General features: G+C 46.2%; 3 protein-coding genes across 5 annotated transcripts; all 3 read right to left on the bottom strand.

Moving 5' to 3' along the window:
• Positions 1 to 585: 585 nt before the first annotated feature.
• On the bottom strand, positions 586 to 35,537 carry AP1G2 (adaptor related protein complex 1 subunit gamma 2). Its single transcript, XM_034406317.3, has 22 exons — positions 35,380 to 35,537; positions 32,753 to 32,957; positions 31,464 to 31,588; positions 29,101 to 29,242; positions 27,308 to 27,404; positions 25,674 to 25,750; positions 25,203 to 25,298; positions 21,559 to 21,639; positions 19,358 to 19,456; positions 18,985 to 19,040; positions 16,870 to 16,983; positions 16,643 to 16,783; positions 16,478 to 16,532; positions 16,111 to 16,233; positions 12,346 to 12,435; positions 10,893 to 11,023; positions 9,531 to 9,635; positions 7,710 to 7,860; positions 6,338 to 6,455; positions 4,394 to 4,560; positions 2,936 to 3,034; positions 586 to 793 (listed from the first exon to the last, which is right to left on the bottom strand). The coding sequence occupies exons 2-22, from the start codon at positions 32,954 to 32,956 to the stop codon at positions 689 to 691; spliced, it is 2,376 nt and encodes a 791-aa protein (XP_034262208.2). The 5' UTR covers position 32,957; positions 35,380 to 35,537; the 3' UTR covers positions 586 to 688.
• An 8,414-nt stretch (positions 35,538 to 43,951) lies between these two features.
• JPH4 (junctophilin 4) lies at positions 43,952 to 84,183 on the bottom strand. 2 transcript variants are annotated; one of them, XM_060684816.2, is made up of 6 exons: positions 83,750 to 84,183; positions 79,217 to 80,889; positions 73,125 to 73,914; positions 59,698 to 59,816; positions 56,741 to 57,342; positions 43,952 to 47,449 (listed from the first exon to the last, which is right to left on the bottom strand). In XM_060684816.2, the coding sequence occupies exons 2-6, from the start codon at positions 79,593 to 79,595 to the stop codon at positions 47,369 to 47,371; spliced, it is 1,971 nt and encodes a 656-aa protein (XP_060540799.2). In that variant the 5' UTR covers positions 79,596 to 80,889; positions 83,750 to 84,183; the 3' UTR covers positions 43,952 to 47,368. The 2 variants fall into 2 exon arrangements, with proteins under 2 accessions (XP_060540799.2, XP_060540800.2); XM_060684817.2 differs by lacking the exon at positions 83,750 to 84,183 and adding an exon at positions 82,509 to 82,864.
• Positions 84,184 to 85,133: 950 nt separating this feature from the next.
• Positions 85,134 to 111,583, bottom strand: LOC117656433 (dehydrogenase/reductase SDR family member 4-like). Of its 2 annotated transcripts, none has more exons than XM_060684819.2 (8): positions 111,225 to 111,583; positions 107,885 to 108,062; positions 100,609 to 100,710; positions 99,113 to 99,183; positions 96,440 to 96,491; positions 93,052 to 93,186; positions 89,567 to 89,622; positions 85,134 to 85,919 (listed from the first exon to the last, which is right to left on the bottom strand). In XM_060684819.2, exons 1-8 carry the CDS (start codon positions 111,344 to 111,346, stop codon positions 85,805 to 85,807), a joined length of 831 nt encoding a protein of 276 aa, XP_060540802.2. In that variant the 5' UTR covers positions 111,347 to 111,583; the 3' UTR covers positions 85,134 to 85,804. The 2 variants fall into 2 exon arrangements, with proteins under 2 accessions (XP_060540802.2, XP_087747807.1); XM_087891681.1 differs by having other exon boundaries at positions 96,440 to 96,488.
• Positions 111,584 to 117,887: the final 6,304 nt, after the last annotated feature.

Raw genomic sequence — 117,887 nt, 5'->3', positions numbered from 1 at the left:
AACTGAGCCCAAAATTTCTGCTGCTAAGCGAGAGACTTGTAAAGCGAGTGTCTCGGTTAGCAACGGAAATTTTGGGCTCAATTGTCATAAGTCAAGGACTGCCTGTATAAAAACCGTATTGTGCTTTATACAGGCTTGGGAGCGATTCTTCCCCCCCCCCGGTGTCCTCAGAATACAGCTAGTCCTCGATTTACAGCCACAAAATGCCTGTTGTTAAGTGAAACATTGGCTTAGTGAGTTTTGCCCTCCCTGTTACCACCGTTCTGGCCTCCGTTGTTAAGCGAATCGCTGCAGTGGATGACTTACTAACCCGGTTGTCAAGTGAACCGGGCTTCCCCGTGGACTTCGCTCGTCAGAAGGTCGCAAAAGCGGATTACGTGACCCCCCCCGGGACACGGCGACCGTCGTAAGTCTGAACTAGGTGCCTGAATTTTGATCACGTGACGTGAGAATGCGGGAAAGGTCATAAACGGTGCCAAGTCCCTTTTTTCCGGGCCGTCGTAACTTTGAGCGGTCACTAAATGAACGGTCATACGTCGAGGACTCCCTGCCTGTAAAGTCATTTGTAAACCTCATGGGCGTCTGTGGGATAACAGTACACGTTTATTCAAGCGCATGTTTAAAGGGGAAACACAAACACCGGCGGCTGTTACTCCAGGAGTTCTTTACTCCTTGAGTAACCTACTATTCACTTCCACGCAGTCTCCGGGAACGAGTTGAGTTCTTCGACGTGTTGTACAACAGCCCCGGAAGGCAGCGTGTAGGAAAAGCGTAGCCTCATCCGGAGAGGGATCTGGGTTCAAGAAACAAGAAAAGAGAGATAACGTCCCAACTTCGCACTAACTACGTGCTTGGAGGTTCCCAGATTCCAGCGGAATCCAGCGGATTCCAGCGGAAGGAAAAGCAATATATTGTATGTTGTACAGATAGCGGCCAATTAAAATTATGACGAACCTCTCCAAGGTAATTTATGCCCAGATTCGAACTTACACAATAGCCAAGTTTCCCCCTCCACGATTGTGTGATTGCATTTTGGGTGCCTGCCAATGCATCCGTTTGTGTCCCACGGATGTGTCCCATGGATGACTGCAAAGTAGGGTTAGCACCCTATCATCTTCATTTAACGACCCCATAATCCCTTGCGGGGTGGAGTCTGGGCAACGGAATGGAGCTAGGGAAGTGGTTTTTTTTATTGGCCGGATGCCCTTCCTGTTGCCGACGCGGAGTTTTGTTCAGCAGATATATTCTCAGCGTGCCCAGAGAGAGAAATATCTGCCTCTACCCAGGATCGAACTCGCAGCCTCCTGATTGTGTGAGGCGAGAGCCGCACCTCTAGGCCACCGCACCGCTCCTTCTGTTTGCACACTATATATACTATATAATCAACTCCTTATAGATATACTTTATACATTACATATACTACATAATGTTTTTTATACTGTATATATAATTCCACCCAAAACGCTCCCACCATCACTGACAGGGAAAGCTTCCTCCCTTCTAATCCTGATGATGTCACCTAGTTGGGTCATGAAACGTCTGCAAGCAAACGACCAAGCTCAGAGATCACCAAGGACCCCACAGTCGTCCTCCTCTTTCTCCTCCTCCTCCTCTTTTCCGCTAAGCCCCCTTCCTCAAGGACCCCACAGATCAGGGGTGAAATGCTCCCGGTTCGGACCGGATCGCCCAATCCGGTAGCGATAGCGGAGGATGGTTCAGAGAACCGGTGGCAAAAATCCCTGCGCCCCGCCCCCTCACACCCAGATGAGCCGCACGATCATCAGGGGCTTTTTTTTTTTTACTTTTAAAAGCATTTTTTCTACAACCTCTTCCGATGAAAAAATGCTTTTAAAAGTTTAAAAATAAAAAGCCTCTGATGATTGCGCGGCTCAGCTGGGCTCATCAGAGGCTTTTCAAAGCATTTTTTTCTGCAACCTCTTCAGCCGAAGAGGTGGTAAAAAAAATGCTTTGAAAAGTCTCTGACGATCCCAGCTGAGTTGCCTGATCGGCAGAGAGGCATTTTTTAAAAAGCCTCTCCGACGATCCCAGCTGAGTTGCCTGATCGGCAGAGAGGCATTTTTTAAAAAGCCTCTCCGATGATCCCAACTGAGTTGCCTGATCGCCAGAGAGGCATTTTTTTTAAAAAGCCTCTCCGACGATCCCAGCTGAGTTGCCTGATCGGCAGAGAGGCATTTTTTTAAAAGCCTCTCCGACGATCCCAGCTGAGTTGCCTAATCGGCAGAGAGGTATTTTTTTAAAAAGCCTCTCCGACGATCCCAACTGCGTTGCCTGATCGGCAGAGGCTTTTCAAAGCATTCGAAAAAATGCTTGGAAAAGTTAAAAAAAAAAAAAAAAGTTGGCCACACCCACCCAGTCACATTACCCACCACCAAGCCACGCCCACAGAACCGGTAGTAACAAATTTTACATTTCACCCCTGCCACAGATACAAGAACAGCTAAGCCCTCTGATCGACGGGAAAGATCAGGAAACGCCATCTCATGGAGCTGGCCTACCCTGGAGTTGTTTGCAAGATATTGCCGGAACGGAAAGCTCCGGAAATGTCCTTTTGCGTGTCTCCAAAAACTGGTAACCAGCTTCGCCTCCCAATCCAAGTTAGAAAGAGGATCAAAAAAAAAAAAAAACCCTGGGGAGAATCTGCCTTTAATCCACTTGCTGATCAGAGTGGAGCTAAAATACCCGGAGAACCACTTTACCGGATACTTAAGTCCTTTTCCTTTGCGGGAAACCTGGCTAATAAATCTCGGGGACCATCTAGCTTTTTTTTTGGGAGGACTTTGACGGCTCTGGTCCTCTTGGCTATCATGTGAGAAGACAGAGGAAAGGATGGTGGGGTGTGTGGATTGAAGCAGATCTCTCGATGGGATCACGGTGGATTTGCGGAGTTGATGTCAGGTCCTCTCCTGGTCCTTACCTGTTTGGGGTTCAACACTCGGATGATCTGAGTGATGGGGGGCCCTCCCTGGCTTGGGACTGTAGAGCTGCTGGGGGCCGAAAGGTCCACCTGGAAGGACTGGAAGGAGGACGAGAAAAAGGACAAGCCACATGGGAGACGATGGGGTGGGGGTGGGGAGAGGAAGTAGAGATGGAGAGGATGTTATCTTATTCAGAAATAAAGAAAGTATTTAATATTACACATCGTCCCTGCAGCCAGATTGGCGCTCGCCCAATATTGGAAAACTGACCAACTGCCAATTGATAATCCAAAAAAAATCTATAATTGCGCGGAAATGGACAAACTAACGTTTGAAATGAAGGACAAGGTAGACTCAAAATGTTATATAGCGTGGAATAGGTGGTGTGATTGCATGACGCGCAGAAATGAGAGCAAATGAAAACTTTTGTATGATAATAATTATCATACCGCCCAGAGTCCCTCGGGAGTTGGGCGGCATAGAAATATGATAAATTAAATTAAATTAAATTAAATTAAATTAAATTAAATTAAATTAAATTAAATTAAATTAAATTAAATTAAATTAAATTAAATTAAATTAAATAATTAAATTTAAATAAAATAAAATAAAATTATTAAATTAAATTAAATTAAATTAAATTAAATTATTAAATTAAATTAAATTAAATTAAATTAAATTAAATTAAAAAATTAAATTAAATTAAATTAAATTAAATTAAATTAAAAAATATGCACCGTTAATAAAATAATGGACCTGTCACCCAAAGTCACTTTTTCTTTTTAATGTATTGTCGTTTGTATTAATATATATATATATATATCTTGTATATACGTAGTATAGTATTTTACTTTTATATGTTTAATAAAGTTTTGTTTTTAAAACCAAAAAAAAAAAAAGATGGAGAGGAAGACGAGAGAGAATGAAAGGGAGGAAGAAGAGAAGGAGGAGAAGAGGGAGAGGCGAAGGAGGGAAGAAAAGGGAGAGAAGAAGCGAAGGAGACGAGAAGAAGGAGAGGACGAAGGGGAGGGGAAAAAAAGAAGAGGATGAGCGGGAAGGGAGGAGGAATTGAAGGAAGGAGGAAGAAAAGAGCAGAGAGAGGTGAAGGAAAAGATGGAAGAAGAGGAAGAAGAGGCAGAGGAGAAGGAGAGGATGAGGTGAAGAGAGAGGGAGGAGGAAGCAGAGGAAGAGAAGGAGAGATTTGGAGGGAAGGGGAAAAAAAAGAAGAGGCGGAGGAGGAGAGGGAGGAGAAGGCAGTTGTAAGTGAACAGAAAATGCTCAAGATGAGAATCACGGTGAGACCCAAATCTAACCAACAAAAAAAACCCCATGTTTCTTTCTTCCTCCTCCTTTTCTTCTTCTCGTTCTTCCTCTTCCTCCCCGATTTCCCCTCCTCCTCCTATTGAAAAAAAGAAAAAAAAAACCCATCCTATGGAGCCCAACTCAGGGCATCTCACCTTGGGCACAGCCACTTGCATGGAGAAGTTCTCCACGTCTCCAGAATTGGTGTTGGTCATCGTGGCCGTGATCAGCAGCAACGTGGGTTCCCCCGGAGTCCGGCTCATCGAAAACTCCACCAGCAACCCGTTTTGTTTGTAAACCTCCATGCGGGAGGGAACGGCCTCTGCGGAAAACACGGTTAGTTTAAAAAAAAAAAAAAAAACCGTTGCTCTTATCCAAAGAGATGAATTTTGGGACTTGCCCAGCCGTGAGTCGTAAGTCGCTTGTTTCAATAACTTCCAAAGGTCACTAAACGAAAGGACTACCTGCAATTGTGTCGTTCCGAAAGGATCTTCTCCCGACCTTCCATTTTAACCCCCCGGATGTCTCCTGTCGCTGCTATTTGATGGGATCAAAATTCTCGTTTTCCTGAGTTTTCATCTCACAATTCATCGAATTGTGCAGGAAATCCCTTCTCTCTAGAGTGCAGTTTTGTTGTGACTCCGACCCCCGAGGCCAACTTATTGGAGGGAGAAGGCCCCGATCATGAAGGAGAGGAGTTGGCCAGGCCTCCCTCTCCAGGACTCTCCTCTCTGGCAATGCCTCAGGTGTCTCCCGAAGGAGAAGAGATTGGCCAGGAGCCAGGTATCTCCTCACAGTCGGACAGTGATGGAGATAAGTCTTGGCTGGATCCACACCAGCGTCGGAGAGACAGGTGCACGCAGCAGAAAAGGAGGCGTGCCAGAGATTAAGCTGAGTCACTGGACCACACCCCACAGGGGATAAAAGGGGGTGAGGTGGCCATTCAGACTCTGTGACGGACAAAACAAACTACTAGCGAGTCACATTGTATCTTTGGAAACAACGTTATCTGCCTTGGATTTAATATGGACTGGACTTGACAATTCTTGAACTGTGTGTATCTTGTTTGGGTTTATCTGTCGGGGGAACAACCCCTCCCTCTATGAGTAAAGTTCTTGGCAAGCAGCTACTGGGTTGCTGCCAATCCTCTTTATCGAAAGAATTTGTTGTCTGCCAATTTTATTTAACCCCTGGCTATCTGTTTGTGTGTGTGTGTGAGACGGGGACAGAACAAGTTTGGCGTCAGAAGTAAAGATGAGAAGGCTTTCATACAATCACACGAATTACCGTCCTTGACTTACGACGGTAGTCCCCGATTTACGACTTGGTGACCATCCAAAATTAGATAGACGAAAAAGGGACTTGACCACAATATCCCGACGGTCCAAATTCAGAGGCTTGGCAACTTGATTCATATTTATGACCGTCGCCGCGTCCCAGCGTCATGTGATTCGCTTTTGCGACCTTCTGACCAGCAAAGTCAACGGGGAAGCCAGATTCGCTTAACAATTCTGTGTTACAAAACTTGTCGACTGCAGTGATACACCGAACAACGGACAGGTGGTACAATGGGGTGGAACTCACTGAACAACTGTCTCGCTTGGCGACAGAAATGTTGGTCATAAATCGAGGACTAGCTGAATAGGTTATCGAACCAAGAGGTTCAACAGTTTTAAACGGGAAGGAACCAGAGGTGGGATTCAACCGGTTCAGACCGGTTCAGGCGAACTGCTTGTTAAAATTCTACCCAGTTCGGTGAACTGGTTAATCCCACCACTGGCCAGCCCCACCCCTGCCTGTTTTTCAGGCTGTTTTTCAGCCATTTCCGGGCCGTTTTTTCAAAAACTGGGCGGGGCCAGCCAGTGGTGGGATTAATCCGAACCAGTCAGAATTGCTGAATCTGAACCTCTTTGAGGCGAGTGGCTGGGAGGCAGGGCTGGGTGTGATGAGTGATGTTGAGTTGGCCACACCCACCCAGTCACATGATCACCCGGCCACGCCTACCCAGCCAGACAACCGGTGGTTAAATTATTTAAAATCCCAATTTAAATCCCACCACTGGAAGGAACCTTTGGCTGAATAGATCCCTCTCATTCTACCTGAAGGCTTTAGATCTTGAAGCAAGCCGAGAAGAGATCCTGTTCCCGCATGGGCTGGATTTGATGGAGCAGGAGATGTATCTACAGGGTCTCCAAGGAGGTCCAAGAGATCGAAGACCTAGATAGAGAAAGACAAAAAGAACAGAGTTGGAAGGGATCTTAAAAGGTCAACTAGTCCAACCCCCTGTTCAAGCAGGAGACTACGCCATTCCGGATAAATGGCTGTCCAATCTCTTCCTAGAAAACTCCCTTGTTGGCGATGAACAGTCTTTCCTTGAGAAGGCCAAAGGGGAAATAATGTTAATTTCTGAGCAAACCACGATTCGTGGTCAGGATTTGTGACAGTTGTTCTGGTAGGGGAGAGGGTGGAATCACAGCTTTTTGGTGGCCTCAAAATCCACTACTTCTGCTGGATGCGTAGAAGAAAAAGAACTGGGTCGAACAGGGTTTCCCAAAACCTTGGTAACTTATAAGAAGTGTGGACTTCAACTCCCAGAATTCCCCATGCTGGCTGAGGAATTCTGGGATTTGAAGTCCACCCCGTTTGCTCCGGTCAACCAAGGAAGAGATTTTGTTAAAAGCATATTTAGCAAAGGCTCCAAACCGCAGCTCTTTAGGTAGTCCTCGACTTACAACTACAACTGAGTTCCAAAATGTCTGTCGTTAAGTGAGACATGTTGAGTTTTCCCCCATTTTACGACCTTTGGTGCCACCGTGGCTAAGTGAATCACTGGGGTCGATAAGTTAGTAACATGGTAGTTAAGTGAATCTGACTTTATTATTATTATTATTATTTATTTAATTTATATACCACCCTACTCCCGAAGGACTCAGGGCAGTGAACAGCCAAACAGTAAAAATACATAGATACAAAATTTAAAAACAAAGTAAAATCGAATTAAACAAATTTGGCCCAAACAAATTAAAACTCCAATCATTTAAAAAACCAATTAAAATTTGCGTAATTTTTTGCTTGTCACTGATTTCTGACTTTGCTTGTCAGAAGGTCGCAAAAGGGGATCATGTGACCCTGGGACACTGCGACCGTCATAACTACGAGTCACCTGACTTGGGGGGGTGCTACAACCGTCGTGTCAAAAACAGTCGTAAGTCACTTTTTTCCTTGCCGTCGTAACTTGGAACCGTCACTAAATGAACTGATGTAAATCGAGGACTGTCTGTATCTTCCTGGTTGTACTTTACAAAAGGACTTCAATTTAATTTTGGCTGGTAATCAAGAGGCAAGAGAAATGGGGTTTAAAATTAAATCCCTTCTACCAATAATCAGATTTATACTGTATTAAGCGGCTTTTAAGGATTTGATGGCCTCTGCTGCCCCCTACTGCCCAAAATTAGGCACTGCATCTCCCACCTGGTTAGGTTCTGGGGGTTTTGGATCGGTGGATGGCTCCCCCTGCAGGACGATTGGGGTAACAATCTCATTTCCATTCTGGTCTGTTTCCTGGTTTTCCTTGCCATCCCCAAATTTCTCCACCACCGGCATCTTTTCCAGTATGGAGGCTCTGGAAAAGGAAGGAAAAACAGAATGCCTGAAAAAAATGTCATTTTTTTCAGCCTGCAAGGCACCCCGGGGGAGGGGGGAGGAGGAGGAGGAGGATGGTGCAAACAAATGAGTTGAATGGCAGAATAACAGAGTTGAGAGGGTCCCTAGAGGTCTTCTAGTCCAGCCCGCTGCTGGAGGTTTGATTCTAGATCTTTCTCTGCTGACCTCAATATGAACCTATGGTGCGATGTTTCCCAACCTTGGCAGCTTTAAGATGGGTTGGACTTCAACTCCCAGAATTCCCCAGCCCAAGCAAAATTCCATGAGGCAAAAGAATACTCTTTGCTGGCTGGGGAATTCTGGGAGTTGAAGTCTACCGGGCTTAAAGTTGCCAAGATTGGAGATCCACTGCTCTATAACAGTTGGGTACTTTAAGATGGGTTGGACTTCAACTCCCAGAATTCCCCAGCCCAAGCAAAATTCCATGAGGCAAAAGAATACTCTTTGCTGGCTGGGGAATTCTGGGAGTTGAAGTCCGCCAGGCTTGAGGCCCTTGCTCTAGAGCAGTGTTTCTCAACCTTGGGTACTTTTAAGATGGGTGGACTTCAACTCCCAGAATTCTCCAGCAAGTATTTGTGGACTTCAACTCCCAGAATTCTCCAGCCTGCCTTACACAGCTGGGGAATTCTGGGAGTTGAAGTCCACCCATCTTGAAGTAAACCGAAGAATTCTAGTCTTACTCAAATTCAAAGCATTCGCAGAAAAATTAAATTTCCCCGCTGATTTCAACGGAAGGGATCCATCTTTTTTAAATGGGGAATTCAGTCTTTTGAATGGAGAACCGTCTTTTTAAAACTGAGTCCAACGCCTGCGAAGCCGTGGGGGTTTCTGGGAGTTGAAGTCCACACATTTTTCTCAACTTTGCCAAGGTTGAGAAACACTGAACTAAACAAAATGGAACCAAAACCCAGAATGTAAAATCAAGTAAAACATTTTTAAAAACCCATTCTTTATCGACTATATTACAAACTGCAATCCAGCAGACTCTTTTCCATGGCCCCCCCAGTTGAGGTCGGGAGCTACACCGAGGGTTTGAGGGAATTGGGCTGATTTAAAAACGATCCAAGTTTCTCGTCCTCATTGTGTCTGCTGCTTTGGTTCGGCAGAGATTTCAGGACAAAAGAGGGTAAAGGGATCAGGAAGAAATGAAATAAGACTTAATGATGTAAAACTATCAAAGCCCTCTTTTCCTTTTATGCATGCACACAGGTTTCCACCCAACACCCCCCCCCCGGACAATAAGGACTAGTAACTTAGAGATTTGTTTGACCCTGCACTAAGAATCATTAGATGTGGAGCAGAGATGGGATTCTCATACTGTTACAACCGGTTCGTCCAGCACCGGAAACGTGAGCACACATGTGCTATCCGTGCATGCGTGCGACGTCAAACAACACGGCAATTCATGTGTGTGCACCGTCCACACATGCGTGCGATGTCAAACAACACGGCAATTCACTCAGCACATGCATACAGCATCAAAAACACAGTGATATAGGATGGGATTGCGCCTGGTTGAGTGGGCAGGCCCACCCACAGGTCGCCCCTACCGATTCGCCCGAACCGGCTGAATACCATCTCTGACATGGAGCTCTGAGCTTTTGATGGACTAGACCGGCTAACAAGTACCTGAGGTGATCGTATTTTCGGAAAAGGGTGTTGTATTCCACGGCTCTCTGTTGTAGTTCCACATCATGGCAGCTACAATAAATCGAAACCAAACTCCGAATCCGGCTTTGAATCGGAGAAGAGGAGAGGGGGAAAAAAAATGAGAGAAAAGGAAGTTACTATCTCATTTCTATTCCTTTTGATACGTCATCCCCCTAAAGGCCTACTTCCCGGCAGTTTGCAGGTAGTCCTCGACTTACGACCACAATTGAAAACCGGTATTTTGGTCGCTAAGTGATGTGGTCATTAAGTGAGCGAGCACGTGACCAATTTTTACAACCCTTGATAGCGTGGTCGTTAAGCGAATCCGGCTTCCCTCGCTTGTCTGGGAAAGTGACAAATTGCAGTCATGTGACCGCAGGACATTGTAACCGTCGTAAAGGAGAGTCAGTTGCCAAGCAGCTGAAATACAGTCATGTGACCATGGGCGTGGGGATGTATGCAGCCATTGGAATGCCAAAAAACAGGTCTTAAGTAAACTTTGAAGAGTTCCGTTGTAACTTTGAATGATTACCGGTCGTAAGTCAAGGACTGCCTGTATTTATCAGGGTCTGTTATTTTCCGGGAAAAGGCAAATTTCATCACAACTTTAAACCCACTTTCAAAACGTGGTTTTTAACCAGTCCCCAATTTTCAATTCACAATGCAGTTCTCTGCAAGCGTTACAGCTTTTGGCTTTGAGTCCCATAATCCCCTGCCAGCTGGGGATTATGGGAGTTTGGTGTTTCCCATTCTGAGCCAGAAAAGGTGGACAACGGTATGGTAAAATGTTTTATCCCACTGACAGCCGGGAAGCTGACGCTGCAGTTCCGCCAGCTGCCCACATGGTGGCGCTCTCACCTGAGAGAAAGGGTGTTATGTCGCCCTCTAGTGTCCGAGGAGAGAAAACTCACATTTTCTGTCCCAAGATGAAAATATTGTACAGGTAGTCCTTGACTTATGAACGGTTACTCAGTGACCATTCAATTTTTATCAACGGACTTCCCAAATGGTACTTAATACCCACCCCCAAAGTTTTGAACAATTGTGGTGGTTACTTAAGGACCAGGTCAGTCACTTAACAACCTTAGTGCTCACTTCATGACAGTCGCAAAAAGGTCATAAAATCAGGTCAGTCATGTGGACGACCCATTTTACGACCGTCACAACTTACAACCACAATAAGCAGATTCCATTAAGTGAGCCATCACGTGAGCACACAACAAGGAACCCACAAAACTGCACACTGGGTTTGATTGGACAATGCATTTTACCAAAAAAACCCCAAGGAATCGGAATCAATGTTCGGAATCAATGATAGGATAATTTTTTCCCCACGCTCACTTAATGTCAGCGTCCTGGAGGCGCGTCCCGAGCTTCATGAGGGCGGTGAGGGCGTAGGCCCGGGTGGAGGGCAGGGACAGATGTGACTGGAGGACACGTTCCAGCAAGCTCAGCATGTCCTCGGCGTCCACCTGAGAAGATAAAAAATGAGGACACCGCGCGACGAGGATCAACAGCTACTAAGATTGTCGGCCGAGCAGGCCCAAAAACAACCAGGGAAATAATTGAAGCCTGGGAAACAAGCCCCTCGTGAATCAACAGGAGTGCTGATTTATGCCGAGTTTATCAAGTTCTTAGGAGCAGGGGTGGGATTCTACCAGTTCGGGCAAACCGGTAGTTCCGATGATCAGCTGGGAGCGAACCGGTTTGTCCAAACGATCAGATAGGCCAGCCGCCTGCCGGCGCTATTTTCCTACCTTCTCTGCTGATTTCGTGCAGTAGAGCAGATTGCCGCGCGAATCAGCTGTGTTACTCCTCCGAAGAAACCAGAAAGTGAAGATTTCTTCAAACTGCGCATGTGTGCTCAGCGTGCTTGCATGCGCAAATCGCACAATCACCGAACCGGTGATAAACCGGAAGGATCCCACCACTGCTTAGGAGGGAGGGCTCGTCAACACAAGGAAACAATATGCAACGACGTACTAGCCGGCCATCAACACCAACACAATCTACACACAACAGGCACCATATAAATACCACACACAGAACAGGCCAAAATTCCCTGAGGATGGGCTCCGGCACGCCGCGTCTGAAAGCTCGGAAGACAAAACCTCTGGTCCCGGTAACTGACCCAGGTTAGATCCGGCAACATTATCCTGGGACACTTATATCCGCCTTCATTGCTGAGGATCAACTTCCCCATCGCGGACCTTGTTGTGGCCCGCCGGTGGCCAGCGGAGCTGGCAGCAGAGTCGGACAGTGAGGAGGTTGGGAAGGAATATGGGCTAGTTCTGGGGGCTAGGGAAAGCTCGGATGAGGGCTCTGCGTCGGAGGCAGAGAGGGAGCTAGACAGCAGTGAGGCAGAGGAACAGTTGGAGCCTGTTCCCAGTGCACGCATGCGCAGAGCTGCCAGAAGACAAGAACAACTCAGAAAGCGACCTGGGAGTAAAGCCACACCTTGGCGGTGATTGGCCCCTCCCATAGGAAACAATAGAGGAGCGAACGGGGAGGGGAACAATTTTTTCGTTCCGTGACTCTGAGAGACTCTGTGCCAAGTTTGGCCTTGTACTGCGTTTGGAAACTAGTTACGTGGCAGCTTGCCAAGCGAGATAAGGTCTGTGTTGATAAGTATTCCTTTGAAAAACTGCTTGGACAGGCCTTGCTGACTGTGAATGAAAGGATTTCACAGTCAGGTAAATAAAAGAGGTTTTGTCGAGACCAAGACTCTGCTTCCTGCTTTTTAAGGGAGCCTAGCTCCAAACAGATCTTCACGGATGGATTTCGGAGACCTTACCTGCTGCGGCTCCACCTCATCGCAATTCCCGTCGAGAAGGAAGTGTCCGTATTCGCCAAGGCACCAGGTGGCCACTTGGACCAAGGGTTGCTGCGATGGGACACAAACAAAGTGCTAATACACCACATCCACGTAGTCCCCGATTTACGACCGTTCGTTTAGCTCAAAAAAGTGACTTGTCACGAACCAGTCCTTGCACTTATGACCGTAACAGTGTCCCTGCAGCCATGTGATTGCAACCTGGTGTGTATTTGTGGCGTCCCGTGGTTTACGTGGTCATCTTTTTCACTTAACGACCATGTGATTTTCACTTAATGATACTTAATTTTCACTTAATTTTCATCTTTTTCACTTAATGACCATGTGATTTTCTTAACGACAATGGTGAAAAGGTCATAAAATTGGATGTGTTCACATGTTGGAGCCTGCTAGTGATGGCTGTAAGTTAAGACAGCCATAAAATGGGTCATCCACACGACATATCCAATTTGATGACCTTTTTTGCGACTCTCATTAAGTGACCGTTGTGGTTGTTAAGTGACTGCTATGGTCCTTCAGCGACCACGATGGTCGTTATTCGAAGCAGGGTGTAAGTATCCTGGGGAGCTCTGTTGTTAACATTAAACAATCGCTAAGCGATGACTCATAAATCCTGGATTATCTATATAATATTTACTTTTCATCCTGGGCCAAAAACTGAGTGGTGCGTGGCCTAGAGGTGGAGATCTTGCCTCACAATCAGGAGGATGTGAGTTCGATCCTAGGTAGAGGCAGATATTTCTTTCTCTGGACACAATCTGCTGAACAAAACTCCACATTGGCAACAGGAAGAGCATCCGGCCAGTAAACACTCAGCTTCCTTCAGTTGCCCAGACTCCACCCCGCAAGAGATTATGGAGCCGTTAAAAGAAGATGATCCTGGGCCGAAACATGTTGAGTTTTCTCTCCTCTGACACTAGAGGGCGCCATAACCCACTTTCTCTCAGGCTGAAACACCACCGTGTGGTCAACGGGTGGAACTGCAGCTTCAGCTTTGCAGCTTTCAGAGGGATAACCCCCTTTTTGAGATGCGATATATTGTTCTTAGGCTGGTTTAGGGTTCAATCTTGGGCCCCCCGACTTCCCACGATAGATCAGGAATGTGCTAATCCCTCCCCCGCTTTCTGTTCTGAAATGATCCCCACCACAATCGGTGGGATCTGCTCCGTGCAAGGCCTGCTCCGGTCTGCAACTTAATGTTCCCTCTGCTTCATGCAAAACCCTCAACGTAATTTTTTAAGGCCGGAGAAAATGCCTAATATTTCTCTACCGATTCTGAATGTGCCACACGTAAGCAAAACCAGAAGAGAGCCATTGTCTGAGTCTGCATCTTTGCAAGCAATTAAATCTGAAGCTTTAAAGCCCTTCGTAAAATATTGATATCCTGAGCTCCTTTTATCCTGCAGCAGGGGGCACCTGAGGTCAAATAAGTCAAAATGGCAGCCGGAAGCACACGATTCAGCCCATATTCACCGCTTCAATCTCCTTTCCTGGACTGAACCGTTAACTGAAAACTAGAGCGGTGAATATGTCAATCACCATGATTCTAACCAAAATATTAATAATACCAATGCCGATATCAAAATATCAAAACCATTCGTTTAGTGACCATTCAAAGTTACTGCAGCACTGAAAAAAGTGACTTATGACTTAGGATTCAGCCGGTTTGGACCGGTTTGGATGCTAATTTTACATCTGGTTCGCTGAACCAGATGCTGCAATGACTGGCTGGCTCCGCCCAACAAACCCTGCCCTTCCAGGAGTCTCCACACGGCCCGTTTGGGATGCCAGGAAAGTGCAAGGCCCACGCGGAGGCTCGGGGAGGGTGAAAAAAGGGCCTATCAGAAGTTCGGAAAGGAAGTCCAGAGGGCCTCCGCAGCCTCGGGATGCCATTTTTGTCCTCCCTGAGGCTCAAGGAAAGCCTCCAGAGCTTGGGGAGGGCAAAAATGCCTCCCACCCCGCCGTGGTACAGGAGGCTGAGTAGGCCACACCCGCCATGGCCACGCCCACCCAGCAACTGGGCAGAGAACCGGTTGCTAAAATTTTCGAATCCCACCCCTGCTTATGACCGTTTTTGACAACGACGCCGGAGCACGCCATGGTCACGTGATCAAAAATTGAGACATTTGGCCATTGACTCATATTTATGACAGGCGCAATGTCCCGTGATCCCCTTTGGCGACTCTTCGGACGAGCTACGCCAATGGGGGAGCCCGATTGCCTTAACGACCGAGCAAATAATTTAATCATGGCTACAATTCACTTGGCAGTTGTGGCAAGAAAGGGCAGAAAACAGAACCAATCTCACTTCACAATGGTCTCGCCGAGCAACAGGAATTTGGGGCCCAATTGTGGTCGTAAATCGAAGACTAACTGTAGTCATTCTTTTTTTTTTTTCCTCATAAATCTTGGCTGCTGGATCCGTTTAGGCCAGGGGTGTCAAACTGGATCAGCACTGTAGTTGTTGTCTGTGGGCTGGCCAGGTGGGGCAGATTGGATGGACGCCTCCTGCAGCACCCTACCGGCCAAAAATGGGGTACGGGGTACTGTGGGCGACCCCCCCCCCCCGTTGCTCCATTTTCAGCCTTCACAGCTTCCTGCAGCATCCTGCTGGCCAAAACGTGCACCGTTGAGGCTGAAAATGGGCCCCGGGGGGGGGCACCCGTGGTCTCACCGTACCCCATTTTAGCCATCCAGGTGGTACTGAAGGCCATCCAGGCAGGGGTGAAATGCTCCTGGTTCGGACCGGATCGCCCGATCCGGTAGCGATGGCGGTGGGTGGTTCGGGGAACCGGTAGCAAAAATCCTGCCCCCCCACCCCCCGCCCAGCTGAGCCGCGCAATCATCAGAGTTTTTTTTTTATTATTATTTTTAAAAGCATTTTTTCTACAACCTCTTCAGCTGAAAAAATGCTTTTAAAAGAAAAAAAAGCCTCTGACGATCAGGCACTCATCTGGGATCGTCAGAGGCTTTTTTTTTTCTTTTAAAAGCATTGTTTGTACAACTTCTTCGGCTGAAGAGATTGGAAAAAAATGCTTTTAAAAGCCTCTGACGATCAGGCAACTCAGCTGGGATCGTCAGAGGCTTTTAAAAGCATTTTTTTTCCAACCTCTTCGGCCGAAGTTGTACAAAAAATGGTTTTAAAAGTTTTTTTAAAAAGTTGGCCACACCCACCCAGTTACATTACCCCCGCCCCCCCCCCCCACCAAGCCACGGCCACAGAACCGGTAGTAACAAATTTTACATTTCACCACTGCATCCAGTCTGAAAGCGGGCCCCCGGGCCCCGTTTTCGCTAGCAGAGCCATTGCCGGCCAGTCTTTTACTGTTTAACACACCTGGTTTAGGCCTTAGGATCGTGATGGCGAACCTATGGCACACGTGCCAGAAGTGGCACGCGGAACCATCTCTCCGGGCACGCCAGCCGTTGCCCATTGCTCTTCCGGTTTGTGGTGCGCATTAGTGGTGGGGTTCTACCGGTTTGGTCCGGTTCGGCAGTGCGGATTGCCATGTCTCAGCTGTTCCATAATACACTACATTTGCATGAAGCGAACCGGTGGTAACACGGGTTGAAACCCACCACTGGTGCACATACACGCCAGGGAACTGTTCTTCCGGTTTCCGGCGCTCCCCGCGCGCATGCGTGCTCCCGTTTAGGCACTTGGTGCCAAAAAGATTTGCCCACACTGCCTTAGGACATCATGCAAATGCTGAAATAGACACATACCTGAGAGATATCTTGGCTCACTGCACCGTACAGCTGATGCACAGCATAACTATGAAGCTCCTTTGCACCTCCAATCAGGTGGATGAGGTTGGGGACGGCGTCATCCCGGATGTAGGAGCCCGCCTGCCGAAGAGGAACCGGGAAGGTGACGTTTGTACTCCGTTGACGGGATCCTCTTCACTTACTCTGACTTTACTCACTCTTACCCCCCCCCAGAAGGAGCGAAAGGAAGATCCATAAGAAAATCTCCCCTGCCTGCACTACCAAACGCAATCTCTAGAGGGCAGCAGCAGATTAAGGTTTTCGGCGTCTCTCTGCTGCCACCTAGTGGACACCAAGGGATCCTATCACCAATCCTCGCTCTCACCATAATCAGAATCTGGAGAATGGTATCGATGTGCCACCGTTTGTTGGGCGCGAAACTATGGAAGGGAGTCAAAAGGTAAAAGAGAGCTCGTAAGATTCGTGCAGAGCTGGATATGTTCGTCCTGCTCTCTATCGCCCTCTTGCGGGCAATGGTGGAATGACTCACTTCTCGGCAGCCAGGAACAATCCGGAAGCGCACTCCGACTTCAGATCCGGTGTGCTGCTTTCCATGAAGGCCAGCAATTCCTTTGTGGTTGTGCGAATGTTAGAGTGGTTGATCAGGGATAAACTCAGCTGGAGGGCTCTCCTACAGAGAGAGAAAAAATAATCAGAAATACGGTTTTCTATTTATCAAAATTAGAACATTCTTCCATCTTCAGGCCTTCAGCTCACCTCTTCACCGTCGAGTCGGGATCCGTCAGACAACCGAGGATGGTGGATCGGTGCCTCTGGACAGGGTTGTTTTCCGTTTGCAACAATTTCTGGAGCGACGTGAGGGCGACGTATCTAAACATCCCATCGATTAAAATATTAATTGGATCCAGCGGAATTCAATCTTGTCTGCTCTGCTGCCCCCTGGGGGAATTCTGGGTGAAAAATGCCCATTTAGGCTAAAATGGATTTGCTTAACAACCGTGGTGTTTGCTTAACGACAGCCATATGTCAGGTTTCGAGGTCGTCTCAAATAAATTGCATTTCAAACAAAGTCTTTGAAGAAAACTCCCATTTATTCAGCACGACATTCAAAGTCCGACTCATTGTAGCCAACACTGACTTCCAGACCCAAAACCCTCCCTTTCCGTTCCCCACTCCCCTGCACTCATTGGCCATCTTCCAAGTCACTCTACCCCTATCTACTGCTCCAACTCAAAGGAATTTCCCCCCTCCCATCCCATCTCCTAGGGAATATTATCTCCAGGGAAAATAAGTAAGTGAAAAGTCAAACGTCCCTTTCCAGACGCCTCCGCTCCTCCTTCTTATGTCAGCACTAGAGTAAAGGCAGCTTGAAGTGCTGACACCATATTTGTTTAAATAACAAGCAAAGTCAACAGCGGGAGCCAGATTTGCTTAATGACTGCGTGACTCACTTAACGACGAGGGGAAAAAGGGGTTATCAAATGAGGCGCAGCTCAATTGACTTGCCTAGCTTAGCGATGGAAACCCAGGTCCCGATTGTCGTTGTAAGTCGAGGAATATCTGGACTTTGTCCGCATGACAAAGGGGGTGGGGCTTCAGATAGTCCCACCCACTCTTTCAAAAGCCAATGACTGTTTACTTTGTTTAATGTTTAATTCTAACAATGTTTAATTTTTATTTTATTAGGTTCCCATAACATAGGAAACTGTGTTTTGTTAACTCAAGGATCTAAAGTGCTGAGTAAACAGCCACTGTGGGTTTTTTCTCTTTTGTCTAATCTTCCTTTCTCCCTTCTCCTTCCTTCGCTCCCTTCCTTCCTTCCTTCCTTTCCACCCTCCATCCATTTCCTTATTTCCTTCCTTCCTTTCCTTCCTTCCTTCCCTCTCTCCCTCCCTTTCTTGTTTCCTTCCTTTCTCCTTCCCTCTCTCCCTTTCCTTTCTAAATTCCTTGCTTTCTTTCTTTACTCCCTCCCTCTACTCCCTCCCTTTCTTCTTTCCTTCCTTCCTCCTCCTCCCTCCTGCCCTCTCCTTCCTTCCTTCTCTGCCTTCTTCACTCACATTTTTCCTTCCTTCCTTCCCTCCCTCCCTTTCCTTCCTTCCTTCCTTCCTTCCCTCCCTTTCTTCCTAACTCCATTCCTTCCCTCCCTCCCTCTCCCTCCCTTTCTTGTTTCCTTCCTTCTCCTTCCCTCCCTCCCTCTCTTCCCTTCCTAAATTCCTTGTTTTCTTTCTTTCCTCCCTCTATTTCCTTCCTTTCTTCTTTCCTTCCTTCCTTCCTCCTCCTTCCCTCTCCTTCCTTCCTTCTCTGCCTTCTTCACTCACATTCTTCCTTTCTTCCATCTCTGACTTCTTCATTCCCATCCTTCCTTCCTTCCTTCTCTGCCTTCTTCACTCACATTCTTCCTTCCCTTCCTTCCTTGTCTTCCTTCTTCACTCATTCTTCCTTCCTTTTCTCCTTCCTTCCTTCCTTCTTTCTCTGCCTTCTTCACTCACATTCTTTCTTCCTTCCTTGTCTGCCTTCTTCACACACATTCTTCCTTCCTTTTTCCTTCCTTCCTTCCTTCTTTCTCTGACTTCTTCACTCACATCCTTCCTTCCTTCCTTCCTTCCTTCCTTCCTTCCTTCCTTCCTTCCTTCCTTCCTTCCTTCCTTCCTTCTTTTCCTTCCTCCTCTCTCCCTCCCTTCTTTTCTTTTCATTTTTTTGCTGGGAAAATATTCCAATTTTTTCAACGAAACACCAAATTTGAAGAACACACAAGAGGGTGTTTGAGGGTCCTATTTCTCCCCAAGGATAAGCATGAAACTAGGAGGTCTTTAATCAGCCTGACCTGAATAAAAGCTGGATTTAAATTTAGATTTTCTTTTCTTTTTTTACCTGATATTCCTATCCTTGTTAAGGAGAAACCGCCCGAGGATATTTATCGCCAAAACCTATGTATGGGAGAAAAAAAAAAATTCAAGAATTTCCTTTCATTCTTAAAATGAATCTGAGGTAAAAGCGGGATTAGGAAAGCAGATTTGAGTCAAGGATAGTGCGTGGAACTACCCGACTCATGATTTTACGAAGGAGAGGCTAAACTCCGAGGGAATTTGGTGGTAGAAAAAGCTTACAATCCTTACAACGCATTGCAATGCTCGCAGACCTTGATTTGAGTTTAGCCGGCTAAAGCTAAAGAGAGAAATCTTGGTTTAAATCAAATGCGAACGTTTGCATGGTGCAATTTTTGCATTGTGCAGTTTTATGATACCCGCAATCCACTGGTAGACTGTATCCCCATGATGGTCAGCACCGTTTCGTACAAGATGGCGTTGCCCACGTTTCGTGTGGTTTCGGTGTTGGTGGCCACCTGCGGGAAGGAAGGAAGAAAGCATCACTCCCGAAACTCTTTCTTCTGTCTTCTTCCTTTTATTCAAAAATAATAATTGTGTTGCTTTGCATTTTTCCTTTTTTCAAAGAACAATTTTATCGCTTCGCATTTTTCTTTTTAAAAAATATTTTTATCGTTTGCATTTTTCCTTTTTTAAAATAATTAAAAGTTCTTTGCATTTTTATTTTTTTTTAATAATCCTCATATCTATCTATATCTATCTACCAGTCGGACGGTCTGTCTGTCTGTCTGTCTATCTATCTATCTATTTGTATCTATCTAGCTATCATCTATCTATCATCTGTCTATCTATCTATATATATCTATTGGTATCTATCTATCTATCTATCTATCTATCTATCTGTATCTATCTCTATCTATCTATCATCTATCTATCTATCTATCTATCTATCTATCTATCTATATATTGGTATCTATCTATCTATCTGTATCTATCTATCTATCTATCTATATCTATTGGTATCTATCTATCTATCTATCTATCTATCTATCTATATATTGGTATCTATCTATCTATCTATCTATCTATCTATATCTATCTCTCTCTCTATATATATATCTATTGGTATCTATCTATCTGTATCTATCTATATATATCTATTGGTATCTATCTAACTATCTATCTGTATCTATCTATATCATCTATCTATCTATCTATCTATTGGTATCTATCAATCTATCTATCTATCTATCTATCTATCTATCTATCTATCTATCTATCTATTGGTATCTATCAATCTATCTATCTATCTATCTATCTATCTATCTATCTATCTAACTATCTGTATCTAGTTATCTATTATCTATCTTTCTATCTATTGGTATCTATCTTTCTATCTATCTACCTAACTATCTATCTGTATCTATCTATCTGTATCTATCTATATCTATCTATCATCTATCAATCTATCTATCGGTATCTATCATCTATCTATATATCTATTGGTATCTATCTATATATCTATTGGTATCTATCTGTATATCTATTGGTATCTATCTATATATCTGTATCTATCTATATCTATATCTAACTATCTATCTGTATCTATCTATATCTATCATCTATCTTTCTATCTATTGGTATCTATCAATCAATCTATCTATCTGTATCTATCTATTGGTATCTATCTATCTATCTATCTATCTAACTATCTGTATCTATCTATCTATCTATCTATCTATCTATCTATCTATCTATCTATCTATCTATATCTATCATCTATTCCGGCTTTATTCATGTTTAGCAATAAGTCAAGGAGTTAAACATATCCAACTCACGTACCACCTCCTATTCTTCTCGCAACAACAACCCTGTGAGGTGGGCTGGGTTGAGAGAAAGGGACTGGCCCAAAATTACCCAGCCAGGTTTCATGCCTAAAGTGGGACTAGAACTCACCGTCTCCTGGTGATTGGCTTAAAGTCACCCAGCCAGCTTTCATGCCTAAGGCGGGACTAGAACTCACCGTCTCCTGGTGATTGGCTCAAAGTCACCCAGCCAGCTTTCATGCCTAAGGCGGGACTAGAACTCACCGTCTCCTGGTGATTGGCTCAAAGTCACCCAGCCAGCTTTCATGCCTAAGGTGGGACTAGAACTCACCGTCTCCTGGTGATTGGCTCAAAGTCACCCAGCCAGCTTTCATGCCTAAAGTGGGACTAGAACTCCCAGTCTCCTGGTCATTAGCCAAAAGTCACCCAGTTGGCTTTCTTGTTTCCTGCTTTCTAGTCTGGTGCCTTCCTCACTAGACTTAGTCCGGCTCTTATTATTCCACATTTTCCCATTTTTAATAATAATTTTACCCCTTTGCATTTTTCCTTTTTTTTTTAAATAAGAATTTTATCTCTCGGCATTTTCCCTTTTTAATAATAATTAAAAAATGGATCGCTTTGCATTTCTTCCGAAGTACATGATTATAAAAATAATTCTTCAGAGAATTCCCACATCCTAAGAGCTTCAGGAACGCGACGGAGGCTAAAAGCCGGAATAGCTTCTCCGTTCCCGTCCTGTTTTCCTGGGTTAACCTTCAACTTTTCCTTCCCAAAACGTCCCTCTTCCCGCTGACCTGCGCCAAGGAGTCGTTCATGGCGTCGCTGGCCTCCGTGTTGTCTCGTCCTAAAATCCGGAGGAGCCGGAGGAGCTGCACCTTCGGGGAGAGAGAAGACGAGAGAGCCATTTACTTATTTTATTTATTTGTTTCAATTTGTATACCGCACCTTCTCCAGCAGGACTCAGGGCGGTGAACAGCCAAAATAAAACAGAACATACAACATTTAAAAACAGTTTAAAAATAATTAAATATTTTTGGCCGCAATTTAAAACAACCCAATTAAATTTAACCAAAACAGTGGGATCAAGCTAGCCCAGCTAGGTGAAATAAATAAGTTTTCAGGGCCCGACAAAAAGTCCAGAGGTCTAGTATTTTACATATCTCTGGGGGGTAGATTGTTCCAGAGGGCGGGCGCCGCCACAGAGAAGGCTCTCCCCCTGGGGGTCGCCAGCCGACACTGTCTGGCGGGACGGCACCCTGAGGAGGCCCTCTCTGTGCGAGCGTACTGGCCGGTGGGAGGCTATTGGTGGCAGAAGGCGGTCTCGTAAATACCCCGGCCCTAAGCCATGGTATAAACGCAGGGTTTTGTGGCTCGGATGGGAGAACTTACTAACCCTTTACAAACTTGTTTAATCCAAGTGTGAAGCAGCTCGGTCCCTTGGGGAGAAACCCACAGCTCCAGCCCCACCTGAAAAATCTTGGGACCTGCACAGGGAGTGGTATTCACTTACTTTCCGCAAATGTGCCCAGCCTCAAAAACCTAAATAGGATGCTATAGAGCCGGGACAGGTGGGCAATTTCCACTATCGGTACAGGCGAACCGATCCGAACCGGCTGAATACCAACTCTGGACCTGCGGACCAGCCTAAACATTCACAGGCTGAGCCAAACCTCAGTTTTATTTTATTTTATTTTATTTATTTATTATATTTCTATACCGCCTTTCTCCCGTAGGACTCAAGGCGGTGTACAGTCAAGAAAAATATAGACACACAAACATCATAAAATTGCTAATTAAAATTATTACTTAGTTTGGTCAATTAAATAAAACCCAGAATTAGATAACATTTAAAAAATCATTCACATGCTCATATGTTTAACCCCGCCTGTTGGAACATCAGGGTCTTGAGGGCACGGCGGAAAGCACGGAGATCAGGGATATGCCGTATCTCCGGGGGCAGTTCATTCCAAAGGGTTGGAGCCCTCACAGAGAAGGCCCTCCCCCTGGGAGTCGCCAGTCGGCATAATTTGACTGACGGTACCCTGAGTAGTCCCTCCCTGTGAGAACGAACTGGTCTCCATGATATAAAAAAAGACGTTGAGACTCTAGAACAGGGGTGTCCAACTCGATTTCATTGAGGGATGCATCAGGGTTGTTTGACCTTGGGGTGGCTGGGGGTGGGTAGGTGTGGCTAGGGTGGGCGTGGCCAGCTCGATGTCACTCGACGAGGCTCCGTTTTCAGTCACGACGGGCTCCTGCAGCCCTCTGCCAACGAAAGCGGGAGCTCTGTTTTAGGTTTCGATGCTATCTCAAAATAAATGAATTTCCAAACTGCCGATCTTTGAGGAAATTTTCTCTTTATTGAGCATAGTGATCTGTCCCTGGCTCTTTCGCTGTCAGCACTGACCTTTGCCCCCCAATCCCTCCCTTTCCGATCCCCAATTCTCTGCGTCTCATTGGCTATCTTCCAAGCCACTCGCCTCATCCCATCTCCGTCAGATCACAGGAATGTCCCCCCCCTCCTCCCATCTCCGAGGAAACAGAATCTTCAAAGGAATTAAGTAGGCAAAAGTTCAAGCTTCTCCTCTCCTTTCATATGTCAGCGCTGGAACGCTGACAGCTGTACACCGCCCTGAGTCCTTCGGGAGAAGGGCGGTATAGAAGTCTAATAATAAATAAATAAATAAAATAATAAAGCTCCGTTTTCGCTGGCAGAGGGCTGCAGGAGGCTGCGTGGCCGAAAATGGAGCCAGGGAGGGCCGTGTGCGGCTTCCCAGAGCTCCGTTTTCACTGGCAGAGGGCTGCAGGAGGCTATCGTGGCTGAAAATGGAGCCAGGGAGGGCCGCACGGAGCCCTCCCAAGCTCCATTTTCACTGGCAGAGGCACCGTGGGCCGGTCCTTCGCTGTTTCCAGGGCGACCCCGCGGGCCAGATCTAAGCACCCCGCAGGCCGGATCCAGCCTGCGGGCCTTGAGTTTGAAACCCCTGCTCTAGAAAGAGTGCCGAGAAGAGCAACAAAAGTGATTAAGGGGCTGGAGGTTAAAACATACTAAGAACGGTTGGCAGGAACTGGGTGTGTTTAGTTTGATGAAAAGAAGGACCAGGGGAGACATGATAGCAGTCTTCCAATATCTCAGGGGTTGCCCCAAAGAAGAGGGAGTCAAGCTACTCTCCAAAGCACCAGAGGGCAGGACAAGAAGCAATGGATGGAAACTAATCAAGGAGAGAAGCAACCTAAAATGAAGGAGAAATTTCCTGACAATTAAAACAATTAACCAGTAGAACAACCTGCCACTAGGAGGAGGTTTTTAAGAAGAGATTGGATACCCATTTGTTTGGAATGGTATAGGGCAGTGACGGCTAACCTTTTTGCCGTCGTGTGCCAAAAGTCGGGGGAGTGCGGGGAAGGGTCACGTGTGCACCCATAATTCAATGCGCCCCATCCCCCTGCGCATGCCCACACGACCCCATCGAGCTCCCCCGCTTTTGGCATGCGATGGCCCGGTGGGCCTGGTAGGCCCATTTTTCGCCCTCTCCAGGCTCCAGGGGTTTTCTTGGAGCCTGGGGAGGGCGAAAACGGCCTCCCCCCGCCCCCAGGAGGTCCTCTGGAGGCCAGAAACAGTCTGATTTCTGGTGGGGCCTAGAAAGCATCTGGAGCCTGGGGAGAGCAAAAAACGGGCCTTTCCTCCCCTGGAGGCCCTCCAGAGGCTGGAACAGTCTGTTTCCCGACCTCCAGTGGGCCCGGAAGGCCCGAAAATCAGCTGGCTGGCGTGTGCATGCACGTCGGAGCTGAGCGAGGGCAACGCTCGCGTGCCCACCGATATGGCTCCGTGTTCTGCCTGTGGCACACGTGCCAGAGGTTCACCATCACGGATATAGGGTTTTCTGCAAGAGCAGGGGGTTGGATTAGAAGCTCTCCAAAGTCCCTTCCCCCTGTCGTACAGGCAGTCCTTGACTTACAACACTTCATTTAGTGAGTGGGCAAAGTTGCAACAGCACGGAAAACAGTAACTCGTGACCATTTTTCACACTTACGACCATTGATCACCTCAGTCACATGATCAAAATCCAGAGGACGCTTGGCAACTGGTTCATATTTACGACGGTCGCAGCGTCCCGGGGTTATGCGGTCCTCCTTTTGTGACCTCCTGACAAGCCAAGTTCACAGCGGAAGCCAGATTTACTGAACGCTACTCATTGGACCGCTCTAACGTGGCAGGAAAAGTCACAAAATGGGGCAAATACTCCCTTAAGGAACATTTACAAAGTTAGCAACATAAATTTGGGGCTCAATGCTGGTCGTAAGTCGAGGACTACCCGCATTCTGTGTCCCAAACATCTCTGCTGACCCACGCAGGTCCTTGTGTTCCTTTTCCCCCCCAAGTTGTCGCCTTGTGTAGGCCTCGCGAAACAAGAAGGCCAGGCCGTCTCCTTCCTACCTGGAGGAAAGGTTCACTGATGCCCCCAATTGTGTTATTCGGACAATATCCAGCTACCACCAGATTGCGCAATATTCCAGCCAGCTGAGGAACAAACTGCGGAGGACGACAAAGAGAAGGAGAAGGTCAGGAGGGTGAGGTCCTTCCCAAGGGAGGGTGTTTCTACAGGTCTCGGATCCCATCGTCCAGCCGCATGCTGGAAAGTCAGTTGATATATGAAGTCCAATGCAGTGAGCCATGGGCAGATCTGTAAATCGGGGAAACAAAACAACCACTTCACAACCTCATGGCACAACCTAAAAGAAGCCCAATCAGGACTAGGTTCAGCGGTTCAGCTGCGTTTAAAAGACAAAGGCCGCTCTTTTGAAGGCAGCAACGTCCACATTTTGGACAGAGAGGACAGGGCGGGTTGGACTAGATAACTTCCAAGATCCCTCCCAACTCCGTGATTCTGTTATTATCTGCTATTACCTTGGAGAAATGTTGGAGGGCCTGCAAGCTTTTTTCACACATCTCCGCGATTAACATAATAGTGCTGTACAGGATGCCTGGAAAAAAAATTAGATTGCTCATTTTTGAGTTTTGACTCTCATTCAATTGTTCTTCCCAATTGCTCGGTTTCTTCCGTTCCTTCTTCATTCTCTTCCTAACCTTTTCTCCCTCTTTTCCTTAACCTGTTCTCAATCTTTTCTCTTTTTCTTGATCTTTTCCCTAACTTTTTCCTGATCTTTTTCCTAACCTTTTCCTGATCGTTTTCCTAACTTTTTCCTGATCTTTTCCCTAACCTTTTCTTGATCTTTTCCCTAACCTTTTCCTGATCTTTTTCCTCACATTTTCCTGATCTTTTTCCTAACCTTTTCTCAATAATTTCTTTTTCTTGATCTTTTCCCTAACCTTTTCCTGATCTTTTTCCTCACATTTTCCTGATCTTTTTCCTAACCTTTTCTCAATCATTTCTTTTTCTTGGTCTTTTCCCTAACTTTTTCCTGATCTTTTTCCTAACCTTTTCTCAATAATTTCTTTTTCTTGATCTTTTTCCTAACCTTTTCCTGATCTTTTCCCTAACCTTTTCCTGATCTTTTTCCTCACATTTTCCTGATCTTTTTCCTAACCTTTTCTCAATCATTTCTTTTTCTTGGTCTTTTCCCTAACCTTTTCCTGATCTTTTTCCTCACATTTTCCTGATCTTTTTCCTAACCTTTTCTCAATAATTTCTTTTTCTTGATCTTTTTCCTAACCTTTTCCTGATCTTTTCCCTAACCTTTTCCTGATCTTTTTCCTAACCTTTCCTGATCTTTTTCCTAACCTTTTCCTGATCTTTTTCCTAACCTTTTCCTGATTCCTTTTTCCTAACATTTTCCTGATCTTTTTCCTAACCTTTTCTCAATCTTTTCTTTTTCTTGATGTTTTCCCTCACCTCTTCCCTAACCTTTTCCTGATCTTTTTCCTAACCTTTTCTCAATCTTTTCTTTTTCTTGATCTTTTCCCTCACCTTTTCTTTAATCTTTTCTCTTTTTCTCGATCTTTTTTCCCACTTGGGCAGAGGGTTGGACTAGATGACCTACAAGGTCCCTTCCAACTCTGTAAATCTGTTTTCCCTAACCTTTTCTTGATCTTTTTCCTAACTTTTTTGTCTTTTCTCTTTTTCTCTACCTTTCCTCTAACCTTTTCCTGATCTTTTTCCGAACCTGTTTTTGATATTTTCCCTAACCTTTTCTCAATGTTTCTCTAGCTATGTCTCAATTTTTTTTCTCAATCTTTTTCTTCATTTTTTCCCTCTAACCTTTGCTTTGATCTTTCCCTAGCCTTTTTGCGATCTTTTCCCTTAACTCTTTCTCAATCTTTTCCATAACCGTTTCTCGTTCTTTCCCATAACTTTTTCTCAATCTTTCCCATGATCTTTTCTTGATTTTTTTCCCCCTTAACTGTTTCTCGATCTTTCTCGTAGTTTTCCCAGTCCTTCCGTTGCACGTTTTAGCTATGAAATCACTTTGCACATTCACCTCTTGGGGTGCCAAGCAACGGATCGATCTCCCTACAAACAGGAATAGTGCAACTCACCAATTTTGCCCACCAACCTCCGACTCAAAAACCAGCCCACTCACTCTGAATTTGTTCCTTCAACAGCTGTTCTCCCAGTGGTGTGAACATATCTACTAAGGTGGGTACTTTCCGGATGATATGTACCGCGCAGACCACAGCCTGGAAACGGAGGGTTCGTAAGAAGGAATTACTATGATTTACATTCATATATTGTACAACCTATTCATATTATGAATATATTATTTATTATACGTTTATATATTTTATAATTCACTTATAATTCAGAGTTTTTCAGGGCTCGGTTTTGGACGGGACGTTCTGTCCTTTTGAGAAAAGGCCAGCGCCTCTGAACATGTGCAGAAAGTTTGCCGGAGGGATGCCAGCTGGTCTCCTATTCCTCTGAGTAAATGGGAAGAGGTCCCAACTACAGCTTGGAATTAGTGAGGGTCAGGGATGGTAGTCACTTACTTTCTGGGTTGCCCCCAGTTTAGACCGGTTCGCAAGAACCGGTAGTAAAACCAGCAGGAGGCTCCGCCCACTGACCTGGATGTCATCAGGAAGCTTTACTACCCGTTGTGAACTGGTAGTAAAGGTAAGTAGAGCGCACCCCTGAGCGCGCCCCATCCACGAATGCACCCGGCATTGCGCGCATGTGCTTTGCTGGCGTACCTGTCTTCCGCGCATGCACCCAGGCCTCAAAAACTTGCCTAAATAGGATGGCATAGAGCCGGGGTGGGTGGGCGGGGCCACCCACGATTTCCGCTACCAGTTCGGGCGAACTGATCCAAACCGGCTGAATACCACCTCTCTTTAGGGAGGATGTTTGAGGTACCCACTTGCCCGCAAATTGGGAGAATACAGATCGTCCTCGACTTACGACCAATATCGAGCCCAGAATTTCCACCGCTAAGCAAGACAGTTGTTGAGCGAGTTTTGCCCCATGTTACGACCTTTCCTGCCGCCGTTGTTAAGCGAACCGCTGCAGTTGTTAAGTGAGTAACATGGTTGTTAAGTGAATCTGGCTTCCCCATGGACGTTGCTCGTCAGAAGGTCGCAAAAGGGGATCACACGACCCCGGGACGCCACTACCGTCATAAATACGAGTCAATTGCCAAGTGTCTGAACTGTGACCACGGGGAAGCTGCAACGGTCATAAGTGTGAAAAACGCTCGTAAGTCACTTTTTTCACTGCCGTTATAACTTCGGTCACTAAACGAAAAGGTCGTAAGTCAAGAACTACCTATAAATACGGCGTTTGGTCAGCGGCTTGTAAAAAATGGCGTGCTAAAACCAAGCAGTGGAAATTTTAGGATTGAACAATCAGATCAAACTGGAGCACCCAAACCAAGGTTTTAACGACAGGTAGTCCTCGAGTTATGACCCCAAAGGAGCCCAAACTTTATCTTGCCAAGTGCAACATTTATTACGTCGGCCCCGTTTTCCGACTTTTCTTCCCACCGTTGTTAAGTGAATCGTTGCCGTCGTTAACATTAGCAACACGGTCGTGAAGCGAATCGGGAGTCCCCGTTGACTTCGCTCATCCGACGGTCGCCAAAAGGGGTTTCCCAAGGGACCCTGCAATCGTCACAAATAGGAAACCACTTGCCGAGCGTCTTGACGACGCGACGGGATGCTGCAACGGTCGTCAAGCGTGAAAAACGGCTCCCGAGTCGTTTTATCGGGTGCCGTCGTAACGTCAAATCTTTATTGTCAGCGCACAACGTGTGCGCCATGAGATTGGTTGAGCTCCCATCAGGAGAGTCCTTCCGAACGTTGAACGGTCGATAAATGAACGGGCGTAACTCGAGGACTAGCTGTACAGCGAAAGCCGGAAAGCGAATCCGCGGCGTCTCACCTTCCTTCGTACGGCGGGCTGCCCGGTTTTTGCCAGCTGCTGCACTTCCTGAGCCAAATCCTGCAACATGGCCGCCGAGCTGAGCGAGCCCAGGGTACTCAGTGCCAATCCTTGCACCCAGGAGTTGCTATGAAGCAGGTCACTTGCAGGTAAGGAGGGAAAAGAGGCATATAAGAAATCCCGTCTTCCATGCGCCGCTCCTTATTCTTATTTCACCCAGAAGTTTTCTAATAATTTTTAGAGAAGCCGTATTTTAATGTACGGCTTTATTGAATCAGTTTTTTTATTAGTGTTAGATAAATGAACACGGTGTTCTTGTATTAAGAGCATACCAGTGTTTCTCAACCCGTTGCCCCTTTAAGAGGAGGGGGACTTCAACTCCCAGAATTCCCATGCTGGCTGGGGAATTCTGGGACTTGAAGTCCCCTCCTCTTAAAGGGGCTACGCGTTGAGAAACACTCGACTACGCTATATTTATGATTTATTTTATCATTGCCAGTATGTTACTGCGCTGCTTCTCTTTCTTGATCCTGATGGTAACTCCTTTTTCTTTTTTAATTGCTCATTTTATTATTTAATGTTGATGGTCATTGACTGAAGAAATAAATAAATTTAGATTTCATTGTCCACCTTCATTCCCCTCAAAAAAATCTGGAAGGAGGGAAAGCAGAATCTCTGTCCCACCCACCCCCAGAATATATCCTACTTTATGGGCAGGGATTTTTTAGCTGTAAATCAATCAATGAATCTATCTATCTATTTATCTATCTATCTATATCTATCTATCATCTATTTATTTATCTATCATCTATTTGCCTATAATCTATCTATCATCTAGCTAGCTAGCAATCATCTATCATCTATCTATCTGCCTATCATCTATCTATCTGCCTATCATCTATCTATCTATCTATCCAGCTGGCTATCATCTATTATCTGTTTATCTACCTAGCTGTCATCTATTTATCTATCATCTATCATCTAGCTAGCTATTATCTATTTATCTAGCTATCATCTAGCTAGCTAGCTAGTTATCATCTATCTATCTCTCTATCTCTCTATCATATATTTATCTCTATCATCTAACTAGCTGTCATTATCTATCTATCTATCTATCATCTATTTATTTATCTATCATCTATTTGCCTATCATCTAGCTAGCTAGCAATCATCTATCATCTATCTATCTGCCTATCATCTATCTATCTATCTATCCAACTAGCTATCATCTATTATCTATTTATCTACCTACCTATCATCTATTTATGTATCATCTATTATCTAGCTAGCTATTATCTATTTATCTAGCTATCATCTACCTAGCTAGCTAGTTATCATCTATCTATCTATCTAACATCTATTTATCTCTATCATCTAGCTAGCTGTCATTATTTATCTAGCTATCATCTGTCTATCTGCCTATCATCCATCCATCTATCTATCTATCTATCTATCTATCTATCTATCTATCTATCTATCTATCTATCTATCTTTCTATCCATCTATCTATCATCTATCTATCTATCATCTATTTATATCTATCATCTAGCTAGCTGTCATTGTTTATCTAGCTATCATCTATCTATCTGCCTATCAACTATCTATCTATCTATCTATCTATCTATCTATCTATCTATCTATCTATCTATCTACCTAGCTATCATCTATTTATCATCTATCTATCATCTATTTATCTCTATCTAGCTAACTGTCATTATTTATCTAGCTATCATCTATCTATCAATCTATCTATCTATCTATCTACCTATCTATCTATCATTAACTATATCTACATGCACTCCTTGACATGCAACCAGTCACTGAGTGACCCATTCAAAGTTACAACGGACCCCCTCCCAAGGACACTAGAACCCCCGGTTTGAAGGTTGCCTACTCCCCCACCACCACCACACATATCAAGAAATAGGCGGAGCTTTGATTTCATCGTCGCCGCCATTTTGACTTTTTTGACCACATCCTGCAGACGCCCCTTCTTTTGAGTCCCTCAAACCCAGTTCCCTGCTCATGTGTTCCACTAAACCACTCTTTAACCGTCATTAGAAGCCCTGCCTGGCTGGGTTTGCCCAACCCACAAGGCTGACAAACTGCGATGGCTGTGGTGGCGCCCCCTTAAGTCGGAAGCAAGGATCTACATGGCGGCTTAGCAGGATTGCAGGGTCCAGATCACCGAAATCCCCTTCGGGATCCTGCAAATCTCCCGCAGAAATCCGCCTGAATTCCTCCCTCTTTCGATAGCCCACCCATTTTAATCCATTCCACGGATCGATTTTGAGATCTCAGATCTGATCTGATTAGGGAAAAGGGAGAAACCCCCCCCCATATTTGGACATGCCCCCCCTCACTTCTTGATGCTATTGGTCAGGAGAAGGTGAGTGTCCTGCTTCTCGTCCAATAGGAGGGCAGCCCCGAGGTAGCCAATCCGCTTCTCATGGAGTCGGGCAGAGGCGATGAGTTTCAGGCACTCCATCTGGGTTGCGACAGGAAGAAGAGGGCTAACATCTTTTTCCCACAATGCTTTGCGGCGGCATTTAGTTAGGGGCATGGTGGGAAATCAAAATGGCGGCTTCCAAAATGGCAGCTAAGGAAGGGCGATATTTTTAAACTTGACCTACCCAAAAGTTGTTGGGTTTTTGTTTTTGTTTTTTGCTCTTTAATACCGGAGTCAGCTTGCAAATTTAATCCTTACAAAATCACAAGCAGTCCTCAACTTACGACCACAACTGAGTCCCAAATTTCCATTGCTAAGCGAGTTTTGCCACATTTTACGACCTTTCTTGTCATGGTCGTTAAGTGAATCACCGCAGCTGTTAAGTTAGTCACGTGGGTTTTTTTAAAGTGAATTTGGCTTCCCCATTGACTTGGCATGTCAGAAGGTCGCAAAAGGGGAACGCGTGACCCCGGCACGCTGCGACCGTCATAAAGGCGAGTCAGTTGCCAAGCGCCTGAATTTGGATCACGACGTGGCCATGGGGCTGCTGCAACGGTCGTTAAGTGTGAAAAACGGTCCTAAGTTACTGTTTTCCATGCCGTTGTAACTTTGGCTCACGTGACCATCGGTTAAGCCAGGGGTCAGCAACCTGCGGCTCTGGAGCCGCATGTGGCTCTTTTGTCCCTCTGCTGCAGCTCCCTGTTGCCGGTTGGCTCCACAATTGATAGGGCTTTCGGTTAGGACAGGTAGAGGAAAAAGGATGCCGTGCTAGGAGGAGACTCTATGATGGGGGAACTGGACTTCCGGTCGGCTCCAGAATTGAACGGGGGGAGTTCCGGTTAGGACCTTTGTGGCTCTTTGAGTGTTTAAGGTTGCCGACCCCTGGGTTAAGCAAATTTGGCCCCATTTTACGACCTTTCTCGCTACGGTTGTTAAGTGAATCACTGCAGCTGTTCAGTTAGTAACACGGCTTCCCTTGCTTGTCAGGTCGTAAAAGGGGGGAATCCCATGATCCCGGGACACTGCAACCGTTATAAATGTGAACCCGTTGCCAAGCATCTGAATTTGGATCACATGGCCATGGGGCTGCTGCAACGGTCATATGGGTGAAAAACGGTCATAAGTCCCTTTTTTCCAGTGCTGTGGTCACTCTGAACGGTCATTAAAACTGATTGTTGTAACTCGAGGACGAGCTGAACGTACCTGTCCGAAGTGGGCAGGATAGCCCAACATATAGATGTACAGCAACTTCGCCAAATTGGAAACCCGGTTCCCGGATTCATCGCCCCGAAAAGCGCTCCTAATTTTGGCGCTTTCTCGTTGCACCAATTCCCGTTCTTCCGCCTGCGTCCGGGCGCTCCGGATGGTCCGGATCAGGATCGGTAAAGTGAGCGGTCCCTCGGACATCCTAGATAACAAAGGAAATGTGGGACAGGTAATAATTTGTCAGGATTTGCCGGGAATTTCCCTTATCCTGTCTTCTTCGCATGATGTGTATTTTTCTTGCGGTTCCCCCCCCCCTCAAAAAAACCGCATGTTTAGAACTCGGGACCTAAGACTTGACCTAACCCATCATCTCAGGTACATCGGAATTACAAAACGCTGAATTTTAGTTGGGGATTTGGGGAGTCTCTTTGGCCCCCCCAAAACTTTTTTAGTCTGAATTTTCAGAGCCCCTTTGTTGTCGCCCGTCAGCAGCCTGTGCAGCTAGTAGCTGATTCCGACAGCGAGGAGGCTGGTGTGGTGCTGCGCCAGCAGCCTGTGCAGCTGGCACTCGAGTCAGACAGTGAGGAGGCTGGAGAAGATGTGGTGCCAGAGGCGAGGATTCAGCCAGGGCCTTCAGAACCCCCAGAAGTTCCTATAAGTGAAGAGGAAGAAGAGGAGGAGCCTCTTGTCGATGCACGGGCGCGCAGAGCTGCCAAAAGGCAGGAGTGGCTCCTCAGGAGGAGGTCTCCTCGAGAGTTAAGGCTTGGGGCTAATTGGCCACTCCCTTAGCCTATTTAGGGAAGGACGACGACTGAGGCAATTTGCAGGGAACAACTTCCTTCACTCTCCTTCGGGTCCTGATCTTAGTTCTCTTATCAGCTTCCTGCAAATTGCTTCTGGGCTTTCTGCCAACCATAGTAAGAGTACGATTATTTATTCTTTGGATTCTTGTAGGCTGTTCAGAAAGTTACTTAACAGCCTTTGTTTGAAAAAGACTGATTTAATTTAGTAAACTAAGGTTTGTACAGATTTTGTGTGCGCTACGTTCTTTGGGGTCCGTAGCTGGGGCAGGAGCTTCTCTTCAAGACATCAAACCTGGTTGGCATTAACCTCGGTTAAGGTTTACCGGATCGTCTGAGCCCAGCTTCGGTTTGCTATTTCGCGATTGGCTCTACAACAGCAAATGAGGTTGATTTAATTTATTAATTAATACATTAATTGAGCAAATCAATTGCGCTTCCTGGCCAAGCGCAGACCTTTTTTTTTCCTAAATCAAACTTGGGGTGACTTTAAGAGAAGGTGGACTTCGATTCCCAGAATTCCTCAGCCGGTCATTCTGGGAGTTGAAGTCCACTCATCTTAAAAGAAACCAGAGAGGCCGATTTTAATCACAAGATGATTGAATTGATGAAACGTCCTCGCTGACGTCGGTGAACATCACAAGGTGGTCTTCTCCCATCTATGGTCCCCCCACCCCCTTGGCAACTTTTAAGACTTCCAACTCCCAGAATTCCCCAGCCAGTTTGCCGATTTCCCCCTGCTCTAAAATCTCGGCTGCCAATTCATAATAATCTTTTGAGTAAGCGGATAGCTATGAAAACAGTTAAAGGATAATTTTTTAAAAAACGTGGTTTAGGATAATATCTCTGATTGCTTCTCGTAGGCAGCAGAGGTGGTATTCAGCCGGTTCGGTACAAATCTCCTGCGGGGGACTAGATGACCTCCAGGGTTCCTTCCCACTCTGTTTATTTTTATTTTTATTTTTTATTTTATTTCGAATTTATATACCGCACCTTCTCCCAAAGGACTCAGCCAGATAAAAACATACAATACAAACATTAAAAACAATTAAATGAATATATATTAATTTGGCCCCAGTTTAAAATGACAAACCAATTAAAAATTAAAAATTTAAAAATATGTTACTGTTACATGTTAGCCAGGACTTTCAGGCAGCTGATTTGGGGGGTCTTTAAATGGCAACAAAATGCTAATAATTATTATTATTTGAACCCCATGCAAACAAAGCTACATTTTTATTATTATTATTATTTTTTGCTTCTTGTTTGTGGCTTTTGCATCTTCCCATCCGTCTCGAAAAAAATTCGATTTCTGCCCACCAATATCTTGGCCCAGCTTTTTTTCCCCTGGTTCCAAGGAACCAGGGAATGCTTAACGCATTGTAAGCCGCCGTGAGTCTCCGGAGAAGGGCGGCATATAAATTAAAAAGCAAAAAGCAAAAAAGCAAGAACCGGAAGCCTTTCTAAGCACCGGCCTCAGAAATTATCTTTGCATTGTGAAACCTTAAACTCCTGGATCGGCTCTGGTTTCAAAGGCTTGGACATTCCACCACCCCATTCAAACATTTTTTGCAAAGCACCCACCCGACGTTAAATTAACCTTCCTCTCATTTTCCACCTGGATGATTGGGAAAAATTTTCTTGCAAATAATTAATTTGCAAATCGGATCGATTAGATCAGTGAACGTTGGGAGCCGCTCGAAACTTATTCTCTCTCTCTCTCTCTCTTTCTCTTTCCTTCTCTCTCTCTCTCTCTCTCTCTCTCGCTTTCTCTTTCCTTCTCTCTCTCTCATTTCATTACTTCTTCTTATCCTTATCCTTCACCTGTCCAGAAGACACCCCTCGGCCTCCTTCTGTTCCTGGAAAAAAGCGGAAAAAACAGCAGCTGGAATCCTTCTCTCTCTGCCTCTCCTTCGGATCTCAGTCAATTTTCTCCCAGTTCCGGACAGATTCCTTCCAATCTTGGCAGGTGAGCTCACCTGAGTTTGGAGAGGTAGCTCGGCCCTGGGCGCCCCCTGTTGGGCAAAAGATGCATGACATGCGAGGGAGGGGGTTGATCGCGAGTCCTTTTATGCCTTTAAAGCTGTGTTTTTATTTTTATAGTTAGATTTTATAGTAAGATTTCGGCCTGGCCTAAATCTTCTCCCCTTTTAAATATAAATTTTAAATACAAATTTTAATCTGTTTAAATTATGGGGTATTTTAAATTCAGCCAAATTATTTAATTCGTTTTTAATCTATTTTAAATTTTTGTATCTCTGTGTTTTATCTTCTGGCTGTTCACCGCCCTGAGTCCTTCGGGAGAAGGGCGGTATAGACATTTAATAAAATAAAATAAAATAAAATAAAAATAAATAACGCACGCTGAAGGCAGCATTTAATTTCGTTGCACCAGGTGCAGTGACAATAAAGTAAACCAAAATTAAACTCAACTCAACAACTTTGAAGGTGGGTGGACTTCAACTCCCAGGATTCCCCAGCCAACCGGGGAATTCTGGGAGTTGAAGTCTACCCATCTTCAAGTGGTGAAGATTATTTATTTATGTTATTTTTATTTTATTTCCAATTTATATACCGCCCTTCTCCCTGAGGACTCAGGGCGGTGTACAGCCAGAATTAAGAACATGAAATACAAATATTAAAAAAAAAACAATTAAAATATATATAAATTTGGCCCCAAAAGTTAAAAATCACAAACCAATTTAAAACTTTTAAAAATTTCTTCTTAAGCCAGCCCGGCTTGCTGGAAAAAATGGGTTTTAAGGGCAGATATTATATTAAGATTAGATATTTAAACTGCTTTAAAGGCCTTTCCTGACACAATTGAAGTGCGGGGTAGCATGGAAAGGAAGACTTGCCAGCTATAGTGAAGAGAAGGACCAAGTGAGACATGATAGCAGTCTTCCAATATTTGAGGGGCTGCCCCAGAGAGGAAAGGGGTCCAGCTATTCTCCAAAGCACCTGAAGGCCAGACAAGGAATAATAGATGGAAACTGAACAAGGAGAGATTCAATAAGGAGACATTTTCCGACAGCGAGAACAATCAACCAAAGGAACAGAAGTTGCCTTCAGAAGTTGCGGGAGCTTCATCCCTGGAGGCCTTCAAGAATCTGGACTTCCATCTGTCAGAAATGGTGTAGGGTCTCCTGCTTGGGCAGGGGGTTGGACTAGATGACCTTAGAAGGTCCCTTCCAACTTTTGTCAATCTGTATATCAGGTCTTCTGTACCAAAGAAAATAGGTAAATACCAATTAATTAACTAAAGACAACTGGGTCAGGGAGAGATTATTCTGGAGAAAACGTACGTGGTCACTACGAGTTGACAGTGGATTGTGGGGCCCATTTTGGAATCCGGCTCCCAATTTAATCCCTATTTTGTGTGACGGCTGTTCCGCAAAATAATAATTGCGCTGATGATGTTCCAGAGTTGGATCCATGAAGCGTCTGCAAGAAAACAGCCAGGCTCAGAGGACTTAGAGCACTCGTCCGTCATAATGTATTTGTTCACCCGTTTTATTTTCCCATCCATCTCACTTTATATGATTTTTAGCTGTTTTATAATCTGTGGTGTGAAGAAGGATAATGTTTAAGTATCAGGCGTTAAGTATGTGGGAGTTAAATTATATTTTATATAATTTATGGGAGTTAAATTATATTTTATATAATTTATATGGGAGTTATATAAATTTAATAAAAAAAAAATTACAGCTTGGTCTGGCCAAGCAAAATTCTATTAATTGTGTTTGTCTATGTATACAAATCTATCAACCTAAATTTATCTGTCTCTCCATCTATTATCTATGTGTCATATCTATCTATCTATCTATCTATCTATCTATCTATCTATCTATCTATCTATCTATCTATTTATCTATCTATCATCTATATCTATCATTATCTATCTTTCATCTATCTATCATCTACAGTATCTATTATCTATGTAATATCTATGTATCATCTGTCTGTCTTGCTGTCTGTCATCTATTATCTATCTCTATCTATCTAACATTATGAGTCCAATAGGAGAATGGGCGGTATATAAATTGAATAAATAATAATAATAATAATAATAATAATAATAATAATAATAATAATAATAATAATAATGTATCATCTGTCTAGCTGTCTGTCATCTATTATCTATATCTATCTAACATTATGAGTCCAATAGGAGAATGGGCGGTATATAAATTGAATAAATAATAATAATAATAATAATAATAATAATAATAATAATAATAATAATAATAATAATAATAATAATGTATCATCTGTCTAACTGTCTGTCATCTATTATCTATGTCTATCTCTATCTATTTTAATAATTTTTAAATTTAAATTGTGATGTTTGTATTGTGTTTTTACCTGGCTGTACACCGCCCCGAGTCCTTCAGGAGAGGGGCGGTATAGAAATAAAATTATCCTTATCCTTATCTATCTATCTATCTAACATCTATGTATCATCTGTCTGTCTAGCTGTCTATCATCTATTATCTATCTCTATCTATCTAACATCTATGTATCATCTGTCTGTCTAGCTGTCTGTGTCATCTATATCTATCTGTCTGTCTGTCTGTCTGTCTATCCATCCATCCATCCATCCAACATCTATGAATCATCTGTATGTCTAGCTGACTGTGTTATCTATCTATCTATCTATCCATCTATCATCTCTTTCTCTCTCCAAGCCTATCAATTTAAATCCATCCATTTATCCATCTATCTGTTGTTCTGTCTATACCAATTTATCAATCTAAATCTACCTATCATCCATCCGTCTCTCTCTCTCTCTCTCCCCTTCACTCTCTCTCTCTCTCTCTCTCACTCACACACACACACCTCTTATCAAACGAACAAAAGCAAAAGTAGCAATAGCTCTAACAATAATACCAATATCACATAACTGCAGTGCTTCCCACCAGCACGCCGGCTGGAGAATTCTGGGACTTGAAGCCAACACATCTTTAACATTGTCAAAGGTGGGGGAAATTCTGATTTATTGTAGTACTGACTGTGTTTATTAAATACAGTCCGTGCAAAAGAACTTTCAAGGGTTTTAGCCAAACTCACCGTGCAGAAAATCATCTACCTGGAGAAGAAAACTGGGTCGCAGACAGGTTAGTGAGTTATGTACCCAGATCCTGACGTCCTGGTGTATTATTTTATTTTATTTTATTTTATTTTATTATTTTATTTTATTTTATTTTATTTTATTTTATTTTATTTTATTTTATTTTATTTTATTTTATTTTATTTTATTTTATTATTTTATTTTATTTTATTTTATTTTATTTTATTTTATTTTATTTTATTTTATTTTATTTATTTATTTATTTATTTATTTATTTTATTTTATTTTATTTTATTTTATTTTATTTTATTTTATTTTATTTTATTTTATTTTATTTTATTTTATTTCTTTATGCAGCGTGCAATTCCTTAAAGCCAGCCTGATGCAAATTACTGATTTTTTTTGCAAATTCCCCTTTACTGGTTATTCCTGCAGGAATGTAGGAAGTCAGTGAATTCAGACGTGCTGGGCAGCTCCCATTTTTTTCTACACGTGTTCCAGAAGGGAAAGCTGAGGATGAGGATGGAATCTCGGGTCTGCAAAGCTGGCCGTCTCGCAGCTTCAGCCCATCGGGCGGCCTCCCAAATATTTGCTCGATTACAGAACCCATCATCCTTAGCCGAGAACCGTTGGGGATAACAATACCCTTCCTAGGCCACTTCGTTGCCTGTTAAGTCTCTGGGAGACTCCAAACTAAAAAGCAAAACCAGCGGCAGGGGGCAGCAAAACTTTCTGATCACGATTGACAAAACGGCTAGAGCGTCGCCATCCGGAATAAAATCGTCTTTCTAGGGCGAGGGCCTTTCGACGCTTCTCATCACCATAGATATAAAAACATGCAGAATTGACTGACGGAACCATTTGCCTAGTTTCCGGTGTCATTAGACTTGTTTCCATAGATGCGTTTAAAGAGCGGAAATTGTAGAATTCTTCCTTCCTTCCCTGATTCATTCCTTCTCTCCCTCAATTTTCTTCCCTTTCTTTTCCTTCTTTCTCGCCCTCCTTCCTTCTCTCTCCCTCCCCAATTCCTTCCTTCCCACCCTCAATTTCCTTCCCTTTCTTTTCCTTTTCCTCCCTTCCTTCTCTACCTCCCTTTCTTTCCTTCTCTCCCTCAATTTTCTTACCTTTTTCCTTCTTTCTCTCCCTCTGATTCCTTCCTTCCCTCAGTTTTCTTTTCTTTTACTTCTTTCTCTCCTTCCTTTCTCTCTTCCTTCTCCTCTCCCTCAATTCTTTAACTTCCTTCTTTCTCTACCGCCCTTTCTTTCCTTCTCTCCCTCAATTTTTTCTTTTCTTTCTTTCTCTCCCCGATTTCTTCCTTCCCTCAATTTTTTCTTGTACTTCTTTCTCTCCTTCCTTTCTCCCTTTCTCTCCAATTCGTTAACTTCCTTCCGTCTCTCCCTCCGATTCCATCCTTCCCTCCTTCAATTTTCTTCCCTTTTTCCTTCCTTCTCTCCCTGATTTCTTCCTTCCCTCAATTTTCTTTTCTTTTACTTCTTTTTCTCCCTCCTTTCTCCCTCCCTTCTCCTCTCCCTCAATTCTTTAACTTCCTTCCTTCTCTACCTCCGATTCCTTCCTTCCCTCCCTCAATTTTTTTTTCTTTTACTTCTTTCTCTCCCTCCTTCCTTCTCCCTCCCTCCCTGAATCCTTCCTTCCTTCAATTTTTTCTTGTACTTCTTTCTCTCCTTCCTTTCTCCCTTTCTCTCCAATTCGTTAACTTCCTTCCATCTCTCCCTCCGATTCCATCCTTCCCTCCTTCAATTTTCTTCCCTTTTTCCTTCCTTCTCTCCCTGATTTCTTCCTTCCCTCAATTTTCTTTTCTTTTACTTCTTTTTCTCCCTCCTTTCTCCCTCCCTTCTCCTCTCCCTCAATTCTTTAACTTCCTTCCTTCTCTACCTCCGATTCCTTCCTTCCCTCCCTCAATTTTCTTTTTTCTTTTACTTCTTTCTCTCCCTCCTTCCTTCTCCCTCCCTCCCTGAATCCTTCCTTCCTTCAATTTTTTCTTTTACTTCTTTCTCTCCTTCCTTTCTCCCTTTCTCTCCAATTCGTTAACTTCCTTCCGTCTCTCCCTCCGATTCCATCCTTCCCTCCTTCAATTTTCTTCCCTTTTTCCTTCCTTCTCTCCCTGATTTCTTCCTTCCCTCAATTTTCTTTTCTTTTACTTCTTTTTCTCCCTCCTTTCTCCCTCCCTTCTCCTCTCCCTCAATTCTTTAACTTCCTTCCTTCTCTACCTCCGATTCCTTCCTTCCCTCCCTCAATTTTCTTTTTTCTTTTACTTCTTTCTCTCCCTCCTTCCTTCTCCCTCCCTCCCTGAATCCTTCCTTCCTTCAATTTTTTTTCTTGTACTTCTTTCTCTCCTTCCTTTCTCCCTCCCTCTATTCTTTTCTTTCCTTCCTTCTCTACCTCCCCAATTCCTTCCTTTCCTTCTCTCCCTCCCTTCTTTCCTTCTCTCCCTCCGATTCCTTCTTTCCCTCCCTCAATTTTCTTCCCTTTCTTTTCCTTCTTTCTCTCCCTTCCCAATTCCTTCCTTGTTCCTTCCCTTTCATTCTCTCCCTCCCTTCCTTCCCTCCCTCAATTTTCTTCCCTTTCTTTTACTTCTCTTCCTCCTTCCTTCTCTCTCCCTCCCCAATTCCTTCCTTCCCACTCTCCATTTCCTTCCCTTTCTTTTCCTCTTTCCCTCCTTCTCTCCCTCCCTTATTCCTTCCCTCCATTTTCTTCCTTTTCCTTCTTTCTCTCTCCTTCCTTCTCCCTCCCTCCGATTCCTCCCTTCCTTCACTCAATTTTCTTCTTTTACTTCTTTCTCCCCTTCCTTTCTCCCTCCCTTCTCCTCTCCCTCAATTCTTTAACTTTCTTCCTTCTCTCCCTTCCTCCCCGATTCCTTCCTTCCCTCAATTTTCTTTTTCTTTTACTTCTTTCTCTCCCTCCTTCCTTCTCCCTTCCTCCCTGATTCCTTCCTTCCTTCACTCAATTTTCTTTTCTCTTTTACTTCTTTCTCTCTTCTCCCTCCCTTCCTCTCTCCGTCAATTCTTCTTCCTTCCTTCCTTCCTTCCTTCCTTCCTCCCTCCCTCCTTTTCCTTTTCCTTTTCCTTCTCTCCCAAGGATTTCAGCAGGACAATGCATGTTTGGGACAACTCAGAATTGCTTTCCAATTTTTTTGTACGAACTTTCTTCTGCCGGCAGATGTGGTCAGGGCTGCCACTATACTGAACCAAACACTTCTTGTTGTTAGTTGCGAAGTCATGTCCGACCCGTCGCGACCCCATGGACCATGTTCCTCCAGGCCTTCCTGTCCTCGACCATCCTCCGGAGTCCATTTAAGCTCACGCCGACGGCTTCCGTGACTCCATCCAGCCACCTCATTTCAATCAAACACTAGATGGCAACAAAGAGTTGAGTTTTCTGTAGCTCTTGGGCGCCCTCTGTGGGTTATTTGACCTGCCCCTCTTCAATTCTATTTGTCATAACTGCAAATGGTTGCTAAGCGAGGCAGTGGCTAACTAAGGACTACTTCAACTTCCCAAACATATTGCTTTTCTGAGTCTGGACTGACTAGACACAGGGAGATTCCAAATCAGATTAGATTAACAGATTAACAGAGTCGGAAGGGACCTTGTCGGTCATCTAGTCCAGGGGTCAGCAACCTGCGGCTCTGGAGCCGCATGTGGCTCTTTCACCCCTCTGCTGCGGCTCCCTGTCGCTCAAAATATGCATCACAACCACCAATGTGTGACACCCGCCAGCACGTGATTTATTGAGCTTTTCAATCCCCGGTAGGCCAACCATGGATAAATCCCAGAAAAGAAAAGTTTCAGAAGAAAACATAACATTTAATTCAACTACATATGCTAGTTTTGTGCCTGCTCAAGAAATAGTCAGGCATGGGAAGGGTTTTGTGGCTCCCGGTGTTTTCTTTTCTGTGGGAAAATGGGTCCAAATGCCTCTTTTGAGTGTTTAAGGTTGCAGACCCCTGATCTAGTCCAATCCCACGCCTAAGTGTAGGAGACCCTACACTATTTCTGACAAATGGCAGTCCAATCTCTTCTTGAAAGCCTCCAGGCACCCCAAGTTTAAAAAAGGGGTTAAAAAACTTTTTTTTAAACTTTTCTGCCCCCCTTTCCAATTACAGACACCATGATTTCAACAGATGTGCTTGTTTGGGCCCCAAATATTGGACAGAAGAAAGAAACGGGAAGTTAAACTAAGCTTAAATTTTTTCATGGTTTAGTCGTGCAGAAGGGCTGATGACAGCTTGCAGTACAAGAGAGAGAGTTCCGGATTGTACACCTATCCAGGGATCTGCAACCTTAAATACTCAAACAGCCATTTGGACCCATTTCCCACAGAAAAGAAAACACCGGGAGCCACAAAACCTAGGTGGGTGTGGCCAAACTCAACATCACTCACTCCCACCCAGTCACATGACCCTCCCAGCCATGCCTACCCAGGTTTTGTGGCTCACAGTGTTTTCTTTTCTGTGGGAAACAGGTATCTCTCTCTCTCTGTCTCTGTCTCCGTCTATCTATTTCTCTCTCTCTCTCTGAAAATCATAAAAAAGAGCCAGTGGCGTCTGACTATATATAGTCAGCAAGTACAGGGGTGCTTCGTTCCCACTCTGGAATATCCTTTTTTTTTTCTGCCTATGAGTTAGATGTCACTCACCCGGAATCAATATTCCGCTCAATTCTCCACTCCTGCACAGTGCTTGGTCCGGTTGCCCCAGCTTACTGGCAGTCGCAATGGCCGCCGTTCCCCGCTGCAGAGAGAATTTCCTCTGACCTCCAGGGAACTTGCCTGTTTCTCTTGGTCTTCCGAGGTGCCTCTCTTTCTTCCCTGTCCCTACAGGACAAATCCGGTCCAAAGACCCCTCTGCAGCAGTTCATCAGCCCGGGATTTCGCGGGGCTCATCAGAGCCCGCTAATCACCGACTGTCTTGCCCCGACACTTCCGGCAGACCCCGTTCCCGCTCTGGAATATGGAGCGAGTCTCCATCCCCCGCCGTTCACCCTTACCATTTCAGGCCAGGTGAGGAGAGACTGGGAGGGGAGGGTGAGGGGCAGGGCCAGCCAGTGGTGGGTTCAGCTGACAGGGAGCCACAGCAGGGGGACGAAAGAGCCGCATGAGGCTCTGGAGCCGTGGGTTGCTGACACCCGACCGATACAAACTGACATCCACATAATCACACACTCACACAGCACTGCTCCCCTTAAAAATGACTTGTTAACCCGTTCACAATTTTCACTTGCACCGTTAACCCAGAACCCCATCCCGCCGTGAGCCCGATGCAGATTTTTCCTGCCCCCTCTCCCCAAGAAAAACACACGGCCTCTAGGATTGTCGTCGTTCTTTTTTAATGAATATATTTTATTAAATTATTTTTTTTCCTGCAAGACTTATTTAATTTTTTTTTGTTTGTTTGTTTTTCTCAATCCCAAAGACACGAAATTAGAAATATATCCAGTCGAAAAGGCAAACGAAGAAAGAAGGAACAGGAAGGAAGAAAAAGGGAAAGGAGTGGGGGTGGGAGGGGTAACAGGCAGTAGAAAATCCAGTACAGAAGGGTTATTCATGATTATTCGTAGGATTATTTCATATTATTTTTTTTCCTCTTTTTTTATTATTTTTATTATTTTTTTTCTCTTGGCTATACAGACATTCTCGGTATACACGGCACGCAGCAAAGGGTCAGTCACAACCTCATGCAAAAATCCAGGAAAGGGTCGAACAAGAGATTCCTTGTGGGGGGGGGGAAGGGTCACCAATCAGCAGTGGGTTTCACATTTTGTTGCTCCCGGTTCACCCCGCGCGCGTGTGCGCCGTCCGGCTTCAAAACCGTGCCTAAATAGGACAGCATAGAGCCGGAGCGGGTGGATTACCGGTTCGCCTGAACCGATACGAACCGGCTGAATACCACCTCTGGACACCATCCTAAACCAAAGGACCTCCAACACAACATCATCACCATCATCCTCTTCTTCTTTTTTTCCTCGTTCTGCGGCTCTTGCGCCTCCACAGTCGTTCCCAAGCACCCACCAAACGGAAATGAGGGAGGGGGCCACACCCGGACCCTGCCCTCCGAAGCCCTCGTTTTGACAACATCTGCCCATGTTTTTTTTTTTTAATGGCCTCTCCTTGCTTATATCCCAAAGGCAGTTTTATGTATTGCACGCGACACAGCCTAGAAAACAAAACAAAACAAAACAAAATCTACATTTTTTTTAAAAAAAAAAACAACAACAACTTTTCTTCCGTCTCGTTTTGGATCCGGGCCGTTCTAGGCGCTTTTTTTTCTATTGCACATTTTCTTTCCAAAGGCACAGCTTCTTGAGTTCGGGGTTTTTTTTTTTTGTCTTTTTTTTTGTCTTTTCCCCCATAGGGGGTCAACGCTTACCCTCTCGAAGGCAAATTATTATCTCTCCTATTCCCCACCCCCCACCCAGCCACCCCCTAAGTCCCACAGCCCCTGGCTCAGGTGAGCTTTTGCTTCCTTGGCCGGTGAATTTTCTCGCACGGGGGCCGGGAAGGGGGGGAAACGCCACGCCTGTTTTAAAGTGCTTCGTTCTCAGAAATTTTTGCAATTTCTCCATTTCATTATTTCTTTATTTTTTTTGCAACCCCCCCAGGAATCGGGAATGGAATCATCCTGAAGAGATTCTCCCAAGAGCAAACATCCTCTGCTTTATATGTGGCCTATCCACCACCTTCCGTTTCCCCGAAGAGGCATCCCGCAGCGTGGTCCAGAAACACCGTTTTTTTGTCCACGCACGCACCCGATATATTCCCGTGTTCCCCGAAGTCCTTTTTTTTTCCCTTCCTCCCCACTCCCTCTCCCCCCCTAACCCCGGCGTCAGGAATCTCCCATTCACCCTCTCTCGTTTATAAGTTTATAAGTTTTTGTTTGTTTGTTTCTTTGTTTGTGTGTGTATGTGTTTTTAAAGTATTCAAACGCTGCGAGAAAAAGGGTTTATAAAAGCATTAAAAGGAAACGGATGCGTGGCGACGGTGGGCTTTGTCGTTGCTTCTTTTGGTCGGGTTTGCCGGTTTTGGTCGGTTAGTTCGTCGTCGTTGTTTTCCTTTTGTCGTTTTGTTTGAGAAGGTGGTCCTCGTGGGGAAGGGGGGCGGAAAAAGAAGCAAGCAAAGAGAGAGGAAAAGGGTGTTTTGGTTTCGTTTTTTTTTTTTAAAAAAAAGGCGGAGAATTAAAGATGAGGGGAAGGTAAATAAGAGAGCGGAACCAAAGCATTGTCTGCCATTTTCTCAAATTTGCACCGTTTCTGAAGACGGACAGGTGTTTTTCTCACCGCGTCTATTCGGAGAAAGCGGAATGCAGAAAAAAACCACCCTTTTGTGGGTTGAAATGGGAACCGTCTCCCTGCCTGTACATGAAATCCTCGACTTACGATCATCCGTTTAGCGACTATTCAAAGTTACAAGGACGCCGGGAAAAAAAATGACTTAATAGGACCGGTGCTCGCACTTAAGGACCATCCCCAGGGTCACGGGAACAAGGCCACTGAAAATTACAAGGCCGCTGAAAAAAAACTGCGATTTATGACCGGTTCTTGGACTTATGATTGGTCCTCGCACTTATGACTGTCCTCAAGGTCACGTGAATGAAATTCGGGCGCTTAGCCACCAGGGATGCATTTACGCCAGTCATACCATCCCGTGGGATCAACTTCCCGACCGGGTTTCCGATACGCAACGTTGAGAGGGGAAGAAAGCGAGATTCGCTTAACATCCGATTCACTTAACAACTGCAGCAAAGAAGGCCGCAAAAATCAGGTGTATTCAAAAACCGCTTTGCTTAGCCACCACGGAAATTCTGGTAGTAAGTTGAGGACTGGCTGTATTCCTATAAGGCCCGGAGGGAAGAACCCCCAAACTAACAACTTCAATTTGTAGGAATTGTATATTTGTGTGTGTGTGTGTCGTTTCGTTACAAGCAAACCGGCCCACCGAATGTTGATGTTCTCTCTCTAATCCAACCATCCTAATATTTAATTCTCCGGAGGGTAAAATTTCTCCTTGGACCTTGGCTCAATGTTACTCCGGTGCCTTTATATATATATATATATGTCTTTGGTTATTCGGGTTTTCTCCCGCGTAAAATTGGAGGTGTCTTGGCAACGTTTCGACGAAATCTCATTCGTCATCTTCAGGCTGGTGTTTTCGGCTTCGTGCTTCTAGGAGCAATGTGTCAAGCAATTGCCAAGACACCTCCAATTTTACGCAGGAGAAAACCCGAATAACCAAAGACCTACATACAAACACCCGCGAAAACCTCAGAAAACATATATATATATATATATATACCGTATATATGTATATATTTAATAAATTTCACCGTTCGGTGCCCAACGGTTCCACAATGAAGGGGAAAAAAAAGGGGAAGGATGAAAAAGAAGAAAATAAAACGAACGAATGAATGAAGCAGGAAAAAGGAGATGTTCGTTATTTGGGGTGGGGGGCGAAAGCAGCAATCGCCAGTAGAAAGAGAGCCCTTTATATGTAAACGATCTAGAAAGTTTATAGTTTTAAAGAGGCAGCCGGAGTCACGGCTGCGGGTGAGTAAAGACATGTGAAAAAAGAGATAGAGGGGAGCGGGTGAGAGAAGGAGAGGAAGAGATCAAAGTTTGTTATCAAACTTCTATTTGGGGTGGGGGAGGAAGAGGAGGAGGAAGTGGAGGAAACGGGGTAGGGGAGACGGGGGGGGAAACAAAGGGCTCCTTCAGCCTCCGTCATCCCGTCTCAAGCCAGGAGGAGGGAGAATAGGTAAGCGAGACTCACGTCAACCAACAGGACGGCCGCCACGACCAGCAAGTGAGACCCCTGCAAAGAGAAGAAGGAGGAAGAAAAAAATAAATCACGATAAAAAAAAACGAATACCACTGTCAGTGTCTCACCGCTGGCATAGAGAGGAGAGAGATAAGCCCTGAACTTTTGCCTGCTAAATCCCTTTGAAGCCTGGTTGTCGTGGAAATGAGGAGGGGGGAGACATTCCTGGGAAATGACGAGACAAGAAGTCAGTGGAGTGACTTGGAAGATAGCCAATGAGATGCAGATAATTGGGGATCGGAAAGGGAGGGATTGGGGGGCAAAAGGTCAGTCTTGTCCGTATCGAGTCATGATCCGGTTGCTGTGCTCAATTAAAGAGAAGATTTCCTTAAAGATTGGCAGTTTGGAAATTCATTTATTATGAGATAGCATCGAAGTCTGACAACCACTTTATAAAGCCCTTGGTAAGGCCACGCTTGGAATACGGCGTGCAGTTTTGGTCGCACACGATATCACCAAGGGGTAGGGTTCAAAAAATTTGAGCAAGGGGTTCTCTGCCCGGTTGCTGGGTGGGTGTGAGTGTGATGGGCGTGGCCTAACAGGCCTCCTGCGCAATTGCGGAGGGGGGGCATTTTTGCCCTCCCCGGGCTCCGGAGGCTTTTCTTGAGCCTCCGGGAGAGCGAAAACGGCCTCCCCAGGTTCCAGAGGCCTGTTTCTGGCCTTCCCGAACTTCCAGTAGGCCCGTTTTTCGCCCTCCCCGAGCCTCTGTGCACGCCCTGCACTTACCTGCATCCAAAATGGGCCGTGTGGGGCAGGGGTGAAATCTAAAATTTTTTGCTACCAGTTCTATGGGCGTGGCTTAATTAGTGGGCGGGGCTTGGTGGTAAGGTGACTGGGTGGGCGTGGCCAAGTCAATGTCACTTCTTTGCCCTTTTTTAACCTACAAAACACAACACCACACAACTGGCTCACCCACAATGTAAAAGCAGCTGTGCTAGACTCAAAACGGCCCCTGCAACAAGCAGGAACCTCACACAGCCACAAAAAGCCCCAAAAAACCAACTTTCACACTTTACACACACAAAATTCCACATACAGCTTTGGGAGATTTTGTGTGTTTGTGTAGTTAAGAGTGAAACCCTACAGAAACACACTAAATCTCAGAAAGCTGCACAAATATTATTTTATTTTTATTTATTTTTATTTTTATATAAAAGCAGCTCAATTTAAAACTTCCTAAACTTTAAATGGCTAGGTCTAAAAAAAAGAATGACTAAAAAAAACCCCAATTCACTATTTTTTTAAAAGCTCCCAAAGGGGGGGAAAACTTACCCAATAGAACAGGGGTCTCCAACCTTGGCAACTTTAAGACTTGTGGACTTCAACTCCCAGAATTCCTCAGCCAGCTTTGCTGGGAGTTGAAGTCTACAAGTCTAGGCAGGAAGGCAGGCAGGCAGAAAGAACTGCTTACCGATGAGCTTGATTGCAGGCAGGGAGATTCAGTTGCTTGCTGATGCATGGATTGCGATCGTCATGCGATTAGCAGGCAGCTCAGCTGGGATCGTCAGAGCTTGGCTGGTCAGAGCCATTTAAAAGGAAAAAAAGGCTCTGATGATCGCGGGGCTCAGCTGGGCATGGGGGGCGGGGGCAGGGATTTTTGCTACCGGTTCTCCGAACTGCCCGCCGCCATCGCTACCTACTCGCCCGAGCCGGTCTGAACCGGGAGCATTTCACCCCTGGTGTGAGGACTCCTGGGAGGGGAGGGGTGGGATGGGCGGGGCCAGCCAGGTGTGGGATGTGGGGGTTCTCCAAACTGCACAGAATCTTAGCTAGAGGTTCTCCCGAACCCTTGGGAACCCCCAGCAGCCCCACCCCTGGATATAACGACTCTAGAAAGAGTGCAGAGAAGAGCAACAAAGATGATTAGGAGGCTGGAGGCTAAAACATATGAAGAACGGTTGCAGGAACTGATTACGTCGATTTTGATGAAAAGAAGGATTGGGGGTGATGTGATAGCAGGGTCCCAATATCTCAGGGGTTGCCCCCAAAAATAGGGGGTCAAGCTATTCTCCAAAGTGCCTGAGGGCAGGACAAGAAGCAATGGGTGGAAACTCATCAAGGAGGGAAGCAACCTAGAACCAAGGAGAAATTTCCCAACAGTGAGAACAATTAATCAGTGGAACAACTTGCCTCCAGAAGTTGTGAAGGCTCCAACACTGGACGTTTTTTAAGTAGGGGTTGGATAACCATTTGTCTGAAGTGGGGTAGGGTTTCCTGCCTAAGCAGGGGGTTGGACTAGAAGACCTCCAATGTCCCTTCGAGCTCTTCTATTCTATGCTATGCTATGCTATGCTATTGTATTCCATTCCATTCCATATTTTCTATTCTATTCTATTCTATTCTATTCTATTCTATTCTATTCTATTCTATTCTATTCTATTCTATTCTATTCTATTCCATTCCATTCCATTCCATTCCATTCCATTCCATTCCGTTCCATATTTTCCATTCCATTCCATTCTTATTCCTGTTCTATTCAATTCTTATTCCTATTCTGTTCTGTTCTGTTCTGTTGTTCTGTTCTGTTCTATTCTGCAGGGGGTTGGACTAGAGGACCTCAAGGTCCCTTCCAACTCTGCCGTTCTGTTCTGTTCCATTTCATATTTTCTATTCTATTCTATTCTATTTTTTTTAAAATTTGATTTATATGCCGCCCTTCTCCGGAGACTCAGGGCGGCTTACAATGCGTTAAGCAATAGCCTTCATACTTTTGTATATATTTATACAAAGTCAGCTTATTGTCCCCACAAACTGGACATTCCATTCCATTCCAGTCCCTTCCACCTCTTGTCCCTTCCACCTCTTGAAGAACGGTTGCTGGAATTGGGGATGTCTGGTTTAATGAAAAGAAGGCCTAGGGGAGACATGATAGCAGTGTTCCAATATCTCAGGGGTTACCCCAAATAATAAGGGGTCCAGCTATCCACCAAGGAGGAGGAGGAAGAAGAGGGGGAAGAGGAGGAGGGATCACAGAACTGGAAGGGGCCTTGGAGGTCTTCTAGTCCAACCCCCTGCTCAGGCTATACCGTTCCAGACAATTGGTTGTCCAATCTCTTCTTAAAAACCTCCAGTGTTGGTGCAGCCACAATTTCTGGTGGCGGGTCGTTCCACTGGTTAATTGTTTTAATTGTCAGGACATTTCTCCTTCATTCTAGATTGCTGCTTTCCTTGATGAGTTCCCACCCATTGCTTCGTTGTCCTGCCTTCTGGTGCTTTGAAGAATAGCTTCACCCCTTCTTCTTTGGGGCAGCCCCTCAAATATTGGAAGGCTGCTATCGTGTCACCCCTAAGTCCTCCTTTTCATTAAACGAGAGCTGTGATGGTGAACCTGTGGCATGTGGAGCCATATCAGTGGGCACATGAGCATTGCCCTAGCTGAGCTCCGGCGTGCGCCAACCAGCTGATTTTCGGCCTGAAAAATCAGCTGGTCCGGCAGTGGTGGGTTATTTATTTATTTTATTATTATTTAAATTTCTATACCGCCCTTCTCCAAAATAGGACTCAGGGCGGTGAACAGCCAGAGTAAAAAACAATACATACAAAATTTAAAAGCAATTTAAAATAATTAAATATTATTGGCCGTAAATTAAAACAACCCAATTTAAAATCAATTTAAAATTAACTCAAGCCAGCCCAGCTAGTTGAAATAAATGGGTTTTCAGGGCCCGACGAAAAATCTGGAGGTCTGTTATTGTACGTATCTCTGGGGGGAGGTTGTTCCAGAGGGTGGGCGCCGCCACAGAGAAGGCTCTCCCCCTGGGAGTCGTCAGGCGACATTGTCTGGCGGACGGCACCCTGAGGAGGCCCACTCTGTGTGAGCGTACTGGCCGGTGGGAGGCTATTGGTGGCAGAAGGCTGTCTCGTAAGTAAGATAGGTAAGTAAGTAAGGTTCCTCCCAGTTCGGCCCAGTTCTGCCAACAGGTGACATGGCTACGCGTGCCACCTATGGCACGCGTGCCTTAGGTTTGCCGTCACGGCCCTATACCATTTCAGACAAATGTTTAAGTCCTTCTTAAAAAGGAGTAGGAGGAGAGGGGAAGGAGGAGAGGAAGAAAGAGGAGGGGAAGGAGGAGAAGGAGGGGGAGGAGGAAGAGGAAGAATAACAGAGTGAAAGAGTTGGAAGGGACCTTGGAGGTCATCTAGCCCAACCCTCCCCCTGGTCAAGGAGGAAGCCCTATAGGCCTATACCATTTCAGAAAAATGGTTGTCCAATCTCTTCTTAAAAAGGAGGAGGAGGAGGAGGAAGACGAGGAGGAGGAGGAAGGAGAACAGAATAACAGAATTGGAAGGTACATCTTGTACTGTTTCAGACAAACGGATGTCCATCAGTCCTTTTTTAAAAAGGAAGAGGAGGAGGAGGAGAAGGAGGAAGGAGAACAGAATAACGGAAGGGACCTTGGAGTCTCCTAGTCCACCTCTCCTGCTGAAGCGGGACATCTTGTACCGTTTCAGACAAACGGATGTCCATCGGTCCTTTCTTAAAAAGGCGGCGGAGGAGAGGAGAAGTAGGAGGGGGAGGGGAAAGATAAGAAGGAGGAAAGGTAAGAGGAGGAGGAAGAGAGGAGAACAACAGAGCCTCAAAGTTGGTAGGGACCTTGGAGGTCTTTTCGCCCGGAGCCCTCCTCCCCGCTCAAGCAAGAGACCCTACTACGCTATTCCCAGACGACGGCTTGTCCAATCTCTTCTTAAAAAGGGAGAGGAGGGGGAGGGCCTCCCCTCACCCCGCCGCCACCTTGCCGAGCGTGCTACGCCTGTTCTTTTCAAGCGTGCAAGCTGTGCCATTGTCCCAACGGCGAGAAAATTCTCCCTGAGCCAGCATTCCGGCTTTCTACGTGCAGTCACAGGCCGACGGGGCGGGCAGACGGATGAAATATGGGATACAGAGGCAAAGTGGGGGGGAGGAGGACGAGGAGGGGGGACATTTCCCCCCCTCCTCACTACCATCACCACAGACACCCAGGTCTGCTCGGCGCCCGCGTGGCACTTGGCAGCCACAGCCCGGGGATAATGTTGTCCTTGGCACATTTCACCAAGCCCAGCGGCCCAGATAACATCACGGCCTACGCCTCCTGCTGTCTGTCCCCCGCCCCCTCCCTCCCCCCTTGAGAGCAGAACTGCTGGATTATTGATGACCTGCAGTTCTGCCAGCCCGCACCCCCCCCACCCCACCCCGCACCCCACCCGTCCTTCCCGACACTCCTCCCCCCCCCACTGCGGTGGTGCCCGAGCGACCAACTGGCAGGGCCCATCCCGATGCTGCAGTGAAGAAGGCGGGACCAAGGAGGATGCTGTTGCCGAGGGGAAAGGATGCGGTTGCCTAGCGACGGGAGGAAGGCGGCTAGCCAATCCCCTTGTGGATGCTGCGGGGCAGGCGGGGGGGAGGGTTTCGTTCTTCCCAACCCCAACCCTCCTCCCTTCCTCCCTCTCTCCCTCCATCCTTCCTCCTTCTGTATTCAAAAAAATGAAAATAACAGACATGGTTTGGGGAGGGGAAAAAAGGGAGGGGGAGAAAGGAGGAAGGCGAGCACTGTGAAAAGACCCCCGCCCTCCCCCGAGGGTGTTTTATGGGGGCAGTGAGATATGCCACGTTCCACCAAGAAGGTTAAACCATGGTTTGTTTGCCGTTGTGCAGGGATATACTTTGTGGGGGGAATCTTATGAATGGGCCGGAGAGAATTGGGGAGTTTTAGAAAAAAAAGGGGGGGTTGGAAATTGGCCCTTCCTCGGTTGTGCAAACGGGGTCGGGATGGTGTCTTTAGTCCAGAAAGTGGGGGGGGGGCAGGCGCCCTATAGAAAAGCAGAAAATTATGTCGGGTGGATTTTTGGGACTTGTAGATGTCAGCGAATTGTGTGCATCGCACAAGAACTGTTACCGGTTGTGTGGATTGTGCTAGCGGAGTGGGAGGGGGCTGCTATTTTCTCTTGGGGGTGGGCGGGCGTTGAGATGCTCCTGGCAACGGTGCCAGGGGGAGGGTTGCAAAACCTACGGCCTTGCTGTGACTGCTCTCCCCCCACCCTGCCTCCAGTCTGCAGTTCAACCGAAAAGAAGGGAAGTCTTCATCTTAACGACCGCAATCGGCATGGAAGATTAAAAAAATTCAGCGGTCGCGAAGCGAGACGCCACGTGCCACAGGCCTTTGTGTGACTTTCCCAGCCGGCTTCCATATTGATTTTGCTCGGCGAAGAAGGTCACCAAACGGTGGCGTACGGGGCCCCGGGGATACAGCTGTTGCGCCCGTCGCAAAAAGAGGACAACAATTTGCCAACGAATCCACAATCGGGGAATGCGGGGGAACCCGGTCGGTCACGGTGAGACGTGCGACCGTGTCATGAGTCCCCCCCCTTTTTTCCCCCCAAGGCCGTCGTAGGTTTGAGTACAGGCAGTCCTCGACTGAATGACCAGAATTGGGCCCGAAATTTCTACAGTTTAAGCGACACCATTGTTGAGTGAGTTTCGCCCTCCCTTTGACGACTTTGCTCGTCAAAACCGTCGCAAAAGGGGATCACATAACAAACCCACCCCGCCCCCCAGGCCACTGCGACCGTCATAAACTATGAGTCAGATGCCAAGAGTCCGAATGTAAATCACTGCAACGGTCATAAAGTGTGAAAAACGGTCATACGTTGCTTTTTTCAGTAACTTCGGAAGGTCACTAAGCGAATCGTTATAAGTCGAGAATTATCTGTAATGTGTAACTAGAAAGCGATGGACTTCACCTCTTGCTAAACCATAACCTGTTCGGTTGGATTGTGGGTTTTGTGTAGGTCTAAACCTGCCTATCGTAACTTGTAAATCATGGTTTATTGCGTTGGCTTTATCTGGGAACCTAACCATGGTTTAGTAAGATGTGTGAATTGTGCCTTAGGACAGTAGGAACTTAAATGTTTGAGCTTTAAGCTTCCTTTCGCTTCAAAGATCATCCATTTTTGACGCAATTAAGGATGTTGAGGGCCGCCATACCAAAAAAATTCAAGATGGCTGCCACAACTATATTTACAATAATGCGTGAAGCTGGAACATTCGCGTCCCAAAAGTGGGATTATGGGTTATCCTCGATTTAAGACAATTCGCTTAGTGACCGTTCGAAGTTACAAGTTCGAAACAAGTGACAGACGGACCATTTTTCACACTTAACGACCGTTGCCAGCATCGCCATAGTCATCAATACAAATCAAATAAACTAACTAAACATCTGATCAACTGACTCACATTTACGACGATTGCAGTGTCCTGGGGTTGCGTGATCCCCTTTTGCGACCTTACAACGAGCCAAGTCAACAGGAAAGCCGGATTCACTTAACAACCGCGTGAATAATTTAACAACCGCAGCGATTCGCTTAACAACGGTGGCAAGAAAAAATCGTGAAACGGAGCAAAACTCACTGAACCAATGTCTCACTTAGCAATAGAAGTTTGGGGCTCAGTTGTGGTTGTAAGTTGAGGACTATCTTATGAATAATTTTGCTGCCTTTAAACAGTGGTTAGTCCACGCCACACACCCAGCTGTGATATGCTATTGTGGTTTACTGAATAAACTACCATTGGCTGATTCCTCACAATGCTAAGACACAGGCCAGGAAGCCCCCTTCTGTGGGCCCAGACGGATCTCTCTGTGCTTTTAACAACGGCCTGTCAGGCAGAAATCCAACAGGTTGGGTTTCTCACAGTATTTGGGATTCACTTATCAAAGACTGCCTCCAATCTCAGCTTTCACCAGAGGTATAAAACACGGAGCTTGCAAAACCCAAGTTGGTCGGACTGTGTTTTGTATATCCTCCTGAGGTGGGACTTCAGTGCCCATCATCCTTGGCCAGGAGGGGGCGGAAGTTAGCCCAACACCTGAAGAGAACAGCAGATGGGACAAAGAAGTCCTTAGCAGAATTTCCCAAAACCTAAATTAAAAAAATCCTTGCTACACCTCAGAGGATTCAAGAATTCACTTAACAGAGTTGGAAGGGACCCTGGAGGTCTTCTAGTCCAACCCCCTGCTCAAGCAGGAGACCCTACACCCGTGATGGTGAACCTATGGCACGCGTGTGCTGCCCTAGCTCAGCTCCAGTGCGCAAGCACGCCTGCCAGCTGATTTTCGGGCCTTCCGATCCCACTGGAAGTCGGGAAACGGACTGTTTCTGGCCTCCGGAGGGCCTCTGCGGCGGGGTGGGGAAGGCGGTTTTCGCCCTCCCCAGGCTCCTAGAAAGCCTCTGGAGCCTGGGGAGGGTGAAAAATGGATCTTCCGGTCCCACCAGAAGTCGGGAAATGGGCCGTTTCCGGTCTCCGGAGGGCCTCCGGTGAGGTGGGGAAGGCCATTTTCGCCCTCCCCAGGCTCCTAGAAAGCCTCTGGAGTCTGGGGAGGGTGAAAAATGGATCTTCCGGTCCCACCAGAAGTCGGGAAATGGGCTGTTTCCGGTCTCCGGAGGGCCTCCGGTGAGGTGGGGAAGGCCATTTTCGCCCTCCCCAGGCTCCAAGAAAGCCTCTGGAGCCTGGGGAGGGCAAAAAACGGGCCTACTGGACCCACCGTGCCATTGTGTGCCAAAAGCAGGTGGGACTGTGGGGGGCAGGTCACATGCACATACTTGGGAGGGTGGGGCGCATTGAATTATGGATGTGGGCACGCGCGCCCATGACCCCCCCCACACACTTCCCCCACATTTGGCACACGACAGCAAAAAGGTTAGCCATCACTGCCCTACACCAACTCAGAGAAATGGTTGTCCAATCTCTTCTTAAAAACTTCCAGTGTTGGAACGCCCACTATTTCTGGTGGCAAGCGGTTCCACCGGTTTAATTCTCCTCACTGTGAGGAAATTCCTCCTTAGTTCTAGGTAGCTTCTCTCCTCAGTAAATTTCCATCAAGTTGGATCGGTTTCCTTGTCGTGGGAAAGGTTCACGGGAGAGAACCCGAGAACAGGTCAGAGGTTCTGCTCTCTTGATGGGGTGTGTCCAGGAACGGGTCAAAAAAAATCAAGAGGGTGGCCACTACCATATATGATCAAAGCAGAATCTTGTGGTGGATCAATATTGACTGTGTTCAGCATTCCTGCACCCACCTTTGCCTCTAGCATTCTTATATGTTCTTCTTCCTTTCCTTGGATGATGTCCAAGACCATCATCTTCTATTCTGAAGATGATCTTGGACATTTAGCTCAGATCTAAGGCATCGGGCATGGTGCTTTAGAGCTAAATGGAGTCACCCGTCTAGATTCGTACTCAGGTTCGCCAGGAAGACCTGAATCTAATGTCCATCTGAGGTGTCCCACCCTCCTTAAAATGCGTTGACCTCTTACCTGTCTCCCCCTTTGGACTGCTTGTAGACTCTCTGGTCCCTCCAGCAGACGAGAAGACCTGCACGATTCCTCGTTCTTCGGTTCTGTGTCAACCGGAATTCCCAAGGGTACCGTATCGTCCTGGTTCCCCCCGGGATAAGTCTTAGAAGCGTTCCGTTCTTCCTCCTCTTCTTCCTCCTCTTCTCGGAGGCTGCCCGAGCTGCCGCTAGCTGGGCTGCCCGGCTGAGGGTGCTGAGGGACCCTCTCATAATCTTCTTCTTCGGCTTCGTAGCTGCTCAGCTGCCCCTGTTCCTCCTCGCCTTCCCACAACCCCTCAGGAACGAGCCGCGGTGTCCGAGACGGGAAACTACCCCGCGAACCCCACTCCTCCTCTACATCCGAGGCTTCAGGGAAGAGCTGGCGAGGACCCCCGTTCTCCAAGGGAGGCCAAGTCCGCCGAGGGTCCCCCCGCCAGGGTTGCAGCGGAGTGGGAGGGTAACTCGGCGGTAAGCTCGGATCCGGGGTAACGTCGGAAGGGGTGATGCCGTTCTCGTAGACATGGGGACTGTCGTACTCATGGAAATCGGTGTCGGTGCCTTCCGAATCTAACCGGCCCCGCGGCTCTGGGGAAGGAGAAGCGACTGGCAGTTAAAGAAAGAAGGGATGGGTGTAAAAAAACTCTGGCTTCGAGAAAGTTTGGAAATCGCTCTGATATCACAATCTCGATTGCGAGACGAAAGTACAGTGGTACCTTGGTTCTCGTCGTTAATTAGTTCTGGGAGGCGCGACACGTACCAAAAATGATGTACCAAATAATTTTTTCACATAAGGAATACTGTAGTGAGTCACAACATCGCACATTTTAACTGGTGTGTTGGGTACCAAACAAACGACAAGTACCGGGGCAAAATGTTCACGTCAAAATGTGTTGAGCACCAAATCCGATGCGTTTCAAAGCCGTCGAGTACCAAGATACCACTGCAGTTAAACGTCCACTCGGGATTGTAAAAATCAGAACAGGTGTGTAATAGGAGCGGTCCTGTTATTTATTAATGACGCCCCCTTTTTAAATTAGATTTCACGGCAGTATTTTTCAAGCTTTAGTCGCTTTAAGATGGGTGGACTTCAACTCCCAGCATGCTGGCTGGGGAGTCCTGGGAGTTGAAGTCTACCCATCTTAAAGGGACTAAGGTTGAAAAACGGTCTTCGACAGCAACATTAATGTAATATACATGGCACATTATAACAGAATAACACAGTTGGGAGGGACCTTGGAGGTCATTTAGTCCAGCCCCCTGCTCAAGTAGGAAACCCTATAACTGTGATGGTGAATTTATGGCACCTGTGACAGAGGGGGCACACACAGCCCTCTCTGCCAGCTGCCCTTCGCAGGCGCTAGAGTGCCATTTTCCGCCATTTTCCGGCCTTTTTCTGGCCATTTTCCGACCTTTTTCCAGCTATTTTCTGGCCTTTTTCAGGCCGTTTTTTGGGCCATTTTGGCCAGAAAGGGCCCCCAAAATGGCCTGAAAACAGCCTGGAAAACAGCCAAAAAACAGGCCACTTTTCGGGCCATTTTCCGGCCATTTTCTAGCCTTTTTCCGGCCTTTTTCCCGCCATTTTCTGGCCTTTTTCAGGCCATTTTCCGGCCGTTTTCAGGCCATTTTTCAGGCCATTTTCAGACCGTTTTTTGAGCCATTTTTGGCCAGAAAGGGCCCCCAAAATGGCCTGAAAACAGCCTGGAAAACAGCCCAAAAACAGGCCATTTTTCGGGCCATTTTCCGGCCATTTTCTGGCCTTTTTCCCACCATTTTCTGGCCTTTTTCCCGCCATTTTCTGACCTTTTTCAGGCCATTTTCCGGCCATTTTTCGGGCCATTTTCAGACCGTTTTTTGAGCCATTTTTTGGCCAGAAAGGGCCCCCAAAATGGTCTGAAAACAGCCTGGAAAACAGCCAAAAAACAGGCCATTTTTCGGGCCATTTTCCGGCCATTTTCCGGCCTTTTTCCCGCCATTTTCTGGCCGTTTTCAGGCTGTTTTCAGACCGTTTTTTGGGCCATTTTCAGACCGTTTTTTGAGCCATTTTTGGCCAGAAAGGGCCCCCAAAATGGCCTGAAAACAGCCTGGAAAACAGCCAAAAAACAGGTCATTTTTCGGGCCATTTTCGGGCCATTTTCTGGCCTTTTTCCGGCCATTTTCTGGCCTTTTTCAGACCATTTTCCGGCTGTTTTCAGACCGTTTTTCGGGCCATTTTCAGACCATTTTTTGGGACATTTTTGGCCAGAAAGGGCCCCCAAAATGGCCTGAAAGCAGCCTGGAAAACAGCCAAAAAACAGGCCATTTTTCCGGCCATTTTCTGGCCTTTTTCCCGCCATTTTCTGGCCTTTTTCAGACCATTTTCCGGCCATTTTCAGGCCATTTTTCGGGCCATTTTCAGACTGTTTTTTGAGCCATTTTTGACCAGAAAGGGCCCCCAAAATGGCCTGGAAGCAGCCTGGAAAACAGCCAAAAAACAGGTCATTTTTCGGGCCATTTTCAAGCTGGGTTTTCGGCTGTTTTTCAGTCGTTTTTCAGCTGTTTTGGGGTTGTTTTTTAGGCTAGAAGTTGGGTTTCTGGCGCTCTGGCGGACTTTGGGTTTCCGGCGCATGCACGCGCATTCCAGTTTGGGCACTCAGTGCCAAAAAAGTTCGCCATCACTGCCCTATAACATTTCAGACCAATTATTGATCCCAGGAATGTACCCTTGTGTTAAGAAGGGAATTGAGGACTTGCGGACCCTGAGAAGAGAGCAGAGGGACATGTCATGTTTCAAAAGACTACGCACCAAAAATCCATCGATTGCTTGGGCCTTCGCCACCCCCCACACACACACCCCAAAAAAGGACTACCACCACCCCGTCCTCCAGGGCTGAATTTTGAAGGAGGTAGATAGAACATCTTTCCTTCTGGAGAGAAGGCAGACCCATCGCGCCAACGTCTCACCTGAATCGGCTAGAATGGGCTGTAGTTCTTGAGCCAAAATTTTGGCCAAACGGGAAGCTTCTAGCGCTTTTTCGGCTGCCCCGAGGGCAGCGGCCGCCTTCAGACGAGCATCTGCAGCCCTGAGGTGGAGAAAGTTTTGGGTCAATGAGGAAAGAAGGTCCTTTCTGAAGACTCTCCTTCTCAGGTGGGCCCTCCATGATTCTCCCTCAAAGAATCGATAGAGAAAGTATTGGGTCACTGGAGAGAGAAGGTCCTTTCTAAACTCCATCCTCCTATGGTTGGCCCTCCATAATTGATGGAGAAAGCGTTGGGCCAATGGGGAAAGAAGCCCTTCGTATAAATGTGTGATCTTCACCCAAATGAACTAATCGTCTCCTGCAAACTCCCCTCCCCTTCGCTCCTCTTTATTCACCGTCCACCTGTGGCTTTACTCCTGAGTCGACCCTTGTTCCTTAGCTGTTCCCTTCTCCTGGCAGCCCTGCGCATGTGCACCCTGGGAACAGGCTCCAGCTCTTCTTCTGCCCCACTGATGTCCGACTCCGAAGGCAGCTGACAATTCTCAGACGGCCCTGGCCCCCTCTCTGCCTCTGACGCAGAGCACTCGATAGACTCCAGGACTGGCCCATGTTCCTCCCCAAGCCTCCTCACTGTCCGAATCTGCTACCAGATCCGCTGGTGGGCCACAACACAAAGAATTGATGGAGAAAGTGTTGGGTCAGCAGAGAAAGAAGGTCTTTTCTGAAGACTCTCCTTCTAAGATGGCCCTCCTTGACCTTCAAAGAATCACTCCAAGATGGTCAACGCTGGCCACCTTAGCTAGGAGCATCCTAACCAACATTGCCTCCATAATCCTTGCTGGTCCTCAGCTTCCGATATGGAACTGCTGAGCCCCCTTCTTTCGTTTTCACAGCACAATTGTGGATTCCCTTCACAATTTCGTTCAACAACAGAAGCCGAAATCATTGATCAGCCAAGCTTTGGGATCAATCTAATCATTCGCATCTGTTCCAACCTTGGCCATTTGTCCTGGGATAAACGGGTAAGGAAACTCTCCACCACATATTGAAAAATTGGAAAAAAATATTTCCGTGTTCCCTAATTCGATTTTGCCGGCCTTGTCAGCTTTGTCTTTGTCGTCATTATTATTTAATGTTTTCAACCCAAATCCATTGGGCTACAGGGGGTTTTGATAAGGAATTTCGTATGGAAAACTAGAATTCTGACGGCTTTGGGGAAAAGCCGAGATACGGGTAGGCCTCCACGTACAACCGTTTGTTTAGTGTCCGTTCAAGTTACAATGGCAACAAGGGTGTTTCTAACACCGATGACCAGAAGTGGTATTCAGCCGGTTCATACTGGTTTGTGCGAACCGGTAGTGGAGATCGCGGGTGAGCCTGGCCATCCTATTTAGGCACGGTCTTGAGGCCGGGTGCATGCGTGGAAGCACGCGTGTGAGCAAAGCGCGTGCGCGGAAAGCCGGGCACATGTACGGAAGGTGTACACGCGTGAAGCGCGTGACCCCTCCGCCCCCTGCCTTTTATCCCCAGAGCTAAGGTGCGGCCTCACTAGCAGCAATAGTTCTTCCGTCCCAAGGACCAGCTCATAGATTTCTACTGCTCTCCTCTCCTCTGCCTTCTGTGCATCCACTCATCAGGCACAGGACCCAGCTGTTCCTCCTCTTCCTCATCAGCCACCTCCAGTCCTGGGAGCTGTTGACTCTCCATCGGAGGGCTAACAGACGGCCCAGGCTCCGCCTCTCTCTCTCTCTGTCAGCTCCATTTCCTCTTCCCCCTTGGAGCTCTCAACTTGCCACGCCTCCTTTTCCTCCTCTGATTTGGTTGCTGGAGGGGTCGGAGGCCGACAGGCCACAACAAATGGGGGAAGCTGGATTCACTTACCAACCATGTGATTCACTTAACAACTTCAGGGATTCACTTAACAACTCTGGCAAAAAAAAAGGCCGTAAAATGGGGCAAAACTCACTTAACTTTCTTGCTTAGCGACATCAATTTTCGGCTCAGTTGTCATAAGTCAAGGACTAACTGTACGTAAATTCATTTCAGACTGGTTTATACAGGATAGTCCTCGACTTACAACAGTTTGTTTAGTGGCCGTTCAAAGTTACAACGGCACTGAAACAAGGGACTTATGGCTGTTTTTCGCACTTATGACCGTCGCAACATCCCCGTGGTCACATGACCAAAATTCGGACGCTTGGCAACTAGTTCATATTTATGATAGTTGCAATGTCCTATGGTCATGTCATCCCCTTTTGCGACCTTCTGACAAGTAAAGTCAATGGGGAAACCAGATTCACTTAACAACCGTGTTGCTAACTTAACAACGGCAGTGATTCACTTAACAGCCGTGGTAAGAAAGGTTGTAAAACAGGGTAAAAGAAAGGTATATGGAATGACTTAATGTATATGTCAATGAACAACATAAATTTTGGGCTCAATTGTGGTCGTAAGTCGAGGACTGCCTATATATATAATTATTATTTTTTTGTATATATAATTTTTTCACTTGGTTGTTATTTTGCAAATATTGGCCTCTCAGTGTTGTGGCCCGTACGCAGCCTGTGCAGCTAGTAGCTGATTCCGACAGTGAGGAGGCTGGTGTGGTGCTGTGCCAGCAGCCTGTGCAGCTGGCACTCGAGTTAGACAATGAGGAGGCTGGAGAAGATGTGGTGCATTCATCCGGGGCCTTCAGAACCTCCAGAAGCTCCTTTAAGTGAAGAGGACAAAGAGGAGGAGCCCCTCTCAATGCACGGGCGCGCAGAGCTGTCAAAAGGCAGGAGTGGCTCCTCAGGAGGAAGTCTCGAGAGTAAGGCTTGGGGCTAATTGGCCACTCCCTTAGCCTATTTAAGGAGGAACGCCGACAGAAGCAATTTGCCGGGAACAACTTAGTTCACATACCTTTGTGTCTTGTCTTGCTTATTTTATCAGCTTCCTGCAAATTGCTTCTGGGCATTCTGCCAACCATAGTAAGCTTTCAGTTATTATTCTTTGAATTCTTGGCAGCTGTTAATGCAAGTAATTAACAGCCGTTGTTGTAAAAGACTGGTTTATTTAGTAAACTAAGGTTTGAACGGACTTTGTGTGTGCTGTGTTCTTTGGGGTCCGTAGCTGGGGCAGAACACTCGGGAATTGTAACCCAGTCTGTCTGAAATACAGATGTAGGGAATGTTTGCGGAGAACAAATCTTCTTAAGAATCTTGGCGTAATCTTTATAGAGTGGGTCTCTCAGGACAGGAGATTAAGCAAAAAGACGGTTCCTATTTAGCCAAGTTTTCTAAGCTGCTCACATGCATGCAAGCCACACGTGTGAGCAAACCGTATGCGTGCACGCTCACATTTTCTATGCGCAGCGAACCGGTGGTAAAATTATGTGAAACCCACCTCTGGTTGGGGGGGGGGCTCAGTTTTTGTGAGGTCCCGGCCATTATCTCAGTTTGTCCTACCACCTTAATAAGCCTTAAGATGGTTTGTTGGTTACCACTCTATCTGCATAGAGCAGTTCAATTTCATTAATCGTGGTTTGAGGTTAGCGGGTTAGTGGTTCAGACCGGTTCGAGCAAACCGGTAACGCCGACCCCCAGCGCTATTGCCGTCCTAGTTAGCCACTTTTTCTAAGCTGCGCGCCTGCGTGCAAGCCACGCACGTGAGCAAAGCTCACATTTTCGGTGCACGGCAAACCGGTGGTAAAATTATGGGAAACCCACCTCTGGTGGCAAGGATGAACCTATTATTCCTACGACTTATAAAATACTACTGAAATTGAATTTGGAAAACGAAGAGGTAATAAACATTGTACGATTCAGTGGGCAAGGAATTTTGGAGATAATGGGAAGCTTGAACAATGGGAAAATATGTGGACGAAAGGTTTAACATTTACATTAAATCATCATCTAAAAGAGACGGAGAGAGTCGGAATATTACTATGTGTAAGCAAACTGACCCCAGACAATACACTGTTCACAAAGCACTTATATATGTAAAAGAAAAATGTATAAATAAAATATAACATGCTTCTTTTTCTCCCCCCACCATCTTTCCTCACTTCACTTCCCCCTTTCCTCTTCTTCAGACGTGGTATTCAGCCGGTTCGGACCAATTTCAGCAAACTAGTAGCGGTGACCTGCGGGTGGGCCCACCTGCGCGCCCCCCCGGGCCCCCCCAATCCCATCCTATATCACTGTGTTTTTGATGCTGCATGCATGCATGGATGGCACGTGCGAGCGAGCAAATTGCTGTGTTTTGAGATGCCTCACGCATATGCAGATGGCGTGCGAGCGAAATGAGCGTGCACGCGCTCACATTTCCGGTGCTGGGCGAACCAGTTGCTACAGTATGTGTGAATCCCACCTTTGCCTCTCCCCTCATTGTTCTTCTATTTACTTTTGTATTTTGTATTTTATAAGACTCTATATGACTTAATAAAAAAATTCGATTGAGAGGAAAAAAAAAAAAGGACACATGGACTTCAACTCCCAGAATTCCCCAGTCCAAAATGGCCTCCCCGTTTGCGGCCTATCCATCTTTAACGCAGCTCATTTTTTACGACGGTCCCTGGGAACCGCCGCCCTGAATTTTGGCAAGAGTCCTCGACGTGCGACCACAATTGGGATCAGAATTTCAGTTGCTAAGCCGGGCGATTAGGAAGTGTGCCGCGCTCAATTTTTACCACCTGTTCGGTCCCTGTTGCTAAGCGAATAACTGCGGTTGTTAAGCGAATCACATCCTCGCTAAGCTTTCCCATTGACTTTGTTCGTTGAACTCTGACTGGGAAGGTTGCAAATGGCGGCCACGTGACCAGTGGTGGGATTCAAACAATTTAACAACTGGTTCTCTGCTCTAATGACTGGCTGGGTGGACGTGGCCATGGTGGGCGTGCCCAGGGGGTGTGACAGGCAGCACTTGGCCTCCTGCACCCCCCTGGGGGCAAAAACAGGCCAAAGGGGATGCACCGCCCCCCCCCACGCCCTGGTTTGGGCCTAGTAGGCCTCCCTGCAGCCTCCTGGGAGCAAAAACGGGCCGTGGGAATTCCTGGAAGGGGCGGGACCAGCCAGCAATTTAACTACCAGTTTGCCGGAACCAGCCGGAACTGGCTGAATCCCACCACTGCCCGTGACCCCGGGATGCTACGACCATCATAAATAACATGCCAGTTGACAAGCATCTGAATTTTGGTCGTGTGGGAATGCTGACATTGCCATAAGTATGAGGACTGGTCATCAGTCACGTTTTTCAGTGCTGTTGTAATTTCAAGTTTGCTAGATGAGTGTTTACACAGGTAGTCCTCGACTTACAACCGCTTGCTGAGTGACCATTCAAAGTTACAACGGCACTGAAACAAAGTGACTTACACCCGTTTTTCACACTGACGACCGTCATAGCATTCCCACGGTCAAAGAATCAAAATTCAGATGCTTGGCAACTGACTCATATTTATGACGGCTGCAGAGCAGGGGTGAAATGCTCCCGGTTCGGACCGGATCGCCCGGTAGTGATGGAAGCGGGTGGTTCGGAGAACCGGTAGCAAAAATCCACCCCCCCCCATGCCCAGCTGAGCCGCACGATCATCAGACGCTTTTTTTTTACTTTGGCGAAGAGGTTGTAGAAAAAATGCTTTTAAAAGTAAAAAAAAAACAAAATGGCCATGCCCACCCAGTCACATTACCCCACCCACCCACCAAGCCACGCCCACAGAACCAGTTAGATTTCACCACTGCTGCAGAGTCCTGGGGGGGGTGTCACGTGATCCTCTTTTACGACCTTCTGACACCAAAGTCAAGGGGGAAGCCATATTCACTTAACAACCGTGTTACCAGCTTAACATCTGTGGTGATTCGTTTAACAGCCGTGCCAAGCGTCTGAATTTTGATCACGTGACAATACATCCCGCTGCAACCAGAGGTGGTATTCAGCTGGTTCGTATGGGTTCGGGGGAACTGGTAGCGAAGATTGCGGGTGGGCCTGTCCACCCGCCCCGGCTCTGTGGCGTTCTATTTAGGCACGTTTTCAAGGCCAGGCACATGCGTGAAACAGGGGTGGGTTCTACTTACTTTTACTACCGGTTCGCAATGGGCCCGTGCCCCCGCGCTTGCTTCGCTCGCGCGCATGCGCGTGTCAGCACTTCAAGCTGCCTTTACTCTAGTGCTGACATAAGAAGGAGAAGCGGAGGCGTCTGGAAAGGGACGTTTGACTTTTCACCTACTTATTTTCCCTGGAGATAATATCCCCTAGGAGATGGGATGGGAGGGGGAAAATTCCTTTGAGCTGGAGCAGTAGATTAGGGGTAGAATGACTTGAAAGAGGGCCAATGAGTGCAAGGGAGTAGAGAATGGAAAGGGAGGGTTTTGGGTCTGGAAGTCAGTGTTGGCTTCGATGGGAGTCGGATTTTAGAATGTCGTGCTTAATAAATAGGAGTTTTCCTTCACAGACATTGTTTGAAATGCAATTTATTTGAGACGACCTCGAAACCTGACAGCGCGCTCTTCTGCGCAAGCACCAAAGCATTTTGGTGACGTCGGGGTCGGTGGGCGGGGCCTTCTGCCAGTTTTACTCCCAGTTCTATAGAACCGGTGCGAACCGGGGGCAACCCGCCACTGGTGTGGAAGTCATGCACATGTGTGAAGCAAGTGGGCATGCGCGTGGCAAACTGGTGGTAAGAATACTGCAAACTCACCGCTGGCTTTAACAGTCGTAAGCGTGAAAACTGTCATAAATTGTTTATTTCAGTGCTGTTGCAACTGTGAGCCGTCACTAAATGAACTGTTGCAAGTCAAGAACTACCTGACTTCCTGACCCCCAAACCTTCCCTTTCCATTCCCCAATTCTCTGCGTCTCATTGGCCATCTTCCAAATCGCTCTCCCCATATCTACTATTTCAGCTCCCAGGAATGTCCCCCCTCCCATCTCATCTCCTAGGGGATATTATCTTCAGGGAAAATAAGTAGGTGAGAAGTCAAGTGTCCTCTTGCCAGCTGCCCCCTCTTCTCCTCCTTATGTCAGCACTAGAGTAAATGCAGGTTGAAGTGCTGACAAACCCCTTGTTTAAGGATGACCACGAATGGGAAAAAGCTCTTTTTGGACTGATGCATCAAATCACATTTATTATATGTTAAAAACAAGACCGAGTCGTTTGGGATAGCAACACATAGGTGGACTCACCTACTGTTTTATACTGAGAAAGAGAGAGAGAGAGAAAGAGGAGAAAGAAAGAGGGGGGGAGAAAGAGAGGGAGAGAGAAAGAGAGAGAGGGAGAAAAAGAGGGAGAAAGAAAAGGAGAAAGAGAGAGAAAGGGAGAAAGAGAGGGGGAGAGAGAACGAGAGAGAAAGAGGGAGAAAGAGAGAAAGAGAAAGAGGGAGAAAGAAAAAGAGAGAAAGAGACAGTTCTATAGTGAGAAAGAGAGAGAAAGAGGAGAGAAAAAGAGGGGGGAGAAAGAGAGGGAGAGAGAAAGAGAGAGAGGGAGAAAGAGAGGAAGAAAGAAAAGGAGAAAGGGAGAGAAAGGGAGAAAGGGAGGGGGGAGAGAGAACGAGAGAGAAAGAGGGAGAAAGAGAGAAAGAGAAAGAGGGAGAAAGAAAAAGAGAGAAAGAGACAGTTCTATAGTGAGAAAGAGAGAGAGAAAGAGGAGAGAAAAAGAGAGGGGGGAGAAAGAGAGGGAGAGAGAAAGAGAGAGAGGGAGAAAGAGAGGGAGAAAGAAAAGGAGAAAGGGAGAGAAAGGGAGAAAGGGAGGGGGGAGAGAGAACGAGAGAGAAAGAGGGAGAAAGAGAGAAAGAGAAAGAGGGAGAAAGAAAAAGAGAGAGAAAGAGACAGTTCTATAGTGAGAAAGAGAGAGAGAAAGGGGAGAAAGAAAGGGGGGGGAGAAAGAGGGAGAGAGAAAGAGAGAGGGAGAAAGAAAAGGAGAAAGAGAGAGAAAGGGAGAAAGAGAGGGGGGAAGAGAGAGAACAAGAAAGAAAGAGGGAGAAAGAGAAAGAGGGCAAAAGAAAAAGAGAAAGAGGGAGAAAGAGAGAGAGAAAGAGAAAGGGAGAAAGAGAGAGAGAAAGAGGGAGAAAGGGAGAAAGAGGGAAAGAGGGAGAAAGAGAAAAAGAGAGAGAAAGAGACAGTTCTATAGTGAGAAAGAGAGAGAGAGAGAAAGAGAAAGAGAGAGAGAGAGGAAAAAGAAAGAGGGGGGAGAGAGAGAATGAGAAAGAAAGAGGGAGAAAGAGAAAGAGGGAGAAAGAGAAAGAGGGAGAAAGAGAGCGAGAGAAAGAGGGAGAAAGAGAAAAAGAGAGAGGGGGGGAGGCCTGGTTAGGGAGCAGGAAGGGATGTGAAAAGAAAACAGCTAGAAAAGGGCTATAAAAGGGAATATTTTTTAAAAAATTAACAATTAACCAGTGGAACTGCTTGTCACCAGAAGTTGTGGGTGTTCCAATGCTGGAGGTTTTTAAGAAGAGATTGGATAGCCGTTTGTGCAGAACATTACCGACTTACGAAAATTCATTTAACGACCATTCAAAATTAAAACGGCACTGAGAAAAAAGTGACTTACGGCCGTTTTTCACACTTACGACTGTGGCAGCCTCCCCGTGGTGATACGATCAAAATTGAGACGCTGGTCAATCGACTCATATTTATGACGGTTGTGGTGTCCCAGAGGTGTGTGTGTGTCACGTGATCCCCTTTAGCGACCATCTGACGAGCAAAGTCCATTGGGAAGCCGGATTCACTTAACATCCGTGGCAAGGAAAGTAAAATGGGGGAAAACTCACTGGACGGCTGTCTTGCTTAGCAACGGAAATTGTGAACTGTAGGTTTTGGTCGTAATTTGAGGACTACCGGTCCCAAAATTGGGAAACCTTGTTTTTCTTAGCGTTTCAGCCTCCGCCAACTCGTTCTCTTTAACCCGATCCAGGCGTTTTAGCATCTTACAACTTTAATTATCGAAATATTCTCTAACATTGCGAATATTTCGTTTTATTACACTGTGTTCTTGCTATATTTCCCCGCTCCCCCACCCCTTTTTTTACAAGGAGGCGTTGTGACCCAGGCTTCCTTCTAAAGTAAACAGCACAAATTTAAGTCCCGGCAAACCTCTTTAATTCAAACAGTTGTGAATTATTGTCATTCCCAGTCTGAAAGGCTTCTCAAACAGTCTTTCAGGGGAGTGTTTACAAACACCCACCTTATCTCCCTTGGAATGCTGCCAGAGAACTAATTGCCGAACACAGGGCAAGGCCAAACTTAGCACAGAGTCAAACAGAGCTTTTCCAGAGCTTTTCCCGACCAGATGAACTAATTGCTTCCTGCAAAAGCTCACGTCCCGTTCGCTTCTCTTTTATGTCTCATGGGAGAGTCCAATCATCTCCAAGCCTTACTCCCAAGTCGACCCTGTTTTCTTAATTGTTCCTGTCTTCTGGCAGCTCTGCGCATGCGCGCACTGGGAAGAGGCTCACGCTGTTCTTCTGCCTCGCTGATGTCAGGCTCCGAAGACTCCGGAGGCAGCGAAGAACTATCAGATGGCCTTGGCCCCCTCTCTGCCTCTGACTCAGAGCCCTCATCCGAGCCTTCCTCAGATTCCAGGACTGGCCCACGTTCCTCCCCAACCTCCTCATTGTCTGACACTGCTGCCAGCTCTGCTGGCTGCTGGCGGGCCACAACAGGAGGAGAGAGGTGCGTGAATGATTAACCTCTGCGTATCTAACACCTTTTTCGTACTGCTACAGCTAGTCCTCGAAATTACGACCACAGCCAAGCCCAAAATTTATATTGCTAACTGACGAGTTTTGCTCCATTTTATTAACTTTCTTGCCACGGTTCTTAAGTGACTCACTACCATCATTAAGTCAGGAACCCGGTTGTTAAGCGAATCTGGCTTTCCCCATCGACTTTGCTTGTCAGAAGGTTGCAAAAGGGGATCATGTGACCCCCCCCCGGGACACTGCAACCGTCATAAGTATGAGTCAATTGCCAATGTTTATCGGAATGTTTATTGTGACCCTGGGTTACAATGCTGATAGGTGTGAAAAGCGGTCCTAAGTCACTTTTACTCAGTGCCGTTGTAAGTTTGAACAGTTAGTAAATGAACTGTTGTAAGTCGAGGAGGACCTGAATAAATCCTTCCTTCCTTCCGCCATTCAATCAGAACAGAAGAAGCTTCTCTAGGATGAGAAGTGAAACCTCTTCAAGGAAAAAGAAAAAAAAACTCCAGTTGCCTTTCAGGGAAAAAAAAACACCTTTGAGATAACCCTGACCTGGATGGTTGAGGATCTCCATAGACATGCCGTTTTAAGCATCGCCTAACCCAGAGGTGGTATTCAGCTGGTTTGTACTGGTTCAAGCAAATTGGTAGCGGTGACTACCGTCCATTTAGCCACATTTTTGAGGCCGGGTGCATGCATAGAAGGCGGGTGCGCGGCGAACCAGTGGTAAGAATATGTGAAACCCACCACTGGCCTAACCCCAATACAGGTAGTCCTTGACTTACAACAGTTCATTTAGTGACCGTTCAACGTTACAACGGCACTGAAAAAAGGGACGTATGACCGTTGTTCACAGTTACAACCTTTGCGGCATCCCCCCCTGATCAAAATTCAAATGCCTGGCACAACTGACTCATATTTACGACGGTCTCAGTGCCCCGGGGGGGGGGGGTCACACGATCTCCTTTTTACGACCTTCTGACAAGCAAAATCCATGGGGGAAAGCCAGATTCACTTAACAACCGGGTGACAAACTGATCAACTTGCAGGGATTCGCTTAATGGGGCAAAGGTCACTTAACCAATGTCTCGCTTAACAACGGAACCGCCAGGCTCGATCGCGGTCGTAAGTCGAGGGCTACCTGTAGATTGCAAAATTCGCTTTGGAATCCAAAAAGAAAGATGCAATGGGGGGGGGCTCTGCTTGGATGCAACCCCCAACCCCCCCACCTAAAAAGTCTGCTTGCCTCCTTGCAATTCACCCCCCATATACACATATCAACCCCCGTAACACCTGGTTTGCCTTCACCCACGCAACTTGCATCCTAGTTTGTTTATGCACACAGCTCCTCCTCTTCACTGTCTGCTTCTCTTGTTTCCATGCCTCTCGGCTCTTCTCCCCTCTCTCATGTGTTTGCGTGTGTGTGTGTGTGTGTGTGTGTGTGTGTGTGTGTGACATGACAACATTTCTTGATCAGCCCCATTCCTGTCTCTTCTCTCCCTGGACGGCTCCGCCTCGCTCCCTCCCCTCCCTCCCCAGTCCCTGCCCGTAGGATGCTGCGGCTGTTGCCATGGCAGCAGTCAGCCAATCGCCTCGCCCGTCCTCCTGTTACCTAGGTGACCGGGCAGCCTACACCAGAAACCGGCCTTTTTACACACTCACACACACACACACACACAAACAGAAATACGCGTGCGCGCTGGGGCACATACACACACAGATGGACTCACCTACAGTTTTATACTGAGAAAGAGAGAGAGAGAGAAAGAGGAGAAAGAAAGAGAGGGAGGGAGAAAGAGGGGGAAAGAGAATGAGAGAGAGTGGGAGAAAGGGAGAAAGAGAGAGAGGGAGAAAGAGGGAGAGAAAGAGGGAGAAAGAGAGAAAGAGAAAGAGGGAGAAAGAGAAAAAGAAAGAGAGAGAAAGAGAGAGAGAAAGAGGGAGAAAGAGAGAAAGAGAGAGGGAGAAAGAGAACAAGAGAAAGAGAAACAGGGAGAAACAGGGAGAGAAAGAGGGAGAGAAAGGGAGAAAGGGAGAAAGAGAAAGAGGGAGAAAGAGAAAGAGGGAGAAAGAGAAAAAGGGAACGAGAGAGAAAGAGGGAGAAAGAGAGAGAGAAAGAGAGAGAAAGAGAGAAAGAGAGAGGGAGAAAGAGAAAGAGGGAGAAAGAGAAAGAGAAAAAGAGAAAGAGGGAGAAAGAGAGAGAGAAAGGGAGAAAGAGAGAAAGAGAGAGGGCGAAAGAGAACAAGAGAAAGAGAGAGAAAGGGAGAGAAAGAGGGAGAAAGAGAGAGGGAGAAAGAAAAAGAGAGAGAGAAAGAGAGGGAGGGAGGTCTGGTTAGGGAGCAGGAAGGGATGTGAAAAGAAAACAGCTAGAAAAGGGCTATAAAAGGGAATATTTTAAAAAGAAAGGAAAACTAGAAAAAAAAAAGAAAGGAAAAAGAGGATTCGGTGGCTGAGGAAAACAGAGGCAGAGCAACAGAAGGATGAAAAAGAAAGAAAATGCAGATGGAAAAAACCAGAAGGAAAAAAAAAAGGATGGCTAGATAGCCTTAGAAAATTGCATCCATTCGTCTTATCTCCCTTTATTTTGAGGGCTTGGAGCCAAAGTCTACACACCTAATGCACACAACCACAACAGCAAATACCACAACAACAACAAGAAGCTTTTTCATCCCTTCCCACCAGTCCCAAATTCTTTTTATAATGAATTTTCCACCCGGGAGTTCCGATCACGATGGATTTTTTTACACGCTAAAGTCTGTGTGGGACTCTCTCTCTCTCTCAAAAAAAACACCAGATAGAGATTTTTTTTGTTCTGTCTCTTTTTAAAATGGCTCCTGCTAGGGGGAGAAATTCTCCTCTTGACCATCTGTAAAGCCTGTTTCCTCTTTATTAAAAAATATTTTTAAAAAATCAGAATAAATCTAGGAACATGTTTTCAGGGAACCCATTTTACGCCGAGGCAGAAGCTGGGAATAAAACTCACAAAAGCCTTGGGATAAAATAGGTTTGTTTGAAATGTTGTCCCTCAGACGAAGCTCATTTTAGTTCTAGAACCGAGGGTGTCCAACTGTGGCAACTTTAAGACTTGGGGACTTCAACTCCCAGAATTCCCCAGCCAGCCGCAGCTAACTGGGGAATTCTGGGAGTTGAAGGCCACAAGTCTTCAAGTTGAAGGCCGCAAGTCTTCAAATTGAAGGCCGCAAGTCTTCAAGTTGAAGGCCGCAAATCTTCAAGGTTGCCATGTTCGGACATCTGTGGTGTAGACCAGGGGTCTCCAACCTTGGCAACTTTAAGACTTGTGGACTTCAACTCCCAGAATTCCCCAGCCAGCCAACTGCGGCTAGCTGGGCTAGCTGGAATTCTGGGAGTTGAAGGCCACAAGTCTTCAAGTTGAAGGCCACAAGTCTTCAGGTTACCAAGTTCGGACATCTATGGTGTAGACCAGGGGTCTCCAACCTTGGCAACTTTAAGACTTGTGGACTTCAACTCCCAGAATTCCTCAGCCAGCAAAGCTGGTTGGAGACCCCTGGTGTAGACTATGGAAGAACATCTTCTGATGTTCACCGATTTCAGTGAGGACATCTCATCGATTCAATCATTCTCCACCCATATTTTGAAGATTCCTTCAAGACAAGTCAACCTTCTCCCGTGTCAACCGTTGAGTGAAACCATCAATGATAGGGTTGTAGGAACATGCTGGTTTCTGTCCTCTTCCCCACCCACCAGCTCCAGTTACCCTTCTTACCTGGCGATGGCTAATTCTTGCTTCTGACGAGCCATGCTGACCGCTCTCCGGGCCACCTCCACTGCTCGGTCCACTTTCTCTTTAACTTTGCTCCGTCGAAGCGGGATGAGGTTCTTCACCTTGCCGCTCACCAACCGGTTGAGCTTGTACTTCCCTTCTTCTTTGGAACCATCGGGATAGGTGGTGCGCCCATACCCGTGTCGGCGGTTGCCCAGCCACTCGCCCTCGTACCGCAGCCCATTGGAGCGGCGACTCACCCCGTAGCCACTGCGCCGGTCGGCCCGCCATTCTCCCGCGTAGACCTCGGTGGAAGAACCTTCAATGGTCAGAGTTGAAGGCAGCTCAGGAGGTTCGGTCTCGGCATAGCTGAGAGTGGTGGCCTCGCTTCCCGCTGAACTGACCCCTGCCTCGCTCTTGAGGGACCCTCGCTTGCTGCCCAGAGAGGCTTTAGACTCGGCTCTCCGCACTCTTAGCCCGCTCAGGAGCAAAGAACGCCGGAAGAACCCTCCGCTCTTCTTCTTGGTCCCCTTGGGGAAGTCCGGATCTCCAGGGAAAGCTAAGACAAAGCCACCCCTGGATCCTGAGGCGGGGCTGTCCCCAGGGAGTGGCGGAGGAGGCAGCGAAGGAGGAGGCAGCGGTACCACAGGGGCATTGTGATCGGCCTCACTGTGGAGAGACTCCAGGGAGGTCCGGTGTGGGGAGCGCACCAGGGTGGCTTGACGGTACGGGACACTCTGGCGTACTCCATATCCATGACGCTTGCCAGACTGCCACTGGCCTTGGTAAGTACCTGCAATGAAGGAAAAGATGAGGTCAATTTATGATGGCGAAGGACATTCCACGTTTCTTGGACAAGAGATGTCCGACATACTGGTCCAGCTGGAGAGGACCACTCAGGCCTTCTCAGACCTACCAAGGAGGAAGAACCGTCTTGGTGTGTGGAAACTGGATCAGGAACTCCAGATTTTTGTGTTGGAGACCATGGAGAAAAGTCGTGGGTGAGAGGGTCAAGGAGCTATGCAAGTGACGTCTTCTCCAGAACACCCGAGGGTGTCATTTTTGAAAAGAAGGACGGTTAAATGTGACGGATGGGACTTCATTTGTGTTGGGGTTGCCTCCTGTTGGTCTTTCAAGGACTCCCGAGATTAGTTGGTTATGCCTGGGTTTAAAGGGGTTAGGGTTTTGCTTGGAGCAGGTGTGCAATGTGTGTGTGAAAACTTGCGACATTTTGTGGCCCAGTTGAGTTTGAAACTCTGTGATGAAATTGGATCGGCTATTTATGGGCCGCCCATATCACCTCCACCTCCACCCATTATCTTCAGACACACAGATGGTGTTCTAGAGGAAGACACAAAGCAATGGTGTAGGAACACAGTGTGTGAGAGAGGTGGGCCTCTTGGGGGGGGTGGGGAAGGCAGTTTTCGCCCTCCTCAGGCTCCTAGAAAGCCTCTGGAGCCTGGGGAGGGTGAAAAATGGATCTTCCGGTCCCACCGGAAGTCAGGAAATGGGCCGTTTCCGGTCACCAGAGGGCCTCCGGTGGGGTGGGGAAGGCCGTTTTCACCCTCCCCAGGCTCCAACAAAGCCTCTGGAGCCTGGGGAGGGCAAAAAACCGGGCCTACTGGGCCCACCATGCCATCGTGTGCCAAAAACAGAGGGGAGCTTGGGGGGGTCACATGCACATGCGCGGGAGAGTGGAGCGCATTGAACTATGGATGTGCGCCCATGCGCCCGCGACCCCCCCACACTTCCCCCACTTTTGGCACGCGACAGCAAAACGGTTAGCCATCACTGATCTAGACGAAGACACAAAGCAACGGTATATGAACAGTGTGTGAGAGAGCGAGGGAAAGAATCGTCACCTCCATTGCCATCGTCATCACCATCATCATCCTCACCCCCTCCATCATCACCACTATCTTGGAACACATGGATGGAGTGGTAGAGGAACATCTAGATGAAGAGATGAAGCAATAGTGTACGAAAAGTGTATGAAGGCATCTGACCAACTTTCTATGGACCGCATCACTATCACCCACCACAACCATCACTACCTCTTCTGCCCCAGTTACGGACCTCCAAAGAACGCAGCACGCACAAAGTCTGTACAAACCTTAGTTTACTAAATTTAATCAGTCTTTTTCAAACAAAGTCTGTTAAGTAACTTTCTTAACAGCCTACAAGAATCCAAAGAATAAATAATCGTAATCTTACTATGGTTGGCAGAAAGCCCAGAAGCAATTTGCAGGAAGCTGATAAGAGAACTAAGATCAAGACGCGAAGGAGAGTGAACTAAGTTGTTTTCTGCAAATTGCCTCAGTCAGCGTCCTTCCTTAAATAGGCTAAGGGAGTGGCCAATTAGCCCCACGCCTTACTCTCAAGGAGACCTCCTCTTGAGGAGCCACTCCTGCCTTTTGGCAGCTCTGTGCGTCCGTGCATCGAGAAGAGGCTCCTCCTCTTTTTCCTCTTCACTTATAGGAGCTTCTGGAGGTTCTGAAGGCCCTGGCTGAATCCCCGCCTCTGGTACCACATCTTCTCCAGCCTCATTGTCTGCCTCTAGTGCCAGCTGCACAGGCTGCTGACACAGCACCACACCAGCCTCCTCGCTGTCGGAATCAGCTACTAGCTGCACAGGCCGCTGACGGGCCACAACACTACCACTATCATCATCATCACCATCACTTCCACCCATTATCTTGAGACACACAGATGGTGTTTCTAGAGGAACGTCTAGATGAAGAACAAAGCAACGGTTTGTGAACAGTGTGTGTGTGAGAGAGAGAGGTGGAAAGAATCGTCACCACCATTGCCATCATCATCCTCACCCCCTCCAACACCACCACAACCATCTCCACTCATTATCTTAGGACAGGGAGATAGTGTTCTAGAGCAGGGGACTCCAACCTTGGCAACTTTGTGGACTTCAACTCCCAGAGGAATTCTGGGAGTTGAAGTCCACAAGTCTTAAAGTTGCCAAGGTTGGAGACCCCTGTTCTAGAGGAACCTCCTGTTGAAGGAGTGAAAAATATATGGAGACATCTGACCAACTTTCTATGGTCTGCATCACCCTTAACCACCCTCACCTCTACCACCATCTTGGAACACATGGACGGTGCGGTAGAGGGACATCTAGATGAAGAGGTGAAGCCACGGTGTACGAAAAGTGTATGAAGACATCTGACCAACTTTCTATGGATCACATCACGATCATCACCACACCATCAGCTCCACCATCTCTCTGTCCTAAGATACTTAGGACAGAGAGATGGTGTTCGAGAGGAATCTCTAGATGAAGGAATGGAGCAAGGGCGAAGGAAAAGTATACGGAAAAATCTGGCCAACTTTCTATGGATTTTCTATCACCACGATTACCTCCACTGTTATCTTAGGACGCACAGACGGTGTTCTAGAAGAACATCTACATGAAGAAACAAAGAAATGGTGTACACAACGTGTGAGAGAGAGGTGGAAAGAAGAACTACAGTACCCTCACCATTGTCACCTCCGCCCATTATCTTGAGGGCAGATAGATGGTGTTCAATCTAGAGGAACCTCTAGATGAAGGAATGAAAAGTATACGGAGAAATCTGACCAACCTTCTATGGACCGCAACACTCTCACCCACCACAACCATCACCACCACACCTGAGGGTTGGTTTCACATTTTCATACCATTGGTTCGCCCTGCGCACACGCTTGCTTCTTCACGCGCTCCTTCTGCACATGCGCCCAGCCTTCCGCACATGCGTCCGGCATCAAATATGTGACTAAATAGGACGGCTGTCAGCACTTCAAGCTGCCTTTACTCTAGTGCTGACATAAGAAGGAGGAACGGAGGCGTCTGTAAAGGGACGTTTGACTTTTCACCTACTTATTTTCCCTGGAGATAATATCCCCTAGGAGATGGGATGGGAGGGGGGAAATTCCTTTGAGTTGGAGCAGTAGATAGGGGTAGAGTAACTTGGAAGATGACCAATGAGTGCAGGGGAGTGGGGATCGGAAAGGGAGGGTTTTGAGTCTGGAAGTCAGTGTTGGCTACGATGAGTTGGACTTTGAATGTCGTGTTGAATAAATGGGGGTTTTCTTCAAAGACTTTGTTTGAAATGCAATTTATTTGAGACGACCTCGAAACCTGACAACGGCATTATGCCGGAGTGGGTGCTACCGGTTCTCCCAAACCAGTACGAACCAGCTGAATACCACTTCTGAACCATCACCCTCATCCTCACCACCGGTATCTTACGACACACAGATGGTGTCCTAGATGAACATCTAGATGAAGAGACGAAGCAACGGGGTACGAAAAGTGTATGAAGAAATCTGAACAACTTTCTAGGGACCACATCGCCGTCATCACCACTAAACCCCATTACCGCAGTCACCTCCACCATTGCCTTAGGGCACACAGATGGTGTGGTAGAAGAACATCTGGATGAGGAAATGGAGCAAAGGGGGGATGAAAAGTATACGGAGAAAACTAGCCAACTTTCTACGGACTGCATCGTCAGCCACCACTACCGCCACAACCATCGCCACCAGTATCTTAGGACAGTGTTCTTCAATCTGTGATACGCGTACCACTGGTGGTACTTCAGCACCTGGCGGGACATCTCCTAGACTTAGGACACATGGATGTCCTGTAACAATGATGGCTAATCTTTTTGCCATCGTGTGCCAAAAACGGGAGGAGCGCAGGGGGCCGTGAGTGTGCTTGTCCACACCCATAAATCAATGCGCCCCATCCCCCCAAACTCCCGCTTTTGGCATGTGATGGCATGGTGGGCCCGGTAGGCCCGTTTTTCGCCCTCCTCAGGCTCCAGAGCCTTTCTAGGAGCCTGGGGAGGGCAAAAACAGCCCTCCGGAGGCCAGAAACAGCCTGTTTCCCAATTTCTGGTGGGCCCAGAAGGCCTGAAAATCAGCTGGCCAGTACGCGCATGCACGCTGGACCTAAGCTAGGGCAACGCTCGCGTGCCTACCGATATGGCTCCGCGTGCCATAGGTTCACCATCACGGTCCTATAAGGTGGTACGCTAGAGGAACATCTAGACCAGGGGTGTCAAACTCAATTTCATTGAGGGCCACATCAGGGTTATGTTTGACCTCGGGGGGCCGGATGGGCATGGCCAGGGTGAGCGTGGCCAGTTTGACGTCACTCGTTCCGTTTTCGGCTGCGATGGCCTCCTGCAGCGCTCTGCCAGCAAAAATGGAGCACGCAGCCCTCCTGGGCTCCATTTTCACTGGCAGAGGCACCGTGGGCCAGTATTTCAACTTATTCCAGGGTGGCCCCACAAACCAGATCTAAGCACCCCATGGGCCCAGATCCGGCCCATGCGCCTTGAATTTTGACACCCCTGATCTAGACGAAGGGATGAAGCAATGGTAGATGAAATGTGTGTGGCGAGGTGGAAAGAACCCAGGCCAGGTGTCAGCAACCTGCGGCTCCGGAGCCGCATGCGGCTCTTTGGGCCCTCTGCTGTGGCTCCCTGTCGAGTGATCCCACCACTGGCTGGCCCTGCCCATCGCCCTCCCCTCCCGGTCACTCCTTGCCTGGTCTGAGAAGGTAAAGGCGACGGCGGATGATGGAGAAGTGGCCGGAGCAGAGACAGAGAGATAGAGAGAGAGGAGGAGGAGAAGAGAGAGACATAGAGAGATACAGAGAGAGAGGTGGGGAAAGAGGGAGGGAGAGAGAGGGATGTCAAAAGGATTTTGTGGTTCCCGGTGTTTTTTAACAACTGGTTCTCGGCCCTAATGACCGGCTGGGTAGGTGTGGCTGGGGAGGGTCATGTGACTGGTGGAAGTGAGTGACGTTGAGTTGGTCACACCCACCCAGGTTTTGTGGCTCCCGGTGTTTTCTTTTCTGTGGGAAACAGGTCCAAGTGGCTCTTTGAGTGTTTAAGGTTGCAGATCCTTGATCCAGGCTCTGCTCCAATTTCCCCTCAACAGACTTATGGAGGAGGACTGGACAGGGACACGACGTCTTGGGCCAAGTGGATAATCAGAAGACAGATATGACATCGGGACCCCCATCCCCAGACCAAGAAGAAACAACAGCCCAGCCCCGAACCCCCCCTTCTTGTCCTGTCCTCCTGACTCACCTCCATCCGCGTAAGTCTCCATCCCGTAGCCATCCTGAAGACCTTCGCGCCACATGCCTTCGTAGACGACTCCCGAGTGGCTTTCCCAGATGCCCAAGTGGCCCTTCAGCCCGTGGCACCACTCCCCCTTGTAACTCCATTTGCTCTTCCGTTCCGCGCCCAGGCCGCTGCGCTTGCCTTGACTCCAGAAGCCCTGGTAGGTATTCCCGCTGGGCCAAGTGTAGACGCCCAGAGACTCAAAGCCGCGACTCCAACGCCCGCTGTATTCCCCCTGGGCGCCCGGGCCTGTGCACACCCCGTAGCCATGTGCCCGGCCTTCTTCCCAGTCACCCACATAACAGCCTCCATCATCAAACTCAAATCTGCCTCCGTTGGACATTCATGTAATGTTTCTCCCCGGCCAGTCGGGCTGCAGTTACCTCCGAGTCCCCGTGTGCATTTCTCCGGCCCGTCGAAATCGTTTCTACATGGCTCTGCTCCACCCCAGACCGGCTTCAGTCCTCCATGGCTCCCTCTGGACAGCCAGACATCGATCTGGCAAGCCGTTCTTCCCTTCTCTGGCCGGCCGCCTCCGATTCGGCTGAACTTGCAAATTCCAATTTTGCTAATGCCGTCTTGTTTGGCTTTCGTTGGCTTTCATCAACTCCCGGGAGCACCGAGGAGGAATCAGGTGGCTTCTCGGCAGCCTCCAAGGTCCTGAAGCAGGAAGAAACTAGCGGTAGGGTGAGCCCGACATTTAGCGCTAATGATTATATGCGACGGCGATTATATTAAAAGTTTAGAAAAAAAGTCGCGGGCGTAACTGCAAAAAATGGGCGTGAATAAAATCCGCCTGGGCACACGAGCCTGTGGAATCTTCCGAGCACAGATTCATTCACTGCTCTTCCTAGTCTATAAGAAACACCCCTCCCCCACCCAAAAAAGTCTTCCAACTACAAACAAAGCAATGGTCCAGGAGTTATCTGTAGATGTTCCTCAAGGCTCTGTGTTGTCTAGTTGGAGGTCCAGAGAATTGGAGATCGAGTTGGAGCCCTGGAATATCAGAAGATATGGATTTTCCGAGGTCCGTCGAGGAATCCGGTGGCGCCACAGACAATCTAAGGGCTTTGTAGAGCCGAAGGACAGCCAGTTGATCTTTCTTTGGCGAGGACCAAACATGCTAAGTTCCTAGAAGAACTTCATGGTGGTGAGTCTTCTCGCTTCTTCAGCGGCAGGAGACAAACATTTGGGGACCGCTTTCCGTGTCACAAGTTCAGGATAGACAAATGTGTAGGCCTGAATTCTTTGGTTGAGAAGTCTAGGATGGTCTGGGTTGATCAGTGGGGACTTATGGGCAGAAGACAACCAGACGGTGGATCCCCAACTGCAGGTGGCCATGAAGGCATGGTGATATTCCATTCATGGTGGCTGAGGGACTTTCAGAGTCCTCAATTAGACTTGCTGAGGTCTTCTCGGTCTTAGGAGGCCATCGCTGAAGGGAGATTCTGGAATTCAGGATCCACAAAAACCACTGTAGCATCAGACAGAAAAGCGGATCCTGGGGTTTTCCTCCCTAGGGCCCATCAGAAGCAATCTAGACCATCCCCCACAATCGGTCAACCTCTTCCGAGCGGTGGAGAGGCAGGAGGGTTGGCGAGGAGGAACACCAGGTGGTACAAACTGTCGAGAACAACCTGTATCAAGAGACATAAGAGATTAGGCACATACTCAATTGAGCATTGAAAGAAAGAAAGAGAAGGAAAGAAAGAAAGAAAGAAGGAAGGAAGGAAGGAAGGAAGGAAAGAAAGAAAAAGAAGGAAGGAAGGAAGGAAGGAAAGAAGGAAGGAAGGAAGGAAGGAAGGAAGGAAGGAAGGAAGGAAGGAAAGAAAGAAAGAAAGAAGGAAAGAAAGAAAGAAAGAAAGAAACAAAATGAATGCATGAATTTTGGGATCTTAAAAGTCCACAGTTCTTAAAAGTTATCAAGGCTGAGAAACACTAAAATATCATGATGGCTAATACAACTAAGATTATAAACTATGTATGTTGCAAAAACAGTGGATTAGAAGGGAGAGGGAGGGAGAGAGGGAGAGAGAGAAGAAGGAAGGAAGGAAGGAATAAAGGCAAGAAAAGAAAAAGGAAGGAAGGAAGGAAGGAAGGAAGGAAGGAAGGAAGGAAGGAAGGAAGGAAGGAAGGAAGGAAGGAAGGAAGAAAGGAAGGAAGGAAGGAAGAAAAAGAAAAGAATAAATGAATGAATGAATTCTGGGATTTGAAGTCCACAGTTCTTAAAGTTGCCAAAGTTAAGAAACACTAAAATACCATGATGCCTACTAATAGAACTAAAATTATAATCCATGCATGTTGCAAAAAGAGTGGAGGGAGGGAGGGAGAGAGGGAGGAAGGATCAAAAGCAAGAAAAGAAAATAGGAAGGAAGGAAGGAAGGAAAGGAAAGGAAAGGAAAGGAAAGGAAAGGAAAGGAAAGAAAAGAAAAGAAAAGAAAAGAAAAGAAAAGAAAAGAAAGGAAAAGAAATGAAAGGAAAAGAAATGAAAGAATGAATGAATTCTGGGATTTGAAGTCCACAGTTCTTAAAGTTGCCAAAACACAAAACAGAAACACTAAAACAGAAACACTAAAATACCATGATGGCTACTAATAGAACTAAGATTATAACCCATGCATGTTACAAAAAGAGTGGAGAGAGCGAGAGAGGGAGGGAGGAAGGAAGGAAGAAATAAAAGCAAGAAAAAAATAGGAAGAAAGAGAAAGAAAGAAAGAAAAAGAAAGAGACAGACAGACAGACATAGAGAGAGAATTCTGGGATTTGAAGTCCACAGTTCTTAAAGTTGCCAAGGCTAAGAAACACTAAAATACCATGATGGCTACTAATAAAACTAAAATTATAATCCATGCATGTTACAAAAAGAGTGGAGAGAGCGAGAGACGGAGAGAGAAAGGAAGGAGGAAAGAAAGAAAGAAAGAAAGAAAGAAAGAAAGAAAGAAAGAAAGAAAGAAATAAAAGCAAGAAAAAAATAGGAAGAAAGAGAAAGAAAGAAAGAAAAAGAAAGAGACAGACAGACAGACATAGAGAGAGAATTCTGGGATTTGAAGTCCACAGTTCTTAAAGTTGCCAAGGCTGAGAAACACTAAAATACCATGATGGCTACTAATAGAACTAATATTATAATCCATGCATGTTGCAAAAAAATGGAGAGAGCGAGGGAGGGGGAGAGAGAGAGAGAGAGAGAAAGAGACAGAGAGAGAGAGAGAGAGAGAAATTAAGAAGCAAAGAATCAGAGGAAGCAAATAAGATTCACCTCTGTTCGTCCACGGAGCCAAGACCGAAAACAACTCACAAGCGGTGCCTCCTAAGGGAGACAGATGTGCAACAACCCCCCCCCAGACACACACTCCTGTACACACACACACACACACACACACACACACACACACACACACAAGAGGCACTTTTGTAAACAAGCACCGCCGTCGAAGCCGTGTCCACCGCACAAGGCAGGTTGACATCACCCGAGGAAGATCACACATGCGCCTGAAGACACACACATGTATCCAGGCGCTCGAAACGGGTGTTTAAAAAAAAAACACACACACACACACAACACAACACAAAAAAATCAGGGCTCCCCCAACCCACATACAAGCTGCAAAAAAAAAAAAGAGAGAGAGAGAGAGAAAGAGAGAGCAGGAATTCATGCTCAGTCAGCAGAAGGCTACACAAACACACACAAACACAATTGCACACAAAATCCAGACCTGACCACATGCAATATATATATATATATATATATATATATATATATATATATATATATATATATATATATATATATATATATATATATATATATTGCACACATGCAATATATATATATATATATTGCACACATGCAATATATATATATATATTGCACACATGCAATATATATATATATTGCACACATGCAATATATATATATATATTGCATGTGCAATATATTATATACAATAATAATAATAATAATAATAATAATAATAATAATAATAATAATAATAATAAATAATAATAACCACCAGGCAGGGTGGAGACAGGGGAACCAGTCTCTGTGTGCCACCCTTCTCCCGCTGTTGTGCCAGGCTCACTTTTTATTTTTTACACGCCCAAAGCAGAAATTGGTGTCAGCTGCAGAGCCCGCCCTACACATCAAACGTGCCCCACATTCCCCAGGAAAAGGGGACAACCTTTACCAGGAGCTCACTATAAACCCCAGATTGCCCATCTCTTGAAGCGTGAAACAAGCCACAATCATCACTCAAAAGAAAAACACGCTTGGCAAAATCTTGCAAATCAACCCAGATCTGCACGCTGCATTTGATGGGCGGAATAGATAGATAGATGAGATAGATAGATAGATAGATAGATAGATAGATAGATAGATAGATAGATAGGTTGGGTTTCATTTAACGACCGCCGCATGCAGGAAAAGCCTAAAGCAACAGCTCTTCTGTCGCCCCGGAGAATATCCCAGAATAATCCCCCTCCAAACACACACACACTTACCAGGAGTGGATTCCTACGAAACAGTCTGAAAGGTGAAGAAGGGAAGAAGAAAAAAAAAAAAGAGAGAGAGAGAGAGAGAGAGGGAGGGAGAGAAAACCACTCGCCAGATCTTCTGGAAAACGCACAGATGCGCTTTCAGAGACACACCCAATGCGAGAGCCAGTAGATCGATGGAGGGGGATCTCCGCTGGGAATACCAATACCGCTGGTGGGGGGCCGGAGGCGGGGGGGGGGGCAAAAGACAGCCAGACCATGGGGAAAAAAAGCAGGAGAGGGAGGGGAGGTGGGGAGTGCTGGATGGATGGAGGGGGAAAAAGAAAAAAGAGCTCCAAAAACGTGGAATGGGTGGGGGGAAGGAGGAAAAAAAAATAAAGAAAAAAAATAAAAGAAGGGATGAGGCGAAGAGGCAGACGAATAGCTGATGATGGAGGGACCGGGCGGAGGAAAAAGCACGGGACACGGCTGGGGGGGGGGAAGGGGGAGGGAAAGGGGAAGGGGGAGTTGGGAAAGAGAGGGATGGCTGGAAAGAGAGAGAGAGAAGGATGGAGAGAGAGAGAGAGAAAGATGGAGAGAGAGAGAGAGAAGGATGGAGAGAGAGAGAGAGAAGGATGGAGAGAGAGAGAAAGATGGAGAGAGAGAAGGATGGAGAGTCCTTTTTAGCTCTCACCATCCTTGTCAAGCCCACCAAAGGCGCTAAGCAGAGAGGATCTATTTGGGGTGGGGGCTGAGGGGAGAAGCCCTGATCCGTACCCACCCCCCCTTACCCCCACGGCAGATTTATTTTATTTTATTTTATTGGCAAAATAATAATAATAATAATAAAAAAAAAAAGCACCCGGCTGGACCGTTTTTTCCTCCTTCCATCCCACCCCAGATTCAATAAATGGGAAGGGGTTTTAGGAAGGAAGGCAACTGGCTGGGAAGGAGGAGTGGGGGGGACCGGGAGGAATTGAGTGGGGGGGTGGTTCGTTCTCCTGCCGCCGGGGCCCCCCCCCACCAAAAGGCAGATTGAATCCGAAAGGAAGATGGAGAGAGAGAGAGAGAGAGAGAGAGAGAGAGAGAGAGAGAGAGAGAGAGAGAAAATCAGGGTGGAAATAAAAAGAGAGGATAGGAATTATTCTTGAGGGGAGGGGGCTGCCAGGGGGAAAGTCCCTTGGGGGGGTGGGAAAATGGGGAGGGGGTCTCCCTTGGGTATGTCAACCGGCCCCCCCTCCTCAAATGGAAAAAGGGGGGGGTGTTGGCATCAGATCCGGAAACAGGAGAGGGGGAGAGGTGGCCGTTGGGTTTTTCTGTCTGGTAGAACCCCTTTAAAAGGGGGGGCTTTGGGGGTCCCCTTCCCACGCATTCCCCCCCCTCCTCCCCCAAAAAAAGACACAACAAAAGGTTGTGATTCCAAAGATGTGTTTATTTTCATTATTACACAGAAGGCACCGAAGCAGGGCAGGGGTGAGTACCAGCGACTTGTGTACCCCCAAGATTCGGGCTGTTCTCCCCCGTCTTGGAACCCGTCCAAGCTGAGTTTCTCCGCCCCCACCACAGAAGACCCTCCCCTAATTTCCCCAGAAGCATTAGGGAAGCCCCTTCCCTCCCCCCCACCACCATATCGCCCTCAATATCCCCTCCCCAACCTCCAAGAGGTACAAAGTTTAAAACAAACCAGGATCAAACTAGCCATCTTTCACTCAACACGGGCTCGGAGCGAGCTTGCGCAGGGGGAGGTATCTCCTTGCACGCACGTGTGCAAAGGACTCCCTTCAACTTCAGCCTTTTCCACCTAAAATCCCACAGGACACACACACACACACACACACACACACACACACACACACACAAACCTGGTTAGGAGGAGGTCCATTTTTTTTTGGTGGCCATCACTTCTTCTCAAGAAAGTTGACCTCTCTCTCTCTCTCTTTGAAGCTGACCCAACCACCATCCCAGCTGGGACACGACACCCCCCTCCCCAATCACCCCCACATCTTATTTCTGAGGTCCCCGTTGTGCGGTTATCTCATCCGTCGTCATAGCTGAACCACGGAAGGCACCACGATCTCCTGGTCAAAGACGGGCTGGGGTGCCACCAGCCACCACCACCGTCTCTCCGGTGATGTAGTCGGCATCGGCGGAGCAAAGGAAAGAGACGATGCCCGAACAGTCTGATGGGACTCCGATCCTGGGGGAGAGGAGGGGGACCTGGGTTAGTGGTCAGAGGACCTTTAGGACACCTGAAGATTGGATCTGTTGTCTTCATCCAGAAACATAGTTTGCGGGTGGAAGCTTAGGGAAGTAGGCCTGGAGAACATCAAACCAAGAACTATCTTGGTGGATCGCTCAAAAGCTCAGAAGGTCGCATCTATTGGTCAACTAGATGTCTACAAGAAGACAGGAGGCCTTCTGCAGCTGACCCCCTTGCAATATTTGGAGGTATCTGCTCCAACTTGCAGATCACATGGAGTCTAAGAGGTGGATGGTCTTCAAGAAACCATTTGGAGGGATCTGCTCTAACTTGCAGGTCACATGGAGTCCAAGGTGGATGGTCTTCAAGAAACCTGTCCTTCAGGGGTTCCTTCAATCTCCTGGAGGGCAGATTTCTTGAAGGCCATCCACCATCTTCATGTTCCTTGCATGTTAGAGGAGCATATTTCCTTCAATCTCTTGAAATCCACAGGTTAGTGAGATGTGGTTTGAAGACTACATCTTTGGACCTGTGTGTTATCTCTTTCTTGTAAGCTTCAGCGGGTTGGGGTGGGAAAATGAAGAGAAATATCTCCTTCAGCTTTCTCCAAGAAATATCTCCTTCAGCTTCTCCATGTTCTGCCTGGTTTTTTTCGGCCTCTTACTGCATTTTGACAAGAGTCCTAAGCAAACGTTTGAGACTTGGACTTACGACGGCTTGTCAAGCTAGCCGTTTGGTGCCGCCAGAATTACTCTGGAGTCCGGCAGCATCATAATTGGAAATCAATAAACCCATAATTAAAATAAGCAATGGCTTTGATGACAAACCAACCAGAAGTTTGCTGCATTGATCCAGAAGGTGGAGGATGATGGCTAGTTTTGAAGGGGTGTGGGTATGGGGCCCAGTTTCCATGGTTATCATTCTGGACTGGTCCCGTATCGGTGATTTGGTCAGGAAATCCTGTCTGAAGGGCGATTTTGGGAGTGTTTTTAAGCAACGGATGTGCAGTTGTGGATCAGGTCATGGGGTGGGACAGGGAAGACCAGGCCAAATGGCCGCAGGAAAGGGCACAATCTTTTTCTGCAAACAGAAGAGCAATTCTTTCTATCTATCTATCTATCCATCCATCTATTTATCCATCATCCATCCATCCATCATCTATCTCTCGTTCTATCCCTATCCATCATCCATCCAGCCATATCCATCCACCATCTATCATCCATCCATCATCTATTTATCCATCATCCATCCATCCATCATCTATCTGTCTGTCTGTCTATCTATCATCCATCCGCCATCCATCCATCCATCATCTATTTATCCATCATCCATATCCATCCATCATCTATCTTTTTATCTCCATCATCTATCTATCTATCATCCATTTATCCATCATCCATCCATCCAGATCCATCCACCATCTATCATCCATCCATCATCTTTTTATCCATCATCCATCCATCCATCCATCATCTATCTGTCTGTCTATCCAGCCATCATCCATCCATCATCTATTTATCCCTCATCCATCCATCCAGATCCATCCATCATCTATCTCTCTATCATCCATCTATCATCTTTATCCATCATCCATCCATCCATCCATATCCATCCATCATTTGTCTGTCTGTCTGTCTATCTATCATCCATTCATCATCCATCATCCATCTATCCATCATCTATCTCTCTTTCTCTCTTATCTCCAACCATCATCTATCTATCATCCATCCATCATCTTTTTATCCATCGTCCATCCATCCATCATCTATCTTTCTATCTCCAACCATCATCTATCTATCCAACATCCATCCATCATCTTTTTATCCATCATCCATCCATCCATCCATCATCTATCTGTCTGTCTGTCTGTCTATCTATCCATCCATCATCTATTTATCCATCATCCATCCATCCATATCCATCCATCATCTAACTCTTTTTCTCTATCTCCAACCATCATCTATCTATCCCTCATCCATCCATCCATCTATCCATCATCCATCCATCATCTATTATCCATCATCCATCCATCCATATCCATCCATCATCTATCTCTTTTTCTATCTAGATAGATAGATGATGGTTGGAGATAGAAAGATAGATGATGGATGGATGGACGATGGATAAAAAGATGATGGATGGATGATAGATAGATAGATGATGGTTGGAGATAAGAGAGAAAGAGAGATAGATGATGGATAGATGGATGATGGATGATGAATGGATAATAGACAGATAGACAGACAGACAGATGATGGATGGATATGGATGGATGGATGAATGAATGATGGATAAAGGATGGATGGATGGATGATGGATAAAAAGATGATGGATGGATGTTGGATAGATAGATGATGGTTGGAGATAGAAAGATAGATGATGGATGGATATGGATGATGGATTATCTATCTATCTATCTATCTTATATATCTATCTATCTTACATCTATCTTATATGTATCTATCTATCTTATATCTATCTATCTATATCTAATATCTATCTATATCTATCTTATATCTATCTATCTTATATGTATCTATCTATCTTATATCTATCTATCTATCTTATATCTATCTATCTATATCTATCTAATATCTATCTATATCTATCTATCTTATATCTATCTATCTTATATGTATCTATCTATCTTATATCTATCTATCTTATATCTATCTATCTATCTGTATCTTGCTATCTAACTTATATCTCTATCTATCTATCTATCTATCTATCTATCTATCTTACCTACCTACCTACCTAAATTTATATATACGTATAGATATATAGTCCTTGACTTACAACAGTTCATTAGCAGCGAACAATGATGTTCAAAGTTGCATCACTGAAAAAAAGTCGCTTATGACCTTTTTACACACTTACAATCGTTGCTGCCTCCCCATGGGCAGGCGATTGAAATTCAGATGCTTGGCAACTGATTCATACTTATGACGGTTGCAGTGTCCCAGGGGTCACATGATCCCCTTTTACGACTTTCTGGGAAGCAGTCAGTGGGGAAGCCAGATTCACTTAACAGCCATGGCAAGAAAAGCCGTAACTTGGGCCAAAACCTACTTAACAAATGTCTCCCTTAGAAACATAAATTTTGGGCTCAATTGTGGTCGTAAATTGAGAACTATAGATGATATATATATATATATAGTGTGATATTAAATTAAAATATATTAATTATAAGGATCAAAATAATTAGAAATTATTTAAATTATGTCACCATAAATATGAAGATGATGATAAATGTTAAATTATAATGCAGTTATCAATACGAATATAATTATCAACGTGAAGTTTAATGAAATTATAATGCCGTTATAAAGCGTCAATATCATTATGAATTTAAGTTAAATGAAACGGTAATGTACTTAGAAATATCAACATAATGATAAGTATCAGCTAAAATTAAATCGTAATTCAATTATAAATATCAGTACAGTTAGGAAAATTCTAATGGCATTAATAATATAAATATAATCATAAAGTTAAGTCAAATGCCATTCTAATTTACTTAAAAATATAACAATAAAGAAGAAAATTAAAAATATAATTTAATTGTAAAAGGAACAGCTGAAGTTAGAATCAGACCACCGAGTCCTGATTTTAATGCAAAACTTTGATTTATCCCAAATTACCTCTTTATCCGCAAGGTTTCCAGTATTCGGCGTTCTGTGTTTTCATCCTGCCAAAACTAGAGAGAAACAACAGCGGTAAAAATGATTTGATGTCCTCCTTTTAATTTTTTGGGGTATGGAGAGCCCCACTGTTTGCAATTACAGGCTGTCCCCAACTTTTTCAAGATGGGTGGACTTCGACTCCCAGAAAGCCTTGCCACTTTTTAAGATGAGTGGACTTCGACTCCCAGAAAGCCTTGCCAATATTTAAGATGGGTGGATTTCGACTCCCAGAAAGCCTTGCCAATATTTAAGATGAGTGGACTTCGACTCCCAGAAAGCCTTGCCACTTTTTAAGATGAGTGGACTTCGACTCCCAGAAAGCCTTGCCACTTTTTAAGATGAGTGGACTTCGACTCCCAGAAAGCCTTGCCACTTTTTAAGATGGGTGGACTGCGACTCCCAGAAAGCCTTGCCAATTTTTAAGATGGGTGGACTTCGACTCCCAGAAAGCCTTGTCAATATTTAAGATGGGTGGACTTCGACTCCCAGAAAGCCTTGCCAATTTTTAAGATGGGTGGACTTCGACTCCCAGAAAGCCTTGCCAATATTTAAGATGGGTGGACTTCGACTCCCAGAAAGCCTTGCCAATTTTTAAGATGGGTGGACTTCGACTCCCTGAAAGCCTTGCCACTTTTTAAGATGAGTGGACTTCGACTCCCAGAAAGCCTTGCCAATTTTTAAGATGGGTGGACTTCGACTCCCAGAAAGCCTTGCCACTTTTTAAGATGAGTGGACTTCGACTCCCAGAAAGCCTTGCCACTTTTTAAGATGGGTGGACTTCAACTCCCAGAAAGCCTTGCCACTTTTTAAGATGGGTGGACTTCGACTCCCAGAAAGCCTTGTCAATTTTTAAGATGGGTGGACTTCAACTCCCAGAAAGCCTTGCCAATTTTTAAGATGGGTGGACTTCGACTCCCAGAAAGCCTTGCCACTTTTTAAGATGAGTGGACTTCAACTCCCAGAAAGCCTTGCCAATTTTTAAGATGGGTGGACTTCAACTCCCAGAAAGCCTTGCCACTTTTTAAGATGGGTGGACTTCGACTCCCAGAAAGCCTTGCCAATTTTTAAGATGGGTGGACTTCGACTCCCAGAAAGCCTTGCCAATATTTAAGATGGGTGGACTTCGACTCCCAGAAAGCCTTGCCACTTTTTAAGATGGGTGGACTTCAACTCCCAGAAAGCCTTGACAATATTTAAGATGGGTGGACTTCGACTCCCAGAAAGCCTTGCCAATATTTAAGATGTTTGGACTGCGACTCCCAGAAAGCCTTGCCACTTTTTAAGATGGTTGGACTGCGATTCCCAGAAAGCCTTGCCACTTTTTAAGATGGGTGGACTTCGACTCCCAGAAAGCCTTGCCAATATTTAAGATGGGCAAGCCTTCGACTCCCAGGAAACCTTGCCACTTTTTAAGATGGGTGGACTTCGATTCCCAGAAAGCCTTGCCAATATTTAAGATGGGTGGACTGCGACTCCCAGAAAGCCTTGCCAATATTTAAGATGGGTGGACTTCGACTCCCAGAAAGCCTTGCCAATATTTAAGATGGGTGGACTTCGACTCCCAGAAAGCCTTGTCAATATTTAAGATGGGTGGACTTCGACTCCCAGAAAGCCTTGCCACTTTTTAAGATGGGTGGACTTCGACTCCCAGAAAGCCTTGCCACTTTTTAAGATGAGTGAACTTCGACTCCCAGAAAGCCTTGCCAATATTTAAGATGGGTGGACTTTGACTCCCAGAAAGCCTTGCCACTTTTTAAGATGGGTGGACTTCGACTCCCAGAAAGCCTTGCCACTTTTTAAGATGGGTGGACTTCGACTCCCAGAAAGCCTTGCCAATATTTAAGATGGGTGGACTTCGACTCCCAGAAAGCCTTGCCAATATTTAAGATGGGTGGACTTCGACTCCCAGAAAGCCTTGTCAATATTTAAGATGGGTGGACTTCGACTCCCAGAAAGCCTTGCCACTTTTTAAGATGGGTGGACTTCGACTCCCAGAAAGCCTTGCCACTTTTTAAGATGAGTGAACTTCGACTCCCAGAAAGCCTTGCCAATATTTAAGATGGGTGGACTTTGACTCCCAGAAAGCCTTGCCACTTTTTAAGATGAGTGAACTTCGACTCCCAGAAAGCCTTGCCAATATTTAAGATGGGTGGACTTCGACTCCCAGAAAGCCTTGCCACTTTTTAAGATGGGTGGACTTCGACTCCCAGAAAGCCTTGCCACTTTTTAAGATGGGTGGACTTCGACTCCCAGAAAGCCTTGCCAATATTTAAGATGGGTGGACTTCGACTCCCAGAAAGCCTTGCCACTTTTTCAGATGGGCAAGACTTCGACTCCCAGAAAGCCTTGCCACTTTTTAAGATGGGTGGACTTCGACTCCCAGAAAGCCTTGCCACTTTTTAAGATGAGTGAACTTCGACTCCCAGAAAGCCTTGCCAATATTTAAGATGGGTGGACTTTGACTCCCAGAAAGCCTTGCCACTTTTTAAGATGAGTGAACTTCGACTCCCAGAAAGCCTTGCCAATATTTAAGATGGGTGGACTTCGACTCCCAGAAAGCCTTGCCACTTTTTAAGATGGGTGGACTTCGACTCCCAGAAAGCCTTGCCACTTTTTAAGATGGGTGGACTTCGACTCCCAGAAAGCCTTGCCACTTTTTAAGATGGGTGGACTTCGACTCCCAGAAAGCCTTGCCAATATTTAAGATGGGTGGACTTCGACTCCCAGAAAGCCTTGCCACTTTTTCAAGATGGGTGGACTTCGACTCCCAGAAAGCCTTGTCAATATTTAAGATGGGTGGATTTCGACTCCCAGAAAGCCTTGCCACTTTTTAAGATGAGTGGACTTCGACTCCCAGAAAGCCTTGCCACTTTTTAAGATGGGTGGACTTCGACTCCCAGAAAGCCTTGCCACTTTTTAAGATGGGTGGACTTCGACTCCCAGAAAGCCTTGCCAATATTTAAGATGGGTGGACTTCAACTCCCAGAAAGCCTTGCCACTTTTTAAGATGGGTGGACTTCGACTCCCAGAAAGCCTTGCCACTTTTTAAGATGGGTGGACTTCGACTCCCAGAAAGCCTTGCCACTTTTTAAGATGGGTGGACTTCGACTCCCAGAAAGCCTTGCCAATTTTTAAGATGGGTGGACTTCGACTCCCAGAAAGCCTTGCCACTTTTTAAGATGGGTGGACTTCGACTCCCAGAAAGCCTTGCCAATTTTTAAGATGGGTGGACTTCGACTCCCAGAAAGCCTTGTCAATATTTAAGATGGGTGGACTTCGACTCCCAGAAAGCCTTGCCAATTTTTAAGATGGGTGGACTTCAACTCCCAGAATTCCCCAGCCCAGAGTCTTGAGGAATTCTGGGAGTTGAAGTCCACCCATCTTAAAGATGAAAAAAAAAATCATTTGCTCTAAAATCTCTTTCCTGCCTTAAAGATACTCACGGGCGAGCTGAATTTCGTGCGGATGAGGCCGGGCGCCAGACAGTTGACCCGGATGTTGTGAGGGGCCAGTTCGTTGGCCAGGTTGCGGGTCAAGCCCAGGAGGGCCGTCTTGCTGACGTTGTAAGGCCCGAGGCTCTAGGAGAGAAGGGGCGAAGGAAGCAGAATTAGGGGTACCTTTAAGAGCCTACTTCCGGGCTACTTCCGCTGACTGCCGGCTACCTGCAATTTGGCAGTTCGAATCTCACCAGGCTCAAGGTTGACTCAGCCTTCCATCCTTCCGAGGTGGGTAAAATGAGGACCCAGATTGTCGGGGGGCAAGAGGCTAATGCTATTTCTCTCTATCTTATCTATCTGTTTGTCTGTCTGTCTCTCTCTCCATCCATCTATCCACCCATCCACTATATCTGTGTCTATCATCCATCCATCCCTCTATGTTTATCTGTGTCTGTCTATCTCTAATTCTGTATCTATTGTTACTATCTTATCTATTTATATTCATCCATCTCTATTTATATCAATCTATACGTGTATTTCTCTATGTAATTATGTCTACCAATCTATCTTATTTATATCTATCTGTATCTTTCTGCGTCTATATTTATCTATCTCTATCATCTATTTATCTATACATCTCTCTCTCTATGCCATCTATTATCTATCTATCTATCTATCTATCTATCTATCTATCTATCTATCTAATCTCTCTATCATCTATTTATCTATCGATCTACTATCTCTTTCTCTCTATGCCAGCTATGCCATCCATCCATCCATCTCTCTCTCTCATCTATTTATCTATCCATCTACTATCTCTATGCCATCTATGCCATCTATCTATGCCATCTATTGTCTATCTATCTATCTATCTATCCATCCATCATCCATTCATCATCTATTATACATCCATCATCTATCATCCATCCATCATCTATTTATCTATCCATCTACTATCTCTATGCCATCTATGCCATCTATCTATGCCATCTATCTGTCTATCTATCTATCCATCTAATCTATCATCCATCCATCATCTATTTATCTGTCATCTATCTATCTATCTATCTATCTATCCATCCATCCATCCATCCATCTACTATCTCTCTCTATGACATCTGTCTATCCATCCATCCATCCATCCATCCATCCATTTCTCTATGCCATCTACTCCATCTATCCATCATCTACCTACCTACCTACCTATCATCTATCATCCATCCATCATCTATTTATCTGTTATCTATCTATCTATCTATCCATCCATCCATCCATCCATCCATCCATCCATCTACTATCTATCTCTATGCCATCCGTCTATCCATCCATCCATCCATCCATCCATCCATCCATCCATCCATCCATTTCTCTATGCCATCTACTCCATCTATCCATCATCTACCTACCTATCATCTATCATCCATCCATCATCTATTTATCTGTCATCTGTCTATCTATCCATCCATCCATCCATCCATCCATCCATCCATCCATCCATCCATCTACTATCTCTCTCTATGCCATCTGTCTATCCATCCATCCATCCATCCATCCATCCATTCATCCATTTCTCTATGCCATCTACTCCATCTATCCATCATCTACCTACCTACCTATCTATCATCTATCATCCATCCATCATCTATTTATCTGTTATCTATCTATCTATCTATCTATCTATCTATCTATCTATCTATCTATCTATCTATCTATCTATCTAATCTATCTTTTAAACTTTTTAAAATTTTAAAATTCTTCAACTTTAAATTTGTTTTATGAATTTGGGGTGTTTTAAATTTCATTTTCCGGGCCAATTATTTAATTGTATTTTAATGCTTTTTTAACATTTGTATTATATGTATTTTATCTGGCTGTTCACCGCCCTGAGTCCTTCAGGAGTAGGGCGGTATACAAATTCAATAAATAATAATAATAATAATAATCTCTATCACCTATTTTTTTTTTTAAATTTGATTTATATGCCGCCCTTCTCCGGAGACTCAGGGCAGCTTACAATGCATTAAGCAATAAGCAATATTTATCTATCCATCTACTATCTCTCTCTCTATGCCAGCTATGCCATCCATCCATCCATCTCTCTCTCATCTATTTATCCTGGGTGCATAAAATCTACACCTAGTTACTGGTTACCAGTTCTTAGTCACATACTTCCCCTGCACTTACGACGACAAGAAGCTCTCATTCGGGAGTATAGTAAGATCCTGTTAAATTCCTCTCTACCCATTCATGGATACATTCCTGATATCTTAAGATGCCGATTAAAATCAAGAAACCCACCACTCTTGACAGCGCTTAAGCTGCTGGCCGATCATCAGAACACCACACAAAAGTGGATGGAAGTGTGGAGTAGATATTCCTCCCAAGATATCACTGAGCATATTAATCCTAATAGCATACCTCCAGGATTTAACCTACCCCGACATATATGGGTGACATATAACAGAATTAGAACGACTCATGGGGTGTGTGCCGACTCCTTGTATAAATGGGGAAAGATACCTTCAGCACAATGCGATTGCGGGGCACACAGACAAACTATCCAACATATAGTGAGGGAAAGCTCTAACAGAAGGTATCCAGGAGATTCTAGGGACTTCCTCCGCATAACGACGACAGCTACTGACTGGATCTCCAAACTCGACACTAAACTCTGAAATGTTCTTTCTGTTTTCCTCTTAGGTTTTCTTACTGCTCTTTTTCTAATTGTTTTAATCCTTTTAACCTGTAAAAATGAAGTATTTTAATATTGTGTGTGACCAGCCAGACGCTAAATAAATAAATAAATCTGAATCCTCCCACTTGAACTGGGAGACCCAGGACAGAATAAAGGGGAATAATTGATTTCTCCTAATTTGGAAAACCAACTTCCTAGATCAGGGGTGTCAAACTCAAGGCCTGTGGGCCTGAATCCGCTTAGATCTGGCCCGTGGGGCCGCCTGGAAACAGTGGACCGGCCTGTGGTGCAAAAATGGAGCTCGTTTTGTGGCCACGGCGGCCTCCTGCAGCCCTCTGCCAGCAGAAATGGAGCCCGCGTGCGGCGTCCATACTTCCAGTTTCACTAGCAAAGGCCATCGTGACTGAAAACAGCCTCACCGAATGATGTGGAGCTGGCTGCGCCCACCCCAGCCATGGCCCCCCAGCCCCCCCCCTCCCCGACGTCAAACACAACCCTGATGCGGCCCTCAACGAAAGGAAGTTTGACACCCGTGTCCTAGACGCAATTGCAGCAATTGCATTCGCCTTTTTTTGCCGCTGCGTAACGCAACTGACTCCTTATTTAGGTTCAAGGAGAAAGACATCTAATTCGTTTATTCCATTTTGAGAGACGGCCCGAAAGACGCAAAAGAGAGAGAAAATTATCTGCTTCACTCACTGGAAACGGCATATATCCAGCAACGGACGCCACGATGACGATGGAGCCGCTTCTGGAACAAAGCAGGGGATTAAGAGAGGCAGATTCCCCCCCCCTCTTTTTTCTTTGTGAGAAATATAAGAATTATTCCTGTAAAAGCATAACCTGAGTTACGCCATTTTAAAATCATGTTAAGGCTTTATTTTACCTTGTATAACCTGATTATATAATTTAGCTGACATTTAAGAACATGATAAAGGAACTGTGTAATTCCTGTGTTCTTGAGAATATGTTTATCTTGCAGGAAATATGCTCTTGAGTCAACTTGCCCTCATTAATTAAAGGAAGTACGCAATTGATGTTTTTGAGGGGTATTTCTGTTGGGAATTGGGGAATTTCCAGGGTGGATCATGTACTACATATGTTATATAAGATGTTATGTAAGATCTGAAACTGATTCCCAAGGGACTTTATTGACGTGTATTGTGATGTTCCTGAAGACTATAAAACTCATGTAAACTGTTTTATTTCCGTCTTTCCTCTCCTCCAGAGAGAAAGGCCCTTTGCAAAGAATAAACTCTGTCCCAGGATTATTTTAGTCTCTGTCTCTTTAAAACGGTAATGGGGTTTTCCTGTCGATCACATTCTTCCGCTCTCGTATTCCTCTAATTCCCCTGGAAACAATCACTATTTCTCCCCCAACCTATCTTTTCTGACCTAGGCTTCCTGAGAAAGCATAAATCCCAGTCTTAGTCCCAAAAAAACCTCTTTTATTGAGGTGGCTGTGAATTACGGTCATTCACAGCCCGTAACGATACACCAACAGTCTGTGAAGATTCCGACAGATGTCTGCTCGAGTTGACACAGTCTTTCGGGGTAATGTTGATAAACACCCACCTTTATGTCCCTTGAAACGCTGCCAGAAACCTAATTGTCACAGAGGCAAACGGACTTCTCAGAGCTTGAATGGACTATATGAACTAATTGCTTCCTTTTTTATGTTTTATGAGAGGGGCCAATCATCTCCAAGCCTTACTCCTGAGTCGCCCTTTTTTTCCTTAATTGTTCTTGCCTTATGGCAGCTCTGCGCATGCGCACACTGGGAACGGGCTCACACTGTTCTTCTGCCTCGCTTATGTCGGATTCCGGAGGCTCCGGAGGCAGCACATAACTACCCGATGGCCCTGGCCCCCTCTCTTCCTCTGACGTAGAGCCCTCGTCCGAGCCTTCCCCAGACTCCAGGACTGGCCCACGTTCCTCCCCAATCTCCTCACTGCCCGACTCTGCTGCCAGCTCCGCAGACCGCCGGCGGGCCACAACAATACCTCACAAGGTTGCTGTGAAGAATAATTAGGATTCAACAAACAAATAATGGAAGATTTCAATTTAGCACAAATGTTTGTACTATTATTAGAATTATTATAAGCGTGTTAAAAGTAATAAATATGATTAATAATGTTCTATTTGTATTAAAAGGTAGGATACTTAGAACAAGGTGATTGGCATGGAAATGACACATTGAAATATTGAATGATTAAATAATGAAAGGTTATAATTGAATAAAAATATGGGTATTATTACAAGGATTGTATCAGCTTGTTAAATGAAACAGAGATGATTAATACTATTTTATTTGTACTAAAATGTATGACATAGGTACCACACTGTTCACACTTTGATATGTTTGTAAAAAATAAAAAAATAAAAAACTTAAAAAATAATAATTAGGATCTCCCTAATCTACTGAAAGAAGCTTTTAAGAATCTTAATGTGAAATGAAATAACGTTCTGAAGCAAGAAAATAACTTCCATTTTTTTTGAGATCATGAGTATCTCAAAATATTATATATTATAGAATATAATATTCTGGCCACGAAGACTGAAAATTTGTTGTGTTTCCCATGAATGCAGCAGGCTCCGAGTGCAAATTCTACCTCCCTTGAAAACGGACCCCCTCTCCTTCACAAAGCCAGGGATTTATCGGAATCAAGAGTCTTCTTTTTATAGAGCAGCTTTCAAAGGGCTGGAGAAATTCACAACGAGGACTAGAAACTTGAAATGGAGTTGTCAGGAGAAAGAATAGAAAAAGAAGAAGAAATACCGGTAGTCAAAGCTGATCAGAAAATAGGCAAGAAGGGAAAAAAAAGAAAAGAACGAGAAAGAAATAATAATCTAACAATTTTCCAGCCCAAACGTTAACTAGAATATATAAATTATACATTGGACTGAGGGAATTTACCTCCTGCTTTAAACTGAAAGACGGTACAGGTAGACCTCGACTTACGACCACAATTTCCACCGCTCAGCATGACCGTCGTTAAGTGAGTTAGGCCCCATTTTACGACCTTTCTTGCCCCGGTTAAGCGACTCGCCGCTGTGGTTACATGGGTAATGCAGTCATTAAACGAATCGACTTTGACTTGGCTTGGCAAAAGGGGAGCACGTGAGCCCCCGGGACACTGCAGCCGTCATAAATTTGAGTCAAAGTTGCCAAGCGTCCGGATTTTGATCACCACGTAACCATGGGGATGCTGCAACAGTCGTTAAGCGTGAAAAAAGAACTCACTTTTTTTCACAGTGCCCTTGTAGCTTGGAACGGTCACTAAACGAAGGGTTGTAAGTCGAGGACTGCCTACACGTCAATGAAAGAGGAAAAAGGACCCCAAAATATTAACGTTGCCATGACATACTCACCCCCTTTTCTGCATATGAGGGACCACCAGATTGGCTAGCAAGGCTGTTGCCTTTACGTTGATATCCAATATCTGAAACAAATAACAGGTATGACCTGGACTTACGACCGTTAACGCGTCCAGGAATCTCGATCGGCTGTCCTTACGGCCGTAAGACGAGACACCCACGCGATTCTGCCGACCTGATTTTAACCCCCATTTTTTTCCCCATGGCCGTTGCAAAGTCATCCCCGCGGTCAAAAACCATACGCCCTGCTCCCCCTCGCCATAAAAGCGGACACGGCTGTCGTAAAACGAGCAACAGCGTGTCCATTTTGGAGAAAAACCGGCCGGAAAAAGACTGGAAACTCACAATAACTCACTGTCCTGGGTCCGAGTCACGCCGTCACCGACCTCAAACGTGAAACGTAAATCTGGCGTGTTTGTATATATTGTGTGCGTTTGTGCGCTCTCTCTCTCTATGTGTGTGTGTGTGTGTTTGTGTGTATTTTTGTGCTGATGATAGAGTCCTGGAACCAGACAGTAACTAGGGATGTGATGGTGAACCTATGACACGTGTGTCACAGGTGACACGCTGAGCTGTATCAGTTCCGCTCCAGTGTGCACACGCGTGCCGGCCGGCTGATTTTTGGGCCTTTCGGGCCCACCGGAAGTCAGGAAACATGTCGTTTCCGGCCTCCAGAGGGCCTGGGGGAGGGGGGGGAGGCCGTTTTTGCCCTCCCCAGGCTCCAAGGAAGCCTCTTGCGCCTGGGGAGGGTGAAAAACGGCCCTTCCAGTCCCACCGGAAGTTGGCAAACGGGCCGTTTCTGGTCTCCGAGGGGGATGGGGAAGGCTGTTTTTGTCCTCCCCAGATTCCAAGAAAGCCTCTGGAAACTAGGGAGGGCGAAAAACGGGCCTTCCAGTCCCACCGGAAGTCAGCAAACGGGCTATTTCCAGCCTCCGGGGGGAGTGGGGAAGGCTGTTTTCGCCCTCCCCAGGCTCCAAGAAAGCCTCTGGCGCCTGGGGAGGGCGAAAAACGGGCCTACCAGGCCCACTGGTAACATTTTTGCCGTCATGTGCCAAAAAGTGGGAGTGCGGAGAGGTCGTGCGCGCATGTGTGGGGGCATTGAATTATGGGTGTGGGCGCGCAATCCTCCAGTGCTCTCCCACTTTTGGCCCGTGATGGGAAAAATGTTAGCCATCACTGAACTAGGGGATCTGTCCTAATTTCAAACGGTCGCTAAGCGAACCACCGTAACTAGTTTTGGAGGGGGATCTGTCCTAATTTCAAACGGCCGCTAAGCAAACCGACGTTAAGTGAGGACCAGCCATAAAGCGGGAAAGCAATATTTTAGCCCCGTTTTCCCAATCCGTTTTTGCAGATGTTTGGCCTTGCCAGCGGGTTTGACCAACATTCCTCCGACATGTTGGCCACGCTAAGCTCCCTGCAAGGGTGCACCTTTCGGGACTACAAAGCCCATCGTTTTCTCCTCTGTCCCCATCTGCAAAATGTCTCACCTTGTCCCAGACTTCCTCCGTGGCGTCCAACATACTTCCGAAAAACGGGTTCACGGCTGCATTGCTGACCAAAATATCAATTCCCCCGTAGCGCTCGACGGCCTGCGGAAAAAAAAGAGAATTAAACACCGTCGTTTAAGAAGTTAACCCGATTTTTTTCAATTTTGAGGACTTTTTAAGAGGGCTGGACTTCAACTCCCAGAATTCCCTAGGCAGCTTTGCTTTGCTGACTGGGGAATTCTGGGAGTTGAAGTCCTCACCTCAAGTTGCCAGGGTTGAAAAACAAATTCAATCTCCTTTTGCAACTGTTTAAATAAAACAAAGGCAATATGCAACTCGACCCAATTCGCTTCCCGTGACACAAAACAGCAACCAGCGGTCCTCCACTTACGACGACAATTCGCTTAGTGACCGTTCGAAGTGACCCCGGCATGGAAAAAAGTGACCTGGCACCGTTTTTCACACTTCTGACCGTTTGCAGCATCCCCATGGCCACGTGATTTAAAATTCAGACGCTTGGCAACTGATTCATATTTATGACGGTCGTAGTGTCCCGGGCAGTGGTGAAATCTAAATTTTTTTCCTACGGTTCTGTGGGCGTGGCTTGGTGGGGGTCATTGGACTGGGTGGGCATGGTTATGTATTTATGTGACCTGGGGGGGGTTGTTTCAAAAGACAGAAACTCACTTTAACAATGTCCTGCTGGAGCAGGGGGTTGGACTAGATGACCTCGAGGTCCCTTCCAACCCTGGATTGCTGTGCTCTTTCAAGGGATCCTCTGAAGCTGCATCTAGTGCCAAGTTTGTGGTCCTTCCTCTCCTTTTTCCCTCCTTCCCTTTCTTTTTCTTTCTTTCTTTCTTTCTTTCTTTCTTTCTTTCTTTCTTTCTTTCTCCACTCCCTTTCTTTTTCTCTCTCTCTTTCCTTTCTTTTTTTCTCTTCCTTCCCTTTCTTTATTTCTTTCTCTCTTTCCTTTCTTTCTTTCTCTTCCTTCTCTCCCTTTTTCTTTTTTCTTTTTCTTTCTTTCTCCCTTCCCTCCCTTTCTCTTTCCTTTCTTTCTTTCTCTTCCTTCCTTCCCTCCTTCCCTCTTCTTTCTTTCTTTCTTTCTCCCCTCCCTCCCTTTCTTTCTTTCTCTTTCCTTTTTCTTTCTTTTCCTTTCTTCCTTCCTTCCTTCTTTTCTTTCTTTCTCTTTCTTTCCACCCCCCATCTCCCGTTTTTGGCCTAGCAGGCCTCAGGGAAGCCTCCTGGGAGCAAAAATGGACCCCCCCCCAATAGGTAGTAAAAAAATGCTTTAAAAAGTAAAAAAAAAAAAAAAGTTCAGAGGATCCCGCAGTTGTTGTCACAACTGATTTTCGGAAACTTTATTTTACCTTTTTAAAGCATATTTTTACTACCTATTGCATTGTAAGCCGCCCTGAGTCTCCAGAGAAGGGCGGCATATAAATTAAAGCAAAAACAAAACAAAACAAAACAAAAAAAACAAAAAACGGCTAGTTAAAAAAAATGCTTTAAAAAAGTTAAAAAAAAATTCAGACGATCAGCTGTGCCGCATGATCCTCAGAACTTTTTAAAGCATTTTCTTTACTACTCGTTTGGGCGAACCAGTAGCATTTTCACTACCGGTTTGGGAGAACCGCCCCGAACCGGTAGCATTTCCCCCCCCCCTCCAGTCCCTGGGTCACTTTTTGCGACCTTCCAACAATGCGGGTAGCCAGATTCGTTTAACAACCTTGTAAACTAACTTAAAAAGCTTGCAGGGGTTCAGTTAAGAACGGTGGCAAGAGAAGTCGTAAAACGGGGTACAATTCACTTCACAAAATGTCTCGCTCAGCGACAGAAATTTGGGCCTCCATTGTGGTCGCAAGTCGAGGACTACCTGTAAGATATGCGAATGGTGAAACCAGCCAGCCCTTTCTGAAAAAGCAGCAAAATTTTAATTTTAGGATCTGAAAACCGCCGAGGAGGAGTGAAAAAGTCCTGAAAATCGGAGAAAATATAGATTTTTTTTCCCTTTTGGAAAAATGTTTTTTTTTTACCCCATCCTGGCCCAGTTGGGAACGCAAACTGGGAAAAAGGATTCCCAGTTCTCTCTCTCTGTAGCAAGTTGAGCCTTGCACCGTAGAAACCACAATGGCAGAGAATTTTGATTGCAAGAAACTCGCCTGAGGGAAAATATCAACCCAGCCTCTGGTTTTTCCACCACAAAAACACACAAACACACACACACAGCACAAACGAAAGGTGCTTCGGTTAAAGCTGCGACAGGATTCCCTTGGAAAATCCCGAATTTTGGAAGAAATTCCAGAGCTCTCAGGGGGCTGAGTCCATTTTCACTCCCCCATCGTGAGAATCAATTCCGAAAAGTTTGAAAACGAACACCCGGAAACTTAGTTCATCTCTTCCAGGGAGTCCTCGATTTATAACCATTCATTTAATGACCATTCGAAGGAGTGGTGCGGTGGCCTAGAGGCGGAGCCCTCTCACCTCACAATCAGGAGGCTGTGAGTTCGATCCTAGGCCCCTTGGCATCCTAAAGTCTCAAGAGACTATGGCAGTGATGGCTAACCTTTTTGCCATAGCGTGCCAAAGGCGGGGGTCGTGTGTGCGTGCCCACAGCCATTATTCTATGCGCCCCACCCCCGCACATGTGAAACCCACCCCGGCTTTTGGCACACGATGGCACGGTAGGCCCATTTTTCATCCTCCCCAGGCTCCAGAGGCTTTCTAGGAGCCTGGGTAGGGCCAAAACAGCCTACCGGACACCCTCTGGGGGAGGGGAGGCTGTTTTTGCCCTCCCCAGGCTCCTAGAAAGCCTCTGGAGCCTGGGGAGAGCAAAAAACAGGCCTTCCCCACCTACTCCCAGGCCCTCCAGAGGCAGGAAACAGCCTGTTTCTCTACTTCCGGTGGGCCCAGAAGGCCCGAAAATCAGCTGGCTGGCATGCAGCTGAGCTCGCGTGCCCACCGATATGGCTCTGTGTGCCACCTGTGGCATGCGTGCCATAGGTTCGCCATCATGGGACTACGGTATCGTGCTCTGGAAAGAGGTCCTAAAACAGCATCTACAGTGACTAAAAAGGCCAATTCGAGAGTGGCAATCCCTTCCACACTGAAGGTGGTACATTCGGTCCCCTGCCCAGCCTCCAGATTTCGCTGGTTCCGGGACTCCCTCTTTGCCTCGGCCTGCCGAACAAGCGTCTCTTCGAATTGGAGAAGGCCGTGCTGCGTCTTTAGCCTCCAAGCTGAACGATCGGAGGTCAAGGGTTCCCAGTTGTTAATGTCCGTCCCCCTCTTGCAGATATCCTTATATCGCAGCTGTGGTCTCCCTCTGAGGTGCCTTCCCTGCACTAATTCTCCATACAGGAGATCTTTCGGAATCCGACCATCAGCCGTTCTCACGACATGCCCCAGTCAGCGCAGACGTCGCTGTTTCAATAGTGTAGACATGCTAGAAATTCCGGCACGTTCCAAGACTGCGCTCTTTGAGACTTTGTCCTGTCAGGTGAATGCCAAGAATTCGTCGGAGACAGCGCATATGACAGGTGTTCAACTTTCTCTCCTGACGTGCGTAGAGGGTCCAAGACTCACTGCGGTACAAGAGTGCGCTCAGGACGCAGGCTGAGATCTTTGTATGTTCTGTCAGCTTCTTATTAAGCCAGACTCTCTTTGTAAGTCTGGAAAATGTGGTGGCCACTTTACCATGTGTGGTGCCCCCTTGAGGAGCACCCGGAGGCTCCAGCTGGTCCAGAATGCGGCCGCGCGGGTGGTTACGGGAGCGGCGTGGCGCTCCCATGTGACCCCCCCTCCTGTGCGAGCTGCACTGGCTCCCGGTGGTCTTCCGGGTGCGCTTCAAGGTTTCAAGGTTTTGGTTACCACCTTTAGAGCGCTCCATGGCATCGGACCAGGGTACTTACGAGACCGCCTTCTGCTACCAATAGTCTCTCACCGACCAGTACGCTCCCATAGAGAGGGGCTTCTCAGGGTGCCGTCGGCCAAACAGTGTCGACTGGCGGCCCACAGGGTGAGAGCCTTCTCTGTGGGGGCACCTACCATCTGGAACGAGCTCTCCCCGGAGATACGGAGGATCCCGGATCTGCGCACGTTTCGTCGTGCTCTCAAAACATTTTTATTTCAGCAGGCTGGCCTGGCCTAACTCTCCCTTTTAAATTTTAAATCGTTTAATTTGTTATAAATTGGGTGTTTTAAATTTGTTTTGGTCAAAAAAATTAATAATTTTAATGGATTTTTAATGTTTGTATTATCTGTATTTTATTTTGGCTGTTCACCACCCTGAGTCCTTCGGGAGTAGGGCGGTATAGAAATTTGATAAATAAAATAAATAAATAAATAAATACCAATACGTTTATTCAACTCAGTATCTAAAGAGAGAGTGTCAGAGATAGTTGAGCCGAGGTACACAAAGCCATGGACGACCTCCAGTTCTTGTGCAAAGATTGTAATACAGGGAGGTAAATCCACGTCCTAACCTATTATTTGTGGGGGTTTTTTCAGGCTGATTGTTAGTCCAAAGTCTTGGCAGGCCTTGCTAAAACTGTCCATAAGTTGTTGAAAGTCTTCAGCAGAGTGAGTGAGCAGTGACGGCAGCATCATCAGCCAAGCGGAAATTCCGTAAGCATTTCAGCTGGACTTTAGACTTTGCTCTCAATCTAGAGAGATTAAAGAGTTTTCCGTCTGATCTGGTCCTGAGGTAAATACCCTCTGTCGCAGTTCCAAAAGCATGTTTCAGCATGACAGCAAAAAAGATCCCGAATAAAGTTGGCCGCTCTCTACATGGGGCTCCCCTTGAGGAGCACCCGGAGGCTCCAACTGGCGCAGAGTGCAGCCGCGCAGGTGGTTATGGGAGCAACATGGCGCTCCCATGTGACACCTCTCCTGCGCGAGCTGCACTGGCTCCCGGTGGTCTTCCGGGTGCGCTTCAAGGTTTTGGTCACCACCTTTAGAGCGCTCCATGGCTTAGGACCTGGTTATTTACGGGACCGCCTACTACCACAAGCAACCTCCCACCAGCCGGTACGCTCTCATAGAGAGGGGCTCCTCCGGGTGCCGTCAGCTAAACAATGTCGACTGGCGGCCCCCAGGGGGAGGGCCTTCTCTGTGGGGGCACCCACTATCTGGAACGAGCTCCCCCCAGAGATACGGAGGATCCCGGATCTACGCACTTTCCGCCGTGCTCTTAAGATTCTTCTATTCCAGTAAGCCGGCCTGGCCTAATTTTCTCCCCTGTTTTAAAATTCTTTTACATCGAAATTTTAATTTGTTTTAAATTATTGGGATTTTTTAACTGTCTTGGGCTAAATTATTTAACCTGGTTTTAATTCTATTTTTTAACTTTTGTATTTATGTATTTTATTTTGTGCCTGTTCACCGCCCTGAGTCCTTCGGGAGCAGGGCGGTATAGAAATCTAATAAAAGACAAAAGACAAAGACAAAGACTCTACTTTGAATATCAAAGAAATCTGAAGTTAAGCTATCAAAAACTACAGTGTCCTTCATTTCCTCATGAAAGGACCTGATGATGTTCAGGAGCTGAGGTGGACATCCAATCTTGAGGAGAATTTTATAAAGGCCGTCCCTGCTAACACGCATGCCCTAGTCACTTCTCGCCTGGACTACAGTAACGCTCTCTACACGGGGCTCCCCTTGAGGAACACCCGGAGGCTCCAACTGGTCCAGAACGCGGCCGCGCGGGTGATTATGGGAGCGACTTGGCGCTCCCATGTAACACCTCTCCTGTGCGAGCCGCACTGGCTCCCAGTGGTCTTCCGGGTGCGCTTCAAGGTATTGGTTCTCACCTTTAAAGCGCTCCATGGCTTAGGGCCAGGGTATTTACGAGACCGCCTTCTGCAACCGATAACCTCCCACCGGCCAATATGCTCTCAGAGAGAGGGCCTCCTCAGGGTGCCGTCGGTCAAGCAATGTCGGCCGGCGGCCCCCAGGGGGAGAGCCTTCTCTGTGGGGGCACCCGCCCTGTAGAATGAGCTCCCTCCCGGAATACGGCTGATTCCGGACCTCCGTACTTTCCGTAAGGCCCTGATGACTTTTTTATTCCACCAAGCCGGCCTAGCCTAAAAAGTCTTATGGGTTAGTTTTTTTTTTAAATTGTATAGATGTGGGGTTTTAAATTGGGAGGCCGATCGATTTAATTTATTTTAGTTGTTTTTAACTTTTATGTTATATGTATCTTAATTCCGGCTGTCCACCGCCCTGAGTCCTTCGGGAGAAGGGCGGTATATAAATTTAAATAAATAAATAAATAAATAGATAAATAAATAAATAAATAAATAAATAAATAACCAAGTCAAAAGCCTTCATAAGATCTATGAAGGCTACAAAAAGTGGCTGTCTTTGTTCCCTGCATTTCTCCTGAAACTATCTAAGGGAAAATACCATGTCAGTAGTGGACCTGTTAGCTCGAAATCCACACTGTGATTCTGGATAGCACTTGGAGCCTCTTCAGTACGACACGGGCAAGCAGGTTGTAGAAGAAGACACTAAGAAGAAGAGATGCCACGGCAGTTGTTACAGTCACCCCTGTCACCTTCGTTCTTGTAAATACAGATATTTGCATCCTTCATGTCCTGTGGTACTCCACCTTCCCTCCAACAAAGACCGAAGATTTCATGTAGCTCAGTGGAGATGTTCTCTTTGCATCAGGAGGCTGTGAATTCAATCCTAAGTAGAGGCGGCTATTTCTCTCTCTGGGCAGACTGAGAATATATCTGCTGAACAAAACTCCGCACTGGCAACAGGAAAGGCATCCGGCCATTTAAAAAACACTCTGCTAGCTCCATTCAGTTGCCCAGATTCCACCCCGCAAGGGATGATGGGGTCGTTGAAAGACGATGATGATTTAGTGACGGTTTCGAAGTTACAACGGCACTGAAAAAAGTGATTTATGATCGTTTTTCACGCTTAACCACCGTTGTAGTACCCCCGGGATCAAAATTCCGACGCTTGGCAACTGGTTTGTACTGTACTTATGACGGTCGCAATATCTGGAGGTCACACGATCCCCTTTTTGTGACTTTCTGACGAGCCAAGTCAACGGGGAAGCCGGATTCGCTTAACAACCGCGTGGCTAACTTAAGAACGGTGGTGATTCGCTTAACAACGGTGGGTAGAAAGGTGGCAGAACGGGGCGAAATTCGCTGAACTGTCTCGCTTAGTGACAGAAATGCTGGGCTCGATTGCGGTCATAAGCCAAGGACTGCCGGTAGTGAAACAATGGGGCAAGATACACCATGGAGGAGGGGGCGCTTACCACATCCATTAGGCGCCGTCTGTCTTCTGCCTTCCCCACGTGGCACACCAATCCTGACACGCTGAGATTCTCGGCCTGCAATTCAGCCACCGCCCGGTCCACGTTGGCCTGCTTCCGGCTACTCACCAGCACGTGTGCCCCGTCTTGTGCCAGCCGGCGTGCGATGGCTAAGCCAATTCTGCCGAGACAGAAACGTGATACAGGATGACCCCGACTTACAACCGTTCGTTTAGTGACCGTTCGAAGTTACCAGGACGCTGAAGAAAGCGACTTCGGACCATTTTCCACACTTGCAACCGTCGCACTCGTGGTCACGCCATCCAAATTTCGGACACTTGGTGACTGACTCATATTTACGAGAGTCGCAGTGTCCCGTGATCCCCCTTTGGCGAACTTCTCACGAGGCCCAAGTCAAGGGGGAAGCCCGGATTCACTTAACGACTGTCTCAAAATTTAAGAACTGCAGCGATTCACTTAGTGACCATTCGAAGTTACCACAGCACTGAAAAAAGTGACCTATGGCCATTTTTCACACTTTACGACCATTGCAGTATCTCCATGGCCACAAGATTAAAATTCAGACGGTTGGCAACTGATTCATATTTATGACGGTCGCAGTATCCTGGGGGGGGTCACGTGATCCCCTTTTGCGACCTTTCGACAATTGGATAGCCAGCTTCACTTAACGACCTTGTTACTAACTTAACAACGGCAGGGATTCAGTTAACAACCTTGTTACTAACTTAACAATGGCAGGGATTCAGTTAACGACGGTGGCAAGAAAAGTCGTAAAATGGGGTAAAATTTGCTTCACAAACGTCTCGCTTTAGCGACAGGAATTTTGGGCTCGATTGTGGTCGTAATTTAAGGACAACCTGTAATAGGATGTATCCGGCCTTTCCGTGCAATTCTTGGTGCCATTCTGCAGATAAAACAGGTACGGATAGTCCTCGGCGTACGACCATAACGGAGCCCAAACTTTCCGTCGCTGAGCAAGACAGTTGCGAAGTGAGTTTTGCCTCCTTTTGCAACCTTTCTTGTCACCGGAGTTAAGTGAATCGCTCGAGTTGTTAAGTCAGTGACACGGTTACTAAGGGAACCTTGCTTGTCTACACCAAGGGTAAACGATATAGGCCGTCCTCGACTTACGACTGCCAAGGAGCCCTACATCGCTAAGTGAGACACTTGTTAAGCGAGCTTTGCCTCGTTTTACGACCTTCCTTGCCACACGGTTGTTAAGTGAATCACTGCGGCTGTTAAGTTCGTCACATGGCCGTTAAGTGGATCTGTCTTAACTGTGAAAAACTGTACAGGTAGTCCTCGACTGTTGTATGTCAAGGACTACCTGTACAGTATACAGGAGTCCTCACTTAACAACCATGGAAGTTATGACAGTCGTTAAGTGAGGACTGCCTGTATACGGTATAGACCAGTGTTTCTCAACCTTGGTAGCTTGAAGATGGGTGGACTTCAACTCCCAGAATCCCCCAGCCAGCAACGCTGGCTGGGGGATTCTGGGAGTTGAAGTCCACCCATCTTCAAGCTACCAAGGTTGAGAAACACTGGTATAGACCTTCATTTCAAGGTTTGAAATTACATCAGCTGTTTCCAACCCAGATCAGCCGGATCCACAACTTAACACATCTGACTAGTGTCGAAAGCTACAGCCGAGTGAAATCATGATTTTGAAATCGTGATTTTGAAATCGTGATTTTGAAATCATGATTTTGAAATCATGATTTTGAAATCATTTCAAAATCGTAGCCCTGAGCGGGAGAAAGGCAGAAAGGAGGGGATCTGAGCTGAAACTAATTCCGTTGAATTAGGTCACAAAACAGGTTGTTGCAAAAGCACACAGAAACGGGAATTCGTTAAGTTAGTCGGTAACTGCAGCCTTGATCCAGGAAAGAAACTGGAAAGAAACTCGCTGCCTTGAGTTACTTGTAAAATAATAAAGGTGGGATACAAACAGGAAGGAAGGAAGGAAAAGAAAGCGAGAAAGAAAGAAAGAGAAGGAAGGGAGGGAGGGAAGGAAGGGCAAAGAAGAGAAGAGAGGAAGGAAGAAAGAAGGAAGGAGCAAAGAAGGAATGGAAGAATGGAAGAAAGGAGGGAGGGAAGAAAGAAAGGAAAAGGAGGGGAAACAAAGGAAGGAGGAGGAGAGAAGGAAGGAAGGAGGGAGGGAGGGAAGAAAGGAGAAGGAGCAGAGAAGAGTAGAAGGAAGAAAGAAGGAAGGAAGAAAAGAAGGGAAGGAAGGAAGGAGCAAAGAAGGAAAGGAAGAATGGAGGGAGGGAAGGAAGGAGAAGGAGCAAATAAAAGGAGAGGAAGAAAGGAAGGAAGGAAGGAGCAAAGAAGGAAAGGAAGAATGGAGGGAGGGAAGGAAGGAGAAGGAGCAAATAAGAGGAGAGGAAAAAAGGAAGGAAGGAAGGAAGGAAGGAAGGAAGGAAGGAAGGAAGGAAGGAAGGAAGGAGCAAAGAAGGAAAGGAAGAATGGAGGGAGGGAAGGAAGGAGAAGGAGCAAATAAGAGGAGAGGAAGAAAGAAAGAAGGAAGGAAGGAAGGAGCAAAGAAGGAAAGGAAGAATGGAGGGAGGGAGGGAAGGAGAAGGAGCAAATAAGAGGAGAGGAAGAAAGGAAGAAAGGAAGGAGCAAAGAAGTAAAGGAAGAATGGAAGAAAGGAGGGAGGGAGGGAAGAAAGAAAGGAAAAGGAGGGGAAACAAAGGAAGGAGGGGGGAGAGAAGGAAGGAAGGAGGGAGGGAAGAAAGGAGAAGGAGCAGAGAAGAGAAGGAAGAAAGGAAGGAAGGAAGGAGCAAAGAAGGAAAGGAAGAATGGAGGGAGGGAAGGAAGGAGAAGGAGAAGAGAGGAAGGAAGAAAGAAAGAAGGAAGGAAGGGAGGATGGAAGGAAGGAAGGAGTAAAGAAGGAAAGGAAGAATGGAGGGAGGGAAGGAAGGAAGGAAGGAAGAACACAAAAAGTCACATCTTCAGCAGAACCCCAAGAAGTGGCTCCTCATCTCTCCTTCAAAAGTGCACCCCAAGGTTTAATTTCAAGCGGGAGGGGCTGGTAAGGCTGGCAAGAGTGCCTCTGAGCGAGTGCAAAGTGCTTTCCTTCCTCCCTTCCTTCCTCTTTCCAAAATCCGGCCATTCTCTTCTCTTCCATTTGGGCGCCCAAAAAGTTCCCCTCCTGGCCTCCTGCAGATCCTATGTGTGTGTGTGGGGGGGGAGAGAACCACAACTCCCAGCATGCCCTTAGAAGGTTGGGTGGTCGCAGGCGACCCGAGCCCGGTGCATTCTGGGAGTTGCAGTCTCCCAAAGCTTGGCAAAGTTTCTTTCTCCCTCCCTTGCTTACCCTTCGGTGGAGGCCGTCACCAGGGCCACTTTCTCGGCCAGGGAGCGGCCGGCTGAGGTGCTGCTCATCCTCGCAAAGCGGCTCCAAGCAAGGCGGCCGGCGGAGAGCAGCGCTCTTTGCATGGGGACCTTTGGATCCCGCGCAGCTCCGCCTGCAATGCAAACCCGAATCTGGGGAGTGAAAGTGGGAGGGGCGGGGGCGGGGGCAAGAGCGAGGAGGGGTTAGCGAGCGCCCTCTGGCGGGCGAGGCCAGGGCTGCGCCTTGCAGAGGGAGGGAGGGAGGCAGGCGGTCAAGCACCGCGAGAGTTTCTCCAGCGCGCGATCTCGCCGCCGCCCCGGGAGGGAGGCTGCTGGCGGAGTGGTGGGGGGGGGAGAGGAGGAGGAGGAGGAGGGGGCGGAGTCTCGGAGGAGGGAGGAGGTGGCCCGTCGCTTCCCTGAGGGAGTTCTTGCTCGGGTTTTCCTGCGCTGCCTCAGGAAACTTGAGAGGGGAAGGGGAATATATTCGTCTCTATATGAGGCTGGGCAGCCTTCTTGGTGGAGGGAAGAGAAGGAATGAGGATTGAATGGCGAAGGGAGGGAGGGAGAGAAGGAAAAATGGAAGGAAGGAAGGAAAAATAGAAGGAAAGAAAGAGGGAGGAAAGAAGGAAGGAAGGAAAGGAGAGAGAGAGAAAGAAAAAGAAAGAAAGAAAGAGGAAGGAAGGAAAGAAAAATGGAAGGGAGGGAGGAAGGAAGGATGAAAGAAAAAGAAAAATGGAAGGAAGGAAAAAGAAGGAGAGGTAGAAAGGAAGAACAAAAAAGGAAAATAGAAGATAGGAAGAAGGGAGGGAGGAAGGAAAGTGAGGTAGAAGGAAGGAAGAAATAAAAGAAAAATGGAAGAAAAAAGAACGAAGGAAATGGGAGGGAGGGAGGAAATAAAGAAAAGTGGTGTAGAGAGAAAGAAGGTGATAAAAGAAAAGAAAGGTAAAAAGAAGAAAGAAAAGAGAAAGAATTGAAGGAAGGAAGGAAAAAAGAAAGGAAGGAAAAATAGAAGGAAGGAAGAGGGAGGGAGGAAGGAAGGAAGGAGAGGTAGAAAGGAAGAAATGAAAAATAGAAGGAAGGAAGGAGACGTAGAAAGGAAGAAAAGCAAGGAAAAATGGAAGGAAGGAAGAAAGGAAAAATGGAAGCAAGGAAGAGGGAGGAAGGAAGGAAGGAAAAAGGAGAGGTAGAAAGGAAGAAATGAAAAATAGAAGGAAGGAAGGAGATGTAAAAAGGAAGAAAAGCAAGGAAAAATAGAAGGAAGGAAGAAAGGAAAAATGGAAGCAAGGGAGAGGGAGGAAGGAAGGAAAAAGGAGAGGTAGAAAGGAAGAACAAAAAAGGAAAATAGAAGAAAGGAAGAGGGAGGAAGGAAAGTGAGGTAGAAGGAAGGAAGAAATAAAAGAAAAATGGAAGAAAAGAACAAAGGAAATGGGAGGGAGGAAAAATAAAAGTGATGTAGAAAGAAAGAAGGTGATAAATGGAAGGAAGGAAGGAAAAGAAGGGTAGAAAGAAGGAAGGAAGGAAAGGAAAAAAGAAAGGAAGAAGAAAGAAAAAGGGTCAAAAGGAAGGAAGAAAAATAAGAAATGGACAAAAGAAAAAAAATGGCGGGAGGAAGAAAGGAGAGGTGGAAAGCAGGAAGAAAGAAAAAAATGGAAGGAAAAGAAAAAAGGAAGGAAGGAAAAGACATAGGAAGAAGGAACCGTGTTAGTAGTTTAACTGCAGCGACTCACTTAACAACAGTGGCCAGAAACCTGGTAAAATGAGGCCGTGTCTTCCTTAGCGACAGACATTTTGGGCTCAGTTGTGGTCGTAAGCCGAGGACTTTTAAAAAAGGGTCTCTCTTCAGAAGCCCAGAATTCACTTACAGATGGAAAGGAAGTGGTTGGGCAAGAAAAGAGGCAACCGAGCCCCAACAACAGGAAGTCAAGCCCAAAATGAGGCAGACCGAAACGACAACGCACAAAAAACACAAAACGCACACACACACACATACACACCACACAAACGGAGGAGGAAAAAAAAAAAGCTGTAGCAATCCGGACTCTCTCCCTCTTATCGATTCTACTGCTATTCGTCCCTTCCTGCCACATTTCTGGCTTTTGAGGTTTCCAGAAAAGCCACCGTTCCCCGAGCATGTGCAGAGTTTTTTTTTTAAAAAAAAAATTTTAAATCCACAATGGACTTGCAAATCCAAGTTTTAGATTAAAAGTCTGTTCAATCCTAGGGCCCTTCAATGAAACCATTTTTTTTTTAAAAAAAAACAACCCTTATTTTGTAATCTTCCTCCAAAATTGGCAAATTCGGTTTCGGTTTATGAGGTAAATTTTTATTTTTAAATCGATGTGGTTATAAACGGGTTGGAAAACTGGTTTTAGTTCCCCTCTATAAACACTCCAGGAGGGGGTGAAAAAGAGTGAGATAAAGTAAAACAGTAAACAGTAACAAAGGGACCTTGGAGGTCATCTAGTCCAGCCCCCTGCTCACACAGGAGCCCTGTACTAGAGATTCGAACCGCCGAACTGCCGACCTTTCTGATCGACAAGCTCAGTGTCTCCAAAACTGCCATGGAACTGTAGAATCCCGAAAGGGATCCATCGAGGTCATCCAATCCACCCCTTCCGTCTCTGCACACCAATCCAGATTAAAACCTCTCTGGCCGATGGATGTTTCAGCCTCCTTGGACGTTATTACAGTTAATCCTCACACTTACGACCACAATGGATCCCCAAGTTTATCTTACGTTACAGACCCGGTGGCCTAGAAGTGGAGCTTTTGCCTCACAATCGGGAGGTTGTGAGTTCGATCCTAGGTAGGGGCAGATGTAGGGTCTCCTGCTTCGGCAGGGGGTTGGACTAGATGACCTGCAAGGTCCCTTCCAACTCGGCTAATCTGTTAAATCTTTAGCGCTAAGCAAGAACTTTGTTAAGTGAGCTTTGCCCCGTTTTACGACTTTCCTTGCCGCCGTTGTTAAGTGAATCACAGCAGTCGTTAAAATTAAAGTCACACCGGTTGTTAAGCGAGTCTGGCTCCCTCCCATTGAACATTGCTTGTCCAAAGGTCGCATGACCCAAGGACACCGCAACCGTCATAAATCTGAGTCCGTGGTGGTCAAGCGTTCGAATCTAAACGGTCGTAAGTGTGAAAAATGGTTCTAAGTGCCTTTTTGCAATGCCGTTGCGGTCATTAAGTCGAGGACTAACTGTATCATTCAGAAGTATTTTTAACGTCCAACTTTCTAACCTTTATTGCATCGTTTTCCGAGTCTGACTTTTGTTTTTTTTTAAAAAAAGGGAAATTTATCTTCTATTTAAAAAGTTTGCGGGTAACCAGGAAATTGTTTGGAGTAATTTGGGGAAGCAGCAACGAGAAAGTGGATTGGGCCCCTTTTTCCAAGCTGCTTCTCTTTTTTTTCTAGTTTTCTATTGGCTCTTCTTCACTTTTGCAATATCGAACCAAAGTCTGTTCGGTGTCTGGCAAAAATAAAGAAATAAATGGATTTTTAAAAAATGAAACGACCAGCAATATTGGGCTAACATAATATAGTAACAGTAACAGAGTTGGGACTTTGGAAATCATCTAGTCCAACCCTCTTTTCACGCAGGAGACCTGTACTAGGGATTCGAACCTCCGAACTGCCGACCTTTCTGAGCGACAAGCTCAGCGTCTTAGCCAGTCCACCATTCTCCTGTGTTTCTTTCCTCTTTACAGCTAGTCCTCGATTTACAACCGCTCGCTTAGTGACCGTTCGGAGTTAACAAGGGCGCTGCAAAAAAAAAAGTGTTTTTCACACTTAACGACCGTCGCAGCATCCTCGCGGTCACGGAATCAAAATTCGGACGCTCGGCAGCTTGACTCGTATTTATGACTGTCGCAACGTCCCGATGTGTGTGTGTGTGTGTCACGTGATTTCCTTTTGCGCCCTTCGGACAAGCACAGTCCATGAGGAAGCCAGATTCCCTTAACAAACCGTGTGACTAACTTAACGACTGCAGTGACTCACTTAACAACGGTGACAAGAAAGGAAGGTCGTAAAATGGGACGAAACTCTCGCTTAGCAATGGAATTTTTTTTTTTTTTGCTCAATTGTAGTCGTAAGTCGAGGACGTGTATTAACCCACCCCGAAAACTACTCAAACGTCAGTCACCGACATGCTGATGACAATTGTCGAATTTGTTTGATTGTCTAATAAGAATTGGTTTTATCCGTCTAATTAAGAATTTAATAAGAATTTCTTTTGATTTTTCTAATAAGGACGTGATCAATTTCACTTTTCCTAAAACTTTGAGGCTGGGGAAATTCTGGGAGTTGGAAGTCCACACCTTTTAAAATGGCGGAGGTGGTGAAATCCTGGTTTGGCTGCCAAGCTGGCAGTGGAGCCACGAGATCCCTGGTTAAACCATCATTGTTGGTTTGTTGGTTTCTTGTGATGTGGCTTTGCGTTCCTTTTTTTTTTTTTTTAAAGCCAGCCTCTTCCATTGACTCTTTCCGAGCCCCCAGAAAGAATGATTTTGATTTGTGCAAGTCGTTTTTAATCATATCAGGATGATTTCGATCATTTTGATCGGCAAGTATTCAATTTCAATTTCAATTTAATTCAATTTATATGCCGCCCCTCTCTGAAGACTCAGGGCGGCTCACAATACATTTAAAATCCTAATAAAAAACATTTAAAAATTTGTTCCAACCATTTTTTGATGTTAGACCAAAATTTATTTGCTATTTATTATCAAAGATCTCACAATTCACATATTAACTGCTGCAAGAATAACTTACGCAAAAAATTGGAAGCAAGAAAAAATACCAAGTGAAACAGAAATAATAGGAAAAATTTTAGAGTGCGCTGAAATGGATAGGTTAACCAAAGAATTACAAGAAAGAGAAGAATCAGATTATTATAAAATATGGAATAATTGGTATAATTGGTTAAAAATCAGAAATATACAAAAAATATAGGGGGAAATATTACCGATTTATATATTATTTATATATATATAATTTCTCAGGTTTTCGCGGGTGTTTGTATGTAGGTCTTTGGTTATTCGGGTCTTCTCCCACATAAAATTGGAAGTGTCTTGACGACGTTTCGACGAAGTCTCATGTGTGTTCTCGGCTTCGAGCTTTGTGCTTCACATTGCTCCTAGAAGCACGAAGCCGAGAACACCAGCCTGAAGATGACGAATGAGACTTCGTTGAAACGTTGCCAAGAAACCTCCAATTTTACGTGGGAGAAGACCCGAATAACCAAAGACCTATACACACACACACACACACACACACACACACACACACACACACACACATATATATAATAAAAAATGTTATTAGATTAAGGAGAGGTGAAGGAATATATCATGAGTAGAATTGTAGAATGTCACTCTGAAAAAATGCTTAAGAAGAAATTATACTCTTTTTATGTATATGTTGTATAAATGTTTGTTGTGTATATGTTACGTATGTCTTTTTTAATATTTATATTCAATAAAAACTTTTCAATATATATATATATATATATATATATATATATATATATATATGTATATATGTATGTATATATATGTATATATATGTGTGTGTGTGTGTGTGTGTGTGTGTGTGTGTGTGTGTATATATATATATATATATATATATTTTAAATGAAGGGCAGCACTTTGCACCCTCCAGCTTAGTGCAATTCGATTTATTTCCGGGCCGATGAATTTACATTACGGCCCGTCAAGGGCGCCCAACAGGCCTGGCTCATTTTAGCACGCAGATCTTGGGGGGAAAATCCACCTGTTGACCCGACAAACTGAGATTCCTGGGCCCGTTAAGCCAGCTTGTGGGATTTGTCTGAGGAGAAATTAGATGCCAGAGGAATGGAGCGATTCGCTTCTTAACCAACCATGGTTTGCTTTTCCATCTGAGAAGAGAATTCGCTCGGAGGCGTGCCGGCCCAGGGCAATTCTGGCCTCCTTGAGAGCCAATTTTGGGGAGGGTCTGCAGGATAAATGACAAAAGGTCCCCCCCCCAAAATCTAAGCCTGTGTCTCTCATCAGGGCAGGGGTGAGAAAGGACCCCCCCCTTTTGCAATCTCTGCCCTTATTCTAACCTAGATTTGACCCTCCCCAGGGAAAGTGACAGGAGGTTGGGGGGCATCCTGGAAAGCCCCTTCCCCTTGGGGACAAGAGGGGTCCCCCAAATCTAAGACTGTGTCTCTCAAGTGGGGGGGGTAGGCACGGGTGAAAAAGGACCCCCCCCTTTGTAATCTCTGCCCTTGTTCAAACCTCCCAGGGAAAGTGACAGGAGGGTGGGGGGCATCCTGGAAAGCCCCCTCCCCTTGAGGACAAGAGGGGTCCCCCAAATCTAAGACTGTGTCTCTCAAGTGGGGGGGGTGAGAAAGGAGCCCCCCCTTTTGTAATCTCTGCCCTTGTTCAAACCTCCCAGGGAAAGTGACAGGAGGGTGGGGGGGGCATCCTGGAAAGCCCCTTCCCCTTGGGGACAAGAGGGGTCCCCAAATTAAGCCTGTGTCTCTTGGGGGGGTGGACAGGGGTGAGAAAGGAGCCCCCCCTTTTGTAATCTCTGCCCTTGTTCAAACCTCCCAGGGAAAGTGACAGGAGGGTGGGGGGGCATCCTGGAAAGCCCCTTCCCCTTGGGGACAAGAGGGGTCCC

This window comes from Pantherophis guttatus, chromosome 4 (assembly GCF_059756535.1).
Source record: "Pantherophis guttatus breed Tessera chromosome 4, ASM5975653v1, whole genome shotgun sequence".
Lineage (NCBI taxonomy): Eukaryota > Metazoa > Chordata > Lepidosauria > Squamata > Colubridae > Pantherophis > Pantherophis guttatus.
The sequence above is the reverse complement of the archived record's forward strand: the minus strand, read 5'-3'. Positions and strand labels throughout refer to the sequence as shown.

What these genes read in the sequence shown, in the direction of transcription:
- LOC117656433 (XM_060684819.2), bottom strand. Translation starts at nt 111,346, where the DNA reads ATGCAAAGAGCGCTGCTCTCCGCCGGCCGCCTTGCTTGGAGCCGCTTT. An exon ending in GTGACGGCCTCCACCGAAGG is followed by an intron (nt 108,063 to 111,224) that starts GTAAGCAAGGGA and finishes CTGTCTCGGCAG; the next exon opens with AATTGGCTTAGCCATCGCAC. An exon ending in CCTCATATGCAGAAAAGGGG is followed by an intron (nt 96,492 to 99,112) that starts GTGAGTATGTCA and finishes GCTTTGTTCCAG; the next exon opens with AAGCGGCTCCATCGTCATCG.
- JPH4 (XM_060684816.2), bottom strand. Translation starts at nt 79,595, where the DNA reads ATGTCCAACGGAGGCAGATTTGAGTTTGATGATGGAGGCTGTTATGTG. An exon ending in GCCCATTCTAGCCGATTCAG is followed by an intron (nt 57,343 to 59,697) that starts GTGAGACGTTGG and finishes CTCCTTCCCCAG; the next exon opens with AGCCGCGGGGCCGGTTAGAT. An exon ending in CAGTCCAAAGGGGGAGACAG is followed by an intron (nt 47,450 to 56,740) that starts GTAAGAGGTCAA and finishes TTCTCTTTGCAG; the next exon opens with GGGTCTCACTTGCTGGTCGT.
- AP1G2 (XM_034406317.3), bottom strand. Translation starts at nt 32,956, where the DNA reads ATGTCCGAGGGACCGCTCACTTTACCGATCCTGATCCGGACCATCCGG. An exon ending in ATCCTGCCCACTTCGGACAG is followed by an intron (nt 31,589 to 32,752) that starts GTACGTTCAGCT and finishes GTCGCAACCCAG; the next exon opens with ATGGAGTGCCTGAAACTCAT. An exon ending in TTCTCCAGATTCTGATTATG is followed by an intron (nt 16,234 to 16,477) that starts GTGAGAGCGAGG and finishes CCTCTTCGGCAG; the next exon opens with GCGGGCTCCTACATCCGGGA.